This window comes from Python bivittatus, unplaced genomic scaffold (genome assembly GCF_059951505.1).
Source record: "Python bivittatus isolate LINGU-HERP-01145 unplaced genomic scaffold, Pbiv_v1 ctg000330_np1212, whole genome shotgun sequence".
Taxonomy (NCBI): domain Eukaryota; kingdom Metazoa; phylum Chordata; class Lepidosauria; order Squamata; family Pythonidae; genus Python; species Python bivittatus.
The window spans coordinates 1,226,763-1,344,557 of NW_028277058.1; the positions used below are offsets into that span (position 1 = coordinate 1,226,763).

General features: G+C 40.6%; 1 protein-coding gene across 2 annotated transcripts; it reads left to right on the forward strand.

Annotated features, from left to right (window-relative positions):
• Window positions 1–634: 634 nt before the first annotated feature.
• Window positions 635–102,908, forward strand: GRAMD4 (GRAM domain containing 4). 2 transcript variants are annotated; one of them, XM_088141639.1, is made up of 19 exons: window positions 635–1,011; window positions 31,319–31,529; window positions 46,014–46,134; window positions 63,353–63,473; window positions 69,022–69,077; window positions 75,663–75,795; window positions 76,293–76,318; window positions 78,882–78,973; window positions 80,525–80,616; window positions 81,733–81,781; window positions 84,677–84,748; window positions 85,029–85,072; window positions 85,197–85,306; window positions 86,251–86,405; window positions 90,052–90,199; window positions 90,700–90,793; window positions 91,921–92,005; window positions 97,503–97,571; window positions 98,374–102,907. In XM_088141639.1, the coding sequence occupies exons 1-19, from the start codon at window positions 983–985 to the stop codon at window positions 98,473–98,475; spliced, it is 1,809 nt and encodes a 602-aa protein (XP_087997765.1). In that variant the 5' UTR covers window positions 635–982; the 3' UTR covers window positions 98,476–102,907. The 2 variants fall into 2 exon arrangements, with proteins under 2 accessions (XP_087997765.1, XP_007441073.3); XM_007441011.3 differs by lacking the exons at window positions 635–1,011; window positions 31,319–31,529 and adding an exon at window positions 45,714–45,824 and having other exon boundaries at window positions 98,374–102,908.
• Window positions 102,909–117,795: the final 14,887 nt, after the last annotated feature.

The following is a 117,795-nucleotide window of genomic DNA, read 5'->3' on the forward strand; positions in this document are numbered from 1 at the left end:
GAGAAACGTTTTTGCACAGACAAATTCCATTCAGTGTAGAGCTCTAGACGATTCTCCTGGACAGGCCCAAGAAATACAATAACTGTTTTTCTCCAACCTATGTACTGCATACTATTTTCACAATTCATACTGAATCTTAAAACAACACGTTGTGTCATTGTTGCATTCTGAAATTTATTTTAACACCTGTGGCAACATTTAGTCAATTTGTCTGAAAAAAAAAACCTAAGCAAGACCGGACCTAGCCAGTACTTAAATGGGAGGCCACGAGGAAACCCCAGGTTAGACTGGAAAGTAAAAAAAAAAGTAAAAAAAGGGCAGCTCCGGGCTACCTCCTGCGTAAAATGCTTTCAATATAGTTTTATTCCTATGCAACCGCACGCAAATGATCTTGTTGGATTAACCCCTGAAGGCTTCATCCGAATCGCGGTTATTAATCCGAAAAGAACTGGATCGCTTGCCTTCGCTCCTCCGCGCCCACCTGCCCAGGAGGGGGAGCAGAGCGGAGCGCCCCGCCGGCAGCCAACCCTCACGGACGCCGGGCCAAGATCCGCCTCCCCGGGACTCCCGGACGGTTCCCCGGCTGGAAGCCTTGCCCATCAGCCGAAAACAGGCGGAGCTGCGCGCGCGGAGCCCGGCCCCTTTACGCGCCGAGGATGCAGCCGACGCTGGCGACTGAAGGAAGGGGAGAGCGGTGACGGCTGCGGCGGCTGCGCAGGGCTCTCGTCACGGCCTTGGCTGGGGCGCTGAGGGGGCCTGGCGGCCGGAGCACCTGCTGCTGCCAGCCCCGCCGCGGGCTCGTGGGCTGGCGTGAACTGAAGCGCTCCGAGGCGCCCGCGCTTGGGGGAAACGGGTGGCTGGGCTCCCGCGCGGTCGGCGACGCTGCGTCCCGAAGCGGCGGCGGCGGCGGCAGCAACAACACTCCGGGGGGCGCGACGGTGGAAGGGAGCTGAGCAAGGGCATCGCTGGACTGGCAGCGTGAATGAAAGTTTGGTCCGAATTCCGCGCAGGGTAAGGAACAAAGCGTCCCGCCACCTCCGCCCTTCCTTGTCGCCCGCCGCCGCCTCGCGGCCGCGGAGGAACGCTGGAGCTTCTTCCCCGCCGAGCGTCCTGCCTCCCTTCCAGCTTTGCTCCCTTCGCCGCCGCTGGGCCTCCGCCATCCGGATGGAGAAAGGACCGTCTACTTCCCTCCCTCCCTGTCCGTCCCGTCGCCGATCTCCTTGGCGTCCCCCTTGGCTTGCTGAAGCCTCAGACTGTCCCCAACCGTTTTGTTCCTGCTTCGAGGGAGTCTGACTCTGCAGGGACTTTGGGACCCTCCCCCACCTCTGCTGCACAGCCAGTTGCCGTAACCCCTTTCGATTTCCCAGGACGTTTTGGGCACCCTTTTCCTGGGCTTGTCTAGCTTCCACCTGGGGTCCTCTGAAGTCCCTCAGGGTCCCTGGCACGAATCCTCCTGGCCGCTGTTCCTGTTCAGCTCCCTCATCGCTGCAGGGTCTTCCCCTCCACCCCCACGGTGGGGAGGAAGATCCCCCACTCCTGAGCGCCTTTGCAAACTGGAAGGAATGGGGGCTCAGCAGCTGCGAGTTCCAGGGATTCCTTGGGAGAAAATTGTGCTTTTCTCTGGTAGCCTCCCTCCACTTTGTTGTTGTGTTTCTCCCGCCCCTAAAAGAGATCTCTCCCTCCCCCCGCCCCCAATGAGGGATAAAATCTTGCCTACTTGACATGTTGCTGGTTCTTGCATTTCTTGGTCTTCCCCAGCATCCTTCCATAATTAGAGGAATTTTTTTCCTTGCTTTCTTGTCTTGATTTGACCTGAACTTGTAGTAATTATAGGGATGCATCAGTGTAGTTTTCTTGGCAACACTCTGGAAATAGTTTGTCATTATCTTTTCCTAAGATGTTTCTTTGACTTTCCAGTCTTGTGGACAGCTTTAGGATTTCCTGGTGGTATCCTGTCTAAGGACTAATCAGATCAAGTCAGTCAAGGTCAGCCAAATGCTACCATCTGCTGTGACTTCTTTTCCATAGGTTAATATGAGGCTCTTTTGGAAGATGTGGCTAGAGGTGTGAAAAGGTGAGTTTCTTTTAAATTCTGCTCTTGGTACTGAGAGCAGACAGAGCTCTTGAGGAGTGGCATGTAATTGTTTACTTCTTGGAAAGCTTCCTAATCTGTATGTTGTAGGATTGGAGGAGCTCTGACAGTTTGGTTATTTAAACTTAGCTGCTGGGGGAAGTCCTCTGCCCCTTGTTTGTTTTCTCCCCCTGAAACGTATCTCCGGTTACAGTTTGTAGTTTATGTTGCTCTCCTTCCCCACGTTCAAGCTTTTCAAGCTGGTTGGGGAAGGCAGGATTGCCACAGCTGGCAGCTGTATTGGCAGAATGTTGTTATGAGCTAGTAGAGTTAAGCTGTGCTTCAGAGTTTATATGAAGTGCCTTTGAGAACTAATACTGGTTGCACCTTGAAAAGAGGGACCAGGGCTTGAAGCTGTTGCATACAAGTCCTAGGATCATGTCCAAAGTGCTCTGAGGGACCTTTTGGAGACTGAATCCAAGGCATTGCCCTGCCCTATAAATAGTGGTGTGCAGTGTTTGGATCTAAAACAGGCAAAGTGTTGGCAGCTTCTTAAAGAAGCCACACCTTTTCCTGGGCTGCCTGTTTGTGTTCAGAAGCCCTTATGGAGGCAATGACACGATGCAATCACATGGCACTCCCTGTTGTTGCCTCCTGAACTCAAACATGTATTTTCCTAAGCCTAAAACGACCTGTTGGCCTGGTCTGCTTCAGATTCAAATACTGCACATTGCTAAGCTCTACCTATGAACTAGACGTTGTCTTACTTTAGCTTCAGAAATCAGTGATATGAGGCATTAAGATTGCAATTGTTCTCTCTTAGTCATGAGAAACAGTTCCTGGAGCTGGCTATTAACAACATAGTTGGAGATACCTGGTGCCAATGTAAACAGAACAGCATTCCGCAACCTGTGGTCTGCAGATGTGATGTACTTTATTCACATTCTCAGCAGTGCAAAAGAGCTCATGTTGCATGGAGAAAGTTGAAATTCAACCTCCAGCATCTCTAGATAGAGTTGGAAAGATTCCAGTGTGAAACCCTGAAATTCTGTTGCCCAGGATAGCTGGTGTCTGTAATACAGTTCGATGGACCAGTAGTCTGATGAATTTGGCAAATGTAGATTATTCAATAAACTATGGCTAAATAAATCATCACTTAATGGAACATGTAGTCTAAGACAGTTGTTTTTCTGGAAGGCACCAGATTATGGGAGTTAGTGATAGAATGTGGATCTGTTTCTCTCTTTTTCTCCCAGTGTCCCTTTGAGAACAGATTTTTTCTGGTTTACTGTATTTGGAAAACCTCTGCTGAAAAATCAGCTTAGATCTGAAGAGCAATGAGTGGCCTTAGGCAGGCTCAGCATCGGTCTGCTGAATTTACTTTATGGGGTTGTTATAATGTTTTAGTCTCCTTGGAAGCAGGGTGGAATACTAATGTAATAAATGCTTATTATTAATCTCTATCTGGCTTATTACCCTTGTTGAATGTATTTGTATGATTATAGACAAAACAATTAATTTCTTTTACACTGCTGGAGAGAATTTTGTTTTAACTTTGGAATAGCGATGGATGACATGATTTGTAATGTCTTTTTACTGGAGTGGTGTCATGGTGTGCTTAATGCACTTTACAGATTAGCATAATATTCTTAACAGATCTCCATTAAGCTTTGATGGTGCTAATAATTTCCATAATAACCACTGTCTGCAGCGAGTTCTTGTAAAACACAGGATCACCCACCCATATCTATGCTTTACTTTTTAAAAAGCAATTTAGGGAGATGAGCAGGTTGTTTACAGCATTCATGGAAGGTGAAATACCGAAATTAGGTTCTTTCATTGTTCAGCTGTACAGATGAAATGAAATATTGTCATATGCTTACTTTTGTTCAAGTAGTAAGAAGAAATGAACCTCCAGCCTGTTAAAAGAAGCAGATAAATTCCTTTGTACAGTACTCACATTTCCAGTTGGGCAACAGGTCCCATGAGAAGAATCTGCTTGCTGTGTTTCACATCACATGTCTTATGCATCTCTTTTGCAAGGAAAGATGGAGAAGAACAAATGAGAAACTCCTCTGGTAGGGATAAAATAGGAGGAAAGGTGGGATATAGATTTAACAAATAAAGAAGTTGGGCCAAAGCTCCATCATGTCCAATGTTCTGTTCCTGTAGTGGCCACCCAGTTGCTTCTGGGAAGCCTTGAAGGTGAGAGGAAAGTATAGATTTGTGTATTTCACTGTAATTCAGTGTAACTATAAATACAGTCAAAATGAACTTTTATTCTGCTGCTATCCACCGCTATTTGGAATGTTCCCCCACTTGGATGTCCTTCAAAGCTCAAAAAGGATCATTGCCATGAAAAGATTCCGCAGCTCTGAATTACAGAAATGTCATTCCTGGTGGATTTGCTCTCACATTGTTGAGGACCATCCTGGCAAATATTTTCTTCAAGTGTCAGGTGATTCTGTGTTACCATCAGAGATATGTTGATTTTGCAGATTCTGTAACCTCATTCTTCATTATTTTGTAGCGATGCAATAGTTTTGTGGCTATATTACTACCCAATGTGAAGCACCTATGATTCCCATCCCGCATAGCTAACTGTGCTATAAACTGGGAGAGAATCTGGGAGGTTTGATCTAATGATGGTCTAAAGTTGTGGCTGTGTACAAGAAGCTTGAAAACACCTTGGTGAAGCTGGCCCAGAAGCTCTGTGGTGTCTCTCACTTGTTTGTTTATCCTAATCTTGCCTTTCACAGGCCTCATCATGTGAGGTTTCTTGCTGCTGCTAGCATTCCTTGATGCATTTTCTTCTGAGCTTTTGTTCTTGTTAGAAGTCAAGGGGAAATGAACATTTACATAAGAGCCTGGTAGAGATAAATGTTGGCTTCAGCAGACAAAAGAGAGGAATTGCAACTTGATCCAATGAAAGAGATATTGACTGTTGCAGGAATTGGGGAGATGGGAGGGCAGAAGGATTGTTCGATTCTGTCTTTATTCATGCCTATTGAGATACTGGGTTTGTGACAGTGAAGTCCAGATGGTCTGTTTTTGTTTCAAAGGCAACACTGAGAGAGTACAGTTGAAAAGAGAGAAGGTCAAGAAAGAAAAGCCCAGTGGTTCTCCCCTTGTAACACTTCAGGTGAAGTCGAAACAATCTGATTAAAATCTTCATCAAGTCATCTTGTTCCAAACCATTATTGTGTCAGCATTTTAGGTCAGCAAATCTATACCAGGGATCAAGGACAGTGATTTCAGAGAGAGAAACGAAGGAAGGTCAGTCACTTGCTGTATTTGCTCTGCATGCGGAAAATTCCATGTTTGACTCCTGGCATCTCCAGTTGAAAGGAAACAAATAATGAGATCAAACTCTTCCTGAGTTCCTGGCAAGAATGGCTGTGGTGGTTTGGAGGAGAGAGCAAGGAAGGGGCACATTCCAAGAAGGGCAGAGAGACAAGAGACAACACAGTCCGGAGCAGGAGATTTCGGATAGCCACTCCCTAGAATCTCCCAGCATGTATCCACTAGTTGCAGTAGTACAAATTTAGTCTGCCAGGAGTTTGTCTATATGGTATAAGCAATAAAAGAACTGAACTTTGGACTGTTTCCCTGTTGTTCTTGGGCTGGACCTGACACTGGCTTAGGTGGCCTATGATATAGCAGCTTCTTGCATTCTTGAGAAGAAGAGCAAATTAAAAGATGACCCACACTTGTGTTATCCTTGCTTTTCAAAGTGAAAAAAAAAAGCTGTGTCCATTTCTCACGAAAGCTAACTGAAGCCAGATTGCTTTTCTGGCTGTTACATAAAGCATCGTCTCTTGCCCATGGTAAATGGCTTTTGCATCTGTTCATGCTATTACATTGAAATGAAGGCATTGGCAGTTGAGAGACCATTGCAATAGGTCATTTGATCAAAAGCTGGTCCTACAACCACTTTACATCCTGGGCAATCACATCAGTTGTAAGGGCGTTGTTTTGTACACCACTGATACTCTTTCCATTTTATTATGTTCTGTGGATGGCAGCCTCACAGAAAGTTGAGGCTCACATTTAATCGCCTTTGCTGTGACTCTGCATGATTTGTGACTGGTCAGTCCAGATACAGCACAGCATCCAGGTTCTCAATCCTTTCATATGCTCAGTGGGCTTTCCAGACATGCAATAAAAAGAGAATGTTAATTTTGATGAGTTGCATTCAATTTGATAGATATTTTTTTGTGCTGCATATGTTAGAGGTGGTACAGATTTCCTTATTCTTTCAGGGAGGTTTCAGATTGAACTATTTGATTAAATCTTGTACTAATTCATTCATGACATTTTGCCTCCTTGCATTAAGTAGTAATAAGCAGTTTGTTCTCCTATGAGTTATTTGTAATTATGGGTAGACTCCTGTGTTCCTACATGGATTTATATAAGTATGTAAATAACTTGCATTTCTGTAACTAAATGCTTGACATCTGTTCATTAAAAGGTGTCAATCCATTTCATTGAGAAGCGTAATATTTGAGATCAAATTGGATGAAACAAAAGCTCCATCCGTGTATTTAGATTGATGGTTTAGATATAATAGTCTGAAATTGTAGGGATTAAGTTGGAAATATCTATTCATTTTTCCCCAAACTTCAGAGAGTGTTAAACTATTGAAAATTGGGACGCAAGGGTGAGGAGAATGTTTAGGATTAATGCATTGTTGACTCATTTTATAATTCTCAGCAAGTGGCAGACTTGTGCAGAGGGAAATAGTTTCATTTGTGCCAGCAATGGTGCACAAATGTATTAGGCCATACAGGACAGCGTGCAGCTCTTAGATGAAGAAGACGAGAAGGAAGAGGAAAAATCCGTGGCCGAAGCTGTAATTCAGTTGGTACTGCCAAGGTTCCCCTCCTGACCTATGAATGTATGGATTGTTTAAGGCAGTGTTTCTTACAGCGTGATCCTAGGGCCCCTGAAGTCCCTCAGGGATCTGCAAAATCAAAATTATTTGCCAGCTTACATTGAAAAATACAATATTAAAATAATACAGTAATAAGTACAATATTAAAATCCCATCAAACAGTTGTGAGAAGCTGTAGCAGCAGTGGATGCATCCATTTAAATTTTTAATACGGTAAGTATCAATAAATATAACCCATACAGACAAAAACTCTTTTGGGGTCCTCCATCATTTTTAAAAGTGGGAATGGGTCCTGAGAGAAAAAAGTTTACGAAACACTGGTTTAAGATATATCAACTCTTTTCCCAGTTCAGTTCAAAATGCCAGTATGGGCTTCCAACCTGACAAGAGACAGCCTGAATCCCAAGGTATATGATACCTTGTCTGATAGGGGTGTGTGTGTGTGTGTGTGTGTGTGTGTGCACACGCACGCATGCATTGTCCAAATAATGTAATCAATCATTCCTCTAGGGCAATGTTTCTCCACCTTGGTGACTTTAAGATGTGTGGACTTCAACTCCCAGAATTCCCCAGCTATGCATCTTAAAGTCGCCAAGGTAGAGAAACACTGTTCTAGGACATAATGTGACAGAGATTTGTATTTATTATTAAAGGGGGGCAGGACCATTAAAAAAGTTAAAAAATCATTTAGTTTGGAGGAACGTAGAAGTGCACACTATTTAAAAAAAAATAGGGGGGATTATGCTGTTAGTTTTTTGTGATGTGCTTATCTGTAAATGGCTGTACTCTAAGATTATATCATGATGTTATCTCTAGTTAACTGCAGAAATGAAGCTGTTTTGCTCCCTGAAGGGGCCCCCAGGAATCCCTCTTAAGTTCAACTTTTCCTCCCATTTGAAACTAGTTGCTTACCCTCTCTTATTGATTGTTGCCTAACAATGGACCTATCTGGATCAAATATAATCCTCATTGAAGTAGATATCTCCTGTTGCTAGCTAGTCAGAATTATATGTGATGTCAGTGGCCATAGGTAGTCCTCGAATTATGACCATTTGTTCAGCAACCATTGGAAGTTACAACAATGCTGAAAAAATGGACTTATGACTGGTCCTCAAAGTTGTGGCTGTGGCAGCACCCCCCTGACGGTCACCTGATCAAAATTTGGGCACTTGGCATTCTGCCCACACTTACGACTGCAGGGGTGCTTCAGTTCCCCCCACCCACCTATCTCCCCCCATCTCTGCCCTTTTGGCTGCCATGCACCCTGCCTTGTGGGGTGGCAAACAGCCCCAGAACTGTGTGGCTCTGGGGCTGCTTGGTACGCTATGGTTCAGGGGCTTCTTGGCACCCTGTGGTTCTGGGGCTGCTAGGAACTATGTGTCAGTAGGTTCGTCGAAGCTGAGCCAACACCTGGCACTTTCCCATTGGGCAAAACCGCTTCCTGCCTTCCCCACTGGCTGGCATTCTCATTTGGGTTGTGCTGCTGGGCCAGGCTGGGGAGCCATGTGTAGGAAACGTTCACCAGAGAAGCCGGGTCTGAAAAAGACACAGCAAAGGCAGGGAGGCGCTTCTGCTTCGACCATGGTGGCTGGGCACAAAAGGCGAAAGGTCAGCGTGGGGAACTGGAAGAGAAGGCAGCTGGGCAAAAGAATGCTTGATGGGGCGGGCTGGGGCGGCTGAGGCTTGCACTGTGCACTGTGCTGCGGCTCAGGGGCTTCTTGCAGCCCCAGAACTGTGGCGCACCAAGATGCCCCTGAACCACAGTGTAGTAAGCAGCCGCAGAGCCGCACGGTTCTGGGGCTGCTTGCCGCTCCACAAGGTATGGTGCAGGGTGGCTAAAAGGGCAGAGATGGGGGGGAGATAGGTGGGTGGAGGGAGTTAGAGTCAGTCCCTTACCTTACTGAGGCTCAGGGCTGGGAGGAACCAAGCCTGGAATGGTTGGATTGGGATGGGTCCTTGGCTAACGACCTGTGGAATTCGCTTAATGACAGCAGTGGGGAGTGCTGGGCTTGCTGTCGCTAAGCAATGTGGTCATGTGACATCTCACTTTCTGACTGTGTCGCTTAGCGATGAAAATTCTGGTCCAATTGTGGTTGTAAGTCAAGGACTACCTGTACATTTGTGCAAATATATTGCTCTTCCTTTAATAAAGAAGGCCAAGAAATTGGTTTGTTGTGATTCCTCTTGTGCAAAATAGCTTGAAGGCCAGGCCAGAACTGTTCACATGGTGTTTGTTAGGCAGCTAATATTTTAGGTAGGCAGATAGGAGATGACTACAAGCTGGTCAATGACCGGGGTGCTATTTTAATTTTAATTTTAATTAGATGGGTCAGATGTCACCCTGCTGTGATACCCAGTTAAGAGGGGGAAGAGTTGCACTGCTGGATTTATTAGTAATTTTCTCTAGGGTTTTTTTGTTGTTGTTATTTATCTTTAAAAAAATAAAATTTGAGCCATGAATCTTAATTTGCAGAAAGAGCTTTTAGTCTAAAATTAAGTGGTATAGAACACAATGAAAGGGAAGGGGATGATCCTCTGTCCATGTTTCACTTGGGGATGAAGACTAGAGGATTCAACTATAACCTGATGGGAAAAAGATTCTTGGGGGGTTCAGCCAAAAGACTTTTCTCCCCCTCGCACATCCCTGGTGGACTGCTCTGGAAAGGATTCTGGCTGGAGCAGGGGTCCCCAAACTCTTCAGCTCATTGACCCCTTCATGAAGTTAGAGATTCTTCAACGACCCCCCAGTATTTATTATATGAAAATAATTTAATAAACACTATTTTAACTAATAGGACTCATGATGATGATGATGATGATGATGATGATGATGATAGAGATAACTCAAGGCTGCTCTTGCTGGAGGCTGACCATCCAACCCTGGATAACACTGTCTTGCCGCTGGCCACCTCACCTTCAGAACTAGGGACTGACATGGAGCTCTGCAGAAACCCCAAAAGATTAATTGACTCCAATTGACCTTCCATCATTTATCAACCTCTTGGATAGTTCCATTGACCCTTGGGATTGATATTGACCACTTTGGAGAACTCTTGGCTAGAGGAATTTTGTTAGTGGCCTTGAGTTTTGATGGATATGAATTGAACTGATGAACCGATGAAGAAATAATTAATTGTAGCACGAAACAGGAGACAGGATTGGTCTTTTCCACTGAGCCATGAATACCTGTGGGTGATCATGGAAAATCAATTTAGGGTTAGGTTTTTTGTGAAGGTAAAGATAAGTGTCTGAACCAATAGGGGGGGGGAGAAAGTTATTATTCTAGATTAGGGTCTTCAGTTTATAATTCCAATGCCACTTTCCAAACCTTTTTAAGGCTTCTAGTGCCTCCTCTGACTATTTTTGCTGAAAATGGATGGTCCAGTTTCCCATCATTTTGGACTCCCCAAAACACCCCCCCCCCCCCAAATTCCAAATCCCAACTGTGCATTTGACAGACCCGTTGCAGTTCCTTCCTACGCTGTAATTTTTGCCTCCCCAAATATTAAATTTGACCTTTGGCTATCAAAAAATTGCAGGGTCCTTCTCTAGAAAAGCATGAGGGTGTTCTGTTATAATGTGTCTCTCTAAAGCGAAATGGTGCTAAGATGTCCTGCTGTGTTGTTGTTCTTTTGTTCTGTGTTTTAATGTAGGAGCTGGGAAGAACTGTTGTTTTATCTGCTACAGCTGTTCAATACGGCATGTTTTTCTTTACCAAATGGTGTTATTGGTTATAACATCCCAACTGTTGGTTTTAGCATTCAGTTATATTTTTCTATCAGGAAACCAGTGGCAAAAAACCAGGAGTGATAAAATCTTTCCAAAAAAGTGCTTTTAAGCCTCAAGGGTCCCAATGTGAACAAAATAACAGAGGAGTGCCATTTTTTAGTTTCTGCTGCTGTTTAGTTTTAGTTTCCTTTTTGTTTAGCCTTTTTCTTAACAGCCACAAGGCCTGCATATATTGGGGAAAAGAAAAGATAAAGTGACACACAGAGTCTAAGTTTGTAATAGTAAGCCTTCTAATTTTTTGGTTAGGTTGCTTGTTTTATTTTCTCCATGTAATAATGTTTAAAAAAAAAATCAGGTAGAGCTTGCTTTAATGCACAGCCTGCAAATAAGATATGATAAATAAATTCTTCTGGAAATGGTTTTTGATGGCATCAATGAATAAAGTCTCTTCCATTGTGCTTGGGCAGACGTCAGGCACGTGGGATCTGTTTCATTTTTTGTTAGAATCCAAAGTCTACAAGCCACGGGCAAAAGACCTACACGTAACCAGTAGAAAATTCAGATACCAGGAATTTGAGTACAAGAATCAGATGGAGCCACTGATTTGCAAGCATGCAAAGATACCAAAATGTTCTTCATTCCAGTAATGCAGTTTAGAATGGAGAAGGAATACTTTTGTTGTAAGGTTAAGAATAGGCAGAGTTCAAAATCCCTTTTTTTTTTTTTTGGGTAAATCAAATGCAGACTTTTCTGAACATTGAAATCAACCTTCTGCCCTTGGTAGATTTGTATAAAGGCAGGCTAGGTAGAAAATGGCTTGGCTGCGGCTGGTGTGGCCTGAGTCTTGCAGTGGCCCTCTTTCTAGCCTAGATGGGGTTTATACAAGCATTAGGAATGCTTATCCACGGCTGTTCGGCTGGTATGGAACCTCTGCGAATAATGAAAGCCATCATCATCATCATCATCATCATCATCATCATCATCATCATCATATTATTATTATTATTATTATTATTATTATTATTATTAAATTTATATGCTGCCTGACTCCCAGTGACTCTGGGTGGTTTACAATTGTCAAAACATTTAAGTAACAAAGAACAATGCAACACAAAAAACACAAAAAACACAAAAAACACAAAAAGAGCACATATTATATGTGTTCCCACTGCTGGCAGTCAGGTTCTATTTTTGCTTTGTTGTCATTAAAACTTAGAAATAAATATTGAAATTCTTAATCGTATCCCTGGCTTTATTTTGTTTCAACTTCCTTACATCCATTCCCTTTTTATTACATTATTTTATTGTTATTTCATTATATTGTATTTTATGTTATGCTACATTGTTACATCAGTACACTTATTTACAGTACTTGCACATTATATATATATATGGGTATGAGAGATCGCTTGTCTTTCTGTTTTGCTTGTCAGTGCATTTCTGGTGAAAGAGAGGAGATATGTCTGCAAAGGACAATCTCTGGCATACAGACAGATTTGTCTCCATGATTTGATGTCCTGTCTGTCAGCACAAAAATGGGACAGCTCCTTCATTCCCATTTGGCCGTCTACAATCTTGAAAATCCTTCATAGGTTAAGCCTAACATGAAATATAGCCAGAATGATGATTTGAGCACATTTTAAAAGGGGGAAACCACAACTATTTCTCTCTCAACACCCTCAGCTCTTCACCTTAAACAGCTAGCAAAGCCTGTAGGATGACATAAAAGAGGGTACAATTTTAGCTTATGTGCAGGTTAGAACCTGTCTGTTCTGGGTTAAAAATCATGATGGTTGTATGCAGAGATCCAATAGCATCTTGCCTGAAAGTTTTCACCTGCCTGAAAATCTTTCCCAGGAAAGAGAAGTTGGAAACTTATTAATAACTGATGGAATTGGCATTTCTCTGTCAGCAGGATGCTGTACTTGTGAATGGAGGAAACCGGCTTGTCTTATATTCTGATACTTCAATCGAACTGCCAAATATTGGGTGATTTTTTGTCAGTGGTTCATGGTGGCAAACTTGTGGTGAGAAAACAACTGTGTGAATTAATTAGGCTCTTTGTTCTCTAAGACATATCTACTCTCTTTCATGGCCCTTTGGAGAATTTATGGGAGTAGTGAAGAAAAATATTCTAGCTTGGTTTTTAAAGCAAGATCATTTGAACTGGGGGTAGTTTTATATTCTAGTGGGTTGTTTTTCTCTTTCATCCATCTTGCATTTTTCAGATGAGAGAGAAACATCTTGGTTTATCTGGGTGCTGGATCAGAAAATTGTGCATCTTGTAAAATCAAGAAGGCTTTGAAAAATCCTGTTTTGGTCACCATAAGTCACTGCTTCTAAATGCTTTATTGTTCTGCAAGAGATCTGTCTTGAGCCAATTAGACAAATACAGAATAGCTGAAAATATATTTTAGCCAATCTAAGTCATTCTTCTATTCCTCACCCAGACAGCTTTCTGTAACCAAGAATTGGAGACTTAATTTTGATCAATTTGATAAACTATGGATTTTCTTTTGTGTTTCAGCCCCAGTGTAGGGGTGACTGAGTTAAAAGGATTCATGTGGTTCTGACTTGTACCAGACATAAAGACACAAATATGGCAGCATTATTTTCAGGTCACTTTCATATTTGATCCTGTTCACAAAAATCTTTCTCCATGCTACCGTCTGTCAAATGTTGAGGAATCAACCCTTGGAGTCCTGGGGTCTGTGATAATTAATAACTGCCACTGATCTTGATTATTGAAACTGGCACAGAAGTGAAAAATGCAATAAATGTTGTGTGTGTGTGTGTGTGTTGAAACCGTTTACTTAGCCATGTTGCTTGTTATAACCTGTGCTTTGAACAGAAGTGTATGTGTGTGCATAGACAAATACTGAGTGTTGATATTTTTGTTAGTACAGTGGTTTGTTACACAACACAAGTACAGTAGCTTATGGATAAATTACTACTACTACTAATCTTTTCTTCATAATACACTCTGATATCTTTTCACTATTCTGCTCATTTCTCCCTCTACTCATAGGAATAATGTGCCGGGTGGGTAGATTGTTTACTCATAGATCTAGAAAATCTCCATGAACATGGGCGCTTCTGTGTGTGTGATTGTAACAGATGTAGTCTGGATGTCTTAGACTAAAAAGCCCATAATCCACAGCCAGAAAGGCCATTGTTCCTGTTGGCTAAAAGAAGATGGACATTGAAATTCAACACATCTGGGGGACTGGAAAATGGCTTGATCTGCTATTTAACTGATAACTGTGAAGAGAATTGGCTTAAACTCTCCAAGTAAGGCAAGTTTTCTGAGTAGAAAACAAACCATGTGGGTGAATTACTTTTAAGTTTTGGAAACTTCAGGTTAAATGTAGAGGGTAGATTGACAATAAGAATGAAATAAGTTACATACATAAAGATATTCACAGATATAATCTCTTTCATTTATATATGTTCACTCCTATATTCACAGTGATAACCTTTTCTAAACATGCAGCGTAACAGCATGAACCAAATGCATGTAGCCACATTGATAAACTATCATTTATGAAAAAAATGTCATTTCTGTCAATATAATAGCTGCTTTGACTCTTTCAGTCTGCTGTTGAGTTTCATGTTTCCACTCTGAACTGAGAGGTCTTTGCACCTTTCTTTATCTACATACTGAACTTTCTCTTTTATTCCTTTTGCCCTTTTCCTTCCTCTGCCTTTTCAGAAACAGATGTTTCATCTTCATACTCTGAGTCACCCTTCCTTCACCCACACAATGTTCTGTGTCAGCCTTTCCCAGCCTTAGCACCCTCCACATGTCTGGATTGTAACATTCAGGATAGTCTGCAGTTGCCATGCTGGCTGGTCCACGCATTTGGAGAGAAGACAAGTTGGGGATGTTTGTCTCATCCCAATTTCAAAGAAAAAGGCCATTGCTTTTTCCATCCTGATCTCTCTCAGCCTTAATTCTTCAACTCTGGCTCAGTCTGGTTGTCCTTCTTTAGTTTTTATGCCTAAAACGTTTAGAGGTCCATCACACCTGTCTGTAGTATCATGCCATTTTGATGAATTAGTGGGTATTTGGATCACAGTTTTTCCCAGTTCTTTGCTGAAGGGCAGTGATAAATTACCTCCAAGATATACAAGTATGGTACACACAGAGTGCTTTATCACATCTTGCTTAGTACTTTCTTAATGTTGATTTCAAAAAAGGAAGTAGTTAAATGCTAATAGGTACTGCTAAATCCACTCTCCTCATTTAAGATGTGTTACATGCATATATATGTAAGAATAAGGGAAGCAATGAAGATTTACTGTATTACAGATCTACGAGCTGGCAATTGGAAATCAGTTATAGATGCGAGTGAACAGAATTACACAGTAATTTAGAGACAATGGAAAGTTCAGCTTTAAGTTCAAATAAAACATATCAAAATATTGTCTTCTACATGTAATTTAAATACTTGCCAAAAAATCAGCAAGAAATGCCCCATGTTCTCAATTATGGAAAATAAAATTATGCACTAAAGCAACTTTCTTTATAGCGATTGCACTTTTACTATCTAGAAATACTTTGGTAATTCACCTCTGTCACTTTTTAATAACCTCATATTCACCATTGCATGTAGTCTTCTAAGACCATGCATCTCCCTATAAACTGTAAAATTGAAAGTTAATTTTAATGTCTATTTGATTTAAATTAAGGAAGTAAGACTTTTTTAAGAACTTTTTTTGCAATGTGATTACAGAGATTTGAACTGAGTTAAGAATTAATCTTTATCAGCACCTAGCTGAACTTGGCTGGTCTCAAAAAGCTAAGCAGGATCAGGTTCAGTTAGTACTGAATGGGAGACCTCCAGAGAATGCCATATAGGCTAGACTGGAAAATAAAATTTCCTGGAAGAAGGCAATAGCAAACCAATTCTGTATTGCTTCCTACAGGCATGACTTTGTCAGCCACTATAATCGACTCAGCTCAACTTTGCACTTTGCATCATGCCCTTGGGGCCTAATTTGCAAGTAAAAAGATCCCTCCCTCCCTCCCTCCCTCCCTCCCATCCATCCATCCATCCATCCATCCATCCATCCATGTGCTGGCAGTGGATTTTTAATTTTCACTCTTTTTTCATCTGAACATTTCCTTTACCATTACCTTATTAGCTTATAAAAGAAACACGCATAATAGGGCCCCTCCCCTTCAAGTAATTAATCAAACTTATGGGGGCATTGTAGGCACAATCCATCCACTTCCCTAGACAGCTTTTAATCAGGAAACAGATGTTGGGATCATTAACCACTAAGTTAGTTTAATTAGGACTTAAACACCAGGTAACACACTACTGAATTCAGTGTTGTTTAAATATGAGCAGATATACTTAGGAGTGCCCTGTGTATCATGTTTGACTTTCGATTGGTGAAAAAGTTATCATGGACCTGCTTTTATGATGGCTTTACTAAGTTATTCTATAATTAGATTTCTCTCTCAGAGAGTTTCTAATTATTTTTTTAGGGAAAGGGGCTGTGGCAAATGTGAATAGGAGGGAGTTTCCATTCACAGGTAATTGCAGAAGACACTATTAAGAACATGTCAGGAATCTGGTAGCACCTTTTCAGATTAAGCAATTATTATGGTTGTCTGAAAAGGTGCTACCAGACTCCATAGACTGACACAGCTCTGCTCCTATGGCAGTGTTTCTAACCCTTAGCAACTTGAAGACATGTGGACTTCAACTCCCAGGATTCCCCAGCCAGCATGCCTGGCTGGGGAATTCTGGAAGTTGAAGTCCACATGTCTTCAAGTTGCCAAGGTTGAGAAACACTGCTCTGAATATTAGGTATGACCTACAGTCCTTAAGAGGGAAGGAACTCATATCTCCTGCTTGCCTAGCTATTGTTAAACTTTTAGGTGATATCTTTTAATTGATTTTATCTCCTCTGTGAACCACCGAGAGTCACTTTTCAACTAGATGGGCAGTGACAAATTTGATATATAAATAAATATATAAATAAAAACTAAACTGGACTTCCTTTTCTTTCATTTCCTTCCCTGTCCAGTTCCCTTCACATAACTCCAGCCAGTGTTCTGTTTCCTTCCCACTGCAGCCACTTCTTTTCTGTGTCCATCCTACCCCATGTCCACCCTACTTTCATCTCATATTTTGCTGATTCTGCTGGAAGGTGGTATTTATGACATTCTGTGTGAGAGTGAGAATGGTTGATATACGCAGTGCCCCTGTTTTACAGGCAATTAGTTAATTAATTTTAATGAGTAGTTATGAATCCAATTCAAACCAATATTATTTATGTGTTTATTTTGCCCTGGCTTTTTTTGGAGTGTGGTTTCTGACAGAGACACATACATACACACATACACATTTATACACCTATAAACTCAAGTGCCTCATATATATTTGTGGAGGGGGGGGTCTCCCCACCTCCCTAACCTGGTTTGAATGGGGTTGGAAGATCTTGAAATTCATGATCTTGCTGATGTGTTGGAAGCACATTTGAATGCTAGTTTAACGTAGATGAAACAGAAGCATTTTTTTGGCAATAACTATGCCAATTAAATGACATTTGCATGAGTTTTATTGCTAGCATTCTGCTTATGGTATTGCAAGGCCATGGTGCAGAGGAGCCACTGGATGGGATATTCCTTTAATCTGACCCATTATTGCTGTTTTGATGTTCTTAGATTTAGAACCTGTGGATTACAATGCATGACCGTTATTGTTGAAAGTAATGTGCCTCTGAATACCAGTGATTATAGAACATGAATGTGAATGGGACAGTACTTTTCTAAGTAGGGGCTTCCCATTGTCTGGGAACAGAATGCTGGACCAGATGGATCTTTGGTTCTTAGTTTTAGGAGTTTCCCTACAAAAAAAGGGTTTCACAGGGTACTGTTTTGGGTTAATCTTTAGATTTCTTTTCTCTTAAGCCTTTTGGTAACTTTCTTCTCATATGTTTTCCAGAGAAAAGTATACAGATTGTTTTAATGTGGCAGGAAAGGTGATGTGCATGATTGACACAAACTCAGTGTTCTTTTCATTTGAAAGAATCACTGCCCATATGGTACTCTCTAGACCAGGGTTTCTCAACGTCCATGCTGGCTGGAGAATTCTGGGAATTGAAGTCCACCCATCTTCAAGTTGCCAAGGTTGAGAAACCCTGCTCTAGACGTATTAAACATCTGGTCACATTGTTTGGGGATGGTGAGAGTGATAGTGCAGCATATTCTAAGGCCACCAGGTATTAGTACCAAGTTTTCAAATACATTTCTTTGTGGAGTTATGGTACTGTATTTAATATGCATCTGCTATTTGTAAATCCCTTTTTAAATGAGTTGGGCATGCCTCCTGTCTTGTCTAAATCATATGCCCAAACAACTCCTCTGGGTATATCTAAGTGTTGGCATTCTTTTGGGTTGCACAGCAGTGGTGAAGTGAGATGCTGGCGTGTGATTCAGTGACTCCAGTGTAAGTCTGTGCATCCTATGGCTAACATAGCAAAGCATGCTGTTATCTGTTAAACTTAAGTGATTTTCCTTGGCTTGACTCAGCCAGCAAAATAGCTTTGGGAATGGCTGCTGAAATCCAAGAGCTGACTAGTGCCAATGTTCAAATTCTGTTCTCCAGGGCAAGCTCTTATCTTGAGGAGAAGGAGAAGGACAAATAGAATTTGTTAGTCCTCAGCATTCATCCTGATTCAAAGATTATGACAGTCTTTAGATTCCAGCATAAGCATGAGAGCTCAGAACAAATCTTAAAAAGCCAAAGCATTTATTTTAGTAAAATATGGAAGTGTCTGAGACTTCAGTATAGCTGAACTAAATTGTTGCGTATGTAAGGATTCGTCTCATGCTTTGAAATTTGGGAAGGGAGCAATTTCGGATAACGACAGGAGACATTGACTCAGCTTAATTGGTGCCTAAAGTCTGGAGATTCTGATTTTTCGGTGGGAAAATAGCTGTGACTTTCTGAAATGGGAAGGAGTTTTGTATAAGCTCATGTAAATATTTGTTTTTGAGATTGATGATGGTTGAGTCAGTTTAATTCAAAAGAGTATTAATGCCAAGAGATCCATGTCGTCAATTCTTTTTTAGCTTCTTTAGAAAGACTTCAGAGAGGGAAGAGAAGCACAACAGTATGTGAGCAATAAAAATAAAGGGGTCCATCATCTTAAGGGAGAGCAATACTCTTGTCCCAGCATAGCCCTTGAATTCGTTGCATGGACCACTCTGCATTGTAGATTAATGATGCTGAGCCTAAATACTTGGGTGGTTTCCTGTGAATCTTTTATATAATTGGGATGTTTGCTAATAATGTGGGTATGAAAAAAGGTTTGAACACCAAAATAGACTCTGTGTAGGTAGCTGGTGGGAAGACATAAGAGAATTTTTAAAAACATTGAAATGCCACAGTTTCTGTTGCTCTCTTAGTGCTAACAAATACAGTAGAAGCCTCTCCTGAAAGAGTTTTCTCTTAATTATTGATATCCCTTTGCATTCAAAAAACAGAAATAGGAATATGGTCATAGCTCAAATAGACTTTTTTGCAAGCAAAAAAAGTCTGCTAGCATGCCACTGCTAACCTTAATTCTGTGGCTTGTATAAGGCATCATACCAGTTTTTTAAAATGCATATTAGAGGGAGGAATGTTCATTTCTTTACATCTGCATATGATTTCTGTCCTGTCTTTCAGGCACCCTATCTAATGTACTATAATTTACGATGATTATATCAATATAATGACATAATTTGCATATTATTTTTTCTTTTTTAATACATTTTATTTTATAAAATGCAAATATAGAACTTAAGCAACAAGAGAATAAGAGAAATACAAAAGTTATATAAAACAAAAACAAGATTAGAAAAATATTTAACAATTGCAAATGCGTATGTGAGTTTGAGGAATAGAAATGTAGTAATTTTCCATATTTAGTATATTGATCCAAAATGATATTTTTATAACCAAGGGTAATCTATTACAGAAAATATTATTAATACAGCTAGTAGGTGACCAGATTTGATTAAATTTATTCTTCATTGTAAGTTTATTTGTAACTTGTTTATGTTAATTTTTCTTTCGGTACATTTTATCACATAACACCAGTAAAGTAATGAAATATATGCTTTAGTTTCTCAACATTTTGCAGTAACAAATCTAACAGCTCACTCTAACAAAGAATCAGTTTCTTAATTGTTGTATCAGTTCATGTACATCAGGGGATATGGACTATGAACTTGTAGAATCAAAACTCAAAATGTACTTGTTAACTCTGTCTATTCTGTTTTCTCCCAACTCCCCCAGAGCGACCACTGAGTACAGCTATAACCCTTTGTACCATTATTCCATATTTTTAATTACTTTTAAACCAAACTTCTGTTGCATAAACCTAACAGGAGCTTCCTGCGGAGCTTCCTTCAAAGCATGCTTTGTTTGCAAATTACCCGTTTTCTCTTTTCCTTCCCTTTCCTCCCAGAGATTCTTTTAACCCTTTCAGATTTTACTTATCTGATGTTTGATCTCTGCCTGCCTCCGGGATCTGGAGGTTCCTCTTTTGCTGGCCTCTCTTCTCCTGCGTTGATTATTTTGGTCCTTGGATCCATGTGTCTGGGCTGCTCCCAACTGGGGTGGATCAGCTTTTATGTGATCCCTGGCACTTTCACTCCTTTTCTTTCACAAGTGCACTCAAACACCTCTCGTAGTCTGCCTGGACACCGTTAGCACTTCCCTCCCTGCCTATTAGCAGTTTAAGGCAAGTTCATTCAAAGGGAAACCACAGGAAAAGGGATTTTGAGCAGATTCTTGGGGTCAGCCTCTGCTCAACACAAAAGGAACACAATTACTCTGCCAAGACCAAATTCCCCCTTGCTTTCTGGACACTCCCGGTCATTGCAATTAAGCTCGCAGGAAGGCCAGGGGTGGCTAAGAATTTGGCACGGGCAGGTGCCAACAAACCTCCCTATCCAAAACAGACTTTTAGACATAGACTGTTGCTTTACACACACACCTAAACGGTGCCCTTATATAGCAGCGGGAAAAGGGACATGGGATCAGGGTCACCACAACACTCACCCTGCTGTCGTCTCTGGTTGCAGCTCGAAGATTGTGGATCCCACTGCTGACACCAGTTTCTGTGGACTCAAAATGCAGGACACAAAGGCAAAATAATCGAGGCTTCACTGCAGTGTTTATTAGGCAGTGCATACTGGAGGGGAACCCCACCAAAGGTTAGTGGGAGACACTCCCCTGTAGGCAAAATGGATGCCCTGGTATTTATACAGTTCTACAAGAAAGGGGAAGGGAAAAGAACACATACATATACATATTCATATGATGTTGCAGGCATACCTAAATGAGCAATACTTCTCAAGTTACTTTCTGTCCCTGTTCTTGGCTGCTATCTACAAGGATGGAACAACTGCTGTCTATAAGGAAAGCAATAGTGTCAGAGGGGAAGAAAAAAATTGTTCAAGGTGCCAACTGCCAGGAAGAAGGCATCCTCCGTTACGTTGCTATGGGGATGTTTGTGATAAGGGGTTTACAATCAGCCTAGTTCATACCAGCTTCAAGGGTGCTGCACATTCCTTTATGTTTCAATTTTATTAAGGCGATTCCATTCATCTGAGGCCTCTAAAAACTTGCTTCTTTTACCCAAAGATTCACCCAAATATATATTTTTCTCACAAACTGATACTGGGATTTATTGTAAAAGATTGCTAGATAATTTTCCCAATTTCTTTAAGGAACTTTTCAATCCTAGATAATTTTCCCAATTTCTTCGACAAACTTTTCAATTAAAGAAACAATTCATATCATATGTAGCAATTTCTTTATAACTTTTTATTGAAAGAAATGTCAAAGCAATTTATGCTAAAATATGGGCAAGGAAAAGGATTTTTGAGCATTTTAGTCAATGTTTTTTGGAGTTATTTTGTACCTGAGATAAATTTCCAGTCTCCCCCTTTTTTTCCCTTCCCTTTCTTTCCTTTCTTAAAAATAAACTTTATTGTTATATTGTCTGGTTAATTCAATTTATGTATGTAATTTTTTGGATCTAATTAGTTTAATGCAATAAATAATTAAAATACTAAAATATGCATAATAAATATAATGAACATATCAATGCAAACAGTATATGCAGTAAAACCAAGCAGTTTAAGAAGCAGATGTTAGGGCTGTGGGAGAAAATCTAGACTGGGGTGAAATCTGTAGAAAACAGATAAATTTGCAGTTTATGACAAGAATCTTTTCCTAACCTCCATGGAGAGTTTGTTCCACGTGATGGATCTTTCTAGAGAATACTTCTGTTCTAGAGCTTAATGAGCATCAGTAGCCTATGATATGGTCAAGAAGGGATTCTTTTCGGCATCAGTGACATAATAAATATTAAGCTGAGTCTTTTTCCACCTTCTCAAACTCATGGCGTTCCTTTGTACTCGCTGCCTCCCTTCAGGCCTGCCATCTTTGTTAAGGTGCTGTGTTTATTTTCATGCTTTTTTATGTGTCTTCTGGATGCTGGCAGCCAGATACCATCCATTCTCTTCATTGCCCTTTCCCCCAGAACTATAGGTGTTCATTCTCCTAGTAGGTTTTTGGTAAGATATTGTGTCTGCATCAGACTATTTAGTTGTCTAGGTTTGACTTTATTGCTTTCTCTTTCCTCGTCTTTCCCCTAGAACTTTGTTTTAATACAGTGAGTGATGTTGGTGTCACCATATGTGTAAGTGCAAAAAAGCCCATGCCTACTTCTAGGGTGCACACGTGGCAGATGAGAAGTGTTGCATTTTTTTACATAGTTTTTCTATCGTTCAATGTTACTCATGTAAAGTAGTTACTCTTTCGCATTTTGGGTTATGTTTTTACTCAGTATTTTGTTCTGCTGCTAGAAATCACATATGGAGCTAGCTGTCCTAATCAGGTTTGAAACTCTTACCTATACAGGATGTCCAGTTGTGTAAGAGAGTGATGAGATGACACATGAGCTAGAGAAATCCACACTGGCCTTTATGGTTGGTGAGGAAGAGGATGGTAGCTTCTTATCCATTCTCTGTTCAGTAGGAGCTTTTCAGGTACTGCAGTCCTTTCCTTAGGAACTCTTCCAGAAGGAACATTCTCTGTTATGGCATGTGATGCTTAGGCCATGTGTACACAGGTTCCAGTCCTTCAGATTGGTAGATTCTCTGGTCTTTGAGCTGTCTCGTGTCTTGTCAGGAATCCAGTTCATTTCTGAGAAACTGCCTATGCCCATAGCATTAGTATCTTCTACAACTTCTCTTAGTGGACCAACTTTTTTGTAAAGGCTTTCCATGGTCTCATCTTTCTAACCAACTCTTCTCTTTCAACATATTTGACCCTTATTGGGATTAGCAGCTTGGATATTCTTCTCCTCACCTAGCTTGCTTGAGCATTTATTTCTTTAATTATTACAATTTAGAGTCTGCTTGATTCCACATGACTCTGGGTCCTTACAACTTTTAAAGCACAAGAACAATAAAATAAAAGCAAATATCATACACATCCAAGAGGAAGCAATGCATGACAGTCAAACAGTCTTACAGGGGTCATCACCCTCCTTGCTTTCCCAAAGATTCACATGCAGCTTTTGCCCTACTTTTAGCTCAGAGAAGCATTGAAATATAGGTAAGTGAAATAAAAATCAATCTTATCATAATTAAAGAAATTGGGCCTTTGTTATTACAGCAATCCCATTTTTAAAAAATTCATTGGGAGCAAAAGAAGCTTTAACAGATTTCTTATTTTAATAAATTAACTTTTAGTGGAGTCTAGAGTATACTAACATGGCTGATGGTTGAAAATTAAATTACGGAGATGTTTGACAGTGTCTCTTGTGCTGAAGGATAAAGGCATGCTAAGACCTGTATTACTTTTGCTAATTTGTTTCAGCAACTGTATATTAATGTCATAAGAAAAGTCTCTCTTGTTAAAACGATAGAGTGTTCCACCTTCTCTGTTTGCTCAGAAATTATTTATTTGCTGTCCATTGCTTGCTGTATCACTTGGCTTCTTAACTCCGTGCATATGAAAAACATAGCATGAGGTGGTGTGAGAGGGAAAGTGTTCACTGCCTGTGATTTATCTTATTTATATTGCCTGTCATCCCAGGTTTCAAGTCACAGGAACCCCTTTCAGTTTAAAGTTTGGAAAATGGTGGCTGGCCTGTTTTTAATCTCAGAGCTGCCGTTTTAAAGCAGGAGCAGCATTTGGAGCCCACCCGTTCCCTTTTTTAGTGGCACCTCTAAATCTGTTCTGACTGTGCCATTGAATTTTAGTGGCATGATTTCTGAAAAGGTTTTCTGCCATTTTAAGTAGGAGATATATTAAAACTTTACTTCAGGCCTGAAAATAAGTGTCATGCCCCCCGCCCCCCCCAGCATCACGCCAGGATTCTCAGATTTATGGAAAGGAAAAAGAGTTAGTCACACTATATTGGAAAACGGATAACATCTCATTAGTAAATTTGTTAGCATGGTGATTCTTTGATCCTCTTGCTCACTTCTTCCTGAAGCAGTGGGGGTATTACTACAGGTAGTCCTCAGCAACCATTCGTTCAGCGAGTGTTCAAAGTTACAACAGTGCTGAAAAACTAGACTTATGACAGGTCCTCGTAGTAGCGGCAGTCACAGCATCCCCGCAGTCACATGATTGCAATTCAGGTGCTTGGCAACTGGCTCGCAATTACGATGGTTGCAGTGTCCTGTGTCACATGATCACCATTTGCAGCCTTCACCACTGGCTTCCGTCAAGTAAAGTCAATGGGGAAGCCGGCAGGCGGTCGCAAATGGTGATCACGTGACATTGTGCCTAATGACTGCGCAGGATTTGTCTAATGACCATAACCAGAACTGCTGTTGTAAGTTGGCGTGGTCACATGACATTGTGCTGTATGACCATGTCACTTAGCAATGAAGTTCCCGGTCCCACTTACTGTCATTAACTGAGGATTACCTGTACTTGCTTCCCTTATCCTAGAGGCATGTGCAGATTTTCCGTTGATATTTTGTAAACTGCCATCCATTTCCCCAAGTTCCCAAAAATTCATTATATCACCCTTAATGATTACTAGACAACCAGTGACCCATTGGTTCACATTTCAGAGATATTTCCTTACCTAAACAGAGAAACAGAATGACCATGGGTGGGCAAAAAAGCACTGGGATCGGGACCATCTTCTGATTTCCTGCCAGCTTCCCCATTGACTTTCCTTGTGGGAACCTTGCAGGGAGTGTTGGAAATCTTCCTTCCTTCCTCCCTCCCTCCCTCCCTCCCTCCCTCCCTCCCTCCCGATAGACTTTGTTTAAAAGAAGCTGTGGAAGAGGAACATTTTACCTGACAAGATTGGGACTGATTTGAAAATGGATTTAAAAGTGAGAGGCTATAAGAGTGACATGGAAAAAGATGTCATACTGGACATACAAAAGAAACCAGCTGATGTCTTAATAATTAAAAGGGATATACAAATAACACACCAAGAGAGTGACCTGGATAATTTTCCTAGATTGGGAAATTTGAAAAAAAGCTTTGAAGAATTTCGTGAGAAGGGACAAAGAATAAATGAAAAGAAATCAAGTTCTAGGACATTATTTGAAGGGACTAAAGTTCAAGATTGTTAGAAGTAAAAGGAGGGAATATAAAGTTGGTTATTTGATCAAGGTTAAAATCTCTGGTAACCCTTAATAGTCTTTTGCTGACATCAGGACTGAAATGACGAGGCTTTAAGGATTTGTTTATAGATAAGAAACAATTGGGATTTGGGAAGAAGAGACCATTTGTTGTATTTTAAGAGAAGGTGATAAGTTACTAAAATTGTTTATACTTCTTGTGCTGAAGGGGGAAATAATTTCTTTATTTCTTTCCTTTTTCTTTACTATATTCTTATTTTTTCTTTCTTTTCTTTCTATTTCTTTTTTCTTTTCTGGACCTTCTATTTTTTCTTTCTAATCTTTTATTTTTTAGTTTGCATTTGTTTTTATTGTTGTAATTGTATTCTTTAATAAAATTAAAAATTTAATTTAAAAATAAAATTAACTACTCTCGCTCTGTGTGTATGTGTGTGTGTATAAATAAATAAATTAAGTGCGGCCTGCAGCTATTAAAAGGTTCCTTATTCCTGTTTTTAAGTTCCCATGACATGACAACCAGGGATGACAAGCGTTATAAAAAAGATAAATTTTTGCCCTTCTTTAACTCTTAGCTGGGAGAAAAATGTTTGAAGCTGTAAAAAATAAACAGGCGCAGAAAAGGTTAGTTCTGCTCGCCAATAAATCTCATTTGTTCTAAAAACTGAAGATGCTTTATGATTGAATCAACTTGTGCTTCCTGCACTCTTTTCTAATTGAGACCACAAATATTCCCAGAGGCATTGACTGTGCTAGCTGGAAATTATGGGAGTTGTCTTTAATACATACGGAAAGCTTCAGATTGGAGATGGCTGAATAGACAGGCCAGTTGCTTTTAACAGGTTTTTTTCTTCAACTCTCTCCCTGTTTAATAGTATCAGCTGGAGCTGTTCTGTTCCTTGTTAATGGCAGTGTTTTCCTTACTGCTCCTACTGAAATGTGTTTATAAACTGGCTGCGTGACCTTTGAACCTTTTGTATGAACTAACTGAAGTATGTAATCACAAGCTCAGAATTCTTGTGCACTAGCAGTGTTTTAGATTTAGATTTTAGATTTTTTTAAGTGTTATAATCTGGATGTGGTTTCCAGTGTTAGAAGGAGAAATAAAACCCTGAGACTAATAAAACTTGCATGGAAATGAACAATACTTACTATGAATATGTAGGAGAAATTTTCCCATCTGTTGGCTTCTATGTTTTTCTATATAAAGTGTCCACACTTTGGCTTTTGTGTAAGTTTTACAAGCCACCCTTCCAAAACCTGTTATTGCACGTAGTTATTAAACAGGATCTTATTACAGTCTGCGATTTTTAAAAATATTTTGTAAAGTCTCTAGTATTTATTGCTGATCCTTTGAACTGGTGCTGTGCTGAAACATTCTTTGCATTTTTATCATCCGTAATCATTGAGGGTGCTGGAAAAGAAGCGGCTTTATTTATTTTACCCAAAGGAAAATAAAATTTTGATGAGATTCTCATGGGTGAGAGGTATGTAGGAAAGAGTGTCCATTTTTTAATTGCATAATTCTGTCTTGGCTTTCAGCAGCCTGCCTGAATTCCCATTATTTTCAGTTCAGTTTCAAGGAAAATTATCAACAACAGTCTTTATTTCAGTCATAGACCAAGCTAATGTGAACTACAAACATATACAGAAATACAATGAAGGAGCTCCTCCATGGGATGTTTGTAGAGAGATATGTAATAGAATATATCACTTAGTGCCGTCTGCCACCTTAAAACAATAAAGTAAGCTCAAAACACAATTGGAAGAATTACATCTCAAAACCTAATACAAATACCATAATAACAGCAATAAATTAAAATGGGTAAAAATCTACATTCATTCAAAAAAAAAGGAGAAAAAATAAAAAAGAAATAAAAGAAGTGTTCCATTCATTTAACATTCATAAAGGGAAGGCCTACATTCTGCACATCAGTAGTATGTGCAGAATATCCAGTATGGAATATTCTGGAAAATTCTAGAACATCTTCTGGACTCTTCTGATCCATCCATTCTACTGGTATCCACCATTCTTCTGAAAGTAAATCTTCCAGAACAGTTCTAAACATCACTAAGTGCTACCGTATTAGAAGATTTACTTCCATATAACTGCCGGACCACCCTTGAAAATGGCTGGATCAGTATGGTCCATAGGAAGAATAGAAGCTTCCAGAATTCCCAGGAAATTTCCATTGCTTGTTAGTGCAGTGTTTTACCATTTCTAAGCAATAGGCACCTAAAAGACATAATAGTAGGGGCATAAATTACCTTTTTGATGGGAGGGGACAATTTCAAAGAACATGTACCACCACAAAGAAAGCCCATAATGAGTAGCTATAAAATGCCATACTGTTCATCACAGTGCATGCCATAACAGCACTTCTGATTGATCTCACTGATCTACAAGGTCTATATCTATTAGCTTAGTAGCTAATGGTAGTACATAAGGGGACAAAAAGAATGGAACCATGGGTTTATAGTTTGTACTTAGACTTTCTGCAACTTTAAAAAGCTGTTTGAAGAAAAACATAATAAATATTTATATTTCATTTCACTAATATGTACAGCTTGATTTTAATGGTACATTATTAATGGTATAAGAATTGAAAGACTTTCTACAATGATCTTGACTAAGTATGAAATATGTATGAAATATATTAAGCCATGCAGTTCAGCAACGTTTTCCCTATAGATGTCATTTTAAAATGTTTCTCAAACCTTAATTCAGAAGGGTAGCTTATATGGAACAGAAAGGAGTAAAGCATGATAGTGTAATTCTAAGCACATTTACTAGAGAGTAGGCCCCACTATGTTCAGGGAGGGCTACTTCTGAGTAATATATGCATAGATTTTTTTTTTTTAACCTGTATTGATTTGTGATTACAGTTACAATTTAAACTAGTTGGTTTGGACAACTTGAATGTTGGAATATATCCAAGGTGGAAGTCAGCTGTAAACCTTCCTTAAATGTTATAGAAGAGAATCCATAAGTTACATTGGCTGTCCTTCCAACCTTTAAATCATGTAGGGATATACTGTCTTCTTAAATGTGGCAGCAAAAGGAATGCTTCATTTTAAGAAGAGTGGATTTATTCCACAGCATTTGACACGTTAGTTGGTTGCAGCAAAGCATCCTGTCATAGTTCCAAGATATACATGCTTATTGAGGTGTGAGTTTCTATGAACAAGTGGCTGCTTTCCAAAATGCATGGACTTAAAAGCATATATTTGCAAATGAAAAGAATGAGAGAAGAGCTTTTAAGTGGTCAAAGTTATTATAGCTGGAAGCTGATCTATTTTTTTGTGTTTCTTTTATGAACTGGAGAGAGCTGTTTTTGTAAAAACTATAACCACCACCTTTCTAAAATCCTTTTGGCTTTGTTTTTTTGGTCCATCTGCTATGAAATAAATCCTTCTGTTGGGTTAAAAGATAGATGTTGCTTTTGCTTCTATGTCAACCAAGTAAATGGGCTGCAGTAAAGCACATGATGGGATGGTGGTGTTTTGATATTTTCACTGTGTCCTGGATAATGAGACTGTCTTCTACTCTAATTGTATTCTTGTATTCATTTAGCTACGGTGTCATATGTACTTTGGGGGACAGTACACTTGAGGATTGGGCAAAGTTTGGCCTTCATACTGGCTAGGTGTAAAATAAAAATCAAAGATGTACATACTGTCTTCTTATGACATTGGAACACATAGATCTTTCCTCCACCTGTTGAAGTGTTAGGGAACAGTATATGATGAACTTTCACACTGTTTTCAGGCATAGAACCTGAGACAGACGGGACTGTGTGTTGCTGATCTGGCAGAAATCCAACTAAGAAAAGGGGTAGGCAGCTTTACCAAATTGTAGTCAGTTATAAGAGATCATGGGAAAAATGTATTCATGTATATGAATGATGCGTTAAGTATGTGTGGTTGGGTTTATGTGAATGCGAGAGTGCCATAAAAGAAGAGACAATGACACAGAATATATTATCCACAGGAATACAGATCTGCAGATTTCACAAAACAATCATGATTTGTTTTAAGTGAGCTATTTTGCTCTAAGCAATTCCTAAGGTTGCACAAATGAGGATTTTCCCCTTCAAATTGGTACTGGATGTTCCCACTTGTAGATTTTTCAGTTCAAATCATACTTTGGTTTGGGGACATGAATATGGGGCAAGAGCATTATGTTCTTGTATGGTGGGGTTGGGGTCTGCTTCTGTCTTTGATGCTGTTGCCTGTGACATCCTTCTGGACCAACATGGTTGGCTGTGGAGGACACTTTTACTGTGGTTCTGCTTCCTGAGCAGATTGTTACAGGTGATGGTGGGGGGGGGGAGTAGGAAAGGTTGAGTCTATTGGTTCTTGGTTGTGGGATGCCATAGGGCTCAACTCTTTCCCCTATCCTGTGTAATACCTACATGAAGCTAATGGGAAAGATAATCTTATGGGGCATGTGAGGTTTCATCAATATGCTTATGGTACTTAGTTATATATCTCCAAATAGGAGTTGCAATTAAGGTCTTGTTCCAGTGCTTGAAGACTATAAGTCTTGGAATGGGGAGAAACAGGTTTAATTTCAATTCCAGCCAAATGGTGTGGCTGTCAATATGGAAGCCTATCTTTGGCCCTGGATGGGTTTATGCTCATTTGCTGTCTGGAGGATTGACTGTGGATTATTGTGATTCTTTTCATTTGTTAGTTAGATAATTGTGAATTTATTGTATTTTAATCTTATTACTGAAATGCTCAGAGTTGTTGCACACAAGTGTGAAAAAATAAGTACATGAATGTATCTAGCCTATTTTTTTCACAATTTACTAGCTCTTTACTTGGCATTTTTGTGCAATTTAATAAGATAGTAATAGTTACATTTCTCTTTGGAATATCTTTTTTTCACTGATGCTAGCTTATTAATACTGCTTTTATTAACAGTATTAGCAATACTGATACTGTTATCTCTGTATTCAGTTGAGTTCTGGGGTCAAGTATAAATTTGCCTAAGGCTAGGTTTGGTGAGAACTAAACCCAGGATTTCCTAGCGCATACATGTAGCAATAATCAATTTCCAGATCTTTATGATGAATGGTATATTTTCATATTCTGTTAAGTCAACTGAAATTTTGTATTGGTGGGGATGTTTATTTGATTAGATGAAATATACACACTTTGACCCCACAGTCATTTTCATTATGTAACTGATGGAAAGGGAGATGATTTGATACAGATTTATTTAGTATTGACTTACTGAAATCAATGTAAGAAGTTAATCTAATGTATCCCATTGATTTAGTGTGTCTGGTCTAAATATGACTGAATTCCACCTGATGCTTTCTTTTGTATAGAAAGTCACTTTGTGAAATAAAGAAAATGTGAATTCAAATTAATTTTTTTAAAATATGGTTTCTGAAATGTGATTAGTTTTTTTTCCCTGTTAGTAGGGATTTAATAATAAGAGCATAGTGTATAATTACAATATTTCTTATATCACAAATGAGGGCCACTTTATTTACAGTATTTATTTATTTATCATTTCAATTTATATAGTCTCCCATCTGAAATATATGACTCTGGGCAGCTCACAGCAATCCAAAATAAATCTGCCCATCTTTTTAGGTGTTCAAGAAAAGCCCTTCTCAGCGTGCTGCCCTTGCATGAAGCGAGGATGGCACGGAGCAGAAAACAAGCCTTATTGGTTGTGGCCTCAGTTATGTGGGACATACAATGAAATATGTTTGGCCCCTTTATTTCCTGCTTTTAGAAAGCTTTTGAAAACCTTCCTTGTTTGAGTCCAGATGGGAAAAGAAAGTGGTCATCTTTTATTGTTACTTTTCTGATTGTTTTTATTGAGGTCATTGTATGCCATAATATTGCTTTTGATATTCTTGGGTGCTGCCAAGAATTGTGGGATTGATGCAGCATAGAACTTACGTTAAATAAATGTCCTGACAATAACCCTTCACTTTCTTCTCCTTCCTCCCTTTGTGTTCTTCAGGGACTCCAACCGTCATGTTAAGATAAAGCAGAAAGGTGCAGTGCTGAACATGCTAAAGAGGCTGGACAAAATAAGGTTCAGAGGACACAAGAGAGATGAGTTCCCAGACTTAGCAGAGTCTCCCAATGCTTCCGACACTGAATGTGGAGATGAAATCCCTATGAAAATACCTCGTACATCAGGCAAAGACTATGAGGAGCTGAGAGACCCTGTAAGTCTTTGCAGATTTTATTGCTATTGCTTCTTTTGAAAAAACCAGACTGAGCAATCCAAATGGGTGGAGAACCTGTGGCAGAAGGATTGCCACATTCAAAACTTTACTAGGCTTATAGCATAGAAAGCAAAGATGGATGGAGCATTTTTGTCTTGTCGCCTTTCATCAGCATTCTTTTTTGGGAGGAAGAGGGTATTAAATATTCTTTCCATTATTCCTCTAGGTATGAGAACAGTTGGGTGGAATATGAATGCTTTGGAACTGATGAATACAAATCTTTCCTTGAACTATCTCCAGACTGCTTCCTTTTTGCCATTTCCACTGCTTTGAGAACTGTGAAGAACAACAGTGGTAGATCTTTTCATTGGAATTATGCGATATAATTCTTGGCCTGTAAATATGAAAATCAGCAAAATCCTATGGCTCCTTGTGAGCCTTCCTTGGGCCCATAAGGTTACAGCCTTACAATATCAATTAAACTAAAATCATGCTTCTTAATTTAGTTTTTCTTATTGGTCCCAACTATACATTATGGTTAACCATGGTTTGTTTTCCTTAAGAGTTATATTCATTGCCCATCCAATATTGGCTGGGATTATTGGGAATTATAGTTCAGTATGGAGATTTTCTTGCATTAGTGTTTGTTATACCCAGACTTGGCTTTGCGTTGATTGTGTTTTGTTATATTGATCTTTTGATTTAATTTTTTTTAATTGATGTACTCTGTCCAGAATCACAAATTGTAAGTGAGGTGGTTTTATAAATTCCACAAATAAATGAATAAACAAACCAAACTGAATACTCAAAAGAATTAGGCCTGCAAAACCCATGTTTGCATGGAGTGATATGTTCATTTGTACCTAAAAATAATTTTAAAGAGCTTGGAACTAGATCCAAATTATTGTTGGAAGGAGGATGGCATATTTTACCTTCCTTGCTGCCTATATACTGATCAGATCTGGAGATCTCCTGAAAAGCTGTTAAGTGAAAATGCAAAAGTAAAGAGATGTGACTGTGGTTCTTCCATATCTTATCTTTCTGGAGCCTGAGTCTATATATTTGGACCTTGAGAGAAGAGCTTCTTTGTCAGAGAGATTAGAGCCCAAGCAACATTTCTAAATTCAAGTTTGAAGAAGAATGGATCTAAACAAACTGATTTAGATAAAACATAATACCTTTATTTTATTTGAACTAACATGGACTTTAAGTCTGGAACAGCCAAACGCAGCTGGATTGTACTAATACAATAAAATTTTATGTTCAGAGCATGGTAAAAGTAATGAGATCTGTCTAGTGGCTCTTCTAAAATGTTGTAGACTTGCTTGTTCCAAACTCTTCAGTTAAAAATAACTTGCTCTGTGCCATGTCATGAAAAGAAAGTAGATAGCTGAGCTCTTATATTGACTCCATGATGTGACCTTGATATGTGACTTGGAAGGCTCATCAAAGCAAAGAAGCATTTTCAAGGCTAGTATTCAAGTTTGTTTTCCCTATTGCTGATTTTTTCACAAATCTAAAACTTTTTGTTTCTTCCTGGTTATTTTGTATGTGTTTAAGTTCATAGGTTCATATTTTATTCTATTTATTAGCTCCAGGATTAGTTGACAAATATTGAATATTTTTTTTCTTCCATAAAGCTTTATTGCAAAAACTTTACAGATCTTAAAATATTTATTTAAATGACTGGATTCACAGATCTCACTAAAATTTCATTGAATAAGCCACAACTACCTGGGTTCACATATCACCATATCTCATAAACCAGGGTTGGTTTACTAAACACAGTGGCTGAGTTTATTTAATGATTAAGCCAGAGCCAGACAACTCACATAATAGACTCAAGGCACTGAATGAACACACGCAATACTGTACTTTATTTATTTATTAGATTTATATCCCGGCATTCATCCAAGAGCTTTAGATGCTGTATTAAGTAGTGACTGGCTCAAAGTCACCCAGTGAGTTTCCATGACAGACATTTGATTGAACATGGGTCTTCTTGGTATCAGTCCAGCATCTTAACCATTGCATCTCACTGGCTTGTTAACATTTTTGGTATAAGTAAAGCTGTTCTTAGCTCCCAAATCTCTATATGGCTTAGCCTCTGTGTATCTCCAGAACCAGCTGTCTTATCCTCTGTGTTCATCTCAAGAAAGAAAGGTAAAGCTCCTACCCTATCTGAGGTGAGGGATCTGAAAGCACTCCTTCTCAATAATGGCCCACACTGGAACTTCCATCCAGCTAGCCTTTCTCAAGGTTGCTAAGACTGCATTAAATGTTTGGTGTTGATGGGGGATTCAGGCTAACTTTGTCATGTCTGTTGGGATTTGTTGTGTTGGGTATTATAATTTTAATGGCCCCGAGTCTCTGAGGTAGGCGGTATCCACAATTTGTATGTGTGTATAAACAAATACATAACTAATTATTCAAGTAACCTTGCGTTTGTTGTCCTATCTGGATGCTAGTAAGTTCCACCAGTGTGGCTACATATCAGCAGAGTGAAATTTTTCTCACAGCTTTTCAGACTCCCTCACTCCTGCATCCTGGCTGTTGAGAATCTTTGCATAATATGGTGGGTGGATGTGACTGGAGAAAAGGGTTTGTTGCACCGAATATAGAACAGAGGCTTGTCAGGTACGGAAGCCTTCCAATATTTTGCTGAAGCTCGTTTCAATTAATGTTGGTGCTGCTGGATTTAATTCTTTCTCTGTCTCTTAAAACCGTGTGTTGTGTAGTTTTTTCCCCCCTTCTGGCAATTTTTAACTGAACAGTAGAATATTAATTGCTGAAATAATTCTTTTCTGCCTTATAGCTGGTACATGAAGTGCTAAAAAAAGCATCCCAATCAGAAAAGAAAAAAAATTCTGAAACGTATAAAACAGTGGCAGTTGTAATGTTAACTTCTAGGGCAGTATGACTTGAGGGCAAAAAGGCATTTGGGAACATGTTGGGGTGTTCACTTGGCACCTGTAGGCCGTTCCTTAAAGCAACTGTATCTTTTCCTGGGATTGTGCAGTTCATCCTCTGCAGTTGAAGCTGTGTCAGCAAAAGACATGATTTTGAATTAAGGTGTTGTGGACAGGGCTCTGTATGCACCCTGGCATGCTCGAAAGTATGTTTTTGCCTTTGATTCCAAGTGCTGCTCAGCCCTATCAACTTCTGATTTGAGCGGTGGAAGCATAAAGAGTAAAGAGGATGGCCTTACCAGAGGAACAAGGAGGGAATTATCACTTAAGCCTAAACAATGAAGACGTTACAGTATGTGTAAACATCTTAGAGAGATGCCCCCCTAATTCACATGAGTATAAGAAAGGGAGGAGGCAAAACACAGTCAGATTTGCAAAATTCTGTTACTGTAGCCAATCTTAATAAAAGTCATTTTAGTCTTAATGTGAAGTTGATTTCTTGGTCTGATCTACATCTCGGGCTGACATTAATTTTTTCATGTATTATTTATTCATTACTAAGATTTCTGTTCCACTCCATTTCAAACTGGCTTTGCCAGTGTACAAGAAACCCCCTGTAATACATAAAAACAAACAAAACACAACATAAATTATACAGTAACTGTGCCATCTATGAGGGGCAGGCCCAAATGAAAATCCCCCCCAAACTTTATCAAATAGCTATGTTTTTATGGCCATATGGAAATGCAGCAGAGAGGAAGAGATCCAGGTATGCAGAGGCGCCACCACTAAGAAGGTCCAGTTACAGAACTTTTAATGTTTCAGATAGAAATTTTCTTGAAAGACATTTATAGTGCAAACCTATGTGGTGTGGATCAAGTGAAATCCATACTTATGATTTATTGGGAATCCAAGGGACACAGTGGGTAAAGCAATGATGAAAAGTGGATGGAGCTGATTTTTACTGTGGTTTTGGGAAGGTTTATTATTGTTGTTAGCTTTAGGCAACACTTGACTCCAACAAAACAACTCTGGGCAGCTCACAGGTCAAACAAATAACATGACAAGAAACACAATACAGTATAAGTAAACAAGATAGCATCCAACCAATCAGTGCATTACATATGGTCAGCCTACAAGGTAGACCAGACTAAGAAACCAATGCCATGTAGGTCAGGACTACTTTTATTGTAACAGCTATAGCAGCAGAATCTTGCAAGTTTGAACATGCTTCCCCCTTCCTCCCTTTATCTTCATGTGAACTAGGGAGGGGCTTGTCAGAGACTTTTTCTCAAGTTATTTTTTGGCCCAGCTAAAAAATCTGACTGTTGCCCTGGTAGCAGCTCATCCTTCTGTCCCTCAAGGCCACTCCCAATGTCTTTCACATCAGCTCACAACAACCAATAAAAACAGAACAATCCTTCACACCAGGCACCAGACAAACCAAACTAATAACCTCCTGACTCAACCCCCATTCTAGCCCAATACTTGTGTGGAGAGCCAGGTCTTTATGGCCTTCTGGAAGGCTAAAAGGGTAGGAGCCCCTTAAATCTCAGGTGGGATGCTATTCCAAAGGACTGGGGCAGCTGACGGGAAGGTGCACCTCCAAGGTCCCATTAGATTAAAACATTTAAGGGAAGGGACCTGGAGTGTGTCCTAGTAGAACAGGCAGATAGCCTTGGAGAGAGGTGCTCCCACAAATAATTTGGCCCTGTACCATGTAGAGCTTTCAAAGTGATAACCAGCACTTTGAATTGTACCTGGAAAGCAACTGGGAGCCAGTGTAGCTCATGCAACAGTGATGCAACTTAACTATGTACTCTGCTGCATTTTGGACCAGTTGTAGCTGTGAGATTTGCCCCGTTCGACAGAGAAACTCTCGTGACACGTGTGGTTCACAAAGAAGGTTTACTCATGCGTAACGTAGTAGTCACAAGCAAAGCCAGGACTGGCTTGGTACAATTGCATCACTTGTTATATTCCCCCCTTCCCGCGCTTTTTCCCGCCTCGTGATCGCGTTGCAGCTGTGGACTATTGGGCCCCCCAAGGTCCCCCTTGATTGTTCATGATGGCAGGGTCGGTCAGAGTCCATTGTCCTTGATTGCCAGTCCCCCTCCGGCCGGGTTGGTCCCTCCCTGCTACGTGCAGACCCGCGGGTTCTGTGCTGCGTTGCGATCTTGTTTCGCTGCCCTGCGGCCCCGTTCCTTGCATGCTCGCGCCGTTATCAGTTCATAGTTAAAAGCTTCCGCTGTGGTTTTCCTGTTTAGCTGGCCGCAGGTGGCTCGTTAATTAGCGGCGCTTTCGGTTCCTCTTTTCCCCGCTAGCTACCGCCGGTGGATTCCGCGTGGTCTGGTTGCGAGCTTCCCTGCAGCCCCGTGCTTCCTTGAAGCCTCGTGCTGACCGAACCTGACATGCCGCCCCCCTGACGACAACTCCCCCCCCTCGGTCCTATTTCGGCTTCCCGGGGTATTTACTGTAAAAGTCCCGCACTAGGTCCGGCGCCCTTATGTGGGTTTTACTCACCCATTCGCTGTGGGACTTGGGGAAATGTTTCCATTGCACTAGGAGCTGGGTCTGCCCCTTGTGCCTCCGGGCGTCCAGTATCCGGTTGATTTCGAAATGCTGCTCCCCCCCGACCATGATGGGTGGTGGTACTCCCTCCGCCTTGTGCCAGGCGTTCCCCGGCTGGTGTAACTTTAGCAGGCTGCAATGGAACACCGGGTGGATCTTCCCGAGGCTTTTCGGGAGCGTCAGCCTGACGGTCACCGGATTGATGACCTCCGAAATGGGGAACGGCCCCACAAACCTCAGGCTGAGTTTTTTCGATGCCTGGTGCGTCTTTAGGTTTTTGGTTGACAGATACACCTGGTCCCCCACTTTCCACTTTTCCTCGGGGAGCCTCTTGCGGTCCGCGTGCTTCTTGTAGTCGGCTTTGGCTTTTTGCAATGCCGCGTGCGCCGCTCGCCGGGTCTCGTCGATTTGGGCGAACCAGGCGTCCAGGGAGTTGATCTGGGATTCCGGCTGAGGCAGCTCCGGCATGGGGACGAAATCTCTCCCGGTGGCTACTTTGAACGGAGAGAACCCGGTGCTCTTGTGGACGGCGTTGTTGTATGCCACCTCCGCGAATGGTAGTAGCTCCGCCCAATCGTCCTGTTGGTGCCCCACGTAGCAGCGCAGGTACTGTTCGAGCCCCCCGTTCAGGCGTTCCGTGGCTCCGTCCGTCTGCGGGTGCGCCGCGGAGGATAGGGCTTGTTTCGTCCCCACCTGCTTCAGGAACTCCCGCCAGAACCGCGCGATGAAGTTGCCCCGATCGCTGACGATACGTCGAGGTGCGCCGTGGAGTCGGTAGACATGTTGCACGAACAGTCTCGCCAGCCCCTCGGCCGTGGGGACTCGCCGGCACGCTACAAAGTGCGCTTGTTTGGAGAATAAGTCCGTGACCACCCAAATGGCGGTCTTCCCCTTACTCTCCGGGAGCTCCACTATGAAGTCCATGGCGACCTCTTGCCAAGGGCCATCGGGTTCCGCTACCGACTGGAGTAGGCCTCTAGGTTTGCCTTTGGCTCCTTTCGCTGTTGCGCACACCGGGCAACCCCCCGAGTACGCCTCCACGTCCTTCCGGAGCGTGGGCCACCAAAACTGCCGCTGGATTAAGTGGAGTGTCTTTACGAAGCCGTAATGCCCCACGCTCCGGCTGTCGTGGGCTCTCTCCATGACCTCCCGTCGGCAACCCTCGGGCACGTACAGCTTTCCTTCGTGCCACCACAACCCCTCTTGGCCGGTTAGCGCCTCTCGGTTCTGCTTGAGCCAAGCGTCCCGCTCCGCCGCCTCCGCGAACCCCTGCCTTACTTCAGACGCCGCGTCCCGTCGCTCCCCCTTGGTCTGGCTTCGGGTCACCGCCTTTGCAGCCAGCCTGCTGGCGGGGATGACGGAGTCCACGATCTCCTCCCGTAGGCTGGCGTGTTGGGGCATGCGAGACAGTCCATCCGCTAAGAAGTTGCGCTTCCCGGGGATGTGTTTCAGTGTGAACCTGAACCTCCCGAAGTATTGGGACCACCGTGCCTGTTTGGGGGATAGCTTACGCGGGGTCTTCAGGGCCTCGAGGTTCTTATGGTCCGTCCACACCTCGAACGGTTCAGTTGCCCCCTCCAGTAGATGCCTCCACGTGGCCAGCGCCCACTTGACCGCGTACGCCTCTTTCTCCCACACCATCCACCTCCTCTCCGTCTCGGTGAATTTGCGGGAGGCGTAGGCGCACGGGTGGATGGCCCCTCCGGGCTGGGTTGGAGCAGGACTGCTCCCGTTGCCACGTCTGATGCATCCACTTGGATTATAAACCGCCGGTCTGGGTCGGGATGGCGCAGGATCGGCTCCGCGGTGAACCGCCGTTTTAGTTCCTCAAACGCCCCCTGGCATTCTGCAGTCCACGCGAGTGCCATGCTGGGCTTGGGGGTTTCCCAGTGCCCTTGGTTTTTAGCAGGTCGGTTAGGGGAAGGGCGATTTGGGCGAAGTTCGGGATGAACTGACGATAGAAGTTCGCAAACCCTAGGAAGCTTTGGAGTTGCCTCCGGGTTCGCGGCGCTTCCCAGCCCAGGACATCCCTTACTTTCGCCGGGTCCATCTCAATTCCCCGGCTGGATATTCGGTAGCCGAGGTAGTCTAGTTGCTCTCGATGGAACTCGCATTTCGAGAGCTTTGCGTACAGCTGTGCCTTCAGCAGTCTCTGGAGCACCGTGCGCACCAGGCTCACGTGCTCCGCCAGGGTCTCGGTGTAGATGAGGATGTCGTCCAGGTAGACCAGGACGCCCCGGTAGAGTAGGTCGTGCAGCACCTCATTTATTAGCTGCATAAATACCCCCGGGGCCCCTTTTAATCCGAACGGCATCACGGAAAACTGGTAGCTTCCGAGCGGGGTGTTGAACGCCGTCTTCCACTCATCTTTTGCGCGGATCCTAACTCTGAAATAGGCTTCGCGCAAGTCCAGTTTTGTGAACACCCTCCCCTTCGACAGATGCGACATCAAGTCCTTCATCAGGGGGAGGGGGTATTTGTACTCCGTGCTGATTGCGTTCAGCCCCCGGTAGTCTACGCACATACGGAGCGAGCCGTCCTTCTTCTCCCGGAATAACACCGGGGCCGCTAATGGTGACTTCGCGGGTTGGATGAATCCCCGCGCTAGGTTCTTGTCTATGAACTCGCGCAGGGCCCCCATCTCCCTCCTCGACAGGGAGTACATTTTCGGCTTAGGCAGGGTCGCTCCTGGCTCTAGCTCGATGGCGCAATCACTGGGCCGGTGTGGAGGGAGCTGGTCGGACTCCTTCTCCCCGAACGCTGCCGCCAGGTCTCGATACTGCCTCGGGATTCCGCCGCCCGTCGGGGTTTCCCCGGGTCCGGCCCCTCGCTTTGCGGTCGCCTCGCCAGTCGCCGCTGCCTCCCCTCGCCTCGGGATCGTGGCGGGTCTCCGGGGTCCCGGCGCTGCTGCTGCTGCTGTTGCCGCCCGGGTCTCGGGCCCCATCTGCTCTCGCCCCGTCTCCCGGTGTCCCGGACCCTCCGCTTGCCCGCCGGTGGTTGCGGCTGCCTCCGTCTCCACGGCTCGGTCCCCTCTGCTCTCGCCCCTCGCCGGTCTGTCGACCCCGAACCGCACTGCCTCCGCCGTCCAGTCGACTCGTGGGTTCCGCCGCCGCAGCCACGCCAAGCCGAGTACCACCGCGTAGTCGGCCACCGGGACCACCACGAACCTCAGTTCTTCCCGGTGACTCCCGATCGTCATCTGGACCGGCTCGGTGTAATACTGAGCTGGCCCCGCCCCTGCCAGCGTGCCATCTAACTGGCTGAATGAAATGGGCTCCCGGAGGCGCCTCAGCTGTAGCCCGAGCCCCGAGACCACCGCTGGGTGCATCAAGCAGTGGGTGCAGCCCGAGTCCAGTAGCGCCCGTAGCTGCGCCTCCCCTCCGGATCTCACCACCCGGACGTGTATCCTCACCCGGAACGGTGGGCAGTCCTCGTCTCCTATTGGGTCCGCGCGCCTCGACTCCCCTGCTCGCACTGGGACGCCGTTCAGTGCGAGCGCGCCTCGTTTCCCGCCGGCTCCGAGTCCTCTCCGGAGGATGCTGTCTCCGGGGTCGACCACCCCCCGCGTCCTTTCTCGGTCACCGCCGCCACTGCCCCCTTCCGCGGTCGGTCACCGGTCCTTTTCCCGCTCGCACGCGGGGTTTTGACTTCGGGCCGTGGTGGGGCGCCTTCCCGCTCCGTCGGGCACTGCGCTGCTCGGTGGCCTCTGCCTCCGCATCGGAAGCACAGATTCGGGGCTCTGGTCGCCTCTCGCCTCCCGGTGGACTGCCGTCGACCGCTCCGTCTCTCCTCGGGGTCCTCTCCCTCGGCCGGTCCCTCGTCTGGTCCCGTCGTCTTGTGCTCTGTTGGATCTGCCGCCACGCCGATTCCGCCGTTCCGGCCAGCCAGATCCAATCCTTCACTGTGGCCGGGTCGTCCCGCCCCAGTGCCCGTTCCAGGATCTCTGGGTTGAGTCCCCTCTTAAAATACTTCACCTTCAGGGACTCCGGCCAGTCCGCGAGCTTCTCGGCCAACCTCCGGAACTCCAGGGCATATTCCAATACCGATTTGCCCCGCTGCCTGAACTGTAGGATGTCGTCCTCCGCCCGCTTGGCGCTCAATGTGTCCTCGAATCTGTCCCGGAGCGCCTGCATGAAGTCCGGGAAACTCCGTAGTTCCGCCGCGTTGGCATCGTACAGCCCGATCACCCAGCTGGCTGCTTGGCCATCTAGCAGCTCGGCCACGTAGGATACCCTGTCCTCGTCTCTAGCGAATAGGTGACCACCCCTCTGCATGAACCCCCTGACGTGCGTCAGAAAGTGCGGCAGCTGTTCGGGGTCCCCTGAGAACTTCCCAGTGATACCTCGAAGTCTCAGGGCGTCTGCCGCCCGTTGGTCCTCCGACCGGGGCGCCGTGGGTGGTGCCGGCGGGGGTGTCGGACCGCCCCCTGTCGCTCGCCTCCTCGTTCACCGCCGGTGGCCCCACTCTCTGTAGTAGGGTCTGGAGCATCGCCTCCACGGCGTCTAGGCGTCGCTCGACTCTCTCCTCTAGTCGGGCGAATTTCTCGCTCCACTCACGGTTCCGGAACCCCGAACCCCGGGTCATCGTAACGCCTGAATCGTCTGGTCCTTGGTTCACGCCCATCGACCACCGCTCGGATGGAGTGCGCCCGGCCCTGGCCGCTGCCCCGTCGCTCCCGGGCGGCTCCGACCGCCCTTCCGCGAGCCTGGATCCCTCGCGCTCCAGCTGACCCACGGATTCCTCATCGCTGGTCATGCCTGTATTGAGAAAGAAAACGCTCCTCGGTGGTACCGGGTAGCGCTGACGGTGAGTCCTGGCTTTATGTGAGATTTGCCCCGTTCGACAGAGAAACTCTCGTGACACGTGTGGTTCACAAAGAAGGTTTACTCATGCGTAACGTAGTAGTCACAAGCAAAGCCAGGACTGGCTTGGTACAATTGCATCACTTGTTATATCCCCCCCTTCCCGCGCTTTTTCCTGCCTCGTGATCGCGTTGCAGCTGTGGACTATTGGGCCCCCCAATGTCCCCCTTGATTGTTCATGATGGCAGGGTCGGTCAGAGTCCATTGTCCTTGATTGCCAGTCCCCCTCCGGCCGGGTTGGTCCCTCCCTGCTACGTGCAGACCCGCGGGTTCTGTGCTGCGTTGCGATCTTGTTTCGCTGCCCTGCGGCCCCGTTCCTTGCATGCTCGCGCCATTATCAGTTCATAGTTAAAAGCTTCCGCTGTGGTTTTCCTGTTTAGCTGGCCGCAGGTGGCTCGTTAATTAGCGGCGCTTTCGGTTCCTCTTTTCCCCGGTAGCTACCGCCGGTGGATTCCGCGTGGTCTGGTTGCGAGCTTCCCTGCAGCCCCGTGCTTCCCTGAAGCCTCGTGCTGACCGAACCTGACAGTAGCTTCCCGGTGGTCTTTAGGGGCAACCATGTAGAATACATTGCTGTAATCCAGTCAGGAAGTGACTAAGGCATGGGTGACTGTGAACAAGGCCTCTTGGTCCAGGAACATGTGCAGTTGGTGCACAAGTTGAATTTGTGCAAAGGTCCCCCTGGCCATGCAGCGGGAGCCACAAATCCAGCAGAATCCCCAAATTGTGCATCAATTTTGTCCGAGGCAGTGTTCCCAGAGATGTCAACTTTCCTGTCCCCCAGAGGGCCAAAGACCCACAATTGCTGCATCTTGCTAGGGTTGAGTCATAGTTAGTTTCTCCCCATACAGGCTCTTTCAGCCCCCAGACACTGAGCAAGCACTTGAATAGCATCACCTGCCTGACATGGGGTAGAGATGTTTAACTGGGTATCGTATACTGATCATACTGAACCCCATACCACTGAATAACCTCACCCAGTGACTTTTCAGAGATGTTAAATAGGGAGAGAGATCCAAGCCCTGAGGTACTCCACATGACAGGGGCCTGGGGTTGGACCTCTCCTCCCCTACCTACACCAACTGGTACTGGCCATGTACCTGCCCCCACACTCCCAACTCCTCGAGCCAGTCCAGCTACGAATACTATGGTTGATGGTATCAAAAGCCACCAAGAGATCCAGGAGGTCAAGGATGGACACACAACCCCCATCTCATGCCTTCTCCAGGTTGTCCACAATTCCAACCAATGCTTTCTTGGTACTATAGCCTGGCCTGAATCCTGACTGCATATGGTCCAGATAATCCATTTAATCCAGGGTCCTCTTCAATTGGGAGCCTGCCACCTGCTCACCAACCTTTCCTAAAAAGTCATCCAGAATTGTAGAGTCCTGGGAGAACAGCCAGGTTTTCAAGGCCTTCTGGAATGTTATCAGGGTAGGAGCCACATAGATCTCTGGGGGATCTCATTCCAGAGGGCAGGTACTGTGACAGAGAAGGCACTCTTTCTGGATCCCAATAGATGGCATTGTTTAACTACAAAGAACCTATAACACATCAACTCTGCCAGCACTTACAGTTTGGAAGAAACTATAGGTTTAATTGCATCAAGCCTTATATAGGGCTTACTCTCAGTTTTCATGGGATTCCTTCCTCAAATTATTAATAGGTTGTGTAGTTTTCAACAGAGAAAAGAAGGTGACTCTGGAAGAATGGATTGTTCCTGCTAAGTAGTCTGGCTTAGAATTAAGCTTGACTGAGTTCACTGAGACCTATTCCTAGATAAATCAATATAAAATTGCAGCCTGGGAAGCCATTGAACTCAGGGTACTTATTTCTTAATAGGCATGTATAAGATTGCACTGCTAAGTGTCCCTTTCTTCAGCAATTATGTGGAATCTTTGCATTCATTTATAATTCAAAACTCTTTCTGCTTCATCTCTTAAGAACGTTGCATTGCTGTGTCTGAAATATTGTGCCATTAGATTAGCATCTCATGGGGACAAAAATGAGTGCTAAGATGAGTGTAACATTCCATTTGTGTGACCATTGTGTTAATAAGAAAATGAAAATGGTTGGGTACTTAGGAATTTGGGGTAAAAATAAAAAGAAAAGCCCAAAATATGACATTCAACTTGATGCATTGCTTTTATTGTTGAACTATTGCCTCTTAATAGGGGATGGGATTAGAACTGGCTGTGGTGTTATATCCAGTTACATGGGACTAAATTCTAATATGTTCTTCCTGGATTACCTCATAGCTCCTCAATCCCTACACTTTTAACCTTGATTTCAGTGGCAGAAACACTTTTGATTCCCACCGGCTGCCTTTGAAGTATCACCATTTCTCAGAACACAGTAAAGCATTGAAGCGGATAATGGAGCGCCATTTTGGCCTTTCAAGATGATACTAGCCTATCTGCCTATTCACTGTGAGGTCGGCCACTGATGATAACGATGTTATTTCCCACAGATGACTGCTTAGCTAATCTTCTGGAAAGAAAAAAGAAGATAAAACACAAGTGTTTCTGATTTACTATTTAACATTCAGAGGCAAAATAAAAGGACTGCATGGGAATTCACATTCCTGAAATATTCCTAAGATCTAAATGTTGGGTGTATGTGTGTATACACACACACACACACATATGTAAAGTTAAACCCTAGAAATATGTATATTGAGTGTATTGACCACACACACACACATACACACTGTAAAATAAAAAGTTCTGTAGGTCTGAAATTTTTGCAGCGTATTCTGAGTTTAGCTTCACTGTATTTAAATGTGCTGTTCCGTATGTAAGTGAAAGCATGTTGCAAATAAGGATTACACTATTTAACAGTACTCTTTAGCTTTATTTTCAATGTTTGTGTAAATATTATAGATTAAAGAAGTGGGAAAAACAAATTGTTCCCTATACAGTTCCAGATCAAAGTATATGTTTTGCTGGCAGATCTGTGGTTGAATTTTCTGACCTGTTCTTTATTTCTGAAATGTAGTTTTCATAGATTCATCTTTTCTAACTGATCTACATCTCTAACTACTGGTTTCCCCCGAGGGAAAAATATAATTATCAGTGGCATTATATGTACCTCCAAGTAATACAGTTTTAAACTATATTATAACACACAGATATGTGTTAAGGTAAACTTTATTGTCTACATTTGTCTTTCCAAAAATGAGGCCCACCAGGCATAACTATTATCAGCTCCCATAATCTCTAGGGAACGTGTTCTAACCTTAGATGCAGCTTCAGAAGCAATAGTTTGTAATATACATAGATTGATAGCTGTGAGCTTGATTATTAGCTCCTTCTTGACTTATTTCATGAATAACCACCTATACTTACAAGATGTTTGTCACTCACTTGCCTTCTTATACATGTGCATCTCTTCCTTTGTTTAATTTTATATAGCTTCTGTCTTGCCCCCTGCTCCCCTTGGTAATTTATTTTTATTTATACCCCAATTTATATGAGAATATAAATCTGTCCTGATCTCTGCAAGGCTGCTTTATCTGCCCTATTCTCTCTGCATTTTTTAAAAGTGGAAAGTTATATCTCAAAGCTGTTAGAGCGATAGGAATTTTAAACTTCACAAGTTTTTCTCCTGGCCCTCCCTGCTTCCTTTCCTTCTTTCTTACCCTGTGCTGCAAATGGCATTTGCATATGCATGAGAAAGGATTTATATGGAGTGCAACACATTCGGTTTACAGTCTTTGTAATTGTTTAAATGGTCCCTTTGAAATAAGGGCCCATCGTTGACTTGGAAGGCCCCTTATTTGGAGCAGGTTTCTAGCCAACTGGAGGGAATTTAGATGATGACGGCTTGTGCTGCAGAACTCCAAAGCTTCGGGGTGTGTGAGCAAGCGCAGTGATGTGAGGCACTCTGTGAGAGATACGGCTTCTTTCATAAGCTTCCATTGATTCATTTCAGCAACCTAATGCTGTACAAAAGGTTGGTGGGTCTGACCAGCTCTCAGTTTACCCAGAGTAAACTAATACATAAAAATAACCGTACCTTATCTATTGCTTTTTATTTTCATTCTGGGGCGTGAGTGGCTGTGGATGCTTGTTTCTCCTGCTCCATCAGAGATTTGTTTCTGAGCGGCCAGCATCTTTTCTCTTTTTTTATCCCCCTCCACAGGCTGGTCCTGGGACTGTCAACATGGCTACAGGAGTCCCAGATTACAACAGAACGGAGTCTGACAGATTAAATGAGATCAAAGGCCACTTGGAAATTGCCTTGCTGGAAAAGCACTTTCTCCGTAAGTACAAAGAAATTTATCGATAGTGTGTTTAGTAATGAGTTTGTGACCTAGGTAATCTGGAGATATGTATTTTTTCCCATTATTAGCTAATATTATGTTTTTAATTGACAGGATCCAGTCATTCTGTCAAGAGTGTATTTTAAGTTTCCTTATTCATAATTTGATGTCATGATTATCAAGGTCTTTTCAACAATGGCTCAGAAGAAAAGCTTTTCTTTGTTTAGTTAGAAGATTATGGCACACAGTAACCTCCAAACTAGTTTGCTTTCCATTCGATATGAGTTCAGAATATTTGAATAGTTGAATAGTAGCAGGGATTGGACCATCATAATAAAACAAGCCCATTTTTAGATGCCATTATTAGCATGATCCTTTTTCGAGTAGGAAGGCTTTTTGTGTAATGGTTTAAGCATTGGGGCTTAAGTCATTTCGACTACCCTGGTTTTGTTTAAATTGTACGTGCGCTTAATTTCTGTTTGTCAAATGTATTAGACTCAGTGCACACAATGAAGTCATGCCTTTGATATATTTTCAAGGATTCTGTTTTAATTATATACAGTATAAAACTAAGTGATGAACATTGAAAAAAAAGCAGGCAAAGAACTACAGTCATTGCAATACCTAAAACTACTTGCTAGTCAAATTATACAAGGAGATGTTATGTTGCTATAACATTTTGGCTAACTAAGCAAATTGCAGCTGAATTAAGTAAAACTTTTTGAAGCCAAGAGTGGTCTTTTGGAACATTCTCCCAAACACCATAAATCTCTGGTTTGAATGTACAAGGTAAACAAGTGATGGCATCTAAGAAATTACTGTGGAAAGTGGAAAGGGATTCAGCATTACTTTGTTTAACTATTTCTTAGCAAGATACAAGTGATGTGGTAAGGAAAAATCCTGTGAGAAAATGGGAAGTGGACAAGTCTGCTCAATAGAAGGAATAGCTGAATTGATATATTTGAGTCCACTGAAGGGTAACATCTCCAGGACTCAGCCTATGAGCATCTCCAACATTTATCTGATGGATACCCAGGAGCCTTCCTTTTATCTGCCTATTTGCTGTAGAGAGGGACAGTATGTCAGCCCTTCAAGGTAGTCCAGACAGGAAACCAAAACCATGAGTACTAATACTACCTTTGTTATTAAGTTACAATAAGATAATTTTGCAAGTCTGAAAGCACTTCCCCCCTCCCTTGCCTTTACTTTCCAGAGAATTAGGGAGGGTCCCTTCTGAGATGCTTTGTCCACCCCATCCCTCTTTTGGACTCAGATTTCTCTTATCAGACCATTGTCTAGGCTGTGGCTTTTCCCCCTGTCTCCCAAGGTTATTATCAGAGCCCATTACATAGTCATAGTATATTTTCTACTATTTTTCATCCATTCTACTGTCCCTGGAAGCATGTGTTCATAACAGACCAGACTTCCAGAAGAAATCAATAAATATGTATACATGTCTGCTCTTCGAGGTAGACCAGACTAGAAAATGAAAGTTATGAATGTTAATATTAATTACATTATAAGGTTACAGTAACAGTATCTTACAATCTCAATGTGCCATTCCCCCTCCTTCCTTTTATCTTCAAGAGAGCTAGGGAGGATCGAGTCTTTTCTCAAACTACATTTCTGTTTCGGACTGATATTTTTTTGTCTGACTGTTGCCTTGGTTGTGGCTCTTCCTCCTGTTCCTCAAGGTTATTCTTACTGCCTATTACAATATGTATATTGTTGGTACAGAAATTTAGGCAGTTGCTGTCTGTTTAAACATAAGGGAGATTTTGGCTGAATATAGCAGCTCCATTGCCAGAGCGGCAAGGGGTAAAGCACTGTTTAAGTGCTGAACATCCATATAATGTTTGGAACCAGCTTAGACAGACACCTCCCTAATTCATTGAACTATAAGAGGGAGGGAAGGTAAAACACAATCAGACTTGCAAGGTTCTGTTATTATAGCCAGTCTCAATAAAATTAGTTTTAGCCTTCCTGTGGAGCTAATTTCTTGGTCTGGTCTACCTAGTGGGGCTGACATCAGTCTTGCGAGTCTCATTGTGCTGTACCACCTCCTCCTCCTTAAAGTCTCCGTTAAAGTCATCTGTCTTATTCTCTATAAAAAGCCACAGAGGCACTTAATGTAACACATATCGTTCACTACATGCATTTTGTGAGACAACAGCTTGTTACAGAGTAGGACACTTGAAGACTGAACCAGGAAGAAGACCACTTTGTGTGCAGAATTTCTAATCTGTTTGAGGATTCTGCACAAATACCAGCTTTTAGCTTTGTTGTTGAGTTAACTTATATCATATGCAAATTGCTGATGACCTGCATCCAGTTGTTGCAATGTGTGATGACTTACTGAGTCAGTCTGTTTTCAATCCATCGATAACAAACTACCCAGAGTAGTTGAAAGTTGGGCACTATATTTCCGAGGGAGGTATGGCAAACTAAAGACAGTTCTGCAAAAGCAGAGCAAATGACTGCAGCAAAGACCAAGGAACTGGTAAGTAGACCAGTTCCTTGGAACCTCTCCAGATAAAGGAAGGATGGGAGATTGCCCACATGTGCTCTTCTCCTCATGAGGAGACCGCAGGACAGTGGTTTTCTGTGGGTTTGAGCAGGGGGAGACAACAAGAATGATCATCTTGCTTGCAGCCATGGTGGAGTAATTTAAAGGACATTAAGTTCACAAACCTCACTTTCAAAATTTCAGAAATTGCTCATTAACTACTTCTAAGCTATTAGAGACCTTTGGAACGACAAGTTTGAAAAGTCGTTATCGGGTGAGTTTATCTTCAACTCTGAACAAAGGAAAAATTAATTATAAACTTAAGAACTTAAAAAAATTGAAATTAACAGCAAAAGGCTGAATAAGATTTTGATCTAAGAAAGTTATAAATGGATTAAGGGTCCAGATAAATTAACATTTGGAATTAACTATAAAAAATAAGCAGCTTCTCGTGGGAAACAGAGTTATTTTGGCTGTCCTGGTTAATGCAAGTCATAACAAAAGATAAGTGACGATTTTAGAAACTGGACACTAGAGGGGACTAAAGATTTTAAGCAGAAGAAAAAAAATACAAGCCTCTTCTTGATGTCAGTTAATACTGGGACTAAAGGACACCAAACATTATAACATGTTTGTGAAACAGAGTGCCAGTCTGGTTCCCACCTGAGAGACAGTGACAGTGTTAGATCATGATGCATAGAGTGCTGGAGAAGAGTCACAGAGGTGTCTGTCAGCCTGTTTAGTACGGAAGAAACTTGGTGCCATGGCCTGAGTTATAGATCTTGCCTTTTGGGTGGCTTTAGTTTGGCAGTTGCCATTTTAGCAGCTTCCTTATCTGTCTTATGGAAGCCTCTGAGGAAGATATTGTGCAACTTGTAGGAGGTCTGGGTTGGTGGCTGCTAATATAGGGCTGGCTCGAAAACATGAGTTCTCCAGTCGAAATTTTCTGACAAAACTGCTTAGATTTGAGAGGAGCTAGACGTCAGCTGGATAGTGTCAGTGGAGGTGATTGGGGCCTCATCTTGTAAAATAATCTGGGATTATTTGAATCTGTGTCTCCTGAGGAAGTGAATAGGGCCTTCTGCAGTGTCAATTCTGCTACTTCTCAGTTGGATCCCTGATCTTCATGGCTGGTATAGGCCTCCTGTGAGGTGGCAGGAGGCTGGATTTGAGCAGTAATCAGTGAGCAGGGAGGTGTTTTGGTCACTTCTGAAGGAAGCAGTGGTATGCCCTCCGCTCAAAAAGATTTAGCTCAATCTGACTATTTTGGTCAACTTTAGAGTTGCCTCCAACTTTCATTTTTTAGGAAAGGTTGTGGAGAAAGTGGTGGTCCTGTAACTGTAAAGAGTCCTAGATGAAGTGCATTATTTTGACCCTTGGCAGTTAGGTTTCAGGCCAGGATACAGCATAGAAACTGCATTGGTCATGCTTGTGGGTGACATATATAGAGACCAGAACTGGGGGAGTGCAGCCCTCCAGGTCATCCTAAATCTTTCAGAATTTTTGGTATCATCTACTATAGTTTCCTTCTGGACTGGAGGGGGGGGGCACTGTTTGCAGTGGTTCTCTTTCCTGAAGGGTTGGTTCCAGAATAGGGTTAGTGTGAGAGCTCTGTGGAGTTCTCTTCATAAAACCACTAGGTCATCCATCAGCACAGGGTTTGTATCACCAGTAAAAAAAATGTATCCTATAAGAAAATATTGGCCAGCTAGAGGTTAGAGTGCTATTTAACCAAATAGTCTGTGATACTTGGCTTCATTATTCTTAGCTCCCCAAATCATCAATGTTCTGTACTCCCTGAGCATTTCCAGTTCTTATCTCAGTGAGGTTATTGCAGATTTGGAAGAGGATTATTTTTCAAGATTTTGTATATTTTGTAAATTCTGGCTCCATCTATTGCTAGAGCTAGCTTGGTTCAAGCAAGATGTTGAAGCTGTTGAAATCACAACTTAAAATTGGCCAGGGATAGTATGCAAATCAAGCTTTTAGAACCTGCCACATGTTGCAAACTAAGTTACGATATCATGGGGAAAAAAATCTAATGAATTATGAAATTGGATGGGCTCATATAGGTCATCAAGTGCAATTCCATGCTTATTGCAGGAATACAGATTAAAGCATCCATGACAGATGGTTGTCTAATCTATCCTTGAACTGATTCACTGAACAGGAAGCTACCCACCTCTCTGGTAATTGGTTCTACTGTACTTTTGAACTCATGTTATTGTTAGGAAATTCTTATATAATCGTTCAACCAGAATCTGCCTTAACATTGTGTTTCTAATAATATTTTTACAGCACAAATGATGATGATGAGAGAGGGAGCGACTTCATTACTGTATCTAATGATAATTGTCATGCAGTGCTGCTAGTATTTTGAGCAATGAATTAAATTATTAGAGCATTTTCCATCCTTTAGAATAATGGTTTACTAAAGGTAACAAACCCTTATAGAATTCAGAAGAACAAGGCTGTTTGTTCCTTGGTCATGTCCCCAGTGCAAAGGAATCTTGTGTGTATTTAGGAGCATTGTAGACATAAGAGTTTGCCTTTATGCTACGTAAAGAAAGAATACACTGTTCGTATATCTTTTGTCCTTGTATTCAACTAGCTTTCCCAGAAACTTCTCTAGTTAAATTACGTTTTGGCTCACCTTCCCCCAAAAGTTTGTATTTATCATGTATCCAAGCTTATGCCAGTGAATATTTTACACTTCTCTTTCAGAACTGTGTTTAGGGTTCTTGGGCAGAACTCTGTTAAAAACTTAACAGGTTGGAGGCATATGCAGAACTTGTAATTCCTTCAAATTGCAAATGATGTCAAAACTTCCAAAGTTCCTGGAAAGCACAATTAACATTTTTGTAGTAGTCCTTATTTTAAAAAATAGCCTCTGAATAAAATATTTGTGTTTCCAAAAGGGTAGTGGTGGCTTCTGACTACAAATTAATTCATTTTAATTAATCTGAATGTTATTGTAATATCTTATTTGTGACGTTACTTTAATTGATGTAACCGAAGCTAGCTTGTGGTTCAGGAGATAAAACTCCATAATCTAATTTTGCAAATTAATACAATATGCAGAAGTTTAGTCAAATTTTAATTTTAAAGTTTGTCATTTCCTTTGTATAATTGAGGATCTTTGTTTTATTTACTGTCAGTTATGGAAAAAAAATAATACAGTCTTCCACAGCACAGGATCACTGTCCATTGGCAGTTGAACAAAAGTATTCTATGTGACATTTCACATAGTCTGATCTAAAATTTCTTGTGAAAGTTGAAAATTAGCAGTTCATTTTTCTTTTGAAAGGGAAATCATTGGTTAAAAAAGTAGCCTTTCATAATCATTCCTCTCCAAAATCCAGTTGAAACCAAGTTCTGAAATGCAGTTTAAAAGAAAAGGCTGATTTTACCGTTTCGCATCACAGTTGAAGGGAGAAAAGGAGAACCTGGCTTTTGATTTCTTAAAATGAGCAAGGAACCAGCCATGTTTTTGTTCTGGTGCTGTTTTGCCTGCCGTTTCACAGACAGATACTGTAAATGGAGAAATCCTGAATTTATGTTTTTCTAGGTTATAGGTCCAATAGATTTTAATTATATGGAATTGGATAGTTTTTGGAATATAAAACAGTCAACTGTTACATTGAATTAGTGTCTAGTCTAGTCTAGTCTAGTCTAGTCTAGTTTAGTTTATTAGGTTTGTTTATGGCCACCCACTCTAGAAGACCAAAACAGTGTTACTTATACAAGACAGATGGCTGATCAAACATATACATTGGCCATCTGTGTGTTAACTGGAAAAGATTGTGCCATTTGGGAGAGCCAGATGTGTTCAAGATGCTTGGTAACATCTACCTTGTAGATTGAATGAGTAGCCTTGTACTAAAAAGTGTCTCTGAACACTCTTGAGGAACCTCAGTTGGTTTTTAGATGGCTAGCTCTTGAAGGACGTGGGACTGGCTCCCACGCTGTCTTGTTTTAAATGACAACTGAAGACGTGTTTGTTCACCCAGCCATTTGCAGGGTGACAACTTCTGTAGGATTAGTCTTTTCAACTGCCTTTTACAAATAAATTCTGTTTTAATTGCTATATTCTTGTTTTTCTTGTCTGCAGAAGCAGTTTATTGAAGAGGCGTTTATTGTCCTGTTGGTGCAATGCACTGCATTCCTCTGGGAGGCAGGACAGTATAAAAAAATCAAATCTAATAATAATGAAATGATTTATCCCCCAAAGTCTTTAAAGTTCTTTCCGCATGGCAGTTAATATATCTTCTGAACAGATTTTATCTGCTTCCTTTAGTCTCTTTGTTTGATATATGTTGTTTCTTTTTAATTCTCCTTTAATTGTAAGCCGCCTAGGGTTGTTATGGATTTGGGCGGCCTCAACATTGAAAAATTAAATTAAATTAAATTATGGATATGTGCTTATGCCTGTAATTTGTAATTAGTGAGCTGTTACAATAATGTCTCTGGAATGAAAAATAATTTAAGCAAACGTTGGACAGCTGTGTGGAATGCTGGACTGTGATCTTCAGTAAAGAACATTCAGCATGTAAACACAGGCTCAAATAAGATGATTTCCCAATTCCCTTTTCAGTTCCCCAATTATTATGTGCAATAAGAGCCAACAACTCACATACATTTTGGGAATCTTCCATCTCCTAGTCATCGATATATCTCATCTATATTTCTTCTCTAAGCCTGCTCATTTGGTCCTTAATGTTCACTATCCTACAACTTACTCTGTTCAGATTGAATCCTGTATGGCTTTTTTTTATTTCTGCTGAGGCCACCTTTAATGGATCAGTTGACAGCTAAGTATCTTAAATGGAGTGATCTGGCTTTCCTGACCTACATTACCTCTTTGGCTCTCAAATGCTTGGCACCTCACCAAATAGTGTTCTGCTACAGAGCTAGGACGCTGTTTTGGTTACAGTACTCTATTTTATTTATATTTTATTGATTTATTTATATATCAAATTTGTCACTGCCCATCTAATTAAAAAACGACTCTGGGCAGTTTACAAAGAAGTTAAAATCAACGAAAAATACAATATAACTGCCCAGAGTCACTTCCTAGTGAGATGGGTGGTGACCAAATTTGAAATATAAATAAATAAATAAAATAAAATAAAATAAAATGGTCTTGAATAATAGAAAATAAATATAATCCAAGAATAGATGTTAAATTGGCAGGTAGCTTTGGGAGCATCATCAAGGCGCCACCCACCCACAGGATTGGGTAAAATTCTTATTGCCCCACTCAAGCTGGCAGAGCCAGGTCTTTGATCCTTTTGCGGAAAGCCAGGAAGGTAGGGGCCTGCCACACCTCTGGGGGGAGAATATTCCAAAGGGCAGGGGCAACGGCAGAGAAGGCTCTCCTCCTGGGCCCCGCCAGCTGATAGTCTCTCGCTGTTAGGCCTAGCCCAAGGAAATCTAGGAGACCATACAGAAATTATCCAGCAAGGTTTATTAGCTACAACCCATTTACAGGAATCTTCCCAGACTGGAGCCCAGTTCCCAGGCTCAGCCAGTTCATACCGATGGTATTTCTCAGGGAGGTGCCAATCTCCTCCGCTTATCTCTTCCTCGCTCCTCTGGAGATGAGAGCACATTCTTTACTCCCCTCCCACCATTCCAGTCCATCACACTCGCTGACGGGGTCTGTAACATGCCCTCGCTGCCTGACTGAGTGGGATGGGTTGATATGGGGGTGAGACAGTCCCTCAGGTAACCTGGACCCATGCCATGTAGGACTTTAAAGGTAATAACCAACATCTTGAATTGGACCCGGAAGCAAACTGGGACCCAATTTTGCCCTTGTGCTTGAGGCTAATAAACAGTTTGGTAGCAAAGGAGTTGAATTTGTTATGTCATCTTCTAGAAACCAAAGATGAAGCATTATGCCTCTGCCCTGCATGGCCTAACCAAAATAAGGACAGCAAATGCCAAATAAAATTCATCCCTTCCTTGGAAGCCCTGCTAGATTTCTGTCTGGGCAAACTCCAACACATCTTGCAAGGTGTTACATAAATTCTGAGTGTGCCTTTCTTTGGGTCTTGTCAGTTGAAAAATATCTTACACATTTGTAGAAGAGATATGAATTTATAAAACAGAGGGCCTCTTGAGGGGGGGCAATATTTTGAAAATATCTCAAGAGATATAATGGACACTGACTTTATTTTCTTTTTGCTGTTTATTAAGTTGTTCAGGTTCACCCAGGCATTGTAAACTTTTAATGTTTCTTTTTTTCTTTAACGTTACTTGGGCTGAGTTTGCTGCTTGAATACAACTTAGGCTTCTTAACTGCATTTTTATTTATGTTTGTAACACGCTCAGGGATCCTTGGTGCATGAAGCGTTTATACATTTTCAAAATAATATAATTTTTTTTTTCACCTTCTGCTTCAACTTTATTTGGGCGGTGATTGTCTGCCTTTCTCAATTTCACACCTTTCCGTATAGAATTAAAAAAAGAGCAAAGCTGGAAGTTTGGTGCATCAGAAGTTTGATTGTATCAATTCAAGATGCAAGAGTTCCATCACATGTAACTATGTAGTAACTCTGTAGATCTAAGCTCACATGTGCCTTCCACAGCAGAATGGGGTCTTCTGTGCTTTGAACCTTGTTTCCTTGACTACTTAGTGACTATCTTCTTTATAAAATCTAGACAATAAAAATAAATAAATAACATGATTTCCAACATTAGCAGGAGAAAAAGAAATCATCTCTTATTTTTAAGAATGAGTGTGCTGATTAATGACCACAATAAAATCTTCTATTTCTCATTTAAGAGTGAGAAACCAGGTCTGTATGCAACAGCCCTGATGAGCAAAATGAAAGCCTGATGCATGAAAAACTGGCAGAATCTGGGGAGTTAGGTGGGTAGAACTGGGTGATATTGGTTGAAGAAGGAATACAGTGAGGAAGGAATAGAAGGAGTTCACAAATGAACAACCGATTATTCATACTGCTGAACAACTAATGCAATGACTAATACATATGATGAATAACTAGTTACACGATTCTGTTTCCAAATGATTCTCGCTGTCTATCTCTAGCATCCTGAGGAAATAGCAGAAAATTGCTGCTAATCTGTTGGCAAGAAATTAATATAAAAGCACCACTTGCCCGCTGTGAAATCTGCGGTACAGTACTGCTTGATCTTCTGGCTGCTATTGTAAATCTACTTACCTGTAAACAATCTCAGTGTTAGTGAGTTGTGGATCACTCTATCCTATTTTGGAGTGACAAGTATCCTTTATCTTTACCTTTGTTTCAACAAGGGTAAGGGGGGAAAACACCATGAGAACATGACACATTTTTATGGTTATTTGAATTTTCAGGGCCCTCTCCAATTTTTAAAAAATGTATCTGCAGTTGTTACATTTTGGTATCCAAATGAATTTTGAAGGGTGGTTTTCCTTAAAACTTGTTACAGTTGACCACAGTTTCTCCAGTTTCAGATGGCGTAGGAAACTATAGCTAATCTAGAATGGAAGCAAAAGCTTTCAGGTTCCTTTTTGTTCCAGCAGTGTCCACAGCAACTACAGTAACACCAAAATGATCCTACATGAATGGTGATTTCATCATACAAATACGATCTGATGTTGAGTACATATATGTAAATAATGGCATTTGCGTGACATCATCAATAGCATTTGCAGTTTGTCATCTGCCTCCTCTTGCCCCCTCTGGGGGCTCCCATGCCTATTTTCATTGCAGGGAGTGAGTGAGCCCCAGTGGAGAGTAGGCTAGCTTTCTTAGTGCTAAACCTTGTTTTAAGCACTACCTCTTTGTGAGAAGCGATGTATGTTATGAGTGAAAATGATTTTGGCAAAGATGATGAATGCTTCCTTATTTACCAAGTGTTGATTAGTAAAGCTGACCTGAACCAGTTTAATACTGCAGCTGGGGTTGATCAGTTGACTCAATCCCAATTAGGTAACACACATTTTATTGTTTTGGAAAGAGGCCACAGAGAGATTTGCCATAATTAACATGGACTTAGTAAAGCTTCTGTCCTGCAAGTGGATAGTATATTATGTTCTTATACAGTGCTGTTCGACTTTCCAGTGGCCTAGATGCTCAGTGTTATCTCTGCAAGCAAAATATTATGGTCTCAAGTCCAGAAACGAGTTGGACAATAATTATCCTGATACCTTTTATTTCATTTGAGATAATGCACAGATATTAAAAATATGGCTGCTTCGGACAGATAAACATACAGGCCTTTATTTCATAGCACTATGGAAGTTGTTTTCTTACTCTGCTTGTATTAGACATTTAAAAATAACTTGGTGGGTTATTGTAATATTTGTAATCTTTCTGCTGTTCTAAAGTGATTTTATTTCATACCCTTCAATTCAGAACTGGAAGTGGTATGTGAAACTGCACTTGTGCCAATCAGTTGAAGAGCTACCGAAATCTATAATGTGGCAAGTTTTAGGTTTTTTTAATTGTGTTTTATGTTTTAAAGAGCATAACAGAAGTTCTGATAGTAGGAATGGATAGATTATTTTATTGCCAGTACATTCCTAATCTTTTCACTCATAAAGCTATTCTTCCTGTTTTAGCATTAAGTTCTGGCTTTACACAAATGCCCTAAGAACTCATGTTTAAATTTGCTTATTTTAAAATAGACTATATTTTTAAATATGCTTTGAGCCAAAAACTGTATCCCGAGGTTTAGAGAAGTGTAGAAGTTGTACATATGGCTGTGTTCCCATCTGTATATTAGTCTGAGAGAAGTGGATTATTTCAGATTGCAATTCACAAAGATTGAAATCCAGAGGCAGGTCTAGGTTCTACTAAATGATGCTCAAGGATCTATCTTGCTCAGTATTGTGTTTCAAGCATTATACAATGATTTGCTTCTAAACCCTTGATACACAATCTTGTCCCTTTTGTATCCTGCACCTGATACTTTGAGGTCTAGCTTGGGAAATTTATTCTAGCTTGCAACTTAGTATTGAACCATAAGTCAAATAATGCACCTTCACAAGACCCAGTTCGATATGGGTCTAGCTGGAAAACAAGATGGGAGAAATGTGCCCAACGTGGTTCAAGGAATTCTTTCTTGCTCTGAGTCTTGTGCACCAGAGGAAGATCAGAGGGATTTAGAACGACACAGCTGCCCACGTTCCAAGCAACTGTCCAGCTGGATCTCCCATAGAGAGACATTGGAGGATATTTTTTTCTCTGTAGCTCCTAGCCAGATCTGGCCCATTTCTGGTCCTGCTCTGTTAGATTTCAAAGAATTATTTGCTGACAGAGTCTTGGCCCCTTTTATATAATTTCTGTCCAACATTCCATCAGGTAGAAAAGAATAACCAGGCAGGGCAAGCACGCAAGGCATGGCTTCTGGAACTCTGCCTAACCCCTTTACCAGCCGTGGCCATTGATACATCTATGTTAAGAAAGTAATGTGTAGCATGTGTGCACGGGTGTGCACACTTTTTCCTCAGGGACTAATTGGTGTGTCTAAGTGTTGCCTCTGTGTATGTGTGCATCAGTCAGGGTCTAGTGAGGGCGTTGTGTCTGTGTGTATTTGCTTGCTGCTGGGGAGCACGGGGGAGCCTGCATATACTCCACTCTGGGTCATGTGATGAGGAAGGAAGAGGGAGGGGGCTTAGGATGGACAAGTCAGCTGTAGTTTGAGCTGCTGCCCATCTGCACTGAGGATTTTTTTTTTCTTTACAATCCCTATCTGGAACCAGCCCATTTTCAAACTCAAATTTCCTTTTGCTGGCTTCTCTTGCTGCATCTGATTTGGTCCCACTCTGGTTTTCCTGCTGATGGATAGATGGACAGAGTTCTGAGACTGTTTATTTACAGGTAGTCCTCGACTTACGACCATTTGTTCAGCGATCGTTCTAAGTTATGAACGCACTGAAAAAAGTGACTTACAACTGGTGCCTGGTTACAGCCGTTGCAGCACCCCCACGGTCACGTGATCAAAATTTGGGTGCTTGGCAGCCTGCCCGCACTTAAGACTGCACGGGTGTTTCAACTCCCCCTACACACCTATCTCTCCCCCATTTATGCCCTTTTGCCCCCCTGCTGTCCAGTGCTCCACTGCCCCAGCTGACCTTCACCATCTTCTGGTTCCTGCTGCTGACGAGGCATGCCTGGCCTGGCTGCTGGGTTGGGCTGGGCTTTGGCTGTGGAAAAAAAGGCCAAAAGCAGCCCCAGAGCCTTGGCACTCCAAAAAGCCCCTTTGCAAAAAGCTCCTAGGTGGGGCTGGGCTGGGCTTTTGCATTTCAGTGTGTGGGGGGGAAAGCCACGGCTGCATTTGGCCTTTTTTTCCTGCAGCTGCTGGCCCAGCCTGGCCCAGCAGCCAGATCAGGCACACCTTGTCAGCAGCAGGAACCAGAAGATGGCAAAGGTCAGCTGGGGCAGCAGAGCAGAGGGCAGCAGGGGTCTCAGAGTGCAGGATGATGAGGGTGACTGCAGCTGGGACTGGGCTGGGATGGCTGTGACTTCCTGGGGTGTGGCAAGCAGCCTCAGAGCTGCATGGTTCTGGGACTGCTTGCTGCTTGCAAGGCAGGGTACAGGGCAGCCAAAAGGGTAGAGGTGGGAGGGAGAGATAGGTGGGTGGGGAGGGAGGCAGTCCCTTACTGAGGCTCAGGGCTGGGAGGGACCAAGCCTGGAATGGCTTGGATTGGGGTGGGTACTCGCTTAATGACCCACAATTCTCGGTTAATGATGGCAACTAAAACTGCTGGGATTGTGGTCACTAAGTGATATGGTCACGTGACATCTTGCTTTACAACCACATTGGTTAGCAATGGAAATTCTGGTCCCATTGTGGTTGTAAGTTGAGGAATACCTAATAATTCATTTCTAACATTCCTCTTGGATGGAAAGAATAACACTGCTCAAGAAAACTCATCCTCGTTTATCTCCCCTGTTTGAAATGCCTTGTAAGCCAGTTCTTTTTATCTCATTAGATGTTGCCAAGTGTCTTTGGGTCTCCTGTAGGCCAAATGGATATCTTAGTAGCATCTGATTAAGATGACTTTTGTTAAAGGACAATTCATGCCACAGTAAATGAATTGGTTTTACTGAAGCTTTAGAGAGGATCCCTCTGTACTCCATAGTATGTTTCTGAATTATCTTAAATTGCCAAACTGTTTACAAATTGTGTCAGCTTTTACAATGTTAACAGATGTAGAAAATCAGAGGCCAGTAGATTATACAAGCTGTGCTTAATCAAAAGTATCTTTGGCTTTTGCCTTCATTTTATTTTAATGTGCTTCTATGAATGGTTTGCTCAGCTACTAAGCTAATAAAGGTAGGTGGGAAATGGCAGTAACTAGTTCAGGCTATCTCTGAATCTTTCCAGGCATGTTGAATTAGTTCTAAGGTCTTTATGCTGACGCCACGCTGGCATTTGAAGCATTTTGCATTGTTCTGGGGAAGCAACACTTTTTTTTAATATGGAGGGGAAGAAATGATGTCAAGTAGGCTTATGCACTGCAATTATGCTTTTTAAATAGATTTTATTTCTCTGTTCCAGTTGCTAGTGTATACAGCGTATACACTATAGTGTATTCTCTGGTTCTATTTCTCTGAGCATCGGCTCCCCACAGGGCTGTGTTCTGAGCCCATTGTTGTTCACCCTGATGACCCATGACTGTTGTGCTAGGTTTACCACCAATCCTGTTGTGAAATATGAAGATGATACAATGGTGGTGGGCCTTATCAGGGATGACAGTGAGTGGGCTTATAGGGAAGAGATGAAGGGTCTGGTGGAGTGGTGTAATAAAAATAGTTTGGTGCTAAATGTGGAAAAAACTAAGGAGATTATCATAGATTTTAGGAAGAACCGGCATAGTCACAATCTACTTTTTATTAATAACATAGCTGTGGAGTCAGTCAGTAGCATTAGTTTCCTAGGGGTACAGTTAACAAATAGTCTGACCTGGTCCCTTAACACCACATTTTTTGTGAAACGAGTGCAGCAACGTTTGCATTTTTTGCACTGGATGAGGACGGTACATCTCTCATCCTCCATTCTCCTTACTTTCTATAGAGGTACTATAGAGAGTGTACTCACTAACTGTATTTCCATCTGGTATGGAGGCTATAGTGCCTCAGATAGGAAGTCTGTGCAGAGGGTAGTAAGGGCAGCAGAGAAGATAATTGGGATCTCTCTGCCTCTTATCCAAGACCTAGCATATGTCACTGTTTGTCTAGAGCCGGAAAGATCGTCAGTGACGCCTCCGATCCTCAACATGGCCTGTTTTCTTTGTTACCTTCTGGGAAGAGGTTCCGCTGTATCCGATGTAGAACAGCCAGATTCGGAAATAGCTTTGTCCCCCAGGCTATTAGATGTCTGAATGTTTAATATCAAATGTATAGAATGTATATTTATAGTAACTTAGGTATTTAGTGTATGATTGTAAGCCAATTGCAACGGAATTTCATTTTATTATGCACTTGGTGTATAGTGTATAGTGGAATGACAATAAAGTTGTTATTCTATTCTATTCTATTCTATTCTATTCTATTCTATTCTATTCTATTCTATTCTATTCTATTCTATTCTATTCTATTCTATTCCATTCCATTCCATTCCATTCCATTCCATTCCATTCCATTCCAGTGTACACAGGTAGTCCTCAACTTACAACCATTCATTTAAGAACCATTCAAAGTTACGACAGCACTGAAAATAGTGGCTTACAACCAGTCCTCACACTTACAACCATCGCATCATCTCTGTGGTCACGTAATCAAAATTTGGGTGCTTGGAAATTGGGTGTATTTACGATGGTTGCAGTATCCTGGGTTCACGTGATTGCCATTTGCAACCTTCTCAGCCAGCTTCCAACAAGCAAAGTCAATGGGGGAAGCCAGATTCTCTTAACAACAGCATGATTCACTTAATGACCATGGGAAAAGGTCATAAAATTGGGCATGACTCACTTAACAACCACATCACTTAGCGACGGAAGTTCTGGTCCCAATTGTGGTTGTAAGTAGAGCGCTACCTGTGCTTAATAATGCTGGAACTTATCCTACAGATGTCCCCTTTATTGCTAGCACTATGTCAGTTTTTCTTGACCTGATATCAGCCATTGCTTAAAATGTGTTGGACATTTCTTATGAAATCAGAAGGTATCTATTGAATATAAGCTGTAATGATGTTACTAATCTGTGACGCTGAGATATACAAAGTTTTTCTTGTAATATTGCACGAGGCCTGGCTATCTGAGGGACCGTCTGTTCCCATAGTATCCACCCATCCTGTATGATCCAACAGAGGTGGCACACTCCGGGTCCCATTGATTAAACAATATTATTTGATGGGGTCCTCAAAGCGAGCCTTCTCTGTTGCGGCACCCATCCTGTGGAACAGTATTCATATAGCTATAGGGTCAGGTGGCCTTACAAATCTGATAAATACCAAAATATTACAGGATGATTACATATCATTTTCCCAGGTTTTAAGGTTGGCAACCCAGGTTAAAAAAACTATAGATGATGCCATTTGGCACAAACACAATTGCTACTTTGATATCTGCCTTGGGTCACTCTAACACATCCAGCCAGCAGTTAAAACCTGAATGTGGTGAATCGGCTTATTGATGTTATGTATAATGCCATCAGTGTAAACCAGGCCGTAGAGGTGTAAGAGCTATATTTCTAGCAGTGGGACTCCAAGTTTCCTGTTTCACTCTACTCCTAGACAGACCACAGTATTTTCTACCCACCGCTGTAAAATAAGAAGCAACTATTAATAATTGGTTATATAGTAGTGTCTCTGACCAGCGGCCTGATGTGTAGTTTCAGCAGCTGCCTCAGTCTCCATATGAATGGCAAGATGTTCCTACATCTCATCCAGTATTGACTACTGTGATTGGCAACAATCATCCAGAATATTAGGTAGATCTCCTTCTACTTCCTGCTACTTCTCCATTCATTCATTCATTCATTCATTCATTCATTCATTCATTCATTCATTCACTCATTCATTCACTCATTCATTCATTCATTCTTTTCTTTAAGAGTGCAGGGATGAATCCTTCTGGAAGCAAAACAAGTGAGTTAACCCTGAGCTATGGGTTTCTTTAAGGTGGTGAGAATCACCCAAGAAGTGGTCCTGCTGTTAAAATGACAACCTGGGTGTAGTTTTACCCACTTTGTAGCCTAAGGAGGCAGCCTGATGTACTGGAACTTGTTGCAGAAAATGGACAGATGATATAGATTATGTAGCAATGTGGTGCTTTGTCAAATGCATGCAAAGTGATGCTATCTGTGTGTCTAACAATATTTTGTCACTCTGTTCTGAAGTGGGGTAGAGGCCTAATAATAGAGTTGTGAAGTCCAGAGCTTTGTCCTTTTCTTGAGTACAGTGTGTGTGCGTTATGTTTTGTGATTCATTTTTAATTCAGTGACTCAAGTAAAGGATCACCCTATTCCTGTTAGTTTGGAGAGCAGTGTAGTCTTGGGATGGAGCAGACTGGGAAATATCATTCCCAAAGGAACTTAGGCGAGGACGTTGAAGATCCAAAGGTGTTCTGGTGAGGATTCCTGTTGTGTGGTTTATTTTGTTAAGATATATTACTAATTTTTTAAACTTTAACTACTCTGTGGAAGAATTGTAAGCTGCCTAGTATCTGATTGCTCAGAGTGGGACAAAAGCCTTCGTAAGTAAGTATATAATTAAAAAACAAAGCCTGAATTATTTTTCTTCCCTTTTGAACAGAGGAGGAGCTAAGAAAGCTGAGAGAAGAAACCAATGCTGAAACACTGAAACAAGAGTTAGAAAAAGAACGCTTGAGGAGAATAGAACTGGAACAAAAAGTCAGTGAAATTCTGAAAGCAAGGTAAGGGGGAATCTGTCTGCAAGGTACAGTATAATTTGAGTTTTAGAAGAGAAAAGTCTGTTCCTGAAGGCAAGACATGTAAATAAATCAATGAGTATGTGCTTATATCCACCCCCTTATTTTTGTAAGTTGTTTTATAAGATGTTCCATATTGAAAAGTGGAATATGAATGCAAGAAACTTGCCTTCCTTTTTTTCCCCCTTTTTTCCCCTCCTTCCCTCCCTCCCTTTTTTCTACCGTGGAAATATAGAAAAGAAATACTAAATAGTACAATGGCATGGATTTCAGCAGCTTTTTTATGAGGATGCATAAGGATTGCAATATTCTTAGAATAGCATCTGCTTCAGGAGGCATTTTGCCAAGGGAACAAATGTCTAAATGATTTGAAATGGTCTGATCAGCCATTTGTCTGGTGTAAATTACATTCTGTCACTACTTGTGGTTTACAAGCTGTGAGCTAGTTTTATCACATAACACAACTATAATTAATGCTAGCAGTGCCTTGTTGGCAAATTGGAGGCTATAGTTGTGTTTGTTATTTCCTATACAGCTTTTATTTTCGGTTTTTGGAGTATGGCTCATTCTCACTTTCTCTGTCCCTTATCCAGGAGAAGTGAAATATTTGTTACCACAATGGTGTACTGTTTTCTCTAGAAATTTCCTAGACAACCTACTTTTTGGTTATAAATGTCATTCTTTTGCATGTTCCGTTTTTCAGGAGCAGCTGTCTGCTCTGATTTTCCTTCTAGACTTCAGTTTCAATAAAGCACCACAAGAAATAAGCTAATAGGGCATGGTAAACATGCTTATTTTTAAATAACTCAGTAATTGTACATTCATTAACTTGGTATGTACTTTGCCTATGTTTGGGCTCTGTAATGCTGTTAATTATTCTTTGTGATTACAATGCTGCTTTTTATTCTGTTGCTTTAAATTAGCTTTTGTCTATTCCTTTATTTGAAGATGTTTTCCATCTTTTTGGTATATGTTTGTTTTCTGTGGTAGTTTCCTTTTTATATACTATATATGGAGAAAAGGAGAATTCATGTAGGAATTTCTACATGATGTTATTAGCTCTTCATCATTTTCATGCATACTCACTTTTTTCAATACTATTAAGCATACTTGGGTTGTGTACTCACAATTTTAATAAGATGGGACTATGGTGGAAGGTACAGTTGTCAAGTGAGGCAAAAAATAATGAGGCCATTTCCTCTTCTGGCCTATTTCTTAGCCTGGTAACATTGGTAGTATTACAAGGTGAAGGTGCTGCTAGTAAAGGCTAGATGTTGACAATTTTTGACCACATCTAAGAAGAACAAGTTGACCTGGCATACATAGCAGAGACCTTGCAGAGGAGGTGTACATTTCTGTTTGATATGTCCATCAGGATATTGTGCAACAGGAAACATGGCTTGAATTGTGGGGGTGGTGGAATGGCAATGATCCACAAGGTCAAAATTCCTGTCCAATAGTAAACCCCAGACAGATCTGATGTTCTATTAATATACTAGTTATCTTGGAACTTGATAGTATCTTTGTTTTGGCTGAAGGAGATGATGTTAAGAAGTTTTGGTCTTTTTTGTTATATGCAATCAAGTTGGTGTTGATTCTTAGTGACCACATAGATAGATTTTCTCCATGATGATATCCTCAACTTGATTTTTTAGGTCTTCCAACAGTGCACTCATTGCCCCTGTAACTGAGTCCATCCACCATGCTGCTGGTCGTTCTCTTCTTCTCTTTTGTTCCACCTTCCCCAGCGTTAAAGACTTCTCCAGAGAGCTAGGTCTTCACATAATGTGTCCGAAGTAGGATAATTTGAGCCTGGTAATTTGTGCCTGAGTGAGAACTCTGGGTTGTTTGATCTTTCGAGACTTAAATAAACATGCTGAGGATACTTGATCTAGAATAGCTTGGATTTCATAACATCTATAATAAATCTAGTCCTTTCTTAAAGAATATTAAACTCCACTCATGCAACAGGACGTATTTTAGAATAGTCTTCCCTAATCAGATGTGTGCTGGCTGGGTTTGATGGAAGATGTAGTCCATCACTTCTGGACTGTCTCTTATCATAAGTGTGAACCAAAGAAACCTAACAAAAGTCTTTTGAAATTAGGTTGATGACTCCATGAAAGAAAGCTAAGATTTATTCATCTGGCTTGATTAATGGAAGTGAATACTGCAAGATTATGTGCAACTCTGATCTGTACTCTTGATTTTAAAGGCACACACTTGCTAATGCTGAAATAGTGTTTTAATGATTCATTCCAAAAGAATAACCAGACACATGCTTTGAACATGTTTTCCCCTTACCATTGTTGTATGGATGTGGGGTACACATGGATTCCCTCTCTCTTCCTAGACAATCTACTGGCTACATTCAGTAAGAAAGAGAATGGGGATCAATGTTGCTAGCACTTTCCTAGCCCAGCCATTGGAGAACAGAAGATGGTTTTACTTGCTTTCAATGCAATACAAATACAAAATACTTTAATGACCAAGAATAAAATATATACAAGGAATTTGTCTTTGGTGATGAACAGCAAGATCAACAGTGTGTTTGGATAACAACAGAAAATTAATAAACAGTAACAATAACACTGCCCAGTAAAATTACTTTTCCAAAAGAAGAAGCCACTGTCCAATACATATCAAATCATATAGTATTTAACAGACAAATGGCACAAGGGAAAAAACTATTCCGATGTCTAGATGTTTTAACATATGGAGCTCTATAGTGCCGTCCTGAAGGAAGAAGTTGGAACAGATTATATCCAGGATGAGAAGAGTCTGCAGATAGCCTCTCTGCCCTCCTTTTGACCCTTACAGTATATAGTTCTTCTATAGAAGGCAGGCGGGTTGCAATTATCCTTTCTGCAGACTTAACTATCCGTTGGAGTCTGAGTCTGTCCTGTTTGGTTGCAGAATCAAACCAGACAGTTATAGAGGAGCAGATAACAGACTCAATGATTCCCCTGTAAAACTGTACCAAGAGCTTCTGGGATAATTTAAACTTCCTAAGTTGCCACAGGAAAAACATCCTTTGCTGTGCCTTTTTAATAATGGCTGTAATGTTAAACGTCCATTTCAGGTCTTGGGAAAGTATAGAACCCAGGAACTTGAAGGACTCTACCTCTGATACTAGGCTGTTGAGTATGGTAAGGGGAGGAGTATTAGAAGGAGTCTTTCTAAAGTCCACAATCATCTCCACGGTTTTAAATGTATTCAATATACATTTTAGCCCTGGTAACTCAAAATTTGCCTTTAGGACTGTTTAAATGCTGAAGTACTTTTGGAACTGTTAACCATATTAAAGTGTATTCATGGATATGGATATACCCATAGCTATAAACCCTGGGTAGGCAATCTGGTGCCCTAAAATGTTTTGGATGTTTGCTTCTGTTAACTCCAGCCATTATAGCCAGAGGCAGGTTTTGTGAGTACATTCCAAAACATTTGGAATAGACTAGGCTTCCTCTTAGTATAAATTGAGCATTGCTTTTGGGGGGGGGGGGCAATAGTAGAGAGTAAGTATCTTAAGAAGCCTAAAGTCTGAATATATGGTGTTTAAAATAGCTATCCTATATTTTGCTTTTTTGTTTACAGGATTACTGATTGCTTTACTTATCTTTTGTCAGGAATTTTGGATCGCAAAGGGCGTTTCCAAAGCATTTCTATTAAAGCAAATTGCTATGCAGTGTCCTGAGAGCCTCCTTCAAACTCTGTGAAGCACTTTGAAGGTGCTCAGGAACATCATGGGCTAGATTTCCTGTTTAATGTTTGCACTGCAGATGCTAGCTGTAGAAATAAAGAAGTTTGCTAATTCTTTGGCACTCAGTCTTGGGTATTTCTGTGGGGTAGAGGTGGATTCAAGAATGTAAACCTATACTTTCCTGCTGTGTAAAATTACATGGCATGAGCCATTCACGGCCAGTGCTAATTTCATGCTATTCTAATTGCAGTGTGTCAAAATGCAAATTAACCTGAGCTGGCACTGCCACCAGTAACTTTATAGAAATGGCATTTTGTCAGTTAGAAAAAAAAAAAAAAGATGTTAACACAGATATAGTGTTGTTCTATAAGAGTTGTCTTGTATAGAATTTGGGGTGACATTTGATGCCTACTGTATACGTTTTTGGCCGTGCTCTTAAGTTAATAGATTTTCAGTTAATAGATTTTATTCCAGTAGTAGATCCCAGGTTATATCATTAACTGATGGTGCAGTCAAGTAACTTTCTTGAGTGCATCCCTGATTGAAACCTCCACTTCTGTGCATGGTTTCAGAGAAGATGGTATCTCATTATAGACATGCTACCATTATTCAAATGTTTATTTGAAGAGGGTGGGGTGATTACTTTTTGTATATTACATCTTCCCAGGCCAAATGTGCAAAGAATAACAACTGTACCATAACTTGGAGGAGTGGAACACTGAAGGCTTGCTTGCTTATTTATTTATTTGTTTGTTTGTTTGTTTACTCATTCATTCATTCATTCATTCATTCATTCATTCATTCAATTTGTATAGCTGCCCATCTTGCCATAGTTACACTGGGTGGCAACAAGATATGCAAAACATACAAAAAGGTAACACAAACCAACCAATGTACAAAATTTATACTGATCACCCAATCTAATAAACTAAAAACATCCCACAGGGTCCAACTACCTCCCAACCCACCTGCCTGAGAACATCTCCAAGTCTTTAAAGTTGTTGTTTTTTTTGGGAAAGCCAGTGGGTTCAGGGCCAATTTAATCTCAGGGGGTATGGTGCTCCAAAGCACAGGTGCTGGAACGGAAGAGGCCCACTTTTTGTGTTCAGCAAGATGATATCCTTTAATTGATGGGATCTGCAGCATGGGTCTCCTTGCCAGACCTAATGGGAGGGGTGGAATCAGTTGGGGAGAGGTGGTCTGTAAATAAGCCAGCACCATGCCAAGAAGGGCTTTATGTGTGGCAGCCAGCACTTTGACTTGCACCCAGGAGTATATTGGGAGCCAGCACAACTCACAGAGCAGTGGTATAACATGAGCGCATCAAGATGTGCTGCTCCTAACTCCCTGCAGTGCTGCATTCTGGACCAGCTGTAGCTTCCAGATGTTCTTCAAGCGCACCCCTATGTAGGGTATATTGCAATAATCTATTCGGAGGTGAGCAAAGCATGAGTGACCGTGAACCTGGGGCCTTAGATGCAACTGTGCATTTTTGTTTTTCACAAGATAAAGAATTAAATTCCACTCCAATACTTTTGATAGGTCATAAATCTAGAGATTGTTCAAAAGAGGCATTCACAATAGAGCATGTTAGCATGAATGAAGCAGCTCAAATGGTAAAACAGCCATGGCTTTTGAAGGCTCACAGGGCGGCTTTGAAGGTTGTCCCCAACTTGGCTGTCCAAAGCAGATGTTTTGGTCTATCTTTCTTGTGGAGATTCTAAAAAAAGTGATAAATCCTCCCTCTGTTCCTTTGAAATATCAACATTTTGTTTTGTTTTGTTCAGTGAATGTATTCTAAATTGTACTTGTTTTCTTAATTTGTTTTAGAACAGACGAATCACCTCCATCTACTCAACAGCCCCCCAAAGCACAGAATGGAACAGGTATGTCTGGCTCCTTACTAAAACTCTTAGTGATTACAGATGGCTTTACTCCAATTAAAGGAGTGTAGAAGAACAACGAGATCAAGAATGCCCCATCCTACTAGTAGAGTTTTATAGGTGAAATATCTAGCAGAATGTGGAGTTCTCCGTTTTAACACATTCTGTTATGTAGAAATTGCAGTCTCTTTCTATGTTAGTAAGCAAAGTCAATAAAAATAAAAATCAGCTTTTTAAAAAATCTAAATTTCATTCTTTTGAAATTTCATTTTTTTTTAAAAGGATAAAGAGAAATTTAGCTAATCCATTTGGTCAGCTCAGCATATAGAACAGAAAATATGGTGGCTAAATGCTGGTCAGATTAGCCACTGTGTTTTCTGTCTGTCTTTACGCCTGTCTGTCAGTCCTGAGCATTTGGGGTGGGATGAGAGAGATGTTCTTTGTGGGGGAAGAAAGAATTATTTCAAGCGGAACATGGGAAAGAGAAAAATATAAAATTTTCTAGTGTAAATGTTTGTGCGTTCCCAGATACAACATATGAAATCTCCTTGGTGATACTCATTGAAAAATATGCTCCAGAAGCTGTCCACAGATCCTGATCAGATGTTTGAGGATGATGGGATTTGGGTTCTGTCTGGAAATTATCAGGTTGAGGAATCTTTTAAAGGCCTTCCCTCTGCTGTTAAAAAAAGAAGAAAAAGCAGAGAAAATGCACAGAGTGATTTGTCTAAATCAAGCTTTACCAAAATCTACTTTGCGGGTAGGGCCTGTTCCCCAAGAATTGTACAAATTTTTCTTCGCTGAAATTTACCATGTCTGTCATGGGAAAGGATGTTACATTTTCTGATGAAAGGAACTTTAAATGTGCTATATGTGTTATACAGGAATAAATGCTGAGCTGTGCCAAAGTCTAGAATGTGGCCAATCTGGACATTTGGGGATTACATCATGGAGGAGATGGTGTTCTTTGTTGGCTCAAAATAAATGGATTACAAAAATAAAACCAAAATAAATAGTTTATAGTGGTTTAGACCTAACAAGATTTCTTTGTAAAATAGATGAATAGAGGTACCTTTTCAGAAGCACTTAAATCTATAATTGGTTGCGTTGTGGATTAGTGAATGCAATATTGCTTGAAACAAAGGACTTGAAATAATATTTATGGGAGGCCTCATTCATGCATATGAGCTACACTGCAAAGCTGTTTGGAGTTAATATATTTTATTAATTTTTCCCTCATGACATCTGGCTCCCTATATGAGCCACAGTTGGAACTGCTGTGATTTCTGCCTTATGACCTTTTATGTGAACTTCTCTCTCTTTAGATCTACCCATTTTTGTTTTACCTACTTTTTCAAAGCTTTGCACTCTCTAGAACTTGCTTTCTCAGAAAACATTGACAATGGAAGGATTCTCATTGCTTCTGGGGCAAAGATTTCTTTCTTGTCTGTTGTCCTTACTAAAATCAAGGTTGAAACTATACAAAATATAAGTTTGAAATACTTATTTGGTGATTTGGGAGGTGGGGGTGTCTCAGAAATGTTCTGCCAGCTCTTATTTTACCCTGCCCTTTTCCGTGTTGATGGGCATAATTGCAGATAAAGCACTGGGCAATTCCCACCATTCTTATTTTCCAAGGGTTGTTTCTGGAGTCTATGTAGACTCCAGGGATATGCTTGGAAATTTTTAGAGGCAGATGTTTTGTTTTGCATCCTACCAGCCTCCTGCTTAATTTTGTTTTTGTTTTTTGTTTATATTAAAGAATGCTTGGACTCCAGAGTCCATGTGGATTCTGGAGACCTTCTTGGAAATAAACATGTGAGTTGAGCCTGGTGCTTTGTTTTGCAAATGCCAGCTTCCTCCTGGCCTCCTACTATGTTTTTACAAGATGTTGAATCAACAGCTGGTAGTTATAGCATAGGCTTGTTGCATCAAGAATGTAAAAAGGAGTGTACTTCTAAACCTGAATGCTAGTCCTAAATCAATGCCCGTTTGAGTTCGAATATGAGAGGCTAGTACAAAATACAGCTTGGTGGCATGATGTCAGAACTGAATTCTATATCAATGTACAGAGCAGGATAAGAACATAAGAATATGAGAATAGCCATGCTAGATCAGGCCAAGACCTGTCTTAGTTCAGCATTTTGTTTCTCACAGTGGCCAACCAGATGTCTCTGGAGTGCTTGCAAGCAGGAGGTGGAGACATAGCCCTCTCCTGCCATTGCTCCCCTGCAGCTGGTATTTGGAGGCATGCTGCCCTGAACTTGGAGGTAACCTTGTGTCTCAAGACTAACAGCTCTTGATAGACCTGCATCAATGAATTCCTCCAATTGCCCTTTAAAGCCATTGAAGTTAGTGGTCACCCCAAATGTAATTTTGTACAGTGCTTTCGTTTGTCTGAATCTCCTTCCAATCAGCTTCATTAGAAAAACCCTGGTCCTAGTGTTTTGAGAAGGAGATAAACCTTCTCCTGATCATTTTTTCCATTCACACATAATTTCATACTCCTCAAGCATGTCCCCCTTCAGTCACCTTTGGGGTCTCAGGCATTCTACACTTACCTCATAGAGAAGTTTTTTTTTCTTCTTCTGCATTTTTGCCAGCTTGATTAGATCCTTGATCAGACATGGTGAGCAGACCTGTACGCAGTATGCCAGATGTTATAGAGAACCACAGAGATGACCTTGAAGAAACTGTGTGACGGCAATTAGAAAAACACAATTTAAGCCCAGGACAGGACAGGACAGGACAGGACAGGAACATTAGAAAGAAATGTAAACTGTCTCCACCTTAACTCTCGTTGGTATAAGAGGATGGGAGGGAAAATGCTGTCAGGCTTTCAAGATTCTATTACTGTAGTAAACAAGAGTTCTGGTCATTTTTAATGGGATCTCTTTCCTGACCTGGTCTGGATCAAACAACTATACCATACAATATGGTATGGATGTACCATAGATTTTATTTAGACATTTTTATTTTCAGTCCCTTTCCTAAAGATCCTTAGCATTGATTTTGCCTTTTTTATAGCTGCTATGTAGTGAGTCTACATCTTTATTGAATTGTCCACTATTATCTCAATATATTTTTAGAATCCATGCTGATTTTCCTTAAGCAAGGTTTACTCTTCTGTATGTTTAACTGTTTTTTAAAGTGATCTTTTCACCAATTTCTCTGGAATAGAAGCCAAGCTGATTAGCCTACAATTTCTCAGATGCCCCTGGATCCTTTCTTAAAAATTGGTGTTACGTTGATAACCTTCCAGTTCTCTGCCAGTGAGCCTAATTGGAGGAACAAGTTACATATTTATGGGGGAAGGCCACCTAGTTTTCAATTTCTTTGAAGACTCTGAGGTAGATGCCATTAGGACCCAGTGATTTGTTACTGTGTGATCTTTGAGGGTCCCTTAAGATATTTTGTCTTGTTATCTCGGTTTTATTCTGATTCATTCCCACCAAAAGTCAATACAGGCTCAGGTATCTGTCCTATATCCTCTGTAATATAGGACAGATGAGAAGAATTCACTCAGTTTTTCTGCAGTCTCCCTTTCATCCTTGAACTCTTTGGTCATCTGCTTCCCTGCCTATTTTCTGCTTCAAATATATTTTAAAAAAATCTTATTGTTTCCTTCAGTGGTTTTTTATTCTTGCCATAAGTTCCTCAAATTCTTTGTTTTGTTTTGTTTCTCCATTTCTTATCACTTTACACTTCTGCCAATTTATGTTCTTCTTTTTATTCTCATTTGGTCAGGCTTTTTTCATTGTTTGAAAGAAACCTTCTTAACTTGTCGACCTTCATGTACACTATAAGAAAGCTGTGCTGGGCTCTTTCCATACTGTTGACCCTTTCTTACATTATAGAATATGTTCTAGCCAAGCATCAATCATTGTGATTCTTAAATAACCTCCTGGCACTCTGAAGAGATTTGGCTGTGTTGACTTTTGGTTTCTTTTTCACTAGTTTCCTCATTTTTCTGAATTTTCCCTTTTTGTAATCATATGTAACCATTTTGGATCCTATGGTGGTTTCCTATTTATGTATGCACTAACAGAAGTAACATTACTGGAACTGTTTCCTACAACACTTAAGTCTTGCTCCAGATCATGATTACCATTGAGCATTAAATCTAGGGTTGCCTCTCCTTTGGCTGGCTCCAAGACAGCTGTATTGAGACACAAGAATTTAGGAGATCCAGGAGTGGGTTTTTTTGACCTGGCCTGTACTTAGTCTATGTAATGGAAATTAAATTCCTCCATTATTACTTATTTGTATACCTCTCTGATTTCTTTCATTGCAAAGATACAGTGGGGCAAAAAAGTATTTAGTCAGCCACCAATTGTGCAAGTTCTCCCACTTAAAAAGATGAGAGAGGCCTGTAATTTTCATCATAGGTATACCTCAACTATGAGAGACAAAATGGGAAAAAAAAATCCAGAAAATCACATTGTCTGATTTTTAAAGAATTTATTTGCAAATCATGGTGGAAAATAAGTATTTGGTCAATATCAAAAGTTCATCTCAGTACTTTGTTATATATCCTTTGTTGGCAATGACAGAGGTCAAACGTTTTCTGTAAGTCTTCACAAGGTTTTCACACACTGTGCTGGTATTTTGGCCCATTCCTCCATGCAGATCTCCTCTAGAGCAGTGATGTTTTGGGGCTGTCGCTGGGCAACACGGACTTTCAACTTCCTCCAAAGGTTTTCCATGGGGTTGAGATCTGGAGACTGGCTAGGCCACTCCAGGACCTTGAAATGCTTCTTACGAAGCCACTCCTTCGTTGCCCGGGCGGTGTGTTTGGGATCATTGTCACGCTGAAAGACCCAGCCACGTTTCATCTTCAATGCCCTTGCTGATGGAAGGAGGTGTTCACTCAAAATCTCACGATACATGGCCCCATTCATTCTTTCCTTTACACGGATCAGTCGTCCTGGTCCCTTTGCAGGAAAACAGCCCCAAAGCATGATGTTTCCAACCCCATGCTTCACAGTAGGTATGGTGTTCTTTGGATGCAACTCAGCATTCTCTCTCCTCCAAACACAACGAGTTGAGTTTAGACCAAAACGTTCTACTTTGGTTTCATCTGACTATATGACATTCTCCCAATCCTCTTCTGGATCATCCAAATGCTCTCTAGCAAACTTCAGACGGGCCCAGACATGTACTGGCTTAAGCAGGGGGACACGTCTGGCACTGCAGGATTTGAGTCCCTGGCGACGTAGTGTGTTACTGATGGTAGTGTGTTACTTTGGTCCCAGCTCTCTGCAGGTCATTCACTAGGTCCCCCCGTGTGGTTCTGGGATTTTTGCTCACCGTTCTTGTGATCATTTTGACCCCACAGGGTGAGATCTTGCATGGAGCCCCAGATCGAGGGAGATTATCAGTGGTCTTGTATGTCTTCCATTTTCTAATTATTGCTCCCACAGTTGATGTCTTCACACCAAGCTGCTTGCCTATTGCAGATTCAGTCTTCCCAGCCTGGTGCAGGTCTACAATTTTGTTTCTGGTGTCCTTTGACAGCTCTTTGGTCTTGGCCATAGTGGAGTTTGGAGTGTGACTGTTTGAGGTTGTGGACAGGTGTCTTTTATACTGATAACAAGGTCAAACAGGTGCCATTACTACAGGTAACGAGTGGAGGACAGAGGAGCCTCTTAAAGAAGTAGTTACAGGTCTGTGAGAGCCAGACATCTTGCTTGTTTGTAGGTGCCCAAATTCTTATTTTCCACCATGATTTGCAAATAAATTCTTTAAAAATCAGACAATGTGATTTCCTGGATTTTTCCCCCCATTTTGTCTCTCGTAGTTGAGGTATACCTATGATGAAAATTACAGGCCTCTCTCATCTTTTTAAGTGGGAGAACTTGCACAATTGGTGGCTGACTAAATACTTTTTTGCCCCACTGTATCCTGAAAGATACTTTCTAAAATTGTGAAAAATTGCACAAGTGTCCTACAAGATATCTTTCAGGAGGCTTCTGCAATTTTCCAGAATTTTACAGTTACTTTTCTAAGAAAAAAGCAACCTACTGACCTTTTAATATGGGAAGTGTAAATGGAGCAATATTAAAGAATGTGTCACGTAACCCACTGCTCCTTGTTTACATAATGCATTTCCTAAGACATTGTTGAGTTTAGAAGAAAGGCCATTTGCTCCAGTGTTTGAGGTCATAGAAGGATCACGTTGAAATAAACTGGCAAAATTCCAGGATGCAGGATTGCAGCGCATCTTCCTATCAGTTGTTGGTCTGCAGGGTAAGCTGCAGCTCTTCCTCATTTCAGAATAGGCTAAACTGAGCATAGTTCATCTCCACTTAAGACTCAGTGATTCCAGATGGTTAGCGAAAAGATTGTTAGTAGCAATGCATTCAGACATGGATGAAACTCATTCCAGTATGAGATGTTATGGTGAGCCCTTTTGCCAATGGACAAGTTTAGTTCCCTGAATGTTGTAGGGCAATAGATTCTGTTAATACCAATTATCCTGCTATCTAAGGATTTCTGGTTGTGCTTTAGCGTAATTGCTTCTCTCAGTAGTTTTGAACTAACTGTTTTGGAAGTTGCTTAAAAATGTAATGTGTTTTTGATAATTAGATAAACGCAGCCACATGGTGTGTTCAAGAGTTCAGAAGTGGATTTATGATAAATTTGGGGAATATATTGAAGACTTCAGATTTCAACCAGAAGAAAACACAGTGGAAACCGAAGAGCCGCTCAGTGCTAGACGGTAAATTATATTGGAAGACCCACTTTCTTATTATAAAAAGCAATAAACAAAAATCCCTGGGATCAATATACATAGGTAACAGTCAGGATAGTGTTAATAGAGGCTTATCAAAGACTTCGTAATTCTATCATAATTTGATATTGGCCTACATTCTATATTTTACATCTTGTAGTTCTTAATTGTTATTTTAAATTTGATTTATATGGAAATGCAATTTTAAATCTACTACTTTTGTCAAATGTATTTCTCTGTTTCTTTCGCAATTATGCGTGTGTGTGTGTTTGTATTTCTGTAATCAACAACAGTATGTATTACTGTTCCATATTTTTATTTGACTCCTGTCTTGGAAAGATTTTCTATCTTACCTTTAAAGACAGCTCTAAAATGAATGTATAAATGCATATCATTTAAGAATCAAGTCTGCATTAGATGTACTACAGTAAACAGAAACATTCATCTTCAAAAGGCTTCTCTAAATGTTTATTCTTTACTTGCAGACTAACAGAAAATATGAGAAGATTGAGTAAGTATCTAACACATATTTATTCTAATGCGCTTAGAGTTTATGTACAGTCAGGTCCAGAAATATTGGGACATCGACACAATTCTAACATCTTTGGCTCTATACACCACCACAATGGATTTGGAATGAAACAAACACAATGTGCGTTAACTGCAGACTGTCAGCTTTAATTTGAGGGTATGTACATCCAACTCAGGTGAACGGTGTAGGAATTACAACAGTTTGCATATGTGCCTCCCACTTGTTAAGGGACCAAAAGTAATGGGACAGAATAATAATCATACATCAAACTTTCCCTTTTTAATACTTGGTTGCAAATCCGTTGCAGTCAATCACAGCCTGAAACCTGGAATGCATAGACATCACCAGACGCTGGGTTTCATCCCTGGTGATGCTCTGCCAGGCCTCTACTGCAACTGTCTTCAGTTCCTGCTTGTTCTTGGGGCATTTTCCCTTCAGTTTTGTCTTCAGCAAGTGAAATGCATGCTCAATGGGATTCAGGTCAGGTGATTGACTTGGCCATTGCATAACATTCCACTTCTGTCCCTTCAAAAACTCTTTGGTTGCTTTTGCAGTATGTTTTGGGTCATTGTCCATCTGTACTGTGAAGCGCCGTCCAATGAGTTCTGCAGCATTTGGCTGAATGTGAGCAGATAATATTGCCCGAAACACTGCAGAATTCATCCTGCTGCTTTTGTCAGCAGTCACATCATCAATAAATACAAGAGAACCAGTTCCATTGGCAGCCATACATGCCCACGCCATGACACTACCACCACCATGCTTCACTGATGAGGTGGTATGCTTAGGATCATGAGTAGTTCCTTTCCTTCTCCATACTCTTCTCTTCCCATCACTCTGGTACAAGTTGATCTTGGTCTCATCTGTCCATAGGATGTTGTTCCAGAACTGTGAAGGCTTTTTTAGATGTTGTTTGGCAAACTCTAATCTGGCCTTCCTGTTTTTGAGGTTCACCAATGATTTACATCTTGTGGTGAACCCTCTGTATTCACTCTGGTGAAGTCTTCTTTTGATTGTTGACTTTGACACACATACACCTACCTCCTGGAGAGTGTTCTTGATCTGGCCAACTGTTGTGAAGGGTGTTTTCTTCACCAGGGAACGAATTCTTCGGTCATCCACCACAGTTATTTTCCGTTGTCTCCCGGGTCTTTTGGTGTTGCTGAGCTCACCGGTGCGTTCCTTCTTTTTGAGAATGTTCCAAACAGTTGTTTTGGCCACGCCTAATGTTCTTGCTATCTCTCTGATGGGTTTGTTTTGTTTCTTCAGCCTAATGATGGCTTGCTTCACTGATAGTGACAGCTCTTTGGATCTCATCTTGGGAGTTGACAGCAACAGATTCCAAATGCAAATAGCACACTTGAAATGAACTCTGGGCCTTTTATCTGCACATTGTAATTGGGGTACTGAGGGGATATCACACGCCTGGCCATGGAACAGCTGAGAAGCCAATTGTCCCATTACTTTTGGTCCCTTAACAAGTGGGAAGCACATATGCAAACTGTTGTAATTCCTACACTGTTCACCTGAGTTGGATGTACATACCCTCAAATTAAAGCTGTCAGTCTGCAGTTAAGGCACATTGTGTTTGTTTCATTCCAAATCCATTGTGGTGGTGTATAGAGCCAAGGATGTTAGAATTGTGTCGATGTCCCAATATTTCTGGACCTGACTGTAGTTCATATATCTGTAACGGGCTGACATATCATATGCAAATAGGCATGAGTGACTTTTCAGTAGACCTTGTTCACTCTGAGCATGAAAGGAGAGGTGATCCAGACCTGGAGCATGCACTGCAAACAAGTGATAGATTTGCCCATTCTGTTGCTGTCTCCTATACTGAGAGAGGCAGTGTAGTGTAGTGGTTAAGGATTGCCAGCAGGGAAACCCAAGTTTTAGGCTACCCGCAGTGGGTGACATTGGGCCAGTATTCTGTCTCTCAGCCAGTTTACTTCACAGAGTTGTTACAGGGGAAAAATAAGGAGAGCTGTGTATGCCACCTTGAGGTCTTATATGAGAAGTGAGAGAAGAGGGATCAGACAAACAAGTAAGATTTAGGATGTTTCGGATGTGAATGATTTGGGGACAGGTTCAGATAAACATGCTCATAGTGAGGAAGTTGCTACATCAAGGGATGAGTTGTATGTGTGAAGTAGGTCATAAAACAACGGCAAAGCTCCTTTATCATGCTGTCTCTGTTTCATTGGAGGTTGTTTTGTACATTAGTTTGTAGTTTAGTGAGTCAAGTGATGTAAATCTGTGGATTATTCAGCTTGTGACTTTCCAGAAATCATATGGAGCCTTGCCTAATTAAGAAGCATAGGAGAGCATGGATAAGAAGATCATACAAATGGGTACCTATGAGTTATCTGTAGAAAGTTTTCTGAATGGCTTTTTATTTGATTTGATTTTTTAAAAAATTTAGCTATTTCTACTTTTAGTCTTTGTATGTTTTCCTTATGTGGTTTTGAATTGTACTATTGTCACCTGTAAACCACTCCTAAGTAGTTAAAGTTATATCTATATTTTCTGCTCTGCCTAGAGAGAGGTGCCAAACCTGTTACAAATTTTGTGAAGAATCTTTCTGCCTTATCGGACTGGTATTCTGTCTACACTTCTGCTATTGCCTTTATTGTAAGTTGTTCTTTCTCAGTCAAGCAACACACAATATGACTTTTGTTCTATACAGAAAAGAGAATGATAAAAGCCATTCACAATCAATGAAGTGGGTGTTAGGCTTGTAAAGAAGGGGAACTTTACTAAAAAAATATCTTGGAATTTAACCTTCTTGTAAAATTCTAGGTTAAGAACTATGGGACAGGCAAGTCATGCCTGTTATCTTAATGTCATGTATCTTTAAAATTACCAATATTTGCAAACATTCATGGTTTCTTTGAAAATGTGACTTAGAATCAGTCTGATCTGCTGTATTCAGTGCATATAACCTGCTTTGTCAGATTAACAGCGAGTTCTCGACATTGCTAAGATTTGTGTGTTTGGATATAGTGGAGGATGAGGGAGTAAATCATTTTGTTAACCAAGACTGTTATTAAATACTTCGACAGTACTTTTTCAAGTAAAAAAAAAAATTAAAATATAATAAATACTTAGAACACAATTTTGGATGGTTTGTCCTTGTAAAATATTACATCAAATTGCTACCAAATCTTCCTTTTCTCTTCTCAGAGAGCTAGCATATCTTCTCTTATTCAAAACAATGAATATTAATATTATAGTAATTATATGAATTGTAACTGGACAGCTAGGACAGGGCAGTTAAAAAAAAGTCAAGCTGGGGGGAAGCCAATGTTAGGTACTTTCACCTATAGATAATGTTTCTTTATAGAAAATTATTTCTACCTTTGCCTCAGTCATTCCAAACAAAAGAGGACTTAATGTATCTTTAAGAAAGAACACTTTAAAAAAGCCCTTGAATTGGCCAAGTATTGCTCCTGTTATGAGATGTTGTATGCCACTCAGAGTCACATCCAGTGAGATGGGGGGCCATATAAATTTGTTAAATAAATAAATGTTGCATGTTTCTGTTTGATTTAAAGAAACCCACATCTGTGCCTATAAATTAGCACATGGATATTTGCAGCCCAGAAAATCTTGTTGATATTCCTGATATGTCTGATACCCATTACTTTGTTCTTCTATTTGAAATGACCACTATATTCTCCTTTCTAAATCATATGGTATATAAATAGATTTTTATTTAATTCTGGTTTCTGTAAAAGCTGAAAAATATAGTATGGGAATCCATAATGTTGTTCACATGGGAATATATGGTCTCTGGGTGTAGTAGTAAAGATGTTAGACTGGCACCAAGGAAATTCATGTTCAAGACCACCCTAAGTCACAGAAGGTCACTGAGTGACTGTGGATCAGTCAGTTTCTTGCAGCCAGCCTACTTCATAGAGTTGTTGGAGGGAACAATGGGAAGAGGCAGTGAGATGTATGCTGCCATTTGCTCCGGAGCAAAAGACAGGATAGATACATGACACTTCATTAGGAATGTTTTGCTTTTAAATTTACGTAGTGAACATAATGTGACTGATGTCTGAGTCAAGATATGTAGGATTGCAATGAAAGATTCATATCCATTGCTGTTAATGTGCATTTTTAACATAAGAATTGCATATAAAGATAACTTGTGTTGCTTATTTGTTCTTTTATTTGTAGATCTACATGAATGCTGTATGGCATGGCTGGGCCATTCCTATGTTCTTATTTTTAGCAATTTTGAGGTTGTCCCTAAATTACCTCATAGCCAGGTAATCACTCTTCAATATGTTGTCAATACTAGGTACGCCTCAAATACTGGAGTATATGCTGCCTGATCTTACGTAATTTAAAGTGGTTTATGAGCCTGTCTAAATAAATAAATAATCTCTCGTTCTATCTCGTCTTCCTATTTAATGCACTTATTTTTAAAATTGGTAACAAAATAAGAAGTTCCAGTCCTTGATGCTCTAGCGAATTAGAAATTTTAGAAATCTAGTGATGATAAAAATTTTGCACGGCACATAGAAATGTTCAGTTTCTAGCTTTTTGGCTGTCTCAGCAGGTGGCAGCACCTGGCCAACCATGTCTGTGCTCGGAAGCTAAGCAGAGTTGGGCTTAATTACTGTGTGGATGGGAGACCACCAGGGAAATCCCAGGGTTGTTGGCTAGACTGGGAGATGAGAAAACCCCTTGGAAGAAGGAGGTGGTAAGCTGTTGCCATCCTGTTGGGCAGTGTTGGGGTTCATGGTTTAGTGATCCAGGCAACAGATTTCCTGACATGTCACTGACAGCTGTGGTTGGTATCATCAGAAGCAAGATGGTCTGCTATAAAGACCACGGGCAACTAAACTGGGACCAACTGGGCTCCTGTCTTTATAGCCAGGTGTCCTGACTGCTGATTGGTCTTTAGCTGAGCTGGTTTCAAATTGGCACAGTTGGTGAGGCTTGGTCTCCCAATCTTTTGCCATTGTGTTGCCAAGAAAACTGCATAGATGTCCCCATTTAGTTACTGGAGTGGAGCTAGACTTGAGGGAGTGTTTACATACAGTAAACAGTGTTACAGATTTCTTCCATACCAGAAATACGTTACTTAGGTAGTGCTAGGACATAAAGGAAAAGATCTTCTTTCAGGGGCTGTTCAGAAACTCAGAAACTCCCAACCCTTCCTGGAGACGATCACTGCAATTTTGTGAACATTCAGGACTATGAGATCCCTTTAAACTGGATGTCAGGACTGTATTAAGGGAAGTTTTTAAAATTTGAAACTATATGTTCTGCTACCCACACAAGTTGCTTTTTAAATGCATTTCTTCTGTTCTCTTGTTATGGAGCCACATAGAAAAGCCTGTGTGTTTCTTTTTTGATGCAAATATTATTTTTTTTAGAGGATGGAGAATACAATGGAGTATTGTGCCTGAAGTTTCTGAGCCTATTGTAAGTCCAAATTATGTTGAGATAACTTTGCAAATGTTCATATGAATGTTTTGATGCGTTTTAAAATCATACTATCAGGTATTTTCTATTCTGACAATTTTAATCAACTCAACTTTAATCAAATTGTAACTGCATATGTTGTCCAACATTTTTGTTATTTTTTAAAACATTGTATAAAAGACCATATTACATAATGTCTAGTTAAAGAAGAACATGGAATAAATTTTAAGTCTTATTTTTATAACTTATATCTCAAAGTATCAGGAGCCATATAAATATATACAGGGGGGCAAAAAAGTATTTAGTCAGCCACCAATTGTGCAAGTTCTCCCACTTAAAAAGATGAGAGGCCTGTAATTTTCATCATAGGTATACCTCAACTATGAGAGACAAAATGGGAAAAAAAAAATCCAGAAAATCACATTGTCTGATTTTTAAAGAATTTATTTGCAAATCATGGTGGAAAATAAGTATTTGGTCAATATCAAAAGTTCATCTCAATACTTTGTTATATATCCTTTGTTGGCAATGACAGAGGTCAAACGTTTTCTGTAAGTCTTCTCAAGGTTTTCACACACTGTTGCTGGTATTTTGGCCCATTCCTCCATGCGGATCTCCTCTAGAGCAGTGATGTTTTGGGGCTGTCGCTGGGCAACACGGACTTTCAACTTCCTCCAAAGGTTTTCCATGGGGTTGAGATCTGGAGACTGGCTAGGCCACTCCAGGACCTTGAAATGCTTCTTACGAAGCCACTCCTTCGTTGCCCGGCCGGTGCGTTTGGGATCATTGTCACGCTGAAAGACCCAGCCACGTTTCATCTTCAATGCCCTTGCTGATGGAAGGAGGTGTTCACTCAAAATCTCACGATGCATGGCCCCATTCATTCTTTCCTTTACACGGATCAGTCGTCCTGGTCCCTTTGCAGAAAAACAGCCCCAAAGCATTATGTTTCCACCCCCATGCTTCACAGTAGGTATGGTGTTCTTTGGATGCAACTCAGCATTCTCTCTCCTCCAAACACAACGAGTTGAGTTTAGACCAAAACGTTCTACTTTGGTTTCATCTGACCATATGACATTCTCCCAATCCTCTTCTGGATCATCCAAATGCTCTCTAGCAAACTTCAGACGGGCCCAGACATGTACTGGCTTAAGCAGGGGGACACGTCTGGCACTGCAGGATTTGAGTCCCTGGCGGCGTAGTGTGTTACTGATGGTAGCCTTTGTTACTTCGGTCCCAGCTCTCTGCAGGTCATTCACTAGGTCCCCCCGTGTGGTTCTGGGATTTTTGCTCACCGTTCTTGTGATCATTTTGACCCCACAGGGTGAGATCTTGCATGGAGCCCCAGATTGAGGGAGATTATCAGTAGTCTTGTATGTCTTCCATTTTCTAATTATTGCTCCCACAGTTTATTTCTTCACACCAAGCTGCTTGCCTATTGCAGATTCAGTCTTCCCAGCCTGGTGCAGGTCTACAATTTTGTTTCTGGTGTCCTTTGACAGCTCTTTGGTCTTGGCCATAGTGGAGTTTGGAGTGTGACTGTTTGAGGTTGTGGACAGGTGTCTTTTATACTGATAACAAGGTCAAACAGGTGCCATTACTACAGGTAACGAGTGGAGGACAGAGGAGCCTCTTAAAGAAGTAGTTACAGGTCTGTGAGAGCCAGACATCTTGCTTGTTTGTAGGTGCCCAAATACTTATTTTCCACCATGATTTGCAAATAAATTCTTTAAAAATCAGACAATGTGATTTTCTGGATTTTTTTTCTCATTTTGTCTCTCATAGTTGAGGTGTACCTATGATGAAAATTACAGGCCTCTGTCATCTTTTTAAGTGGGAGAACTTGCACAATTGGTGGCTGACTAAATACTTTTTTGCCCCACTGTATATGAAATTCTGAACAATGATTTAAAATAATTTGCCCGTATTAGGGCATGTCTAGTCCAGTCATTTCTTTTTGAGGGCAGCTGCATGGTTGAGGTCATAAGCTTTTATTTCCATTTAGCAAGCAAGATATGTTGGCCAAAACCAAGCCTGCTTGTCTGCATAAGATTTAGGAATCTAAACACAGAGCAAATGCATAAATTCTCCCCTAGAAGTTTAAGAGAACTGTCATATCTACACTAAAAACATGTATTTTAATAGTTTATTACGTGTTCATAGTACCACAGGATGAGTTTAGTTCATCAGACACCAAGATGTTCTTCAAATACTCTAGTTGCAGTAGTTCCAGACAATTAATCTATTTTAACATTATGGAAAAGCATGATCCATGTGGTCATACTGGTCAGAAAATCTAACAGAAGCAGTTTGGATTGGATTAAGGTCTGCAAAATATGTGAAACAAATGGTATTATTCGAATCCATCTCCAGTTCTTTTGCTACTGTTTTATCTCTGTGAAGATGGGATGTAGATTGTGCTCCAAATTCTCCAAACTTTCTAGAGTGGACTTGGTACATGGAGCAGAGAAGGATGCAAAATGAATATTGTCCACCAGCTGTGTTCAATCTACTGGTGAAAAGATAACATTGGATACAGACCAACGTATATTCACAAAAGCCAGATCTGGATGTCACCATAAATTATGATTTATTATTATATGAATGAATAATACTTGGTGAGCCTAGGACTCTTATTCTCCCCCCTCCCTGTCTTAGGGGATAGCTTCGAGAAATATATTGGATGCTTTTGTTCCTTTTTAAAGTAATCATAGTTTAACACTAGACAAGCTGGTTGGTTTTTAAAGTGCTGTTTATGCAGCTGCCTTGTCTCCGTAAATTATAGTTAAGATTAATCACAACATTATTGCAGAGTATTTTTCCTTTCTTTAAACAGGGAGCATGTTTTAAGCCATGCATTCATTTTTTGATGACAAATTATTTTTATTGTTTTAGGAACCTCCCAAAGAAGATTTAACAGTGTCTGAAAAGTTCCAGCTTGTTCTGGATGTGGCACAAAAAGCACAGGTATGAAATCTTTGGGATTTCCACTTAGCAGCTGCAGGTAGGAATCGGTACAGGAGAAATGCTGCCATGAAAGCATAGCGCACTGGACTGGGAAAACAGTCCATGGAAGGCAGCTTGTATTAATCACAGTGGATTTTCCCACATCATTTGAGAAATAGCATAACATAGTAAATGTAGAGGGTTCGATTTTGGGGGTGTCCCAAGTCAACTTCTTGTTTTTCATACACACACATACATATTCCAATCTGATACTCCTTTTCTTTATGTCTCTTGATTACAGAATTTGTTTGGGAAAATGTCAGATATACTGGAAAAAATTAAGAAGTAAGTTTTTATATATTTCTCTTCCTAACAGAACATTATTTTTTCAGCAGGCCTGAATGGTGACATAATTAAGTGCTACCTATTTAACTTTATTTTTTGTTCCCGCCCCCCCTTCTCTCAACAGTTTGTTCATGTGGGTCCAGCCTGAAATAACACAGAAGTTATATATTGCCTTATGGGCAGCTTTTATTGCATCCTGCTGCATTCCTTATAGGATCATTGGGCTTGCAATAGGTAAAACTATTATATTTTCATGTTGCACATTTTCTTAAATGTTAGAATTCCATATCCTGCAGTATAATAAAAGGTAGGACCACATCTTCAGTAGCTTGGGGGTCACCAGGAAATAAATGTTCCAGGAAGAGCATATTAGAATGTCTATGTTCAATAACAGTGTCAAGGACAATGATAAATTAGGCATTAGTTTCAAAGTCTTAAATTGTGTATTCGACAGTGCATATAAGTTGTCCAGTTTTATGTATTGTCGAAGGCTTTCACGGCCAGAATACAATGGCTGGTGTGGGTCTTCCGGGCTGTGTGGCCGTGTTCTGGAAGTTTTGTCCTGGGCACAGAGAGAACTGTTCCTGCTGTCTGAAGATGCCGGTCTGTGCTCCTGCTCTCTGAAGATGCCGGTCACAGATGCTGGCGAAACGTTAGGAAACAAAACTTCCAGAACACGGCCACACAGCCCGGAAGACCCACACCAGCCACTGTCCAGTTTTACTCTAATGTTCTTAGATGGTTTTCCCAATCATGATTTCTTGTGGAGCTGCTTGATAGAATCCTGCTGGACAGCAAGTTTAGAAGCTTACAGAAGTTCTTGCTTGGCCATTTGTTGCAATAAAATTTGAAACTCCTATTTTTAAATAGCGGCTATTACAAACGTTGGGTGAGTATCTCTGAGCCTTTCTCACCTTGCAAACTTGCTTTCAGGATGAATTTGGGTGTGGGAGGCAGAACAACTATGTGGAGATACTTCCAAACCAGCCATGTAATGCTGGAAAAAGAGGCAGCTGCTTTAATGATCCCAAGGAAGGATCTTGAGATATGCTCCTGCGTATTGCTAAAGATCTCTTTCAGAGTATTTGCACAGCCCTAATATTTATAGTATAATCTTGTTTTCATAGTTCAATTCTGACACTTTCCTCATCCCAATCTTTGACTTTCTAATTCTGCAGGACTTTATGCAGGAATTAAATTTTTTCTGATCGATTTCGTCTTCAAACGATGCCCAAGACTACGAGCAAAGTATGATACACCTTATATCATATGGTTGAACTTGCCTACAGATCCTCAGCTGAAAGAGAGGGCTAATGCTACAGTATCAAGACGGGTAACACTCTCTCTCTCTCTCTCTCTCCCTCTCTCTCTTTCTCTTTCTCTTTCTCTTTCTCTTTCCTGTTTCTTCTTCCATAACACAGCTCAACAACATCTGTGTGGCTTCAGTGAGTAGAGCACATAGAGAGAGGGCTAGTTATTAATGGTTTGGATCCAATATTTACATTCCCATGCACTAACAGCTTACTGCTGCTGCCTATCCCCCTCTTTCTAAAATCTTCAGGCATAGGAATATGATGCTTTTAAAGTAAGAGATTGTTCAATGGAAAAAAGATATTTTCTAAAATTTAAAGTGTGCCAGGTTAAAAATTAAAAAAGAAATACTTTCCTCTAAAAAAGGTTGTCAGCGTTTGAAATACTGTAATACATTATTATCAAAACTTGAACTCATAGAAAGAAGGGAAAGTAGATTTGTGGGGTACAAAGTCCAGCTAAGAGACTTGGCTCTGCTTGTGCCACTGTTCAGTGTAAACTAATTGTTAACTGCTCACTGTGTAATTGTGATAATTGCATATATTTGAAGTAATGATAATCTTGGCTATGTTTATGGAAATTAGAATGCAACAGCTAGCCAGGTCAGTATTCTGGGGCTGCATATTTAGTCCATGTGACTTGTCAAGAAACCAGTAACTGCTGCTTTGTATTTCACAAAGCTGTAGTCTAGTTGTTAAGACATTGAATACATTGTTAAGAGCTAAAAGATAAGAGTTGGAAAGTTCTTCCTGTTTGTCCTGAACAAATGTTAGGTTTGTTTGCAATCAGATAACATATAGTAAAAATGGAAATCTCTCTCTTTAAAAAAAGTTTTATTACTTTAAAAAAACACTTCCAGCCTTAAATCAGGCATGGGTAATCGGTGGTCTCTGTTACAGACAGGCTCTTTCACTTTCTAAATGTGGTAGCTAAAAGTAGACATTACAGTAAAAATATATTGTTTTTTGCAATTTTGAATTGGGAACATACATATAAAATATGCAGCTAAGTCCTAAATTAGGCATAGCAGAAAGAAAAGGTTAAAGAGAATTTCCCAACCTTTAAAACCTGGAGGGAGCAGAAAGGAATGGAAAATCATAGTCTCACCAAGATAGGTGATGGGTCTCCACCCCCTGAAAGGCTTCCTTGTGACAGTAGACTATTAAAAGATTACCCACCCCATTCAGGGATCCTCTAATGGGAAGTGAGAGCAGCTCCATGAAGCGTGGTCAGAAAAAAAGTAGCATAGCAGATCTATGTAATTATTAGATAGAAAAAGTGTCCTGCAGGTTCAGAGAAAAGGATATGCTTGAATTAGTTCCTTGATGTGCAACAGATATAAGCGGGGGATTTTTGGAAGTGTTCTTTTCCACCCACATTTGAAGTGGTACTAGCCTGAACAAGTTTTATCTGACTCTTTTTTCTGAATGTTTAAAGTGCCTCCCCATCACTTAACAATGGAGCTGCTGATAGCTATGTTTCAATCCTTGTTGTCCTTCAAAGAGATCCATTAATAACCCTGTCAGCATCTTCCTTAATTTGCCTTATTCAGCTAATGCTGAATTATAAAACAAGTGAAGAGCTAAGTTATATCTACTGTAAGGTCATTTGTTCCTTTCAGAATCATCTCTTTTTTAAAAAAAGGCCACAGATACACTCTCAATTATTTTTGTGAGTCAGTTTCAGCCAAATTGTCATCATTAAAGAAATTATTAAAGACAACTAACCTGTGCAAAGCAGGTCAGGAGCCTGAGATGGGGAAATCTAGCCAGGCAACCATAGTTTTAATAAATTCAAAAGGTGTGCTCTATCCACTGATCCCTTTTATTAAAAAAAAAAAATTAATTATTGGGTGTAGTCTTTTGGTATGCAAAAAAAAAAATCTTGCCAATTCACTCAGTTCATATTTTTATTCTGCATATGATGCAATTAAATAGGTTTTGCTTTTTTCTTTTGTCATCATCACATTGTGTTTGTTTGTTTGTTTGCTTTCTCTTACTGCTAGCTGTCAGGTCATGAAAAGGTATGAATCTTAGAGTAGAACATGTCCCGTCTTTTAGTTGGATCATTTATGGTCAGAATGAGCTGCAATTTCTCCCTCCTGCTATCTTTCTCCCCCCACCCCCCCACCCCTGGTGTGTGTATGCAAGCGTGTTTAATGTTTACATTTGTATTAATTATATTAATTGGTCTTGATTTGAATCTTAAGATCCAGACATGTAGTAAGTGTTTTTACGATTAGCAGATGAATTTTGCATTGTGTTCAACAATATGTCCCTATTCAATTGAAGAAATGGTTTGATAAACTTGATGTGGCAAAACATTTATATAATTATTGTTTTATTTAACTTTACTCTGCTTAATTAATTAACAGAAGAAAACTCTAGATGCATACAACAGTATTAACACTATGATATAACTTCAAAATGAGTAATCAGGAAAGTCCTCTTGCTATAATCGTTTACATATTATTTTGGAAAATGCTTGATGCAGAAATGGAAGATGTCTTCATTTAAACATTGTGATAGACCAACCTAGTTGCCTTGGTGGCTGAGAATGTTGGTAATTGTAATTCAGCTACAAGACTACGTTTCTTACCCCTAATTTAGATTCTGTGTATATTGGAATCCCTCTGAATATGTTTGCTGTGTCCAAAATTAAATGGCCACTTGATACAAAACAGCAAATTAAGCATTGAGGTCCATGGGTCAAAATGCATAAAGATGAAAAAGCAGTTTATGCTTTTCTGCTCTACCATTACCTTTAGAATGCTAAACATTAGGAAAATATTGGTATATATTCAACATTCCTGAATCAATATTGAGTGTATGCTTCTTAAAAGCTGGTTAGAGCTTGGCCTAGTCAATGGGACTTCATATGTAAGTGGGAATGTGAATGGACTTCCCATGTAAAAAGCATATATTATCATCAACATTTTTTTTTAATAAAGCTTTTTTCAGAGTAGCTTGCAGTAATATTTTGTTGCCTATTTTCCACATCTTGTAATAGCCCTGCTAATCAGTTTTTGCTGGAAAAAAATCATGCCAGGTGAATCTCTTGTTTTCCTGAGTTTGATGAGAAATGAGATCCTATCTGTGGCTTTTGGGTGCTTTGGGAGCATCTAGAGCTAAAGTGTTTTAAATTACAGCCTGGCAGATTGCTGATTTTCCTTATTGGTGGCAGGTCCTGCAACTTCATGAGAAGCTGCTCCCCGAAGTTCTGATAGTTGAGGTTGTTTTTTATTTTTTCATGGACAAGGCATTGTCTTGCCACTAGGAAGGATGTCAAAAATCCCCAGGGACACGGACTGTTTTGGGTCACAACACAGACTAGTTACATGGTATATAGTCCTGTGGAAGATGTAGCTGAAAGAGTGAAGCTCTGCAGGCCAGCCTTCAGAAAATATCCTGCATTTAGTAGAACTGCTTATGTATGAAAGAGCTATGTTGGAATTCAGTTTCCTAAGAATTTGTACCCCGTGATGATTCTGAGCATACTGATATGATGGTATCTTTTCCAAGTTGATCAACCCTGGACATTGTGAAGGAGGATTGCAGTTGTGTCAGGCATGGATTTCTAGCCCTGAGGCAGGACAAGGGAAGATAACATAGCTGAGGCTTGCATGATTTCTACACATGGGTTTAGTTACCAAGTTTGTGTTGTTTCAGCTTCAAACAGCAGCATCCCGAAGTTGTGTAGGTTCGAACACCTCAGCAGGAGTGAGCCGAGAGGAGGAAACCAGCCGCTTTCACAATACGAAGAGAGGAAACTTCCATGAAGTATTTAATTTATCAGAACATGAGCGTCCATTGGCAGGTATTCACACAACTCTAAATCTTGGTGGTAGACCCAAAGGCCCATAAAGTAGCATTATTCAGAAATGAATGATATTATAATGTTACCTGCTGTTGGATTCCATGGGCAGGAGGTCAACATTAATCTTTTATCTTGCAGTCAACAGATTCTCTGTGCAAAAGTTATGCCTGGTTTGACCTCTGTGGGAGGGAGGAAATGGAGGATAAGCTTGTCAGAGGAGTAACTTCACCCTAGCTTGAAACATATACTTCAGTGTTTAGAAGAGTTTGTATGCACTTTCAAGATTTAGGTTCTCTTGTTTTGATAACTTCAAAAGGAAAGACTTACCAGTGTAAATCAAAGTTTATTGAAGATTTCACTCTTTCTTTATGAAAATATCTTCTTTGTAGGAGCTTGTTTGCCCACTCTGTGTATAGAGTTTTAGGTGTATCTGAAATATACCAATATTACAGCTGCTTACACTATACAAATAAAATGGACTAATTGTACTATTTTGATAGTGTGTGAAAATGGCTGGCGCTGCTGCTTGATCAACAGAGATAGGAAGATAACCACTGATTACATTAGGAATGGAGTTCTCTATGTTACAGAAAAGTAAGTCTTTGCATGATTTATGACAGAATGTTAAAATTACAGCTACTAAATCTGGGCTGCAAAAATTTGGAGGATCACTAGTTGGCAATAAAGAGCTGCTTTTCCCCCACCGCCCAGTGTTGTCCAGATTTCTGCCGCCCAGATCTGGTAGCTCTATTTAAGTGGGAAAAAGAAGAAGTTAACAGTGTTTTTGTAAACTGTAAAGAAAGTAACTTTCAGAGTCTTTTGAAAATCCATTAAAATGTCCACATTGCTGAAGAGGAAGGTTGAAGATGTTTGCCACAAGCCCTTATGAGCAAGACTGAGATATAATCTAGACATTAATGGAAAAGAATGTTATGCAAGGCTCTACAAAAGAGTGAACTTGTTTTCAGTGGGTTTTCCTTAGATGAGATCTTCATTGGTTTGCAAGAGAGCAAATTCACGATTAATATGTGGTAAGGGAGAAAGCCAGTTTGGGGTAGTGGTTAAGGCATCAGGCTAGAAACTGGAAGACCATGAGTTCTAGTCCTGCCTGAGGCACAAAGCCAGCTGGGTGGCCTTGGGCCAGTCACTCCTCTCAGCCCTAGGAAGGAGGCAATGACAAACTGCTTCCAAAAAACCTTGTCAAGAAAATTGCAGGGACTTGCCAGGCAGTCGCCAGGAGTGAAAAACTGCCTCAAAGGCAAAAAGAAAAAAAGTGATAAGGGCATGTCATGTAAGAATGCCAGAAAATAAGTGAATTGGACTAATTGGATCAGACAAGAGGTACCAAGCTTCAAACATAATATCTTGTTCATAGATTAGCCTTTGATTGCTCTCAAAGGTGGAAGGTTGTCAAGTCAAGCTTCAGTTAAAGAATGAATTGAAGGGTCTGAATTACTGTAGCTTTCAAAAATAATGAAAAATGCTGCAGAAATAACTTTCGACAAATCCTTATGCATTTCCAATGTAATCTATCCATGCCTCCAATGTAATCTATCCATCAGTATAATCTATCAGATGTTAAAATCATCTTGAAATATACAGCATTTTATTTATTTGTCTGTGTGTGTGTGTGTGTTTAAAGGTTCAACTTAATGGCAGTGTTTTAAATCATTTTGTTTTTTTTACTATTTAATTTATGTTCTTTCTTTTCTTGCCTTTAGTTACTTATGTTTTGAAAGTTCCAAATCTGGTTCATCTAAAAGAAACAAAGTTATAAAACTAGCAGATATAACAGATATTCAAAAGGTAAGTCTTTGATGTTTCTTTAGTGTTTTGCTTTTAACTCCTTTTATGTTGAAGAAGCTTATATCTATCATGTCATGGTAAAAATTTCCATTTTAAAATACTGTATTAAATAGCAAATGGATACAGTGAAATCCTATAAAATATAAATCTCAGATTTACTGGGAGTTATTTTCTCTGATTAGGACTAAAAAGCACATCCATTCACAGCTGCCACCTGGGACATTAAGGTCCAAAAACCTGTGATTTCTGGCTAGTATGACCTGATTTAGCATTAGCTGTAGGACTGTCCAAGAATAACAGGGAAACAGTCCAACTGAGTTCAGTTCTTTTATTGCTTATACCATATAGACAGAATCTTGCCAGACTAAATCTGTACTACTGCAACTAGTAGATATACCGTGGGAGATTCTAGGGAGTGGCTGTCCTAAATCGCTTACACTTCCCACGCTCCTGCTCCAGACTCTGTTATCTCTTGTCTCTCTGCCCTTCCTGGAATGCACCCCCTCCTTCCTGAGAACCTTGCTCTCCCCTGCAATCCACCATAGTACATGCCTCAAAAATAAGTTGGAAGGAGTGCTTCAGACTTTCCCCAAGTGTGACCACAGCACCTCTCTGCTATTCCTTAAGTGGGCTGTAATTTTTTTTCCAGAATTCTGTGCAAGCCTGAAAAAAAAAAGATGTAGTTGCTAAGCTATACTTTTTTTCAGGATCCCAAAGAACCTTGAAAACAAAGAGGAACAGTTTTAGTGAATAGCGGTGATTTGCTATGCTCATTTGAGGCCTGAAATAGTTTCTCCAAATAATTGCTAAAGAGTGTACAGCCATAGTAAATTTTGCCCCTACTTGTGAATTAATTTTTCTGCTGGTCAAAAGCCTCTTTTCTTTCCTGAGATTAAATTTAATCAAGATTAAGTCTATATTGGATTAACACCTGGAGATGGTGAGGGTCTGGAGGGGGAAGAACAGACTGTGGCTCAACCCTGGCAAGACTGAATGGCTCTGGTTTTTGGGGGCCCTGGATCTGGAGACCTCCCATCTCTAATTCTGGTTGGGGTAGTATTTCCCCAAACAGATTTGGTGCATAATCTGGAGGATCTTCCTAAACTCACGGTTCCTGCTCAAGGAGCAGGTGGCAGCCATTCAGGCCTTCACAAATTCATCTTGTGCACTTGGACCTGTTCCTGGATTGGGAGGCTCTGCTGATGGTCATGATACTGTAGTTAATTCTTGATTGGCTTGCTGTATTATGCTTTACAAAGAGCTGCCCTTGAAAACTATTTGGCAAGTTTGGCTGGTGCAGAAGTGTGCACAGTTGGGGGAGCATCAAGATTCATCCATGTGGCATCACTGCTGCACAAGTGGTACTATCTCCCAGGAGTCTTTTGGGTGCAATTCAAGGTGTTGATTACCACCTTTAAAGCCTTGCATGGCACAGGGCCAGTTACTTGCACAACTACCTATCTCTAGTGGCTTCAGCTCATCCTACCAGATCTGGCAGGATGGGCATGCTCTGAGTCCCTTCTCTGAAACAATGTCACATAGTGTCAGCCTTATCAGATAGACCAGACAGGAAAACAACCAGATAAACTAATTTTACTTTATTGTAAAGCTACATTAACAGAATCTTGCAAGTCTGAAAGTACAATTCTCCTGCCTTCGCCTTTATAGCCCGAGAACTTAGGGAGGGTCCCTTCTGAGCCTCTTGCTCTGCCCACTATCCAGCTGCAGGCTATGCTGTCTCTTATCTGACCATTCCCTAGGCAGCATCTCTTCGCCCTGCCTCCCAAGGTCTTTCCCACGTACTATTACACATAGCGAGACCCAGGAGATGTGCCTTTTTTGTCACAGTGCCTGACCTTTTTTTTTTTTTTTAGTAATATTTTATTGAAATTTTAAAATTACAAAGTTAAAAGTTAGAAATGAAAAAGAAAATTGAAAATACAAATTATAAAGAAAAAGAAAAGAAAACGTGAGATAAAGTAAAAGAAAAAGAAGAAAGACATGAAAAATAGATAGCTTCCAATCTATCTCTGGTCTTAAGAATAATAAGAGTGTCATAGGAGCTAGTTTTTAATGCATTAAGTAGGAATAATTCTTTGTCAAAACATATCCCATTACATTTATAATCTAATCTTCAAATCCCCATGGAAGCTTCACCCTGCCTGCATTTTGCAAGTAGTCCATCAATGGTTTCCATTCCTTAAGGTAATAATTATTCGATTTTTCTTTTAATAAACAAGTCAGTTTATCATTTTCTGCCATTTCCATCAGTTTTAGCAACCATTCTTGTATTGTTGGTAGTGTCTGGGTTTTCCAAAATTGTGCATACAAAAGTCTTGCTGCGGTAATCATGTATTGAGTAATTCTGGTAAGATGCTTTCCGATTTGAAAGTCCATTATCCCCAACAGGGATAATTCTGGTTTAAATGGAACCTCTATTTGTAGTATGCTCTGCATCAAAGATTGTACTTGAGTCCAAAATTTCTTTGCAATTTTACATGTCCACCACATATGGTAGAACGACCCTTCTTGTTGGTTACATTTCCAACAAACATTGGAAATTGTCCCATACATCTTTGATAATCTTTGGGGTGTCATATACCACATATGGTAGAACGACCCTTCTTGTTGGTTACATTTCCAACAAACATTGGAAATTGTCCCATACATCTTTGATAATCTTTGGGGTGTCATATACCATCGATACAACATTTTATAAAAGTTTTCTTTCAAATTATAAAGTAAATTTTAATCCTTTAGACCACATATTTTCCCATTGCTGCATATGTATATTATGTCCAATATTTTTTGCCCATTTAATCATGCATTCTTTAACTTGTTCTTCAACCATTTCTTCTCTCAACAATAATTTATACATTTTTGCTATTAAGTGCTCATCTGTTTCACATAGTTGAATTTCAAATTCCAATTTATTCTGTTCGAATCCAAATTCTTTTTTATCAATTTTGAATTTTTCTTTATATTGCATATAAGAAAGCCATTGAAAAGTATGTCCTTCTGAAACCAATTGCTCTTTTGATTTGCTTTTATATTCTCCTTGTTCTTTTTCTAATAAGTCTTTATATCTCATCCATTTATTTTTATCTCTTGTTTCAGTTCTATAAAATGCTTCTTGTATAGAAGTCCACATCGGCATCTTAGGGCATAGAAGTGGTCTGCATTTAGTCCAAACTTTTAATAAAGATCTTCTAATATAGTGGTTTTTAAAGTCCACATTAACTTTGACTTTATCATACCACAAATATCCGTGCTATCCAAATCTCAAATTATAACCTTCCAAAACAGCACCTGACCTTTGGAACAGCTTTTCCTCTGAGATCCAGAAGGCTGTGAAACCTGGCTCCTTCATCAGATGTTAGGGTGGGACATTAATGGAGCCCAATATGTTTGTTGTGTTGTGAGTTGTTTTGAGGAGCCCTGGTTATATATTGTTAATTGCATTCTGTATTATTTTATGTTGGTTTTTATTATCACGTTTTTTTATGTACTGTTTGGTAGCTGCCCAGAGTTATCTGTTTAAGATGGGCAACCATATACATTTTCTAAATAAGGAAATAATAAAATCACAGAATTGTAGGGACCACAAGAATCATCTAGTCCTACTCTCTAACCATAGCTCTTTTTTCTAAATGCCTTTTCACCAAAGGATTTTTATAGATGCTGAATCTTTGACATGCCCCCAAATGCCTTTTATTATATGAATTAATGACTTGGTTTCTAGAAATGCTAAATTTCATGCTTACATTGTAGTGACCTTTTTGTATCAGGAACATCCCACAATGACACATTTTTTAAACTTGTTTCTAATTTTTTTTTAATACCAGAGAGAAATAGATTTATTTTCTGTTTCTGTAACATAACATTGTAAGATTTGCCCTGTTCGACAAGAGAAACTCCCGTGACACATGTGGTTCACAAAAGAGGTTTACTCATGCGTAACGTAACAGTTACAAGCAAAGCCAGGACTGGCTTGGTACATTTACATTGCTCCTTTATACTTCTCCCTTTCCCGTGTTTTATGCCCCGCGATCGCGTTACTGCCGTGGCTTATCAGCCCCCAAATCATCCCCCTTAATTGTCCGGAATGGCAGGCTCGGCCTGGGTCCCATTGTCCTTGATTGGTAGTCCCCTCCGGCGTGGGTTGGTTCCCTTGGGTTCCTCCCGTCACATGCAAAACCCGAGGCTTCTGGATTGCGCGTTGATCTCTGCCCATGGCTCCACTCATTGTTGGTGCGCGCCACTTATCAGTGTCAAGTTAAAGCTTCCACTGTGATTTTCCTCGTTTGGCTAGCCGCAGGTGGCCATTAATCAACTGCGCTTTCAGTTCCTCTTTTCCTCGGCTAGCAGCCGGTAGCGAAGTTAGCGCGGTGGCAAGCTTTCCTTGAGCGCCGTGCCGGCCGAACCTGACAAACTTAATGAATTTCTGTGGTTTGTGTTTTCCATCATATATAGGGTTTGATCTAGAATAAATCCTGACCCACTGAACCAGTGGGACAAGTTAGTAATGACCAACTGGGTCCAATTATTTTGATGGATTTGTTCTATGCATAAGTACATCTCACACAACCGTTCTGTTTAAATGGTAGTATCAGGTCACTATTAGCTATGTAGGTACAGATAGTCCCCAGGTTAAGAACATCCAGGTTACAGACGACCCATAGTTACCAACAGAGCCTATTATAGCAAAATTTGAATTAAATGCACAATGATTTGAGTTAAATACACAATGATTCAAGTTAATTACACAGTACTAGTTATACAGTATTATACAATAATACTGTTCCAGCTTACCTACAAATTCGACTTAAGGACAGACCTTGGGAACGGAACTCGTTCTTAAACTGGGAACTACCTGCATAATCAAGCCACGGGAGTTTTAAAAAATTGCATGATTTTTGTGTATTTAACTCAAATCATTGTGCATTTAATTCAAATTTTGCTATAATAGGCTCTGTTGGTAACTATGGGTCGTCTGTAACCTGGATGTTCTTAACCTGGGGACTACCTGTACCTACATAGCTAATAGTGACCTGATACTACCATTTAAACACAACGGTTGTGTGAGATGTACTTATGCATAGAACAAATAGCATGGGCTATTCTGATCAATACTCAGTTACTGTTTTTTAAAACTTTTATACAATCCAATGGTTGGATTTTACCTCTGTGTGGAACAATTGTGGAGTGCATCTGCTTGGCAAGAGAACGGTGATTCTCAAGGAGCAAAGCTAGCACCTTCTTCTTGCTTCTTTTCCTCCACTGCAAAAACAACATTCAGAAATGCTTATCTCAAATTTGGGCCATTCTAGGTTATAATACACTATTTTTAGTGCATCTGTTTAGTGCTCTGGATATCTGGATAGGATATTGTTGATTAAACTTCTGCACTGGTCAGATCTAGTTTTTTCATGTCTCTGTTGCAAGGGAAAGTATTCATCATATAAACAGTGTTTTTTTTTCTTATGCTTGTTTTTAGTACAAAGTACTCTCTGTTCTCCCAGGATCTGGGATGGGTATTGCAGTATCCACACCATCTACGCAAAAAGTAAGTCAAATCTGAAGCATGCATTTTTCATTTGTATGCTAGTTGCCATCGCGGTCAATTTTACTTTTCTGGAATATTGATCCCATCCATTTTTGAAGCACTTCTTTAATTTGGGAAATATGAATCATTTTATTAATAAACTATTTTTAATTTAATGAAAAATTAAAACCAGTGCCTGAATAGCTTTCTTTCCTCCTCTCTCTTCCTCCCTTTTTTTTTCTTTTATGACCTGTAAATTTTATAGTTTAAGTCTGAATGAAGGGAAAGCTGGCTTGTTACTGATCCATTAGCCATCCTAGGAGACTTTTCAGCTGAAGTGTAGAGTAGACAATATATGTACGTGTGAAATTCATCAATTTGGGAACTTAATATTGAGGAGAACTCTGGAGTGCCCTGTTCCTTTTCCAGACCATGCCAAAGCTCTCCAGACTGTGCTGCTCCAAGGTCAGTTCAGTAGTTTCTTGAAGGAAATGCTCTGAAGTAGAAGCCTATTTTGACCCTAGACCACAACACTTCTATTTCAGAGCATTTGCTTTCAGAAATTGCCAGCCTTAGCCCTGGACAGCATAGCCTTTTGCGGGAAGGGAAGGTTCTAAAGTTCTCTGGAACATCCTGTTCCTAAATTGGGGAGTTCTGCATATATCTAGCAGACATATTTTAAATGTATCTAAAACTGAGATGAGCGTCCTTTTGAGTACTGTGTAGGATTCTGCTATTAAATCTAACTTATGCAGTATGAATGTTCACATTTTAATCATTATTTTTATTGAACTTCTTTGGTTTCTTTCCTTCCACCTAAAAGCCACTCGTGTTTGGTGCCATGGTACACAGAGATGAAGCTTTTGAGACTATTTTCAGCCAGTATGTGAAGATAACTTCTGCAGCATCCACCAGTGAAAGCTAGTATATCATCCTTGGCTGTTTTCATAGGAGACGTAATGAATTTTACTCACTCGGTAGTGAATAAAAAGGTGGAACATCCTTCATCAGTCCTGCAATAATTTTCTTTGTTGCGTATGTCTTACGTTACATACATGTATTTTATACATGCCTTCCATGGTTTCTGTTGTTTTTTTACTGTTTTTTGTAATAAAAGAAAAAAGCAGTGAAAATGCTATCAGCACTGTTAGCCTTGCACATTAAGCACTTTTAATGTTTGGTCACTGACATTAAAAAGCTTAGGAAGACTCTTAGCAAAACTAGCTTGAAGGATAGGCCAAGGATAATGTCTTGTCTTAACTAGACATCCCAGAGCGCTATGGTTCACCCCATACTTCTTTGGCTATGGGTTCTGCACACTCCCACTGCACAAGTTCCATTGATTTCAGTGGCATTACTGTATATATGAATGGGTGCATGTTTGCAGTTGAACTCAGCAAAATCTGTCAAGAACATGATTGTGAAGGGTCTTAGTTTTCCTAAATGAGATGTAAATAATAATAATCGAAGGTATGAGTATTTGAAGCTGTGCTTCCAGAAGACTTTCATACTGACTTCTGTATCTTTTCAAAAGACATCTATAGTTTAGAGACATTTGGGAGATGCAATTAATCTTCAGTCCTTTGAGAGTTAGTATGCTCATTTCTTTTTGGTCTACCTTATACATCTTGCTTTGTCATTTATCTTATGTCACTGTGTTGGCATAATAAATGTTCCCAGCATTTTCAATAGAAAAGCAACTTTTTAAGAATTATTTCGCATGTTGCATTATCCTGTGTTTTCCTTTTTTCTTTAAAATATTGGATAGACAATATAGAACTTTTAAAATCATGAAAAATGTTTCCATGGGAGGGATGATGAAAGTAGTATTGCATCAATGTGCCACAGGCTGTGCACCCTTTGTAGTACTTTGAGATGTCATATGCATGTAAAAAAGGAGTGGTGCAATGTTGGATCCTGTTGTTACCTCTGTACATGTCCATAATTCTCTTTCTTTGGTGTTCTTATTTGGTAAATTTAGTATTGCACAAACATTAATTTGCAGTTGCTGGTCATTTTAGCCTTTTGAGGGCTTTATCTCCTCTTTCTGTAGTAATGAACTTTGCATGTGACAGTCTTGAATCATGAAAAGAAACTGAATAGATGGCTAGGACTCCACATGATAATTGAATGTTTTGTAAAGAGGGCACAATGGATTCTTTTATTTCAAAAGACCAGTCAGAGTTTGAAGATCGGATGGTTCTTAATAGAGAAGCAGTAGATCCTAGAATCTATTCTGTACTCGAAATGAACCCCTCACCTGCTTTTGTTATGTACATAGGGTCAGTTGTTTACAAATGTGATTGGAACTGACAAGTAGGAAAACAATTAAAGAAGCTTCTTCTCTGCTATGAACCAGTCTATCCCAAACCTTTCATTCATGGCTTTAAATCCTGTTGTTTGGCTCTGTTCCATGCATTTGCATGTAACATGTTGCTGTTGCTCAATGAATCTTAATCATCATATGTACAGATGTCATAGGAAGATGGGCTTCTGTAGGCAGTGAGAAAAAATCAGAAGTCAAGGAAGCGTGAATAAAATTGTGGGGAATAAATGCTGGAAAAGTTTTGCAAACTGATTAATGTGTAAAGGAGATCTCTTCCCAAAAGGATTAAAGCACACTTGAAGTTAATTACTGGTCTAGAATCAGGATCTGAAAGGCTTAATAGAATGCTCATAAATTTTCTATAAGGTAATACAGGGGTATAAACTCTGTTGTACTTTGACCCCCCAAAACGCTAAATGAATTTATGTGACTCCCCCCAATGAATAAAACTCATGATTTCAGTGGTATTAGGATAGGGCAAATATATATATATTTATATATATATATATCACTGATTTTTAATAATTAAAATGTAATCCATATAAAATTAAACCATGAGAGAAGGTTGCAACTTTATAACATAAAACCTTTTAACTGGAAATAAACCATACAAAATCGAACTTAAAACCATATTTTTAATGGGAAAAATAAGGTTGTTTACTTTTGCGCGACCCTTGCAATCTGGCTTTCATTTTTGAGACAGTCACTCTCATATTTTATTCCACATTTATTTTGGATTAACATTTGCCATTTATAGCAGCAACTGTTAAAAATAAATAAATTCTAATTTTGCTGTTGGCTTAACCAGGCAGAGTGAGAGCAAGTTCTGATAGTGATCCTGCTTTGCATGCACAAAACATTTGCAACATCTCTCGCGGTTGCTTATGGCCCCCTGGGGGATTGTGACCCACAGTTTGAGATCTCCCATGTAACAGAAAAAAAAAGTTAGTGATAGTAACTTCTTGGCTTTTCTAGTAATGCATTTCTTTATTAACATTTTGTGATTTTATATAAAATGTTGAGCAAGTAGGCTATATAAACTTTTGAACAAATAAGGATTTTGCCAGGCATAATTCCAGCAAGTAAATGTATTGATGGGAAAATAAACATTACATCAGCTTAACATTTTTACTAACCTAAATCAGAATCATAGTACACGGAATTATCTTTTCCCCCCTTCTTTTTTTAAGCCCCTTGGATATTCATGAGGTTTTTCTTTTTGGGAAAAGGATAGATTATATTTTTACAAAGTAAACTATTTTTCTTATTTTTGTATCATTTTCAAGTGTACTTTGTAACCTTCACTCTGATTATGAAATTACTGGTTCTGGTGAAAGTCAGATAACAGCATTTTTTACTTTCTCCCTGTTCTGGTCAACCGAAGAATTGTTCTAGAACAGTGTTTTTCAACCTTGGCAACTTTAACATGTGTAGACTCCAACTTCCAGAATTCCCCAGGCTGGGGAATTCTGGGAGTTGAAGTCCACACATCTTAAAGTTGATGAGGTTGAGAAACACCATTCTAGAAGGTGGTCACTTGAAATCTATTTGTGAGGTAATGGTTATGCCACAATAATAATCCTTTAGTACTTATATTTTCAGAATGAAACAGTATGTGTCATGACTTTCCCTGTTCTTCTGTGATCTTACTAAGACAGGTTTGTTCAGAATAAGCTGTACTTTTGTAAATGCATCCCTTAAAAGTTAGAGTAGAACATGTATTGCAAATTACAGCGCAAAGATAATTAATTTCTGTATCATGTAAATGAAAAGGCAGGTATGTAGGAATAGGTGAATCTATCATATTTCGTTTAGCTCAATGTTCAATCCTTAATTTTATCCCAGCCTATTTCTGCATGAATATATAAATTCTCCCACCAAAATTAGAAAAATGTCTCAATTTGTGGGCACATTTTTCTTCATCTCTCCTTTTCCTTAGTATACACATTTTAGTGTGTTTGTACATGTATGTTTTTTACAAGCGAATATCATCAAAAGTCTACAAAATTACACATTTTAGCATTGAAGTGCAATCTAATCAGGCATGTGAGGAGTTGAATTAGGTAAATATGCATTAAAATGTGAACTATCTAATTTTTCCCCTTTGCTGCAGCCATGTACATTTTCCTATTCAAAGAACTAGTGAACTTCTGTGCTTTGTGATATGGGGTGTTTGATATAATGCCCTAAAATATGTGCTGGACCATCTCAGTGCTTTTCTTTTTCCTTTATCCTAAACTGTTGAACATTTGTCAGTCTATTCTATACTCAGGCAACCACTCTTAGGTTTGATCTAAATTCATCTCTTTCCATGGGATTTTCAGTATCTACTTACTGAGATGTAGCTCCACTAGTGCTACTAATACAAAGTGTTACCTTAAAGTAGCATTTTTAAAAAACATTTTATAAATTTGCTGTGCTGATACATATATTAGTTTTTCCTGTGACTCATGGTGATTTTTTAATATTTAGTTGAATAAGCTCTTTTACTAGAAACATAGTGGTCAAGTTGGAGAACCTTTTCTCAGCATAAAGGGAAATGAAAACTGATCACATCTTATGTTCCCTTCCTAAACTGCCAGAATCAGAAATTCTATTACATTAACATATTAGTTTTGCAGGATTTGACTATAGGTAAATTATGTAGCACCATAACACTAAAGTCCTGCAAAGCCAATGGATGTGCTGTGTAAACCGAGTGAGGATACTCTAGAGATCTGGGAATGTTATATTGTTGACCTGCAAAAGCAAATCTGGTAGTTTATAACTAATTATGTACATTTTGGCAGATGTTTTTTTCTGCTACTAATCATTAAAAAAATGGATGTGAAATACTTTTTATGTCTGAAATTTCAGTCTATATTTTGAAGTTGTAAATAATGCATTAGCAGTGTAACTTTTGTTCAGACAGGAGAGTTGTACTGTATGAAAAACTGAACTGAAACAATTTGCCCTGTACATTTTTTAAGAGAACTTTCTTTGTTAAAAAAAAAAAGGGGGGGGGTGTCTTGGTATAAATTATAATTTTTATTTAAATAAACCCTAAAAATGCTTTATGCTCTGTGATTGCTTTTCTTCATGGGATTTTTATTTATTTATTTAGCATATTTATATAGCTGCCCATCTCACAAACAAGTGACTCTGGGTGGTGTACAACACAACAATAGTTAAAAACTCCATAACAATCTAAAAACAATAAAAAATAAATAAAATATATAAACATATAAAATAAAACCCAAGAAAGTGGGAGAACAGATATCACTTAATCTCATACAACCACCTTGCAGGCTGTTCCTGGGATCCCCAAGTGGTGAAATAACCATGTTTTAAGGGCCTTCCAGAAGACTAACAGAGATGGAGCTAATCTCACTTCAGGGGGAATGATGTTCCAGAGGGTGGGGGCCACAGCAGAAAAGGCACACTGTCTGGGTCCTGTCAGAAGGAGCTCCTTTGGGGACAGGACCCACAGCATGCCCTCCTGCCTGACCTGGTAGGATGGGTAGATGTAATCAGAAAGAGGTGGTCCCTCAAATAACCTGGTCCCATGCCATCTAGGGCTCTAAAGATCGAAACCAGAACTTGAACTGCACCCGAAAGCAAACTGGCAACCAATGCAGCTTGCAGAACAGGTATAATATGTATCCTCCTAGGGGCACACATAATTGTCTGCACAGCTGCATTCTGCATCAGCTGAAGCTTCTGGGTGTTCTTCAAAGGCAGCCCCACACAGAGTGCATTACAGTAATCCATTCTGGAGGCGACCAGGGCATGAGTGACTGTGAGTAGAGCCTCACGATCCAGGAAGGGGTGCAACTGGTGCACAACATGAAGCTGTTCAAAGGCCCTCCTAGACATGACTGCTACCTGCTCCTCGAGCAGGAGTCGTGGGTTTAGAAGGACCCCCAGATTGTACACCAGAACTGTCTGGGGCAGTGCCTCCTCTTCCAGTACCAAAGATGGTAAAGTCCCAGAACCAGAAGGCCCAAAAACCCAGAGCCACTCAGCCTTCCTGGTTGTTCCCCGTCCAAACCCCTACAGCCTCAAGACTTCCTGTGGTGAGCTCACATCCTGCTAGCTAGCAGGACAGCGTTTGCACAAATTGTGGCTGGATCCAGACCAGCAAAATCCAAACTAGCAAAATTTCTCCAGAAGGAGAGATCGTTGAGATTTTCCACATGACTCTGGATAACTGCTCCTCATGAGTAGACTGTGGAAACTGCAAAGCCAGAATTTCATCAAGCTCATGCTTGCAAAGCAGCCTTTTACAGACCTTAAGCTTGACCGAGCCTCATTTCTTAATCACCTTCTTGGATTATAATTTTTTGTTGTTGTTTACTGGAGAGATTAAGACTCTTCGAACCGGCAAGGTTTTACTGTATTCATTGCATGAGTTTCCTGCTCCTTAGAGGATGATGGTGTAAATTTGATTTTAAAAGTTTTGAAAATCTATGATTTTTTGGACTATGTAGCAAAAGGGTGCTTAGTATATGGATTTTGGAAAGTTAACAATGGATTAAGAAGCCAGAGAGATTTGGAATTATAGCTTTGAATAAATTAGAAGATTATTTTCTCATGAGAAAATGGCAACTGTTTTCATTTTTTTATGATAGGGAGACTGTTTTTGCTTTTTTTTACATTAAGGAGACCTTGAGGGTTGGACACTAGAGGGAGCTAGAGGATAAAGGATATGGGGCAGATAAAGATTATGGAGCAGAAACCTATATTGCAAACTTCTGAATCTCTATTAAGCTTCTTAATAGAATGGATCAATTGCTTGAAAAGATGGACAGAACATGTTGTAATGAAGTTATAGAACAAAAACAAATTGCAATGGATGTCTATCAAATTACTTGGAAGGAGAACTTAAATGTAACACAAATGGATCTGATGGATGACTTATTCCCTAAAGGAGAAATACAGATAGTGATTTGTGTGTGTGTATGTATTTGTGTGTGTGTACACACACACATGCAGACACACACACATACATACATACTGGATATACAAAAGAGCTCTGTTAAGGTTTTGAAGGACTTTATTACAAGTGGCAACCAAAAGAATAAACTTTACTTCCTGGATATAAAGATTTTTGCCTTGAGACACAGAAGATCAGCAAACTATCTCTGGGACTCTCTTGATTTGTTTGATCAGGGCGAAAAGAGGAAAATAGCCCTATCTGCTTGCCTTTACTGGACTTTTGCTGATGAAGAACGATTGATGAAGCATTTGGATTTGGTTTTTGCTTATGAGATGAGCTATGGGGAGAAGAAAAATTATGTTGTATTTAGAGATAGTGATAAGCAATTAAAATTGTCTTTACTTGCTGGGATGAAGGGGAAAGTTACTTTTTTCTTTTTCTCTTTTCTTTCTTCTTTTCTGCACACCCCCCTTTTTTTCTTTTGCATTTTTATGTTTGTATTTTTTTGTACTTTGTACCGGCTTTTATTCTTTTCATTTATAATTCTTAATAAAATTATTTAAAACAAAGAAACAAACCCCTACAGCCTCCAGACACCGGGACAAGACGTCAGTCGCAACACTTGGTTTGCCAGGGCCGGAGATAGATAACTGAGCACCATCAGCCTCTTGGTGATGGATAATCTCACCCAGCAGCTTCGTGTTAAATAGGAGTGGAGAGAGCACCGAAACCTGCGGAGCCCCACATGATATGGGTTGAGGGCGGGACCGCTCCCAATTAACACCCACTGATACCGGCCCCGCAGAAAGGAAGTGAACCAACACAACACTGTGCCACCCATTCCCAGCCCTCAGAGCCGATCCAGAAGGAGATCATGATCAACGGTATTGAAGGCGGCTGTGAAGTCAAGAAGAGCAAGGACAGATGCACTACTCCTGTCCCACTCCCACCAGAGATTGTCTAAAAGCATGACCAATCCCGTCTCTGTCCCACATCCAGGCCTGAATTCCAACTGAAAGGGGTTCGGATAATCTGCTTCATCCTGGCCTCGCTGAAGCTGCTGCACAACCACCTTCTTCAGGACCTTCCCTAAAAAAGGGAGGTTCGATACTGGATGAAAGTTGTCCAGCATGGTAGGATCCAACAATGGCTTCCTGAGAAAGGGGCAGACCAGCGCCTCCTTAAAGGGGGATGGAACAACCCCCTCTCTCTCAGAAGAATTAGCCACCGCTAGGATCCAACCACACAACACCCTCCAGGCAGCCTTACCTAGCCAGGAGGGGCATGGCTCTAAAGAACAGGTGGCTGAGCTCACAGCATAAGGACCCTGTCCACTTCCTCAGGTCCAACAGGATCAAACTGTTCCCAGATAACTGGGTAAGACTGTACCCCAATCATCCCCCCTGGACCTGTACCAAAGCTGGCATCCAATTAGGAACAAATGCGAGCGATTTTGTCTGACAAATGCTCTGCGAATTCCTCTCCATGGCCTTGTAGGTAGACCTCTGAGTCCCCCTTCCACAGGAGGATTTGGATCACCTTAAATAAGGCCACTGGTTGGCTATCTGTGAATGCAATAAGGGTGGAGAAGTATTGCCACTTCGCCATCCTTGCTGCCACAAGATAGGCCTTAATAATGGCTCTTACCCGTGTTTGGTCAAGTTCATCCCTTGTTGTCCTCCAGCAGCACTCTAGATGTCTCTTCTCTTGTTTCACCTCTCTCAGCTCCTCTGTAAACAATGGGGAGTGGTGGGATCCACGAGAAGAGAGAGGTTGCATGGGCCCGATTCGATCCAATGCCTCAGCTGCCCTGTCATGCCACGCGATGGCTAAGATTTCAGTTGGACCATGCAGCAGGCATAACTCCCAGCTCCCCCATCAGTTGCATGGGCAGACCAATCTAATAGGTCCTGCCTCCCTGCAGCAGGGGGCGGGACCAGAGAATCTCATGGTCACCAGGGCATGATCTGACTATGACAGGAGACACCAAGTTCACATTGCCACTGTTCTGACAAGAAAACTAGATCAGGGATATGACCACTGTCCCGTGTCAGGTCCTGGATGACTTGGGATAGGCCCCATGGCTCTCATGGTAGCTATGAACTCCTGAGCCACCTCAGACTCCAGCCCCAGAGAAGGCAAATTGAAGTCTCCCAGGACCCTAACTCATCCCCGAGACTAATTTGAGGAGCTCAGGCAGGGAGGTTGCTATGCCGCAGGGAGGCTGGTACAGAAGCAACAGTCCCAACTGATCCCTAGAACCCAACTTGAGGAACAGGGTCTCAATCTGCCCACTTGTGGAGCAGGGCCCCTGAAAGCCTTAAGAGACTCCCGGATTACAACTGCCACACCCCCACTCCTGCCATGGAGTCTTGGCTGATGCCACACCCAGAACCCAGAACTTCCAAAGGGGAGACACCACCCTCCTCTGGACCTAGCCAGGTCTTGGTAATACATGCCAGGTCAGCTTTCTCATCTGTGATTAAATCACAGATAAGAGACACCTTATTACAGACCAACCTGGCGCTTAGCAGTAGCCACTGAAAACCAGGGCCTCTGAAGGTCCTCTGACCAGGAAATGGGGCCAGGTCCTGGGGGCTAGAACACAGCCTTCCCTGCAAGTGGCCTGCCCCCAGTCTCTTGCCATATCTTCCCACGTCACCACCATGATGTTCCCACCTGACCCCAGTTCCCCCAAGTCACCCATGCCCTCCAGCTCCCAAAACAGGAGATCCCAACTTATCAATACCCACCCCAGAGGAGACAGAGAAACTTAGGCACTGAGCCTAAGGTCTCAGTGCCTCAGGGTAATTCTGAGGCCCCACTCCTCTACAATCCACAGTCAGTGCTCCCCCCACACCAGCTGCTCTCACCAGGCTGGCTGGGGTAGCCTCCAATCATTGTCACCACCCCAAGCACCCCAATTTCACTCCCCCCCCCACTCTCACCCAGCAGGGCAGTCAATTCCTACCTGGGGGGGCAGAACCCACCATTCTCCCTTGTTCTCCAGCTCTCATTGTCCTCCTTAATAGCTTAGTAACAACATTCTCCCTCTCTCTATTCAAATATTAATTTAATTGTGAATATGCCTTATTCCCAATTTTAATCATATAAGCCATAACTTCACTCACTAATTAATAGGATTCTTCCCCCCCCCCAGTTATAATTAATAACCATTTGGGCTGCTGTTTCTTTACAATATTGTCTAGCTTGCTTTTTTTTCTTATTTACAGCCAGTCAGGAACAGTATGGTTTCTGTGTTTCTTTGATCACAAACATTTTGCAGTCTACAAATGATACAGTAAAACGACTCAGGGCCTGGGATTTATATTAGCGCTTCACCCCTCTCATCAACTGGCCTGTGCAGATGCAAGGGCTTCTGAGATTAGTAGTTCTTCAGACAGGAAGCCCCACTGAGGAAGCACACTGTCCCTTCTTTTTTGAACTACAATTTCTAAACTATCTATAGGAGGAGCTACCCCATCCTCTAGAGTTGGTTTTCGGTGCCTCTTTATTGCCCTCTGGTGGTCCTTGAGACTTTGACCCCCTAGATCTGCTAGCCCTGCAAGCTTTTTCTCCATTCCAGAAAAAGACTGCAGTTCCTTGCGTGATTTTATTCCTACCTCCTCGAAATATTATAGAGATGCCAAGTCAAGAACTCACCCCTTTAACCACTGCTTGCTCTGGGAAAACAAAAGGGTTGGCTGTCTCTGGAAAATCCCACAACATTTGGACAATAGGGATGTGCAGACCATCTTGAGAGAAGAAGGGTAAGGCCAAAGAATAATTTATAGAATTATAAAGTGTATCATTGAGGTTTTTTCCCCACCTGGTCTTGCAATGGCATCCTAGTTAGAAGCTTTCAGAGCTTCAGGTCCTGGAATAAATTGCTGTGCTCCTTCAGAGAAAAAATTGTTCCTGCTGGCAGACATTGAAAACAGATGTTGGTGTTCTCTGGAACAATATAAACCAGTGTTTTTCAACCTTGGCAGCTTGAAGATGTGTGGACTTCAACTCCCACAGTTCCCCAGCCAGCAATGTGGGCTGGGGAACTCTGGGAATTGAAGTCCACACATCTTCAAATTGCCACGGTTAAAAAACGCTGGTGTGTATATGTGTGTGTGTATACACACACACACACACATTTAATATTTAAATTAATTAAATTTAAATATTAATTTAAATTAAATTATATTAATATATATATTAATATTTAGCATATATACAGTACTGTGCAAAAGTTTTAGGCAGGTGTGAAAAAATGCTGTAAAGTAAGAATGCTTTCAAAAATATATATTGTAACTGTTTATGTTTATCAATTTACAAAATGCAAAGTGAGCAAACAGAAGAAAAACCCAAATCAAATCAATATTTGGTGTTACCACCCTTTGCCTTCAAAACAGCATCAATTCTTCTAGGTACACTTGCACCCAGTTTTTGAAGGAACTCGGCATGTAGGATGTTCCAAACATCTTGGAGAACTAACCACAGATCTCCTGTGGATGTAGGCTGCCTCAAATCCTTCTGTCTCTTCATGTAATCCCAGACAGACTCGAGAATGTTGAGATCAGGGCTCTGTGGGGGCCAAACCATCACTTCCAGGACTCCTTGTTCTTCTTCACGCTGAAGATAGTTCTTAACGACATTGGCTGTATGTTTGGGGTTGTTGTCCTGCTGCAGAATAAATTTGGGGCCAACACACGCCTCCCTGATGGTATGGCATGATGGATAAGGATCTGCCTGTATTGGTCAGCACTGAGGACACCATTGATCCTGACCAAATCTCCAACTCCATTTGCAGAAATGCAGCCCCAAACTTGCAAGGAACCTCCATCATGCTTTACTGTTGCCTGCAGACACTCATTATTGTAGTGCTCTCCAGCCCTTCAGCAACAAGCTGCCTCCTGCTACAGCCAAATATTTCAAATTTGGACTCATCAGTCCAGAGCACCTGCTGCCACTCCAGTTCCTATGTTTTCATGCATAGTTGAGTCACTTAGCCTTGTTTCCACATCAGAGATATGGCTTTTTGGCCACAATTCTTCCATGAAGACCACTTCTGGCCACACTTCTACTCATGAAGACAGTAGATGGGTGTACCTGGATCCCACTGGTTTCCTCCAGTTCTGTGCTGATGGCACTGCTGGACATCTTCCAACATTGAAGGGAACTAAGCATGATATATCTTTCAACTGCTGCATTAAGTTTCCTTGGCCGACCACTGCATCTACAGTCCTTAGCGTTGCCCATTTCTTTGTGCTTCTTCAAAAGAGCTTGAACAGCACATCTTGAAAGCCCAGTCTGCTTTGAAATTTTTGCCTGGGAGAGACCTTGCTGATGCACTCTAACTACCTTGTGTGTCAGGATCTACGCAAACCAGATTCTTCGATTGTTTTATATGTTTTAATTACTAATTATACTTTTGCTTTAATTGCTAAACATAGATTAATAGAGTAATGCTGGGAATGTTATTCTAACCGTTTGCTTGACCTGCCATAAGGGGGGGGAAGGAGGAGGCCAGGTGTCGTTATCTCTATCTTCAGCCAGACATCCAAGGCCAGGACGTGTGAGAACTGGTGGAAGGCGCGAAGAGCTGTAGTGGGAATAGAAACCTAGAAGGGGGGGAAGTTGGGCTTAAAAAGACAAGGCTTTGCTATGTTGAGGCAGACTCAACAAACTATGATGCTGTGCGCTTCTCCTAAAATAAAGAAATCTGTAATGGAACTTTTTGGTCTCCAGAGGATTTACTGAACTTTGGGATTGAGTGTGCAGACTCTGACATTGTGTCTTGTTGCTGTGCTCAGTCTTGCCATGGTGTATGACCTGTGACATGAAACTGTCTTCCACAACCTCACCTTAGTAGCAGAGTCTGGCTGTTCCTCACCCAGTTTTAAGCCTCCTACACAGCTGTTTCTGTTTCAGTTAATGACTGTGTTTCAACCTACATATGAAATTGATTATCATTAGCACCTGCTTGGTATAATTGGTTAATCATACACCTGACTCTAATCCTACCAGATCCCTGACTTTGTGCAAGTGTACAAGGGTAAGAATTGATGCTGGTTTGAAGCCAAAGGGTAGTCACACTAAATATTGATTTGATTTAGATTTTTCTTCTGTTTGCTCACTTTGCATTTTGTAAATTGATAAACAATTACAATACATATTTTTGAAAGCATTCTTACTTTACAGCATTTTTTCACACCTGCCTAAAACTTTTGCACAGTACTGTATATTTAAATAAAAATATATACAATTTATTTCAAATATAATATCAACATAATATACAATATAAGGTTTATATAAAATATATAAACACTGATATAAACAATATAAAGAGAGGTCTTCTGCCCTGCCTCATGAGCAGAAATGTGGGCTAGCTTTTAGTTAGATTTTGTGAGTTGCCAAACCCTTTTGTAAAGAGGCCGGCCCTGCTTTAGGGCAGATGGGTGAGGTCCTCAGGGCTTTCATCCCCTCCAGCCACGATTTCCGTAGAAAAGTCCTCTGCCCTCACCAACACAACGAGAGCGATGGCGGAGGTGGTTGCTGCGTGAGCCATGGACTTGGTTCTCCCAAACTATTCAGCCTTTCTCCTAGGATGAAGGCGGGCTCCTGGTGGCGTTTGGAAAAGCTGAAGAATGGATTGGATGCATTCATCTTCATTCACTCTTTTCATTCACAAATTTGCCACATATTTCCCAGGGGGGCATCAGGGGTGTTTGCAGGGCATGGTCAAAAAAGTCAAGATGGCACTGTGGTGGTACATTAAAAAAGAGGTAGGACTTTGATGGCACCATTGCAGTGCCCTCTTGACTTTTTTGACCACACTTTGGGGACACCCTGGGGTGCACAATTCTTTGCTTTCTTCAGAGAGGTAGCTATTCCTGTCTCACTAAGGCAGGTCAGCGCCTGAAATACCAAATGAGTTTTTCTTCCTCTATTTATCTGGGTCAGCCTGAGAAGCTGAAAACATTTCTTCTTAGCCACCCTTGCACTGGAAATGAATAAACGGAGAAGTGAAGTTTGCAGAAACGATTGCCAAGACGTGCTGCAGCTGCTTAATTGCCTTGCTATTAATGTGAAATATTGGGCCGGTACATTATTATTACTTTTTTTTAAAATAGGGAATCTTGATGATGTAACTTGAGATCAACTGCTCTTTTAAAATGAACAGGAGTGCCTTGAAAATCACTCTGTAAATGCAGCTAATAAATATTTGGTGCTTGAGGGGCATTTACCAATGCTTTTAACTTTTAATTTGGGTGATACAGAAGTTTTCTGCACAGCTGTGTAAGGAAATGCCACCATACTAAGATGTGTGTTCAGCAATCATTTTCCCTACCCTTGGGCAAAATAACAACTGAGGTAAAATGGTGAATTATTCAGAGGCCTACATTTTCTCTTCTATAACTGGTAATAATAGAAGAAATGTTGCAGTCATTACTTTAAAGGAATACAAGTAGGTTGTGATTCATGCAATTTTGAATAGTGCAATATTTGATTTAGTGCAAATTATAAATTGATTTAAGGTCATGTGTAATGGGAGCCGAAATTCAGTCAAGTTTAATGCAAGGCTAGTGCAGGTGTGGCTGAGGCTAGTGCAAGTGCAGTTGCTGTTGGAGTTTTAGACACTAATTGTCATGTGTGCAAAATGGAGAAAAGCTCAAAAAAGAAGCTCATTTTTTAAAAAAAGAACTTTATTAAATTTCAGTAAGGAGAAAAATCAAGGAAAAAGAAAAAAGAAAACAGCAAAAGAAAAAAAAGTACAGAAGAGAAAAAGTAACTTCTGAATTTTGTTGGTACAGGAATAGATATAAAACACATTCACCTCTTACTCTAATATTTAAAAAGGTACAAAATAAATCGATATCAATGAAAAATATAAACAAGATTAATATAAACCATTCCTATAGTTCTAGAATGAATCAGTCATCAAACCCCAAAATCAAAGGAAGAGGCTCATTTTGAAGAGCCACCGCAGACTATGGGAGCTAGCAGGGGTACTCTGGATATGGGCTGATCCCCTTTCACTGTGATAGTGGATCATTCAATATAAGGATCAAGAGGACTCCAGTGTCCATTTCCTTCCAGCCCGTGCTGTTCCAGGGGGCAGCTCAGTAGTTCTTAGAAGTAAATCTTCACCAGAAGTGGTTCAACTTATTGCAGACACAAGGTTCCACCTGAAAGAAGGCCTGTTTCAGGGCTACGCCTGTGGAACACTCTGAACAACTTCCAGTCTGGAGCATTTACAGTACTTCCAAAAAAAGCCAAAGTGTTATCTTGACATTGTCCAGAGGGGAAGAGAATGTTCTGGGATTTTCTGGAGTGACCAATTCTGAATTGATGATTTTTGTGAATGTCTAGTTTTGAGTGTGCCAAGCATGAAATGAAACGTGTATTGAGAGAGTTCTGCTTGAAAGTCAGAACAAAACAAGGGTTTTTTTTGCTCCATAACAGACTTGGCCAACGTGGTTATTTTTTACAGAAAATAAACAACAAACCTTGTCTATTCCAAGAGGTGTGGTTTTAAGTGATCTGATAAAATTGGGCTGTGGTTTTGTGGCTTGTGATTGGGGATGGTTTTTTCAATTTTTTTTCCACCTAGCCAGCTGGACAGCAATCATGTCCCTGCTACTATTGGTTTAGACTAGATGGGGTGATGCAGAAATGGAGGACTGAAAGAAAAGAAGCAATTTAGCATATGATTGGACAGAAGGCAACGGTATGCTGTTGCGTATCTACCGGCCTGCTTGATAAATTGTTTGTTTTTAAAATGCAATGGAGAACTTAGAGTTAATTTGGATGGATGGATAGGTCCCATTTTGCACATGTGTACAAATTTACTTTACACGCAAGCTGCTAATGTTACTGAGGTTGTATAAAGGTATTAGTACAATGTTTTGACTGCTTTTATGTGCGTGTGCACTCTGTGCATGCTCTTCTGTTTTGTTGTATGTTAATGTTTTCATGCCATTTAAAATTACCAATTTTTTTTTTTTTTGCAGCTAGTAACCAGCCCTGTGTGCAAGCAAAACACCTGGGTACCAAACTGCAAATAAATATAGCCTACAGAAAACTGGTTACAGAGCTTAAAAGAAAGAAAATCTCACAGGGAAGATGTGCTAATTGAAAGGAATGCTGGAGTTGTTTTCTTTTTCATGCAATCTCTAGACTGAACAGCTTAGAGTAGTGTTTCTCAACCTTGACAACTTTAAGATGTGTGTACTTCAACTCCCAGAATTCTCCAACCAGCCTAGAGAAACCCTGGCTTAGAGGGTCTGCTTAAAAAGGCTGAAAAGGCCTCTGTCTCTTTCAGTACAAAAGGAGAGGGGCTGTGATAAAAGATTTTGATCCAAACAGATTTTTCATGGTTTAATCTAAACCATTTTTCTCATGGTTTCCTATGGTTATTTAATTTAGGGTTGTTGTTTTTTTTAATTGCTTAAAATTAAGTCATCTACCAAATTTTCTGCAGTATGGGCGAGAGGTAGAACTGAACATGGTTATCACGCCACCTACAACTCTTGTGATTCTGTAGTGAAAAAGAAGGGAACAGCAGCTGGGTTAGAGTTCCCTTTGATTGGAAGTCAGCTGTTGCTGAGTTTTGTTCCAGTGCAACACAGAACAGTCAAAGTGTTCTGAGTTTTGTTCTGATGGAACACAACCAGCCAGCCATGTTTTAATGGAATGTTTCCCAGGTGTGAAGCTAAACTCATTTTCTATTTCACATACACCTTTATTTTGTACCAGGCTGGTGTGTATTTTGGGGGGGAGCTGCGTCAATTCCTGGCTGGTCTGATTTATATGAAACACCTGCATAGCTGATGTTTCCTTTGCAATGTTGAGGCTCTGCTGGCCTTGCATGTGGTCTGGTTTTCCACTGACGGGATGCTTGCCTCACTGTCGTTCCCAGCACCTGGCCTTAAGCCAACAGTTACTGTATCTGTCTCCAGTCCTCTAGAGCAGGGGTTCTCAAAGTACAGCCTGGGGGCCAGATAAGGCCCGCCAGGGTCACTTATCTGGCCCGCCTGCCTGATTGGGCGCTGCTGCTGTCTGTCAGAAGCGGAAGTGTTGGGGCTGTGTCGGGAGCTGCAGACGATGCATGAGGAGGGAGATCGCAGAGCCAGACTATTCTACATGACAGGTATGCTGGGTCCGGTGGCTCTCCCCCTCTCCTCATACTCCGCGGGAGGGATCCTCTATGTGCATAGGAATTCGTTCATGTTTTTTCAGACTATAGTCCAGCCCCCCAACATTCTGAGGGACCATGAACTGGTCCCTGTTTAAAAAGTTTGAGGACCCCTGCTCTAGAGGTTGAACATCCTGTTCTTGGTATTTGCTTCTTTCAGTGTGCATTGACTGCCTTTTTCAAATCAGCCAACATGCAATCATGGTTAAACTACTGGAAAAAGTGCACAACAAATTGCTAATATGCTAGTATTTTGCCTTTATGGGTCACAGGGGCTTTTAAATGCAATAGAGGAATTATGGTAATGCAGCTGGGAAGGGTTTATGTGATTGTAATGATTTTGTTATATTTTATTACACCTGATCTTTCTTTTGCATAGCTTCACTGAGGCAGCCACTTAGGTTTTTTTTTTTTTTGCAAATCACCCTCCAAATACACACAAATTAAAAAGTGGCTTTTAATAAATTGTTTCCTTTTTGTGGTGGTTGGGTTAGGGAATGTTTTAGTCCAAGGGTAGCTCAGGAAGTGGAGCACAATTTGGACTATCATCTTTGCACAACCTATTGGTCAGCTTAAGAGTGAGCACTGAGCATTTGTGTTCCTAAGTAGGTTCCTGTTTTAAGTTCAACAAAAATGAAGATGATAATGAGTCAGATTCAGACTGCTGAATGAAGGATCGTGTATGTATAGACCTTGGCAATGTGAAAATGCCACAAATTAAAAATACAAGTAAAGAGAAAGTCTTTAGGCTTACTTAAAGCCTATACTGCAGGGTTGAGGCATTTGTCTATTGAAAGAGAATTCCAGGTTTGGTGCAGCTATTGAAAAAAGCCTATTTTCTTGTGCACATTAATTAAATTTGTTACCACAGGAAGCTTATAAAATAACCCTGAGGTAGAACAATATGGCTAAAGAGGGCTCCTTCATAGCTTGGTCTCCAGTGAATTAGTACTTTAAAGTTAAAACTGTACTTTGGGAGACAGAAGGCTACTTCTCGGTAGTGCAAGAAGTAGAACATCAGAGTAATATGTTCAATTTTGGGTTCCCAGTGGCATTTTGGCAGCTGGATTCTACAATGGATGTAGTTAATGGACTTACAGAAACAAACCCATGTAAGGCACATTGCAGAAGTGTGAAAGAACATCTGCTTGGTGAAAAGTACTGTGTCACTGGTAAAAGCTCTAGTTCTGATTTACCCAACTCGATGCTATCCAGATATGTTAGGACTACATTTCCAGCACTGGTGAACAGATTGTACTTCCAACACATGCACAGGTACCAGATTAGGGAAGGCCACTATAGACCATGAATCAGATACAGAAACATTTGTATTGGAAATTAAGTAAAATAAAGCCTTTATTGTATTACTATGATAATTCATTACTTTTGAACTCATGTACTAATTCAATACACGGAAACTGCTATAATTTCTACTAAATTAAATGAATTGATTTGGGATTTGCCATATGTAGAAACAATTAGAATGGCTATTTTATGACAAAGAAAGGTACTTTTGGCTATGCCACTTTTTGTAGATGACATTATTAATGTTCCCCATTATCTCTTGTTTGGCTTCAATAACATCAGCCAGACTGCACTGGAATTATGCATATCCAGCAAATATTCTTTCATCTGTGATGTAATTGTAAGTCTCAGCAAGAAGTTTTGGGGAAGGGGGTTACTGCCCCCTAAATGTTCCAGCAATTGCTCATAAGGCTGGCAATGCTCCATTTTTTCTTGGATATCTAAATAATGATGTATCATATGATGTTGGCCTTAAGCATTCCTGGAACTCAGGAGCCCATGTCTTAACAGCTGATAGAACTTGTGTCAACATTAAAGCAATATCTCACAAAATCGCTTGATGGCAGTAGCTCTACAAAGAAACTTAATTAGATGGACAAAGCAGCTGAAAAAAATAATTCTCACCAAGCAGAATTTGTAACAGGAGAAATTATAGGAAAGTTATTTTCTGTATTCATTATTGTTATTATTAGACTTTTAGAAGAAGTATTGCATTTACTCAAGAGATGCAACAAAGAAGTTAACGGGTGTTTGTGTTCCAGGAGGAACAACATATCAGACAGAAGCAAAGCCCCTTTGTTTGAAAGAAAATTGCAAAGGGATGAACTATAAATCTGTTTCTTTGAAAAATCTCAACCATTTAATCCATTTCCTTTCAAATGAACTTGATGTTGTTTTGTGCAATTGATTGCTTCTAATTTATATGCAGGCAAATAATGGTTTTGTGGGAGGGGAATTTATTTCTTCCAGAACTTTTTGATGCAGAAATAGGAACTCTAAAGTTTTACGAATGAATAGCCTAAACAGTAAAGTCGTTCTGAAAAATGGACTGGGCTGTAGTGCTAAAAGAGGTTTTTCTAAGGTCATGTTGAGACATTAAATTCAATTTGGTAAGCTGTTAAAATATTTTTAGCTGTTCTGATGAATTGAAGGCCTAATTCTGATTAAACAAGTGCCTCCATTGTAGTTTGTTCTTTGCTATTTAGAAAGCTAAATGTCAGGGAAAAAGTTTTCTTTATTTAATTGGAGAAAACTTTTCTTTTAAAATGTGAAGACTTTCATTATGTGAGATTGCTTGTATCTATTTGAGTCGTCTTCAGGCCCAGCCTTACTATTAGTAAACATTTATTTTTAGAAAATTTACAGGATAAGCAAACAAAGGAAACCTGAAAGAAATAAGAGATGGAATACATTTAGTTGCTTGCCATTCAATCTTCTAAGGTGAAAATTCACTACTTGATAGTCCTGCAGGAGTAATCGCCATGAAAGGGCAGGTCATTGTTCATAG

Bases quoted from the DNA above. Each gene is read 5' to 3' on its own strand.
- GRAMD4 (XM_088141639.1), top strand. From the start codon at position 983: ATGAAAGTTTGGTCCGAATTCCGCGCAGG. The intron at 69,078-75,662 runs GTATGTCTGGCT...TTTGATAATTAG, and splicing joins CAAAGCACAGAATGGAACAG to ATAAACGCAGCCACATGGTG. The intron at 86,406-90,051 runs GTAACACTCTCT...GTGTTGTTTCAG, and splicing joins ATGCTACAGTATCAAGACGG to CTTCAAACAGCAGCATCCCG.